Here is a 117,862-nt window from a genome sequence, read left to right as displayed (position 1 = left end):
ATACCAAGTTTGGTTCCAATTGGTCTAGTAGTGTCAGAGCAGAAGAGTTTTGAAAAATGGTTAACGGCAACGATGGACGCCAAGTGATGGCATTAGCTCACATGGCTTTTGGCCAGGTGATCTAAAAATGAATAACTACTTATTATTATCACTTATTGCCTCAGGGAAAATTTTTGGTCAACTTCTAAAGTTAATTAAGTAATTCAGTCTCATTATAACTTAAGTAGTAAGTAACTTTTAGTTACTAAAATCATACATACAAAGTAACAAGAGCTAATGAGCAACTCGGACTCCACTAAAAACTAGGAGCATGGACCAGGTGCACCGGTAGGGTAAGCGTCCTATAAATGCAATAGTTTTCACAAATTAACATTCAATGACAAATCATAATTTAATATGAACCTTTAAATAGTGATTTTTTTGCATATTTGTCTAAAAAGATATAATTTTTGGCTAGATCCTTCAATCTCGGTTTCCGCTATATAGATGACGTATTATCTTTAAACAATCCTAATTTCGGGGATTTGATACATCCCATCTACCCAAAAGAACTTGAGATAAAGGATACTACAGACACTGTGAAGTCAGCCTCTAATCTTGACCTACACTTAGAAATCGATGGTAAAGGAAAATTATTGACCAAACTTTACGACAAACGTGATGACTTTTCATTCAAAATTGTCAACTTTCCTTTCATCTGTGGCAACATCCCTTCAGCACCTGCGTATGGTGTGTTCATATCACAACTCATACGTTATGCCAGAGCTTGCCAAAACTACGCAGACTTTTTGTATCACGCTAGAACTCTAGGCTTCTGGAACAGGGTTATGTTGCTACAAGATTGAAGTCATCACTACAGAAGTTTTATGGTCGTCATCATGAAATCGTGGGTCGTTATGATGTATCCATCTGCACCATGAAAACTGATTTATTCAACAGGTCATAGTTTTCCTTTCCTCGTTTGTCTACCCCGGACTTGACTTTATATGAGCAACTCGGCGGGTGTTTCTAGAAAAGCAGGGGACGCTTACCCCTACCGGTGCACCTGGTCCATGCTCCCAGTTTTTAGTGGAATCATAGTTGCTCATTTGCTTTTGTTACTTTGTATGTATGATTTTAGTTACTTTATGTTCTTTGTTGTGTATGTCTGTTTTCTATGTCTGGTCTTTGTCCCTGGATTACATTCTTTAAATTACCGCTATAACCTTGGTTCCCTTGATTACTCTCTGAAATGGAAAATATTTATATTCCTCTTATTTTAGATAAATAAAATATATATGTTGTCATTCTCCAATCTTTATCTTTAATTTGGGACATCACTCAATCACTCATCGAAATTCATCCAGTGGTTTATACAAACACCCTTAGCAAACACCCTATTTTCAACAGAGATTTTTTAAAAAGAAAATTGGCTAATAAACAGTCAAATAGCAACGGCAGTGTTCTCTATAGATAATTACATGTGACTTTTCCCTCACTCATTGATCTAATTAAGAACAACCGCACTGACCTTACTATCTCTAATTATTTAAGAGGGCTACTCTATTAAAATGCAATCTATAATAAATATTTCTACTTTTCCTCTTCTAATTGGCTGAGTAGAAAATTATCCTTTGTTAGGATACTTAAGAGAGCTAACTGTTGACAATCAGAGATAATTTGAGCAGTCGCCCGGGATTCGGCGCTGGAGATATTTCTTTGTTTTTACCAATTCGGTGGTGGTCAAAAATAAAAAATACCTCCAGCGCCAAATCCAAAAAGGGATTATCGCTCGGGCACTGTGCGGACAAATGTTGTCAGTAAGAATTTAATTCCTTTTGGGATTCGGCGCTGGAGATATTTCCTGTTTTTACCACCACCGAATTGTTCGGCGGTAAAAACAAAAAATTACTCTAACGCCGAATCCCAAAAGTTTCGTGTACTCATATACGGACATATATTCCACCAAAAAGTAAGTGACACATTAAGATGAATACAAATAAACCCGAAATTTGTAGTTTAAGATTATTCCAAACCTTCTACAAAAGACACCAAACTATTTGAAATTTTCTCCATTGTGTTTTTTTTATCAGCAGCTTGCTTATGAACTACGGCATATTTATCGCTAAATTAATGTTTTATTTGAGTATATTTTTTCATTTCGAACATGACAGTTTGTTTTTATTTCAATTGTTTGTTATATTTTTTTGTTTTTATATTTTTAGATATCAAAAAATTGATTAGCAAAACGAACGACCATTAATGATATGCATTCATTATTGTTTACAGTGCCGCCATGATGAAAATACAAATATTTTATTTAGCTCGAACACAGTTACAATAATGAAGAATTATGATAAATAACTTAAGTGTTTTTCATATACCATGTATTTGTTAATTATAATTTGTCTAAATCATGTGCTGTAGTCTAAGTAAATGAGTGCAGTTCAAATTAAAGGAGATATGGTACACAAAAAACTTTCTTAAACCTTATACGTGTACTGTATACATGTTCCATAGTCCATACAAACATTTTTATAAAGACATGAAGAGTTGTCGTTGAGTCAATGACTGTTGATTTTCATTTAAATGAAACAGTCTATGATACAAACTAGTTGAACATGATGAGTTGTACTGTTACTTGATTATAGGGTAACACAAACAAAACCTTACAAGAATCTGTTATTTGTGTATACAGTACCCCATAGTTCATTTTTGAGAACAAAAATAAATTCATGTACAAGGTCAAGGAAACTCCAGTGAAACAAGTATTGCTGAATAGTTGACCAAGAGCAATCAAAAACAATAATGTTCCATGGTATTGTACATGTAAGTCATATGAGAACATTTCATACATTCATAGAAACCACCTCCTTTGTTGGGAAATGTTGGAAGTAATGTGGAAAATTTTTGCAAAAATGATTATTGATTATTCACTATAAACTCTCATTAGTCAATTTATTTTAGAAATGTATTTGTATTATTTCTACATGTATAATGTAGATAGATCCCATATGTGTTTATCACTGAAAATGTAGCACTACAGTTCCCATGACACTTAAATGAAGGTTGTAACATAGACATAATATTTTAACATAATGGGATGTTTTGTTTGAAGAAAAAAAACATCCAATGAGCCATATAATGTAGGGTTTACTTAAATAGAGGTCTACTTCAATACAGGAATCATGAATCACAGTAACTTTGAATATGAGTATTATGTATATTTATTACTGATTTTTATACTTCCAGGTCATCCATGGCATATATAAGACTGAAAAGAATTCATACATGTAGAATTTAGATGATCTTCAATGCTGTTCAAATCTCTGCTTGCACTGTAATGAAAGCTAATATGAAGCTGAAGTGTGAAAATAAAGATTTTCAAAATCATATTTCTTATACAAATGTACAAGGTTTAAATATGTTGTGCTACAAAAGTAAAAGTCACTTTCATACATGTATACGATAACAGCCATCAACCTAGAATCCCTTGCACTGCAAGCTGTCACTCTATCAACTGACCTGATTGTTTTCTGTAGATTAGGTTGATTATGGTCTTTTGTAAATAGTTTTACTTTATTTGTTTTTGGGCCTTTTTATAGATTGCTTAATGGTATGTGGTTTGCCCATTATTGATAACCATGTGGTGATTTCACTTGTAGAAGCTTAATCGTTACTTGCTTGGATTTTTGAAGGACTATCTCATTGGCAAACATAAATGGTACATGTATTTAAGTTTTCTACTTATGACTAGTGAGTGCTAAATCTTTCACTGCTTCTCAAACAAGTAATTTTGTGTAACAACTATTTGGCTAAGCAACTGTTGATTCTGTGAGGTAGCACTATGAAACCGCCTCAAAATGTCATAATAGTAGAGTAGTATAAAGTAGGATCACTTCATACAGCAGAACATTCTTGTCCTGAAATGCAAGAAATAATTGCAATATGCATTGAAACCACAACCAATCAATGAAAAAAAACAAGTTCCTTGGGTAAATAGTATAAAATATAAACATTCACAGACATTAAAAATTTTGAAAAAAGAAGGATTTATTGTTGAATTTTGAGCTAATCATTATCATGCCATGTACTTGTACCTATAATTTACATTGAATTAATCTGAATTCATGGTTTCCTTGTATAAACTCTACAGACTGGTAAATTGTGATTTGTTTTGTTCACTAGTTAAGAGAGATGTTGAGGTGAGGATAATCATACCATAAGCTCATGATGTACCTGTTTAATAGGACATCTTATCCAATGATAATTATTAGTCAACTTTGCTGGTAATACCTGTTCATTGATCAGAGGGGGTTGGCACCCCTCCTTTTTACCAGAAAATTAGTCATTTTCATGTGTAAAATTCACAAAACATGGAAAATAATGTCTTAGCATCACCATCACATTGGCTTACACCCCTCCTTTTCAAAGTGTCTGGAGCCGTCCCTGTTCACTAACATGTAAATAGCTTTCATCATATTTTGCTTTAACCGTTTAGCATGAAACAAGTTGCCTGTTTAGAAACTATTTTAATATTCTCCATAAAAGCAATAAAGAAATATATATATAAAAAAAGCAATACAACGCTTATGTAGCAAACCCTGTTGTACTCCAGCAATGGTAGAGGTTGTCTGGCAAGGTATTTTCTGACTTGATGCCATCCTGGGGTATAGAGGAACGGAATTCCAACGGCTTACGTTGTAGGATTAACAGAAACGGATCTAGGATTTTAGATAGGGGCGCACAGTAAAAATTCTGCCGAGCCGAGCGAGGTGACACAAATTTTGAGGTTAAATTTTCGAAATATTATAGAGTGGGTGCAATGAAGATATCTTTTGTGGTAAAATTAGCGAGAAATTTAAAGTTTAAAGCCTAAATCTACCGCTGACAACCCATGGTTTGCAAATTGCCTTGCACGCTCACCACTCCCCCACCTGAATACGCCTCCATAACCATGTTGATTTTTATGAGTGGGGGTCGGGGCTAGAATTACCTTTCAAATAGAAAGGCAGGACAATGATATATGATTTTATATAAATACAAAGATGCAATTGGCGAAAAAAAGGTTCTGGTTTGAATATTACATAGAAAGATCCAGGACACAAAATTTGACTATATAGCCCCCCTTTTTTTCCCTTACGATTCAAATGGATATAGAAATTTATCATTATTTACCTGGGAAGGGGGACTGGTAATTTTGAAATCATATAAGATTTTCTTGACCCCCCCATGATATTTTCTTATCCCCCTTAAAAACATTTTTTAAATGTGATACCCCCTCTATTAAACATGCGTATGGAGTTCATATAACAACTCCTACATTATGCCAGAGCATGCCGAAACTACGCAGTTTTTTATCGCGCTAGAATTCTAACAAACAAACTTCTGGAACAGGGTTGTGTTGCTACAAGATTGAAGTCATCCTTATAGAAGTTTTATGTTGTGGTCGTCATCATGAAATCGTGGATCGCTACGGTGTATCCATCTGCGCCATGAAAACTGATTTGTTCAACATGTCATGGTTTTCCTTTCCACTTTTATCTACCTCGGACTTGACTTTTAATGAGCAACTCGGCGGGTGTTTTTAGAAAAGCAGAGGACGCTTACCATACTGGCACACCTGGTCCATGCTCCAAGTTTTTAGTGGAGTCATAGTTGCTCATTTGCTTTTGTTAATTTGTATATTTGATTTTAACAAAATTTCATGTTCTTTGTACGTCTGTTTTCCATGTCTGGTCTTTGTCCCTGGATAACGTTCTTATTACCGTTTTAATCGTAGTTCCCTTGATTACTCTTTGAAGCAAAAGCAGTTGAGATGTTAAAGAATTCTTACAATAAAAAATTCAAATCTTCAATTCCAAAACTTGATACTTTGGAAAAGTCTGATCAAAATCAAGCAGAATCAGACACAGCTCTTGAGATTCAAGATATTGGTAAGGAAATTGAATCGTCAGCAGATAAGTCGGACCAATTTGATTTAATAACTGTAAATGTTTTAGGTCCTGATGGTTATGTTGATGTGTGAACTTGATTTTATCAGAGATCATGCATGTGACAATGAAATAAAATGTTTAATGGTGGTAAAATATGTTTTAATTTAACTGGTGTAATGCTCTGCTTAACTAAAAATTTGAATCCCCTTTGAAATCCATGTGCACAAAAATAACCCCCCTCTGAAGTTATAAAAAAACTGAACCCCCCTTTTCCACTTACAGAAAAAAATGACCCCCTGCATATATGTACTTGCTTTGTTTAAATTTTCAAATAAACGTCTACGGTTTGAATATTATTTGTAAATTATTGTATAAAGGATGCCGAATCTAGAGGTTTAACCTAAAAAAAAAAAAGCTGTTATGCACGTGGCTAATTACAATATTCGTTATGTTTCGGCTAAGTTTACAGCCAATGAAATGAACATCTCGTTAGCGAGAACACAGCGTTACTTTATATATTTATCGGGCATTTTTAAAGAACCCAAAGCTTTTCCGAGAGGAAATAATCGCCATTTTCTTGCGGCATATTTCTCTGTTTCCTTCCCCTTTCCCTATGATATCCCCTGATCAGACATACAGGAAATCAAGAACAGAACAAATTTTATCGCCTCAATACGATATGAAGTCTAAGGACAATCAGAAAATTATATGTTCGAAGAAAGAAACGATTATTTCTGCTGTTAATTGTGCGATTATTGTTTCAGGTATAAATAGATTTCCTCAGCTAGGCCCTGGATCCGACACTGGCGACAGGGACATGATTCATGATAGCTGCGAAATCGTAGCTCTTGATCTTTTTTTTTGATTTTGCGATAGTTGGAGCTACGTTTCGCATCTAGACTCATGGGTGAGGGGCAGTGGCTGCTCGTCCAAGCATTCGGGTACATACCGAAATGTGTAACCCGTACCCGTACCAACTTTTCTCCGTACCCAAATACTTTTTTTGACCATTTCTTCATCATTACATGATATTTCCAGTTGAAAATTTGTACATTTACAAAATAATATGATAATAAACTACAATCAATAAATTTTAAAATGTTTTTGAAAATGTTATATTTATTTGATTTTCAGTTTTCAAAAGTACTGAAATGTGTAACCAAAAGTTCCCATACCCAAAGTCAAAGTCTGGTATTTTTGTTATTTGCAAAATATTATTATATATTTCACATGAGAACACTATACATGCAATATCAATGTATTAATATTGCAACAGATTCTATTTATAAGACTTTCTTTTTCATTCTTGATAAGATCTTATCTATTCTTTGCTAGTATGGGGATATGTGCTATAGTACGGTATGGAATTCAGAGTCCAACAGTTCTTTTTTCAAACAATATCAAATACTTATCCAAAGTCTTAACAGGGGCTGCTCTGGCTTCCAAAATTCCGCCGCAAAATGGGTGTCAAAAGAAATTATTTTAATTTCTTAAGATATTACAGTATTAAATCCGCGGATGAGTTATCTTTAAAGACTTAAAGTGAAATTTTAACCTCAGATTGTTTTCATAAAAACGTAAAATTCAGATTGGAGAGTGAGAAATAGTCAATTATTAGTTTGGTAAGGTAACTTCGGGACTTTTTAGAACATAAAATTGACTGAATTTGAAAATATCATAAATGATTTCAACTAGTTTTAACTTCAATTGATACAAATTATCATTGAGAACTTTAGGACCAAGTTTCAGTATACATTTTGTAAAATTCATAGTAATGATAGAAATATTGGCAATATAGCTATTTGGATACGGGCACAGGTTACACATTTCAGGGTGTACCACACATTCGTGGACAGGAAACCTCCAAAGGCTTATTGTCCATACATCAGGTTAAAGTCAATAAAACTGGGAATCATGACAAAAAAGCTTCATTTACGTTATTAATGCGGAAATTGTGAGACTTGGATTTTATACAAATATGTACCAAATGATACAAATACAATAAAAGTTATTAAATCGTATCTGATGTAACAAAGACTTTTTTAAACAATGTAGATTGTTTTGGCACATGATTCAATCCAGCACATTTTAAATCATGCTGCCATTCCAGTCAGCAATCATGCTTGTAAGTCTTGGTCAGACACTTTCTCCTTACATGTGAAACATGTCCATTCACACAGGTCTTTCTTTGTAGAAACTAAAACTTTAAGAACATCCTATGTGTTAGCACTGAAGTACTTTTTAACACGTGGGGTATTTACATTTTCGCCTAAATTTTATTACAAATTTTTGAAACATCTGGTCACATGTTTTGTGATTGCTTACAGTAAACATGCATTTGCATTTTATCGAATTTCCTCATCAGGTATGAGCATCTGAAAGAGTAATCAAGGGAACCAAGGTTATAGCGGTAATCAAAGGAATGTAATCCAGGGACAAAGACCAGACATGGAAAACAGACATACACAACAAAGAACATAAAGTAACTACAATCATACATACAAAGTGACAAAAGCAAATGAGCAACTATGACTCAACTAAAAACTGGGAGCATGGACCAGGTGCACCAGTAGGGTAAGTGTCCTCTGCTTTTCTAGAAACACCCGCCGAGTTGCTCATTAAAAGTCCAGTCCGAGGTAGACAAAAGTGGAAAGGAAAACTATGACCTGTTGAACAAATCATTTTTCATGGCGCAGATGGATACACCGTAACGATCCACGATTTCATAATGACAACCATAAAACTTCCGTAGTGATGACTTCAATCTTGTAGCAACATAACCCTGTTCCAGAAGCCTATATGTTAGAGTTCTAGCGTGATACAAAAAGTCTGCGTAGTTTCGGCAAGCTCTGACATAACGTATGAGTTGTGATATGAACACTCCATACGCAGGTGCTGAAGGGATGTTGCCACAGATGAAAGGAAAGTTGACAATTTTGAATGAAAAATCATCACGTTTGTCGTAAAGTTTGGTCAATAGTTTTCCTTTACCATCGATTTCTAAGTGTAGGTCAAGATAAGAGGCTGACTTCACAGTGTCTGTAGTATCCTTTATCTCAAGTTCTTTTGGGTAAATGTGATGTATCAAATCCCCGAAATTAGGATTGTTTAAAGATAATACGTCATCTATATAGCGGAAACTGAGATTAAAGGATCTAGCTAAACGATATTCTTTCTTTCGGATCAGATCAGCTATAAAGTCAGCCTCATAAGAGTGAAGGAAAAGGTCAGCAAGTAAAGGAGCACAATTTGTTCCCATTGGAATGCCAACAGTTTGTTGAAAAACACGTCCACCACAGTGGACAAATATGTTGTCGATTAAAAATTCCAGCATTTTGTAAACCTCTTCCTTTGTGTATTTGGAAGATGATTTGGAATTATTTCTTACAAAGTATGAGGAATCTCTACCAAGAACTATATATTTGTATCTAGGTGTACCATCTTTTTTGGAAAAACTTTTTAAACCCATATTCACTTCTTTTCATTAGATAAAAAAGACTATAAAAAAGATTAACTTATTTTTACTGTGATGTAGTCTTTTATCAAACATTTTTATTTGTATTTGTTTGGCTAAAGAAAATGTAAAATTTTCTCTGTAAGGACAGTACTTCATTTTTTGTTACTTCTGGGAATTTACTTTTTAGCTCACATGACCTGGCCATCACTTTTCATCCGTCTTTGTCATTAACAATTATAAAAAATTCTTTTCCTTTGACACTACTTAATCAATCAGAACCTAACTTGGTATGAATGTTCCTTGGGGTATCCTGCATAGAACTGGGGAATTTTGATCCATCGAAAATAATGGCTGCTGTTACTAAAAATAAAACAAAGGAAAGGGGTCAGTCAGAATTTTTCCTCATATATCTTCAAATGTTATGTTAAGCCAAATTCTTTCAGTTGCTGCAATGATCCTTCAAATAAGGCCTCCAAAAAAACTACATTGGATCAAAGTTGTTTGACAACTCCCCGTTGAAAAATGATGTTTGTAACAGTTTTCAGCCAATATTTTGAGAACTATGATAGATAGAAAGTAACTTTCAAATGATCCTTATGATAAGGCATACAAAAGTCTGCTGGGATCAAAGATGTAGGATAACTCTTTGTTAGGGTTATTGCCCTTGAAAGGTGAAAAATGATGTTTTTAGCTGTTTACAGCCAATATCTTGAAAACTATGATATTTGGAAAGAAACTTTCACTTGAATGATCCTTATGATAAGTCCTATCAAAGTCTTCTTGAATCAAAATTGTCCGACAACTCCTTGTTAGAGTAATTGCCCTTGAAAGGCAAAAATTTAATCAGGTGAGCCATTTAAGCTCCTGGGAGCCTCTTGTTTGCACATATCTCTAAAACTGTTAGGTTAAGCCAAATTCTTACATAGTAAAAATGTTCAGCATGATAAGATCTGCATGTGGATAATTTTTCATATTCTTCTGTTAAGACGTGTTTAAGTTATTGCCTTTTTTGACATTTTTTTTTACAATTATTCAAAAGTCTTTTCCTGTAAATCTACCTGACAAAATTGAACCAAACTAGGTGTGACTGTTCCTTAGGGTGTTCTGCTATGAACTTATGTATGGATTTTAACTGTGAGATAACATTGTTGCCATTACTAAAATAGAACATAGGGGTCAGACAGAAGTTTTTTTGCATATATTTTCAAAGCTGTTAGGTTGAGCTGAATTCAGGCATAGTGAAAATGTTCAGCATAATGAGATCTATTTGTGGTCAAATTTTCTTGTAAATCTGTTAAGCCATGTTGGAGTAATTGCCCATCTCTTTCTGCCAATTTTAAGTTGCTGATATTGTTAGCAACTTCTTGCACTCGTAATGTCAATACTTTATATTTGCATATGATTTGCATATTATATATTTATACTCCACGTAATGCTGCAGATCCTTGTTGTGTTTACTGTCATAGCCTCATAGTTCTAGCTTCATACGAGATAAAAATGTACCTCTTAAATATCATACATTTGTGTTCTACATGTATTTCTTGCTTTACGAGAATGGGAAGTTTACATAAAATGATCGATTAGCAATGAACATTACCCAGTCTCTGATTCAGGCACAGGGGCTCATTACAAGACTATATAGGTCATATACATTAGCATGGCCCAGATATTCATGAATATTTATTGCCAGTTCTTTAATCTGGTTCCTTAGTCAATATCATCAGGGACTCAAAGATGGTTACAACATACCTCTTCTAAAAAATAGCATACATATGTCTATGTGTTTACATTAAAAGATGAAATGATTGGTTAGCATTCAATTTATATAATACTATCCTGTTTTCGATTCAAAAACAGCGGCTTGTTACAATTGACTATATATAGGTCATATACACTGTATATTATCAGTACTCTGATATCTATAAATAGCTGTTGCCAGTTGTTTAATCTGGTTCTGGGTAATTGAAACCATTCAGGTCATCACAGTTATGAAAGAGTACATACTCATATCAAGGAAACCAAAATTTTAGCAGAAATCACCTGATTTTAGAGCAAATCGCATTTGTACCATTTCGGATGTTGAAAGTAAGCCAAATCAAGTGACAGAGAATATTTGATGATTAGTGACTTTGAAGACTTCAGATTAATGTAATTTCTTTTATAAATCTTCTGTAATTCTACTAGACCAGTTAGAAGCAATCTTGGTATGAATGTTCCTTAGGGAAGTAAGAGTATCCTGCAAACATGGCCAGGGTTGCTAAAAATAGACCTTAGGGGTCAGTCTGAAGTTTTTTGTTTGCAATTGTCATATATATTGCCAAATTATGACTGGGTATGATGAGATCTATCTGTTGTTAAATTTTTATGTTAATTTGCTAAGCAATGTTGGAGTAATTGTCATTTTGCAGAATTTTTTCACTATTTTAAATGTTATTTATTTAAAACAAAATCCTTTCCTCTGACACTACCTGACCTATTAGAACCAAACTTGGTATGAATCTTTCTTAGGGTGTTCTGCATAGAAGTGATAAGGGAATTTTTGATTCGTTTAAAAACATGGCCAACATTACTTAAAATAGACCATAGGGATCAGACCAAATTTTTTTTTTGCATGCCACATAGTAAGAACTTTTAGTGGGGTGCTATTTTGACGAATTTTGGCAGTCCGTCAGAAAACCCCAAATGAATTCTACAATATATTTATGCTGAGCTTAGGTAAGAGCACAACTTAGCATCTGCCAAAATAAGAATCCCCTATACTTTTTGCAAACTTTTTTGCCTCAAAATAAAAAAAATTTACACCCGCCAAATGACCTTCTTTACGGTATATCTCTAAAATAGTAAGGTTAATTAATTTCTGACATGGGGCTTAAAGTGTTGAGGATGATGAGATCTATCAGCAGTCAAAATGTTGTAATATTGTGTTAAGCCATGATGGAGTAACATGTACATTTTATTGACATTTTTTCCGAGGCAGTCGGTATAGTTTGCTTTATACTCTTTGACCTACAGGACGCTCTTCCATGGAAACCCAAATGTCACCTGATTGCAATTCTGTTTCTCGATTCCCAAATACTAATAATTTAGTGGCATTTGAAAAAAAACTGTATTGAAAATTGAAATTGCTTGCCATGCATTTGTAGAAAATAATAAGTTAAGAGAACAAATTTTACTGCGCCGGCTATATTTTTAAAATTAAAAATAGTACTTGTTTTTGCTATTTTTGATGATACATTTGTATTACTTTGGAAAATCTTCTTTTCTGACACTAGCAGACCAATTAGAACCAAACTGTATCCTCAATAGAACTGATGTGGGGATACATTGTATTTGATTCATTAAAAAACATGGCCTCCATTACTAAAAATAAAATATTGGGATCAAAATGCAGAATTTAGCAAATAACTCAAGAACAGTTGAGTTTAACAAATCTAGAAAGTGGGGATAGCAAAATTGTCCAGCATGAAGGGAATGGACCTACATGTATGTGGAAATTTCAAGAAAGATGGATAAATGAGTTATACATGTACGGTAGGCCTGAAATGGATTTTTTTCCAAAATTGTACATTTCAAACTTTGAAAATCTTTTCCTTGAAAACTACTGGATGGATTGAAACAAAATTTTGTATGAACAAATTTGACAATCTGGGCATGGTTGTTTTTTTTTTTATCTTTTTGTGTGGCTTGGGTGGCCCAGCAGGTGGCTGCATCAATTCAAAGTTGCCATTGAAACCTGTATATCTTTGCTTTTATTAAGCCAATAATAACCAATCTTCAAGCAATTTTTTTTAAACTTTGTGGAATAGTTCATTTCTATTAGTGTAAGCTCGTGTACCAGTATATATTTTGGATTTCAGAATTTTTAGTTAACCGACTTAATTCATACATATATGGGACAATTTCAAGTTTTTGGACTAAAACTCAAAAATACTTTCACACAATGTTGTGACATTCTGCATTGTTTATTTCTTTTGGTCTAGGCTTTTGATTTTTTATTTTTCATACCCTACAGAAACAAATTCTAGGATTTATAGAAGGCACTTTGTTCGCCTGTCTGTTCATGTTCTTATTGCATGTAGAAAATAATTTATCCCACTAAAATACAAATGTTTGCGTAAGTTAAACACTTAAACATGAAATGATGATTTCTCTTAATTCTATTTTCCTGTTAATGGCATATGATTTTCTCTGACCATTGGGCTATGCAGTTAACAAGAATCCAGTCCGCTTCAGCATGTTACAAATATTGATAATTCAGAAGCTGAATATAAATTCAAGAACCTGTTCCGTATGGATTATTTTTTTTCAGTTGTGCTTGTTTGCTGAAATTTTACTTTCGATGTAACATTGTGGTTGTTTTTTTTTTTTCAATTGACCATTAATGTTATTATGACCTACTTCCCCTTACTCAGGAAGATGTAATATTATTTTCTTCCTGTTTGTAATTGTTTAATCCTACATTACGTTAAACTTTGGTATAGAATCATTAATTCTCCGGATTTCATTTAAATATTTTTATTAGGATAAGCAGGATGCATTTTAGCTCAGAATTAGTGCCTCTCATTCCAAGGACTATTAAAAAAGCTATGTGTTTAGAATTCATTGCAGGATTAACAAATAGTTTGATTGCATTTTTAAGTAAGTTTATATTCTTGAATAATGCAAAGTACTTTCATTATAGGAATTGTATGTACATGTATTTTAAAATGAGACTCATTTATATGTATATAGCCAGAGCTAGACTAAGTCTATTGTATTGACACAGGAACATAAGTTGGAGATTTAGGAATTTTTCATGATATATTGGGAGGCTTCTGCTGAAAGCTTAAGGCTAAATCTCCCTCATCCACACAGGCACATAAGTGGGAAATTTTGGAATTTTTCATGAAAAATTAGGTGGTAGATTTTCAAATAAAAATTTTATCTCCTCCTGCTGCTGATAAAAATATTGATATTTTTGTACTTGCATGAAAAAAATTTATAACTCAAAATAAAATCCAAGGCCTCCTTGAGAAGAAAATGGTCTTTGCCTAATGTCTCCCTTTTCAAGCATCTTGTAATAATGCAGGTATCTTGATTCCTGCACATCTACATATGATATCCAACTTGTGATGTTGGGATACAGGGGTATTACTATTGGATATTGTATCACTTAACTAGTAAAATGTATATGTATGATACAAATTATAATAGGATTCAATGTTAGTGATGAATAGTTGTGAATGCATGAGAGGTTGTTAGCAAATATTGTTGAGTATTAATAGTCCTTTGAAATTAAAAATGGAAGAAATCATTATTAGAATATATAAAAAATTATAATTTTTGAGTTACAAATGCATTTATTTATTTAAGTTACAACATGTATTAAAAATTTTAGCATTTTAACACATCATATTTTATTCTTCCAAACAAAGTTTGATAAAAAGAAAAAAAGAGTGATATTGATTGTGATGATTATACATTGTACTGGTAATTACCTTTAATCCTATTTTGCTAATTGTTAAAAGTAATCAGAAACTAATTGTTATTTTTTTTTCATTCTCTCTGGGACATATAATTTCCATATAATGAATTTTAGTTCTAATGTTGGAAATAATGAATTTTAGATTTCATGTTACTTGCCCATTCAAGTTGCCCAGGAGTTCTTTATTATGGCTTTTAACATGCATGTTTCAGATGTTATTGGTACTACCAGTGGTTAATTTTGTATATATTTTATAAACTTCTAAACTACATTTGATTTTGAAATTTTGCTTTCAGTTGGTATAGTGATTTTGCTTATCAACAGACTCTGGGAACCATTCAAGCGGGGATTCTTCTGTGATGATGAAACCATCCAGTACCCCCATAATGACAGTACCATACCTTCCCCAGTCATGTATGGGGTTGGGTTTTCACTCAACATCATTTCAGTAAGGTTATAGATACTAGTGCTGTATTTTCCTCATTCAGTTTTAGTTTCTATTCACTTGTCAAACACGTCTATTAGTATTGATCAACAAGAAGCAATATCTGTCATTTAATTCTGATGAAGATTGAGGCATGCATTAATGATGACCGCCAAAAAGTTTATACCAAAGTCCTGAACACTGTATTGATGTTCAGTATCATAGGTCAGATGGTTATGTATTATTACATGACAAGGAATTTGAGTGTACTTGAACACTATAGAGGAGCTCACTGGGATAGGGTTGACTATAGTGAAGTCATTAGATGGACACAAAGTAATTTATTTAAGTGTGGGTGTAGTTTACAACCAAAACAAACATGAATGTGTTAGTGACTCCATCAAGTATATTACAGTGTTATACTTTGATCTTAATGGGTTCATGGTTTTGGTTAGGGTTAACAAGGTTGGATACGTAAAAACTCATGTTTGTCATCAGCCTCCAGTTACAGATGATGTCAATGACTATCCACAAAACTGTTTTGGTGTATAAATAATCAGTACATGTAAAAGAAGTAAAATATTCATCAGAATTATCAGAATAAATTAAAATATTCTTATTTTCAGTTTCTTCTCATTGAACCATTGATTTTAAGAAGACACAAAACAAGATGGCTGCCATCAGATGCAGAGAAAAGTCCCCAGCAGCAGCGTAACTTGTTTCAAGTTTATTTCTGTGCTGTCTTCAAGATCTTATTACCATTTCTTTATGGGGCAGCAGTTGTTCAGCTTGTGACAGATATTGCCAAGTATTCTGTTGGAAGACTCCGCCCACATTTCATAGATGTTTGCAAACCAGACTACAGCAGGTTTAACTGTAGCGATGGATACATAACAGCTGATGTGTGTACTGGGGACCAGGCTCTGATTAAACATGCTAGGTAGGTTTATGTGTGTCATTAAGTTGTAATCTGTATACTAGTAATGCATAATCTTTTTCCAATTCTAAAAAATGTATATAAAAAAACATTATTTAAGTATTAACCTAAAACAAATTTTGGGGTGCTGTTGGATTCAGAGTGTATGAAAATTTTAGCTCTGGGACTTGGATCATCAGAGAGGAAAATATTAATACTGCCAGTATTTGAGTCTTCACTTACTTCTTAAGTGCTGGACTAGAAACTTGTCCTTGCTTCTCAGTGGGAGGTGTTTGTAGGATTATGAGCATAATATAACGAAATTGTTGACATTAATTGTCAATAACATATGGTCTAAATACATACATGCATGTATTTTGTTGTAAATCTTTTTTTGTCCATAGCCACATTTAAAACATATCGTATTGCCTACCTAGTTATGATGAAATTAGTCCATTTCGTTTTTTCTAGTAAAAGCATTTTTTGCCTGTGTTCATGTCTTTTCACTTTTCTTTCTTCTTTAAATCCATCATTCAAAATTAGAATATCATCTGCATTAAATATATGGGGAAAGGACTTTAATTCTTCTGTGTTCGTATATTACGTATATTGAAGAACACCAGTAGTTTTATTTGTTATTGAACTTTCATTGTGTGATTGACCACTATAATTTGAGAAATTGAAATGATTATTGAGTTCCATTAATTAGACTTCAGTTATTCTCTCTAATTCTTTCTTTACATCAACTGAACAGTATATTTATAGAATGTTCTGGATCTTAGTATCACAAACTCCACATCTCCCAATTCCTTCAAAAACAAAATCCTAGGTACCTTACAAAAACCACCTAAATTTTATGATTCTAGGGAATATACATACAAGACTAAGACATTGATTGAGCGATTTAAATGAAGATGCCAAGAACTGGGTAGGACTTTGGTATTTTAAAAACAATTAAAATACATGTGGTAATTTGTTGTCTATTTTTTAGGGTGTCATTTCCATCTGGACATTCTTCATTCTCTATGTACACAATGCTGTTCTTGGTGGTAAGTTTCTAAACTAAAGAATTAAAATATTCAATAAACAAAATGCAAGTTAAAAAACTATATCTCTTGACTGGAAGCTTATTTGATTGGTGCCTTTAAAGGTAACCAGTAGAAAGGTGAAATCCAATACTATTACAGTATTCAAGCATAATTATCTCTCTTGGAGATTGATATGAAGGACTATTCGTTTTTAGGAGTATTTTTTATGGCTTTCATCATACTTAAGAGAACTTATTTTCGTCTTGTTATACCACCACAAAAAATGTGGTTGTATAATGTTATGGCTACATTATCGTCTAAAAGCATGTGTTATTCCCTTCCTCCCAGTTTTATGGAAGTTGCTGAAACTTTTACACTTTCTCCATCAAATGATGCCATATCATGCATCTCCAATTTGCATTTCCATTTGGATAACTTATCAGGTTTCCTGGTGCAAGATGTTGGCGTTGTCATTTGTTGTCCATGGAGGGGGACACAGTAATCAAATATTCGCCAAAAAGTATGCAGATCTTGAAACAGTTTTGATAAATAGCTGTATAAAGTTTAAAGTTATTCAGATTAGGTGTTTTTGAGATACATTACGACATGCTAAACAAATCCCAAACGTTTTTTTAAATGATCAATGTTTCTTGACCACTCTCTTTCTGCTGTTTTTAACATTAAATCACAATTCTTTTGAGAGCTGTATCAGATTTGAATTTTGTGTCTATACCTGCCATAACTTTGTTAATGTATGACCTTTGAGATTGTTATTCTGAGGCATTTATTTTTTTTTTTTCAATATGGAAAGTTTGCTACACCATTCAAAGGTAACCAAAGTCAGTTGATGATGCAATAACAAAAAGTAGATGACAAAAGAATTAAAATTTGCCCTTGGTTACAGTCTAAGTACTAGCTAGCATAAAATGATACTTGAAACTCTCACTAATATAATATGTTTTAAAGTAGATATTTAGAGATGATATCCTCTGAGTTTCCAAATTTATACAATTTATTAGCATACTTAATGTGCCACATGATGACATATTACATATACATGTAGGTTAATTTCTCTTCTTTAAGGAGGTTTTTTTGGGGGTTATACATGTACATGCATATTGGCATATATATACTTAAAGCTGAAACACTTAATCATTGTAATATTTAAGTACAGTTAATATGCATTGTTGCTTTATAAAAGTTATTTTTAGTTCAAGCTGTAGACATATAAGAAATAAGGTAAATATTTCCAAGTAGCTTCAACATTAGAGCTATTTTATATTACTTTTGTACCAACTCCTCAATATGACTTTGGTAGATAGTTCTACTCTTGTCTATCTTGCTGTCATTCTGTAACAAATAGTCTATGTCTTTATGCAGGTCCATTGATTGAGTTGATATTTGGTTTGTGGTTGTATTCATTATAATGAGTTACAAGATTCCTTTTTTATTCAGTGATGTTTGCTATTATAATGGACTTTAGATGTAAAAAAATATATTACCTGAATTTTTTTGTAGTTATTTAGTTTGGAATGCCAAGAAAGGTATCTTTTTTATCTATTGCAAATGAGTTTTGTATTTGAAATGAAGGAATTTTCTACAATTGCAAGACATTACAATAATATCTTACAAACCTATTTGTGAAAGGTGGTTACATGGAAATCAAGAAAGCTTTTGCAAACACTATAAAAATATATCTTGTTTTTCTATACGCAAAGACACTACATGTATTGACTTATCACATTAAATGTTCTTTTGACATCATACCTAAACAGTATGTTGAGAAACTGTTCAGTTGTTAAACATGTGCAGGGAATATTTAGCTGAAGCGATAGAATATAAATTTTTTTGTAAAATATTTGTCTTTTTTTTTTCAGTTTTACTACCAAGCACGTTTGACATTTAAAGATTTCTTATTACTTCGGCCATTACTACAACTTATAGTATTCTGTCTGGCGTTCTACACAGGACTATCTCGTATCTATGATTACAAACATCATTGGAGTGATGTGCTTGGAGGATTTGTTATTGGAGTAATAGTAGCATTGATCACAGTAAGTTTATTCAGTGATATTCTCAGTATTACTTTTGATTTTAGTATTGATCACAGTAAGTTTATCCAGTGCTATTCTCAGTATTACTGCTGACTTTAGCATTGATCACAGTAAGTTTATCCAGTGCTATTCTCATTATTACATCTGATTTTAACATTGATCACATTAAGTTTATTCAGTGCTATTCTCAGTATTATTACTAATTTTAGCTTAGGGTTATCTGAAATTTATAAAAGGTCGAATGTATTAAGAGCACCATGCTTATGTAGCGGGAGAGCATGATTTGCCTCCCAAAATTATATCTCTGCCACTGAGGATCAAACCATAGACCCCACAATGACAAGCCAGTGACAATCCATTTAGCTAAAGAATTAATCCTTTAGCCAAGTCAGTTAACTGGCTATTTTAATTTCACAACCTACTACAATGCAGGTTGGTTGATTGATTGATTGATTGATTGATTGCTGGGGTTTAATGTCCGAGCTGCAATATTTCAGCTCTATTCAGACGATGAACATGAAATGGATGATAAAATGAACATTAAATGAAGATGAAATGAAAAATGGGATGGGACACAAGGATAATAGGGTCAACAAATTTTGATTGCCACTAGAAAAAGGGGAGGGATGGGTAAGGTCGGGCAATTTGGCCTCCTGTGTTGGAGCGCAAAGGTTTCTACTCCTATTTGATATCACAGCAGGGTTCTTTAACATGCAAGGAATGTGGCATCTTTCCCAACATGTTGCACCACTATTGTTTGTGGTCAGGTGTTCCGTATTATAGCCTGACAACCCCAGCATGTAACATGCCAGGGGTACCCCATTCCACCACCTGGGGCACACAACCCAGTTGCTCTCTGGGAGCGCCCATCCCCTGGCTAGGTTTCTGAGCACTATTTAGTCGCCTTTTATGACAAGCTTAGCACTGCTGCAGGTCTATTCTTTTGGCAACCGGACCTGCACTGGGCCAATGCAGGTTGGCCATTCTGCCACACTTCCCCCATCTCAAGAGTCTTCATTTCATGAAAGCCTCTTAACACTAGCTCATGAGCTTCACAAATCCTATGGGTTTTTTTGTTTGGCGCCAAATCTAAAGGGAAAGCATGATTTGCCTCACAAAATTATACCTCTGCCACTTAGGATCGAACCCTAGATTGCTTAATGACAAGCCAGCAACAAACCAATTCGGGTAAAGAATTAATCCTTTAGCCCAGACAATTAACTGGCTATTTAAATCTCACTGCCTACTACAATGCAGGTAGACTGTTCTGCCTCACTTAAGTTAATGGGATTATGTCTTATAATTTGTTTTATGGCAATAAATGTGGCATTATTTCAAATTGATTGGAAGTACACTATTTAATCTTATATGTATCAGGGATAAGTAATGATGAAGCTGGTAAGACAGACTTTTCAGAAACCCATTAGATCAGCAAGTAAATAAATGAAATATTTCTCCTTGTGAATTTCTTGTATTCTAATGCCAAAGGCATTACCATTATAGCATTGAATTTTCACTTACATATGACTACTGACCAAGTTATCATAAAAAATAGTCAAGTCCTGGAATTTGACTAAATCTTAGATTCAATTCCATCTGTGTGTTCTATGATAAAGAAATCATTAGGGCACTGTATAAAATGTAATTACTACAATTTTCTGCATGTACATGTATTTACTTAATGACAAACTTTTCCAGGTTTTCACATGGACAGATCTATTCAAACTTCAATCTACACAACAGACAGAGGACTCTAATGAAAAATCTAGTCATGACTCAGACCAGCTGGATACAGTCAAGGTACCAGTTACACAGCTCTGATATTAAGAATTTACTCTTACAATATCTGGTTATCTGAAATTTAACACAACAACTTGCCTTTGTTATCTAGCTTGTAACAAGAATTTGCTTTTGTTATCTTGTTAGTAGAAAGGACTTGCCTTTGTTGTCTAGTAACATTGATTTGTCTTTATTTACTCTTTTGAGAGAAGGACTTTGTAAACTCATTAGAAAAGAAGACTTGTATCATCCTTCTCTAGTAAGTAACAAGGACTTAGCTGTGTTATCTAGATGATAACTAGGACTTGTGTTTGGTTGTTTTTATTTGACTGTTATGCTTTTTGTGTACCAGTGACAATATTTATCTGTTGTTTGTTTGTCAGGGAGCATGTTTTAATTAATGTCATGCATTGTTATGGAAACCATTATGTTTGTTTTGCAATCATTCCATTTTTTTGTCTATACTTTGTTATAGATTTTGACACTATGTTAGTTTCTAACACTGTAGATGTATGTATAGACCAAACAGATCAGTATGCTTGATATATATTTCTGTCAATATTATGTGCATAATAATTTCTTCATTGAAAATAGAAATCACTGTTAAAGCAATTGTGATTTTTAGTCTCATGTATCAAGCAATCTTTCCTTTCAATTATTGTCAAAACATGTTCAATTTATTAAGTTTCAGTTTGCGAAAATCTTTTTTTTTAATTTACTTCACGAACTTTTTTTATATTATCTTAATATTGAATGTTTACCCTACAAATAGTTTTGTAATTATTTTAACACTGAATGCAGTAAATAAAGTTGTATATTTCAGGATTATCAATTCCATGATTAATGTCCTCAATTTTTAAAAAAAATGAGCAGGTGTTATTTTTAGATGTTTAGATGTTTACCCTACAAATAGTTTTTTAATTATTTTAACATTGAATGCAGTAAATAAAGTTGTGTATTTCAGGATTATCAGTTCCATGATTAATGTCCTCAATTTTTTTTTTAAATGAGCAGGTGTTATTTTTAGATTGAGGCCTCTAATTCTTCAAATGCATTTACAGTTGCCTCTTAAATTAACAACTTTCATAGTACTTTTTTAAATTCACATACATTTATAATACTCTTTTTGAAATACTGTAGATTGAAATGTTTATGCCTATTTTTCCCTGTTTTCTGTTATCAATCCACTTTCACCCAGTTTTAAATTGGCGATCTGTCCCTAAATTAAAATAAAATGTTCTTTGAAAAAAAATGTTTTATTTTCACTTTATAGTGAAAATAGCTAAAATAAAACTGCAGCAAAAATTTCATGGTTTATGGTATTTTCAGAATCAAAACATAGCAATTTCTAATTTACAGTGGTCAATGCATAATATGATTGAAGATATAAAGACTATTATTGTAACTTTACTCATGCTAATGATATTTTGATATCTAAGTTTTTGACAATTAAAAAATGACATTGAACATTTAATCACAGTTAGTGTTTTTAATAGGTACAGTAGTTTCAACATACAACTATTAAGGACAATTGCTTTTACTAGACCATCAGTTTTGAATGATCTTCTTCAATTTGAGAATTAAGTGCAAGTTTTGTAGGAATCTGGCAAAATTGAAAAAAATCAGAAACAGTCATGTCAAAAATCCACCGATCTGACAATATAATTTCACTCAAGGATGCTTTCTCTATTTGGAAATACCATTATTTGATTTCTGCATCACTGGATTTGCTCAGAATTTTTGTCAATAGGATGTTAGAAAAATGAGGTTTTTGACAGTTATCTGCCTCTGAAATATTCATTTTCAGTGCATTTTAATTTAATTATAACTCAATTTACCAAAATCAGATGTAAAATTTTGTCTTTTTTACTTGATTTTGATGGTGCAAATAGTCAAATCAAACTTTCAAAATGGTGTGTTTTTCATGCCGTGTTTCACCCACTGCCTGATTCTTACAGACTGACACTTAATAAAGTTGTTTTAGTTAAACAACTCTATAGTCGTGCAGATTTACACATTAGTTTTTTACCCATTTGTAGGGAATAAGAATTGATACATGTATTTTATATATTTCATTGATGTTTTATGTAGAAATTTAAATGTAAGCTAGTCTTGCAAAACATCCCTATTATATTACAAGACCAAACTCCAAGTAATGTCATGCTGAAATCCCTATTATATTACAAGACCAAACTCCAAGTAATGTCATGCTGAAATCCCTATTATATTACAAGACCAAACTCCAAGTAATGTCATGCTGAAATCCCTATTTATAATGCCAGCTTTAGTGTATAGTGTACAGTAATCTGTTGTTTAGTCTTAATAATCTCTGTAACTTTAACTACCTCTTGTAAATACAAATGGCAAATGGGGAATTTTCTGTGATGGTACTGTATTCTTGGGTACCAATTTTCTGTGATGGTACTCTATTCTTGGGTACCAATTTTCTGTGATGGTACTGTATTCTTGGGTACCAATTTTTGGGGTTTGTCAAAATTTTGTTGATTCTTCTGTTTTACAATTTGTTGAATTCTATAGGAGTAATTTTTAAGTTTCATTGGGAATTTCATTTTGTATGTAGACCAAACCATGAAAACTGTAAAAGTTGGTATTCCATACATAATTGTTCTTCTGTAATATGGCCAAAAAAAAAATATGCGTGATTACTGTCGCATGCTGAAAAAAATAGGGTGCGTAGGTTGTATTTTTTTTTTTGTGTTAAAAAAATTGACATTGATGTCATTGATACATAATCTCTAAATGCTTTTTGCGAAAAAGTCAGATTTATCAAACAGCTGATAGTATAAGTAGTTTAAAAAAGTTTGGTGCTCACCTTTGAAGCTTGAAAAGATTTGCTTAACTAGTTCAAATTTTATTAATGTCTTCTTTCTACAATGCATGTTAGGCAACTAAAAATGATACTACTTCAACCCTTTTATTTGGAATGATGGTTGCAAGCTTAGAATATTTAATATTATTGTTGAAGCAGTTTATGTTGAGTTCTAAAACAACTTTGATGATGCTTAGAGCTATTCCAGAATGAATTGTGAGGGAGGTCAGGAGGCACCTCTATTAAAATTGATGGGTGGTTGTTATTTTAGATAGTAAGCCTTAACAATGAAAGAAAATTTTCAATTAAAATTGTATGCATGGCAGGGTCTAATAAAAAATGCCTTCCAACCTCCCCCCCCCACTCCCCATACATATATACCTGGTTAGCCTTCCATAATTCTGTGAAAGTTTCATCCATTTTATTGCATTACATATATTTCAAATCAAATATTTTCACCATTACAAATATAACTTGTTTTATGGTCTAGTTATTTATGATTTTCATTTGTTGACCTCGGGTTTTATTGCTGAATGCAATATTAAGATCATTACTCATATTTTTAGGATATAGATTTTTGTTCATTTTTCTCAAAGTAACCTAGAATGAACATACTGTAAAATTTTAATATTAAAAAACTTAATTTCGAGATATATGAGCCTTCAAATAGGCAATTTTTTTAACAAGATGTCTGAAAAAGAATGCTCTGTCTATATGGGCATTTTCAACATTAAAAATATTTTTAAATTGTCATCATAGTCATATGGAAATGTTTAGAATTGCCACACTGATTTAACATTAAGCCAGTTTCATTGTTTTATATATATTAATACTACCATTTCTTTATATGGATTTTTATACTTTTAAGATTACACTCTACCAGTGGTCATTTATAACTCATCATGTTTTTATGATTGTTTTAGTAATATTTATCTGGTCATTTAAAAAAAAAAATATGTATATAGAACTTTATTTTAACAGTGTATTTAACTTAGTCTGATAATAACAGTACTAACCAAACATAGTGACGAATTTTTTTTTCTTCAATGAAACCTATTTTAACCAAACCCCTGATACTGTTGGTTTGTTTTAGACATGTATAACAGAACCCCCTGTAGTATTGGTTTGTTTTAGACATGTAAAACAGAACCCCCTGTAGTATTGATTTGTTTTGGACGTGTATAGGAGTTTGCCAATCACATTAGTGATGTCATATTTACTTGTGTGTCAAATTTGTTGGCAACTAAACAATTAAATAAATAATTAATAATTTCATGATTTTGAAAAACTTTTTAACTTTGCTCTTTTATATCCAATTTAGGTTCTATAAAGTGCTTTATTTAAATAAAATAATTCAAATTTTGTGTGAGAATGTATAATTCTGTTACTTAAATAATTAATTTATAGTGATATTTATATGTAAACCTCTACTTTTCGTATGAAACTGTTACAAAATTTTAGGGTTCATATAATCTTATTACTGAATATTTAACTAAAACTTCCATGGATAAAAATATTTTTGTTGATAGTTTAGGGCACCAGAAGAATTTTTCAATTATCTTAAAAATGAAAAAAAGTTATAATTTAAAGTAGATGCCCAATGCCACTTAATAGGATTTTTGCCATAGACAACCAAATCACAGGTAAGTGATGACATTTGGTTTACCCAGTTTAAAATACATTTAAATTGATATGAAGGGACCTTAAACAGTTTCTGGTTGACACAGGTTTTTTGTTTATTTAGGGATCGGTTTTGGTAGGTATAACCATCTTACAATATTTAATTAATTTTTTATGACACAGAGAGAGCCTCTTGTTAGCCAGAATCCATCAGCATTCTATGTTCTTTATCAAAACACTTGTACTTATACTGTCTCACAATATTGGTCACTAATAATTGTTGTACCTACTGGTTACTTAATCATTGTTTCGATGTACCCATATTTCTATTTTTAATTTTGTTATTGTGATATTGTTGCAATAAATTGTTGTCATAAAGTTGAATTTAGTTTCTTTTGTCACCTGAACCTATGTATCTCCTGATTGGGATCACATGTGTAGCAGAGTATTGGTTTGAAATATTGAGTAATTTTGCATCGTATAGTTGACCATTTAATATTAATATTAGTAATAGAGTAACACAGTTAGTTAATAAAAACTAGTCTACCCTGAGGCCTTCATGCAAAACAAATGGAATATTGACAAGAAAATTTTGATCAACTGAGTCGACCATTATCAATTTAACCAAATACAAAGATTGTTCTGACTAGTAAGAGAATCAAGCTATCAATTTCCACTGTCTCTACTGCTTTACAAATATGATGGTCTAGTTAGAGAGTAGAATTAAGTTGTAGACATCATTTGTAAAATAATCTGAAACTGAGACCTCAGATAAAATAAGATACAAATTGAGCATGTGGCACATAAGATATTCCTTGACGGTATACAACTTAATTTGGAAAGGAACACTCTGAAGCAAGAAGTTTTCCAGAAAAAAAACATTAATGAAAGGTGTGTACAACAATATACACCCATCTGTACATATATCTCCAGACACTGTGATCACTACCTTACAGACAACAGCTTATAGAAGCTTGAAAGGTGTGTGCAATGTGCAACCATATACGCCCATCTGTACATATATCTCCCAAAACTGGGATCACTACCTCACATACAACAGCTTTCAGAAGCCTGAGGTGTCATCCAAAATGAAATAGGCATCAACTAACATGTTTTGTTTTTATATTTTTATTTCTAGTCTCTTTTTACAGAGCTAAGCTCTTATACAATCTCGGAAAAATGCTCAACAGTTGTAAAATAGTTTAAAAATTCTAACAAGCTTAAATTTGCAAAATGCACTGACTCTGGTCATTACAAATATTAAATTAATTATTAAAAATATACAATATACAATATCTATATCCAATAAATGACAAAATATTCCCTGTACCAATTATAATAATGATACCAATAAGTGCCCTTTGAATCTAAAAATATTTTTTTTACACGAGACAAGATGTAAATATTAATAACAGTGTTTACAAGTGTTGATATTAGACAGTAGAAAGATGATACTGGATTCCACAATGTGCACCAATCTGTACCACTTATATCATTCCTACTAAACTTATTAAGATAAATGACCTCTATATATAGATTCTGATAAGATTTCAAAATAGGTTTAAAAATTTGATTTAAAAAGGTAGCATACAGCTATCTTGAATTTTCTAGAAGAAATGCATCAATATACAATTTCAAAATAATAATCTTACCAAGTTATAAACTTCACAGAAAACAATTAGATTCTATAGACTTATATTTACATTAACATTCCTAACACATAAAAAAAAACTATTTTGAAATTCTTTTTTGATTTTAAATATTACAGCTATTTGATAATCTGTAATTAAATATATTCTATACAAATCTTAATCTATTAGAATCTTTTACCAATACTAAGTTTAATGAGTCATTCTGAGTAAATCACAACATAATTTAAGCGAAGCAGCACAACTGGCCAAAAAATCATTTGCAAACCTATACTTCAAATATATAAACCTAAGTTCATAAGTTTTTATCTCAATCAGAATTGTTTTCACAACCATACATGAAAGTTATAAAATCATATTAAAACAATGAAAAAAAAAATCAATAAAGGACGGAATGTTAAACACATCACAAAATAAGTAGACTGTAAAATGTTACAAAACAGTGTATATAACAAGAAGTGTATAAAATTTGAGCAATTACTATCACAGACAATATCAAAATTACTATGTCACATTGAATAACTAGTCACATGGGATATAACCAGTCACATGGGTCAGAACTAGTTACATGGGATATAACCAGTCACATGGGTCATAACTAGTCACATAGAATATAACTAGTTACACGGGAAACAACTAGTCACATGGGAAACAACTATTCACATGGAATATAACCTGCAATGTGAAGTTTTACTAGTGACAACAAACATGTCAATAAAAAATACAGTACAATAACGTAGTTCTTTGTTTTTCCACCCCTGTCAATTCCTGATTACATAACTGATCTATTTCTACCTTAATATAAAAAAGTAAAAATGGTCCCTTTTTGTGCTGCTATATTACAGAGAACAAACTAAAGCTGCTAGTAAACTATAAACCTTGCATGCAGAAATCAGCTGTATATTCATTCATAAAACTAAGTCATAAACTAAAGTATGCATTCATAGTTAAAAAAAAACTTAGACCTTTGACTTTAACATTATCCAGTAAAATGCAAGTATCTCTGAGATTCAGAAAGCACTGGAATAGCATCTAAAGACTGAACACTACATCTTTACCGAAACATGACAAAATGGTACTTGTCCACAAGAATAGTATCAATAATTATTTTTGTATTTTTGATACAGTGCCTGAAGTTCTGGCAGTTGAAAGCGCTATGTTCGGCAGTTCTAAACAGAATACTAAGGACAGTATTGCATAAGTCAATCTACTTTGCTGTTTCTTCAGGAGGCAAGGTCAGTGCTGGAGGTCCAAATGGATCAACCTGTGGAGACAATAAATTACACATGATTAGTCTTTTATTTTGTCAAAATGTGTGAAATATTACAATTTTCAATTTGATACAATCAACAAAATAAAAAATGTTGTTTCATCAATATATGTGGTACAAATATGTACTGAAGTTGGAATTACTTTTCATAAAGTCATAATGAATAACATATCGAAAATTAGATGTTACATCTCTCCCTCACTTTAATGGAACATGACGCCATGTAAATATGACAATTGAAGTTATTTCTTTTTAAAATGCATGTTTTGATTTAGATCAATAGAACCTATTCTAGTTTTCATTTTTGTGAATGTTTAATTTCAAATAACTCATGTTTCACATCGTGCATACATCTGTTTCACTCTCATCATATTATAATTATACTGAGTTGACATAACAAGTAGTTGTATCTACAAGTATGTAATATATATTCATTGACCAATTATTGGAAAGATTTTTTCAGGCACTGTAACCAAAGTAGTATAAGGATATTTTTATCAATATATATCAAACAAGTCTCCATGGCCATGACTTAAGATTTATAGTATTCTTTGGACTGGGGACTGGAAAAGGGTGGGTGGGTTTAACTCTATGTTAACTAAACTAATCAAACAATATTTTGTTCAATATTTGTCTACTAAATGTCTCCTCATGTCCTTCCAATTCAATAACAATACCTACATTAACTTTAGGATTAGCTGGAGCCTCCACGGTGAAATCAGTAGCTGTGGGTCCATACTCCTTTCTTGCTCTGGTCCAATTAGCCTTGATCTCAATCACATCCTTGTAACCCTGTGGTTTAGTGAATGGTTTTCCTCCAGATACACATAGCAATTCATCACGATTGATCTCATTAAATTTTGTTACCTACAAAAAGATATTGGACATTATAACATAGTTTCCATCCAAAAGCCTATATTAATTAATAGTGCTTTGCAAATTTGTTTATTAATATTTTATGAAATATGATCAACAAAGATTTAGTGAAATAATCAGCATTGACCTAATGATCTAATAACCTGAAATAAGATGAAGAACTGAACAGACACTGATGCTCTTTCATTCAGGTATTTAAGCATTAATATTATCTTAATGCACACATGTATGCTGATCTGACCCAAAATTCTCAGAAAAAAAAAATCAACAAATACATGAATTGAAACCATAACATCTAGAGAAATGAACTAACAAACTGAAACATGGATTAAAAATCAATAACTCAGAATTCAGTTGGAAGGACAACTCTAATTTTCCCACTTTAGGACTATTCAAATTTCTTACATCTTTTTTGAAATAAACCTACCAATTTTCCTTCCATGGTAAACAGGAACCTAGCTTTCTGCCACATTCCCAGTTTAGCGGTAGCATTATCTAGTAAATCGTCCAAAGATCCACCCCAGATATATATAGCTCTTTCTAGACTCTCTCCATTCGGGTATACCATTACTCTTTTCTAAAAACAAAGCAACAAATCAATAAAGCATTTCAAACTAAAAGTTTGATGAAGATTTATGGTTTAAACATTTAATCATAACAAACAAATTAATTAAATACAAAGAGTAAGTATAGCCTCTTACATTGTAGCAAATTAATTATCAGATTTTCGCCGGCTAAGACAGCTTAATGATTGTATTTTCAAACAAATTCTCAGTCGAGAACAAAAATGTTTCTCCAGAGAACATTTTTTCTCACACTGGTCAAGAGATGTGAAAATTGAGCAGAAATCAGGAGAAATTTCTTATTAAACCATAAATAACTTTAAAACATTATAAAAACTTAAAGTAATAGAATAAATGTGAAACAACATTGTTTTTAAGAAAAGACTAAAAAAATTAAGACAAGACTTTAACAACATACTGTATCTGGTTGTTTGTATAGTCGACCAGATGTGTTGATACCAAGGCTTCTCTTCGCTTCTTTCTGGTTTTTCTTTACCTCAGCTAAATGAGTCTGCAATAAAAAGATTTTTCAGTTTTAGATCATAAGAACCTTGATTAAGCTTTGAAATTCAGCAAAAGTAAAAAAAAACAAAATAACTTTCACATAAAAAAAATGACATACAAACATTGACAAAACTGAACTAATCCCTATCTGTATGCTGTTTTAAACATTTCTTAGAAACTACTACTGTTCAGAACAGTAATAAAGTGTTAAAACAATAATACTTATGAAAGAGTAATCAAGGGAACCAAGGTTATAGCGGTAATCAAAAGAATATAATCCAGGGACAAAGACCAGACATGGAAAACAGACACACACAACAAAGAACATAAAGTAACTAAAATCATACATACAAAGTTACAAAAGTAAATGAGCAACTCGGACTCCACTGAAAACTGGGAGCATGGACCAGGTGCACCGGTAGGGTAAGCGTCCTCTGCCTTTCTAGAAACACCCGCAGAGTTGCTCATAAAAAGTCAAGTCCGGGGTAGACAAACGAGGAAAGGTAAACTATGACCCGTTGAATAAATCAGTTTTCATGATGCTGATGGATACATCATAATGATCCACGATTTCATGATGACGACCATAAAACTTCTGTAGTGATGACTTCAATCTTGTAGCAACATAACCGTGTTGCAGAAGCCTATTTGTTAGAGTTCTAGCGCGATACAAAAAGTCTGCATAGTTTCGGCAAGCTCTGGCATAACGTATGAGTTGTGATAGAAACACTCCATAAGCAGGAGCCGAAGAGGTGTTGCCACAGATGAAAGGAAAGTTGACAATTTTGAATGAAAGTCATCACGTTTGTCGTAAAGTTTGGTCAATAGTTTTCCTTTACCATCGATTTCTAAGTGTAAGTCAAGATAAGAGGCTGACTTCACAGTGTCTGTAGTATCCTTTATCTCAAGTTCTTTTGGGTAGATGCGATGTATCAAATCCCCGAAATTAGGATTGTTTAAAGATAATACGTCATCTATATAGCGGAAACTGAGATTGAAGGATCCAGCCAAACGATATTCTTTCTTTCTGATCAAATCAGCCATTAAGTCAGCCTCATAAGAGTGAAGAAATACGTCAGCAAGTAAAGGAGCACAATTTGTTCCCATTGGAATGCCCGACCGTTTGTTGAAAAACACGTCCACCACACTGGACAAATATGTTGTCGATTAAAAATTCCAGCATTTTGTAAACATCTTCCTCTGTATATTTGGAAGATGATTTGGAATTATTTCTTACAAAGTATGAGGAATCTCTACCAAGAACTATATATTTGTATCTAGGTGTACCATCTTTTTTGGAAAAACAACGATGTATAATGTTTTTTAAGTCGGGATTTTAACTGAGTACGGGGAATAGAAGTATACAGTGTTGAAAAATCATAGGTTTTAATGCTATTATATTCAGATAATAGTCTTGAACTGATTGTCTCCAAAAGATCTTTCGAATTTTTCAGGATCCACATTGAATTAATACCACTACAGGAGTAACAAGTGTTGTGGTAGGACTGCAGACCCTCTTTGACAGTTGTGAGTATGGAAGTTAAAAGTTTTGAAAGAGGTTTGGTGGTACATTTTGCAGATCCAGCTATGAAACGTTGTTTGTATGGATTCTTGTGAAGTTTAGGAATCCAGTACATAGACGGTAAATCACAATCATCGTCCTTGGTAGAGAGACCAAAAGAGGATAGCACAGATTTATGGTTTTCCACAATCTCTTCTTTGGAGAGAGCGGTAGCAGTATAGGTCATATCACTGCTATTATTTTCTACGTCTACTTCTGATAATAAACATTGGATATAAAACGTTTTGCAGACAAAAACAATGTTGTTTTGAGCTTTGTCTGCTGGTACGACAACATATTTGTCATGTATAGTAGACAATGTTTTTGCTACATCGGGGTCTTTGAAAACTGATGTAGCCGTGGCACTCATTGACCTACTTAAAACTTTCATTCGTTTCAAAATTAAAGATCTCACGGCCTTTAACCAATCTGACAGAGAATCAATGTCTTCTTGTTCTCGTTTTATCCATGTTCTTGCTTAGTCCTCGACGGCATCCACAAGAACTTAAAGTTATAATTCCAATTTGTGGAGCGTGGTTCACGGTACTTTGGACCTTTAGAAAGGATATTACCTAGAGATTAATTTTCGATAATGGTTAAATCTCCCGTAACAACGTGACCAGAAGGACCATATTTGAATGAAGAGCTTTTGCAAGAACAGTCAGGTGGTTTAGCCTTGAAGTCCTCAATCTCGAGGTTCTGCAATAGCCTTTTATAATTGATGGTGAAGTATAGGAATATGAAATAATTGGTATGGATTTGTCTTTGAAATATGGGGGAATTTTGTTGGTAACGTTTGTGTGATGGAGGATGTTAGCCAAATTAATTGCATCTATACCTTTGTTGACAAACGGTAGTGGAAGAAATGATCGTTTTTCTTCATCTTGACTTTTCACACAAACTGGTTTAAAGAGTCTGTGGAAACCAATATCCAAAATGATGGCAACAAGTCTGTATAATGATGAGGTGGGGTCAGAAACAGGAGTGTCAAGACTTGTTTTGTAAAGGGAGTGTAGTAGAGTGAGAGGTATAGAATAAAGTTTGGTTCTAATGTGATGAAGTCCAAGAGGTTTTTGTATGAAAGGAAGGAGACCTTAGGTGTAACTTAGGTGATGTATAGCGGCGATGGCCATGACTCCTTTCCCGTCTTGGATTTTTGTCAAATAAATTTATCACATTCATGCTATTGTTATATTGGCTTGAAAGGTTTCCTATACTTTTGATGTTGTCATTGCATCCCTAAGGTATTGCAGTACCTAGTCTGCATATCCAGTACTCATCTCTTTCCCTACGATAGTTTTTACTTAGAACGGGACTGTTTGTAGGATGGTAAATTTTTTCTAAAATACAAACTTTCATGGAGAGGATTGAATGATCTTGTTGATTAAAGTGTTGATAAACTGTCTGGCATTTGGTGGTGTTAATTCCCGAATGATGACCGCACATTCTTTTATTTAATCGTTCTTGCGTTTCTCTGACATAAGTTGCATTCTAATCCATATATTAAGTTTGTTGATTTGCAACTTAAGTCATCGTGACTTCTTGTATGGAAGGTTTTGTTTGTAAGGGAACTGGAGAAGTAAGGGTCGGTTATAAGAATGTTGCATGTTTTGCAATTTTTAATACCACATTTTGATATGGTACAATGTGGTTCGTCATCGTTGTAGTCAAATATATCGTTTAAAGTGATGGAACATGGTTTGATTATTTTAAAATAGTCAGAATTTTTGTACTGGAATAGATGGTCTGCAGACTGAACGTGTGATTGGGTACTTTTAGTTGAATTGGTCGGGGCACTTTCCATACCAGATGTGACTGTGCTAAGAATCCCATCATGAAAAACATGTCAAATAAAGTCGACTATTTTTTACACAGTATAATGAGGGCTTCAAACTTCAAATTGTGCTCACTTACCTCAAGTTTATGTACAGTATCATGTTTGAGTTGTTCCTCTACTGTTGGTTCTTGCCAGTTACCTTCTATAATGACAGGTTGTCTTGAACTTCTAGTTGGCTTCAATTCTCCTGGGTCCATATCATCTAATCTCCTGGCTGTAAAGTAGATACATGTATATTAATCTTGAAATTTTCAGTTTTGCATATTATGATTTTGGTTTGTCACTGAATAAATTACTATCAGGTTTTGGTGCACTAAGTTAATATATTATGTAACAACTTTTATTTTTAACTTTTTCAAATAAAAAGGAAACTATATACTACAATAGACCCTAAACTAATCCTACTTTGTGTATCAAAATAAACAATCCAAAAATATAATACCATACCTTTCATCTGTCTAAGAATATGTTTCTCTATATCCAGTTCCAGTGAGACAGCAGACCTGAAAGCTCGTTTCTTTCTCCTGTTTTCAATCTTTGATTCAACAATCTCTGGAGCTACAAATTCTTTACCACTAGATACCCAGACTTCTATAGGATACCTCAGTATAGTATCTATACCAGGCACCTGTATCTGACTCAGAACCAGGTCTCGTTCCTTGGCTTGTTTCTTTGCTTCTTGCTGATCAACTTCTACAAAATTAAATTAAACATTAACTGTTAACAAAATGTCATTTTTGTCATAAAGTTCTATTTATGTGGATTCTAAAAACATATACAGCACAACTATGATAATTTTTCACTGCTTATATAACCAATCATAAAGGAGTAGCACCTTTTGTAACTGTAATGTTCATTCGCATATTTAAGTCAAATGTTTAGCTTCGAGAACAATATTGATTCTTGACTACCATACCTGCATGGTCCTTATCTTGCTCTTGTTGTACATCTTCCTGGCTGTCTTGACCTTCACCTTCACCTCTTTCCCTAAGTTTACCCTGTTCTTCAGCCTTCTGGTTCTCCTCTACAGTCTCCAGTTCTTCAACTGTTTAAAATATTGTATAAAGAATGTAGAAATTAGACTTAATGTAACTTAGAAAAGTTAAATTGTACTTAAAATAATGTTATCCCAGGTACTACACAAACACATTTTTTGGGCAAGTCATTAAAGTCTTGGCCATATGTAAACAATTTCAACAAGTCAACAGCAGAAAACTCAAAATTTTAATTAGAATGAAAACAACACCCCTAAGTTTTACAGGAAATTAAGTTTGATGAATACTCATATAAGAAAAATTTCTGAAAATTCATAAGAGCCGTATAGTCTAGATATTCCTAGAGCTCATGAAACCAAAATAATAATCAGTAATGATAACTTACCTTTATCATCTTTTCCCTGAAGATATTCTGCCATTAAAGTTTTATAATTGTCAACAGCCCAATCAATGAGATCTTCTATCTCCATAATCATAGTACCATCTTCTGTAAATATTCTTCTAGCTGCACTATTTAATCCTAGTCTGTATGTGCACTGGTCAAGTATCTATAAAATTAGCTCGAACTGTTAATATTTGCAAAGGAGGAACTTTATAAGGCTGTTGATTGATAACAAATTCCTTACTTTGAAAGACAGCCAGCTTGTACTAAACCAGTGTCTTTTAATACACAAAGTTTTGTTATTTCAAAAGATGAACAAAAACAATGTATTTTTTTTTAAATCGTTCATATCTATTTTTGCTGATTAAGTGAAAATGAAATTCATTAAAATCGGTACCCACAAATACGTTTATTTTTTTAAGTATCATTATAAATTATGCAGGTATTGTGTGTTTGTCAAACATTGACAATTCAATCCAATAAATACCAAATAGTCAAAACTATAATTAGGTCTTAGAGTACTTGCTTAAGGTGATGATGTGTTTTAGATGTCATTTACTAAGTATTTCTTAAATGAATACTAAAAATGTGATTCTTTCATGCTAAATTAGACCTTTGTACAACACGATAACTAGAACAATTATACAAAAAGGAATACAATGCAACTAAGTTAGAGAATGACAATGGTTAATATTCCTACCCCTTCTATAGTAGAGCCACATATCAACTCTCCAGAATGGAGTCTACCTTCACCATTTTTATAGGCAAGAATTTTGACAGTCTTAATAGCTTGAGCAGCTGAGATCTCCTTGGCAATGGTGCGAACATTGGTCTCTTCTCGTAGATTGCGAAGTTTATGTTCCCAATCTTGCTGTGTCAATACTGCTTCGTGGGTTGAAAGGTCAACCTTACCATTCAGGACTTTAAAGCTTCCAATTTGCTGTAGTTTAAGTTTCTTTGCTGCAAATACATAAAAAATTAGTTAATATTTCAATTACATTTTTCAATGACTCGTTCAAATAGCTACATATAAAATAAGTACTTTCAACTTCTCCATTTTGCCTTTTTAATTTTAAACGATGTATTGAAAAAAGTGCATTTCTTCTAATTAATTGCATTACATTTCAAAACAGTAATTTATATCAATATCATTATTATCTTATATTGATGGAATTACCTTCTCCCATTGCACAAGAGAATTCTACATTTGACTGTAGTTTCTGTATTTTGTATCTTCCTCTCATGGCACGAGCACAGGATGTACAAACATAGTACTCTTTACATCTCTTATCACTTGCTGATATTGGAATCTCAGCCACATAACCCTGCAAAAGTAGAAATAAAATTGTGTGATTAAAAAGTTTACAATAATAGGTAATATACATTTTGTTCTATTTCTTTTATTCTATTGACATGTATGTAAAAGATAAAAATTGAAGCTCAACTCATCTTAAGGTATATTGTAGCTTAACTTTCTTGCTCTGTGAGATTTTCAATCCAAACCAAGACTTGTCAGTATAAACTTACAGGTTGATCGATAGAATCTGGTCCAGATATAGAGTTGGTACATACATCTGCCTTATTGGCTGCTGTTATCTCTGAAATTAAAGAAATTTAGACATTAATTTTTTTTTAATAACAGTGAGTTGACCGTGACCTCTGACTTTGTTAAACTGAAAAGGCCCAAGGTAAATACCTGTCTTGCTAAATGAGTTCATCTATTGAATTAGTAACAATGGAGCCTAAACTCTGTGGTTATTCAAACAGATACCTTCACTCATGCAGTTAAACTACTGTAGGGAAATTTTCCTTCACATGGAAAAATTTATCTGCCATTACAGGTGACCACTGGAGTGTTATAGAATAAAAAAATGTACTGGTGAAATCAGTGTTCAAATAACAAAATTCTATTCTTCCATTTGTTATACATTCTCTAGAAGTTTATGTTACATGTAATCACATACTCAGAGGACAATAAGTCAAGACACACTCTGGATAATGTAACCATCTTATTACGAATTTTGCAATTTTTATTATTATATCACAATAGAAGTGCTTAGTGTTTTTTTTTCTACATCAGCTTATGCAGATTTCCATAATCATTTTAAATTAATTTAACAGTTTTAGAGTATAAAATTTATCCACTAGAAAGACTGGTTTTTATAAACTTTTTAATGTACTTGTTCTTTAACATTTAAAAGTCTTTTAATATAAATGGATTTAATAGTACAAAAATGATTATTTGTAGCAACTTTTTGAAAGCCCTAAATTCTTTTGATTTTTATAGTCTAGATTCTGTTAATGAAAAACAATGACAAACCTTTATCATAAGGATCAGCATAAAATGCATGTATAAATCCTGTCTCTGCATCATAATGCCACCTCTGGTGAGCCTTGCCATATCTGTTAGTTTTACGCGTCTGTAAGGTCACAGGGCATCCAGCATAGGTTAGAGGTCGACCCTCCTCATCCTCAGAGAATGGTTCATTGTTTGGCATGGATACAGTCAAACAGGTCTGATTGGAGTGTTTTGATCTTATCTCACTGAAATAGAAGATACAAATCTTTAAAACTTTCAAGCAACTTTTGATATGATAATTATCATTTTTTTCCATCTTAAAAAATATGCATACAAATAAACTATGAAAAAAGAATTTCTAGTCAGTATTTTATACATAACTTGTGTAGTTGGTAATATTCATAGAATAACTCTCATACATCATTTCATACTCTGGAACTCTCCTTCCTATCAAATTTTATTTTTATATGAAGAATATAAAACAAAGATTTTACCCATTTTCCTTCATGACCCATCTCTGATTGATATCATCTGGTTTCCTCTTCACCAACAGAACCTGGCTTACTCTTCCTTCCTGCTCTAATAGACCAAGCACCAGGCCACGGTTGGCTGAGCAAGCAATGTAACCATCTTCAAAAACAAAACACTGCAGTGTATCACGAGATATCTTCGGAACTGGAGTAGGCCTGAAATAATAAATTTTTAAATACATGAAATGACATTTGTAAGAGAGGATAAGACAAGATTGTTTAAGAGTAATAAATGCAAGGATTTTCTACTAAGTAGTGAGATGTCAGATAAAAAAGAATCTGGGCAAAGTATCTGGTGACAGTTTATATTTATTTTATTTATAAATACATAGCATATTGTTTTGAGCAAGAATATATATATAAAAGTTATATTTCTGATTATTTGAAATTTCCTCTGTTTTTCTTAGATAATATTGCAAAAATTACATTGTAAATTCAGTTAAAACATTTTTGGTGTAGTTGGAAAGGTTGTTTTTTTTTGTTGCTGTAATTGGACCTTTAGAGACAAAAAAAATGAGTAAGCATAATAAATGAAGAAAGAGTAACAGCACTTTATCTGTCATTATAGCCCAGACCTTAGAAAATTCCCTTGTATATCATATTTACATATGAACTCATTTAATGCACCAAAAATTGTTTTTTGGTCTCTGTAAAAATTACTTCATATTGTTCTTGACCAGCAACATTGTCTTATAAATAAGATTGAGGTGAAAGTTGTACATGTAGTTCTCTGATCCATCTTGTTAAAACCAACATTCAACAATTTAAAATCTTCAGTGTTAAAACATGCACAGCATAAACAAATTTTACAACAATATAATTAATTCATTTAAAATAAAATCTTTATAGCCAGCTAATTTACTCATGTTAATGCCATAGTGAAAAATTGTGAAAAAAGAAATGGTTAAATACATTGCACATGCAGATTAAGATGACTTTCACAATGCTTAATATAGCAAAGCCAAAAGTAAACTGGTAACAAAAAGGTTATATTTATCTTCAATCTTGAAATTTTGAATATTGATGATTCAACAAATAAAATTATTGGTAGATTTAGCCAGCAAGGTCTCATTACAGTCATCAAGATGTAACATAAATTATGTGTATTTACCAAAGAATGCCCAGAAACATGATGTTAATCACATTAATATACATTTCAGTATATGCTTGAATACTTCTATAATGATGAAGCAAAGACAATTTGAAGTGCAAACTTTATTGAAAGTGTGAAAAAAACTATTTCATGACAAAATTATTTAAAAAAAGACGGAAGATCTACAGCTCTCTGCACACTTCTGTCAGCTCTGCATGATAACATTATATTTAAACAATAGTTAGGAACAACAGTTTTATTGATGAAACAATTCAACAAGTACTAAATTGATAAGTAACTAGGTCTAAGGACAGTCAATCATGGGACTATGAAAAAGTTCAAAGTATATCTTTCAAATGTTTGCCAATGTTGAATTCTAAGTGAATAACTAAAAAACATGTTTACCTTCAATAATTTGTCTTTGCTTCTATGAATTATTATGAATATTTAAGTACACTTATAATCAGTATATAACAGCATTAACTGATATCAAGCAACACATAGCATGTCTTACTTATGATTACAGAAAGAGTATACTCTTTCAGTCTGATTTCCAAACCTGTAAGGTTAAAGGTCAACTACATGTACAAGTGAATAGTTAACTTAATAAATGTACTACAATGTAATATCATAATACATAAGACAAACATTGAAACATTTCTGAACATACTTTCTTTGTCTTTTAATGAAAGAATAGCAAATCTCTACAGACATCATAAAGTAAATTATTTTCTATAAGTACATATAAACCCAACACCATTCTAAGTATTGTCTTGTATATACCGATGAACAGTATTAGTTTAAGGTAATAAAAAATTGAATTGTATAAAGCAGTGCACTATCTACAAAGATATGAACTAAATCTATTCCTACACCCAAGCCTTATAGTTCATGACAAAGCCTTCCTAGATTTTACTGCTATATTAGCATCCAAGCCAGTCTATGTTTCTAGACTACTTACTTGTATCTTTCATACATCTCTTTGTCTGTGTATTTCTGTGCCTCTGGATCATCATCCTCATCATCATTACCAGTATTGACCAATCTCTCCCATGGCCACTTCAAATTGTTCAATCTCTGTTCTGCTAATCGATGGGCCCGGTCATGGGCAGTTCTAAAAAACAATATAAACACTGATTTCAAATCATTCCTAATTATCAAACTTCATAAATACTGAGGCAAAAAATTGATACATCATCAATCTTATAATCTGAGACACAACTTTTACGATTGGTGTTTATATGTGAGTAGGAAAATGGAATAAAATCAAAAAGTGCATGAAAATTGATTTCCATAAAGTTAGAACAGATGTATTTATTATGTAGTTAAAAACTGCAGAGCACCAAAATACTGATATATAATTGGTAAGCCAATTTAGAGATGAGAATCAATGACTACATACAAGTTATCCTCTTCCTCTTCAAATCCTTTACTAGACATCTGTCTGGATGATCTAACACTCTGTGTATCATTTGTTATAGGTATCTCTCTCTCTTCCTCATTCCTACTCCACTGTCTATTCACTATCATCCTTGTATTAGCCACCAGATTACCCTCTATTTCCAGTACATATTCTACAGAGAACATAAGATGGTAGATAATGTTATTTATCAAAAATGTTTATGGATTAACCTGATGTTTGTCAATATCTTGTTTCATTTTAAAAAATTGCCTGAATATAGCTGAAATATTGCTGCTCGGGCGTTAAACCCCAACAATCAATCAACGTTTTACTAATATCAATTACAGTTCAATTTTAACAGTTGGATGTATTATGTTTGTTTCTGTACCATAAATTTACAATAATAGGCACCAATGAAGGTCTACTATAGCCAGCATGAGTATTAATTATATCTAACATATATTAGATATTTCTATCTTATAACTTGTGACCTACTTTCCGGATTCCTCAGAGCACAGTATTGTCTGATTTTGGCAACATCTTGAGACAGTTGAGAGAGTAAGAATCTTTTTTGTTGTTCCTCCTTGGAAAGTTTAGGATCAATCCATGTCTCTCCACATGAAATATACACTAGATCATCCCTTTTAAGGTTCACTAAACTGAAGTGTTCATTTCCTTTATTATCAAACAAACGTCTAGCAGCAAATGGAAGGCTGAGCATGGAAGTACAATGATCCAGGAACTGGAAGAAAAACAATGATGCATTTGATAAATGAAATTCAAAACTCTCCAACCACTTTTTTACTTGATCACACAATATTAAGTATGAAGAACCAATTTGAAGGTCTTAGGCAAGCAAAATAGACTTGTACATGTAATATTAAAATGAGAATTCTATTTTATGTCACATTTACCAAAAGTTGCACATGTATTTGCAATCAAAAGATGTAGTGAAAACTGAATAGTCAACCAAATGAAAATGCTCATAATTGGTAAAGAAGTTAAAGAATAAAGCACACTGTATTATGAGATAAGGTCTTAATATCCAAGGATGTTAAAAGACTACAAACTCCCACAAAATATAATGTAACTTTTCTAGGTGGCATTTAATACTGCCTGTTTATATTATAATATACAAGAAACAACTAACCCAAAAGTAGAGGTAGGTTTACCATGCTATAAATCTAGCGTTTAACCACCATTTCCATCAGAAATGTGAGTACCTGGTCTTACAGAACCATTGTGGTTAATTTCAGCTCTTTGGTTATTGCCTATTGCTATATGGATTTTTTAAGTGTTCCTTTTGACCTCTGCCTAGAGTTTATCAGTTCAATAATTTTGTTATTACCCTTTATACAGAAATAATCAGAGACTTACCATAATAAACTCTAGTTGTCTAACTGTCATGTCTTCACAGTGTATATGTATATAGCTATCATTTTCTATGATATCAGAATTGGATATGGGCATATCTTTCTCCTGGGATATCTTTGATTTAGTATTACCCTTGTCTTTCTCTTTGTGTAAATCCTTCATCATCTGAAGAAAAAAATTAACACTTGTAAAATGTTTCTATAGAGCAAAATTATTGTTATAATCTTTCGTTAAAATACTGTTTTACAAAGCACTACTATAGCTATATTGAGGAGCTTTAACACTTTGACTATAAAAAGTTTTCATAAAAAAAAAGAAAAGTTAACACTCACTTCAGTAAGCCAGCCTGTAGTATTAGTTAGTATTATCTATCAAAAATACATTTTACATAGCTAGCCTACATTGGTAAGACTGGGTCAAACACCAAAACTCATTAAACATAGACTATTATTGTATGATCGGGTCCAATACAAAAATACATTATAATACATATTATTGAATTTCTTCAAATCCTTCCTGAACTCAAATTTCAATCAATCAGCTTGTTTTTTTAAATTTGAGGAAAAACTCAAGAACACCAAAATATATACATTATACATAGCCTACATTTGTAAGATCGGGTCCAACAACAGCTGTAATAAATCTGTGATCTCTCTCTCCATTCTTAATGGCCTGTAATCTCAGTGGCATGCCTGCAAATACACAAATATCTAATTAATTAAAACATTACAACAAAATATTCATTGTTTTTTTTAATGTTTGTTTCCACTGATCAGAATAATTCTAGTATAATTAATGAAAATCTCTGACAAATAAGCATTTTAAACCTACATTGAAAATATATTGTTTCCATTTTCATGGTATATTTTTTCTACTTTGAAAAACAGTACTAGTATTTCTATCAATTGATTGAGGTCTTGTGCATTTCATTTACCAAAAAGATCTTGTAGTCCTGTGTTTTTTTTTATAACTTGGTCAGAATTTACTTTCATAATGAGTCTTTGTTTCACTGGAATTTTCTCAGTCATTCTCAATGCAAAGTCCATTGAAAGTAAAGTGTAACCCTTAACATACCAGACTGTTTTTCCTTTCTTTCCTTGTGAATTGGTGGGGCATTGGTTACAATAAATGCTTCCATTGGCCAATCATAATCCTGCAAGGAGAAATTAGCGATCTCATAAAAGCATGCTAATGTCATTTCATAAAGTTAAGTATTGTCTATACCTGACCTGATGCTCATAAGAAAGGAAGACATTAACTGTGAAACAACAATTAATGTTAAATGAAGGTGTATTTGGGGTAAAATATGATTGAAACATTGTCATTCATTTGAAATATGATGAAATTCATAGTTTTGACTGAAACACTTTTAGTAAAATTAAAATCCTTCCCAAAAACAGTGTATAGACGTTTCTAAATGTTAATTACCTCATTTAGAGTACCATCTTTTCTACAAGGCCAAGAATAGGCCAGTTTATTAAACTCTGGGTTTGTGGCATCTGAATTCTTCCACTGTCCAAGGTTGTCAAATCTTTCCTGCTTCAAAGCAAATCTGTGAGTGAAAAAAAGAATTATACTATGTAATTTATTGAGATATGAAATTGTTCTGATAAATGTACTGGTACTTGAAAATTAAATGTAGTCAATTTTTAAAATATACATTCAACCACTAAAGAGATGATGAGCAGCTATCTCAATCTTAATACCATGGGGAGGGGTAATACTGGACAAAATTTGATTAAATCTTCATATATCATTTAGGTAGACTGATGAACACAATGACATAAAATAAACCAACTAACTGGTTCCCAGTCTACTAACTTGCTTAGTATTCAACAAACAAAAATATTCTTAGAGAAAACATCAACTTTGATTCAGTTAGTTAAGTGAAAATAATGTATATGTATTCAAACAATACCTCTGGTAAACTTTCTCTTTTTTCTGTAGTGGATCAGCTAGCACTAAGTATATTCTATGTCCTGGCTTCACTCCATCAGGAGCCATATATCCCTCTTCATCACCAAACTTATGTTGCAGATAGGTCAAAAGTAAACCTTCATAGGCCTAAAATAAAAATTGTAGAATTTACACAGTCCTTTCTATAAATTTAATAATCATGTGAATATTTCAAAACTTCTATATTGGTCTAACAATATATATATTTTAAAAGTTGTATGGTACATGGCTATGGTAATTTAGAATTACCTTGAAGTAAAAATTAACTATTTAATGTGGGAAGTATAGTTGATCTTTGTTTTCTTATTTAACAGGATAAAATGGTTCATTACAAATAGTACTGACCACACAGCATATAGTGCCATTCGAATTAAACTTCCACTGTTGGTAAGCATTAGATGTCATTTTCTTCTGTATAGAGACAACAAAGCCATTAAGTGGCGAATTCTTGCCAGACCAAGGGACATCCACTCTAGTATCTGACACAGTCAAACACAGCTGTGGACAACTCTTACTGTAGATATAACCTTTCTGTAACACAGAGAAACAAAAATAGATGCCATCTTTCTGTTATATTTAGGAAACTACAATTGGTAAACTTAAAACCAAACATTTAATTATCAAATTTGGATCATTTTAATCTCTACAGACCCTAAAACACAAGAAATAGTGTCACTGCATTCTCCTTAGTAAGCATTGATAATAAATTTCAATAAGTTTCTAATTTTAATTTTGACCTAAACAATTGATAAATCTTATCATGCTTATTTCAGCATTAAACTAAACTCAAAATTATTATTGACAGCGAAACTTGAAACCACAAATTACTATGAATAAAATGAAGATTCTCTGAGTTATTGTGCCTACTCTCACCTTAGATATAACCCAAGTTTGGGATTCCAGGGGCCAGAACTCCTTTTGTCCTTTCTTCATCTTATAGTTTACAACCAACTCTGGATATAGAGCTAAATTCTCTTTTTTCTACAATATAAAAAATGACAATACAGTAACAGCTTTAAAAGAGAAAGTTATATTGTATTTAACAGCATTATGATACTAACAATATGACATATAAAATATCTTCAGCTTTTTTCAATGATGATTGGATCACCCCATCATGAAACATGGATTGCAAGTACTTTAAGATATTTGCTTTTTTTAAAGGGCACCAATGAGGCCCCAACACATTGCAGATTTTACAGAAATGCAATACTGACAGCACCATACAATAAGAACAAAAAGTAATTAAACAACAATAATACATTCCTAAATGGATAAATAATTTTCTGTTATAAAATTTTATGAGAATGAAACCTATGACATTACCTTTGATTGTAAGAAGTGCCACCTGGCGTCAACCTCTGATGACGCTGCTAAGTCAGCAGCTCTAGCTTTCTCAAACTCATTAGTCTTGGCTGGATAGGGAGGTGGAAATCCTATGTGAGCATCCCATTCATTGCTTAAACTATGAAAAAGGCAAATTTTTCATCATGAACACAAGTTGTACATTTCAATATAATGTTACCTAATATGTGACTGGCTGACAGATAAACAGACAGATGTACTTAATAATATATAGTGAGTAAACCTTCGGTTCTTCGGCAATGATTGTTAAGGTCTAAAAAATCATGTCTATTGAATCATGTAAGTAGAAGAAATAAACATAAATAAGGCATTTTGAGACCCTTTAAAATGTTTTATTCAGTAGATGTGAAAATACATGTAACAAATGTGTCATAAATAATTTATAAAAAAGTCAAATGCTATGATCAGATGATATCATAAAAAGAAACTTACTTATAGTTATCATAATCTGCAACAGTATCTGACATCAACTGTTTCCTAATACAGAGTTGTCTGTCTCCCATGTCATATATTTCAGCCTCATCAAAAGTAACTTGTAACATCCAGACTACAATTAAAAATTATCTACAATACCAAACTAAAATATTTTAGTCTTTAAGATTTTTGTACCAAGTTGTCCTATGAATACTTCATACTAAGTTTATACTTTTATCTCAATTTATTTTTTTCCTGAAATTTGTCATTATACACATACTGCCTTTAGTAGAGAGTGTTACACTAGAGTATCACACAAGGTAAATATATCACCCGAAATGAAGTCGAGGGTGATATATTTACAGAGTGATATGACACATAACACCCTCTACTGCAGGCAGTATGTGTTATATTATACTGAATAGGAGAGTGTGATATATCGAGGAGAGAGGGTGATATATCGTTAACATATCATTGACTGAAATAAAATGTAAATTATGTTTCAACATTTTAATGAAGTAACAAGAAAAAAAGTTAACAAATTTGAAAATTTGAAAGTTAATCTCAAATGAAAGTGAAAATTCACATTACAATTATTGTTCAAGACATATGGCATCACAATCCTGTTTGCGGATTCCAAACTGCATCGGGTTGAATTGATTAGGGAGAACATTTGATTTGAAGGTGTCACCATAACCTGATTTAGTGCTTGGTTTTGAATGCTCTGATCCATAGAATTGTCGAAGAGACTGTTTTGTAAATTTTCATTTGCATACAGAAAATGTAGTTCTGATAAGTCATTTGGTAAAACATTTTCAGCATTGGGCTGGACCAAGTGTCCGGAAATTTTGACAGCCCATGCCGGACATTTTATTAAACTTCAGCTGATGTTTTCATCAATCTTTTACATGCTCAGATCAAAAATAAACTTAAAAAATGTTTGTAAGTAAGATAAATACTGGAAAGTGTGTTATTTCATCACATACTCTGTCTTTTACAAAATATCAGAGCGAGTGAACGAGTTCGGTTTGGACCACACATGGATGTTCTAAAATGTAAACAAAACATCGTATCTCTCAGACTTTTTCATCACATGGGCAAACTTCTGAGTGATGAAAAAAATATTGATTATTTATAAAAGGAAATCGCAAACACATTCTGTATATTGATTTAAATGGTCTGTTGACTTATGTGTTAAAACGATTCAATCAACGAATTAATAATTGCAAAATACATGTACGACTGATTCATAGTTTCAGTTCCATGAGCTTTCGTTATTACCTCTGAAAAATTGCCGGAAAAACAGTGGACTTGTTAATCTTTTTTCTTAATTAATAATTGTGTGAAGATTCTCCGAGTTACTTCAATTATTTCGTATAGGCAGTGGGGCTGCACATGTACTGTTAATTCAATTATGCAATCAACTATTCAGTTATAGGTAAATCACCGTCATAGGTGGCTGCAAATCAGCTAAAATTAACACACACCTGTCAATTAATTTCCAATAAACAATTAGGAGACTGGTAGACAGGATGTTTATACACTAATAAAACCATGCAGACTGTAATTTATACGGGTTGACAATTTTTTTATGTCCAATATTTTTTACCATTTCCGGATCCATGGGCTGGACTACAGGCACAATTTCAGTAGATGTTGTAGTAGAAATTGACAATTTACTGACTTTTGAACTGGTATTCTCTTTGTTTATTAAGGTTTCACTTAATCTAATATTTCCCTTCTTTTTCTTTTCGCTATGTATATCATCCTCATCGACTTCGGTGACCATCACCATAATTAGGAAAATACGACAGACTGAATTTGACTGACTGTTGTCTTTTGTTTACAGAAGTGCAAAAATAATTTTAAAATACGGAATGCTTTTGGGTCCGAAACACTATTTCCGGTAGAGAGGGTAATATATTGAGAGGAGAGAGGGTGATACATCTGAAGGGAGGGTGATATATTGAGAGAAGAGAAGGTGATATATCCAAGAGGAGGTGATATATCATTGACGTCGCAGTGATATATCAAGCAGCCAATCACTGTTCAGTGGGGAGCAGGGCAACTAAGGATGCACAGGGATTAGACTAAAACATCACATCACCCATTACCCAATCAGAATTCAAGATTTTTGTACGCAGTATAATATAAAAACTGTTAAGTAGTGTAACCATTTATAACTAGTGTCATTTTAAAACATTAAACTTACCAAATGGATTAATAAACTGTTCACCAAATGATACCCAGATCTCCTGGTCATATTCCAATGTGAATACATCTTTAATGTCATTACCATATTGGTCATAGATGTTTGTAGCTACTGGCAGTATCTTAGGTCTAATTGGATTTGACAGGAGTCGGTTTGATGACAAGTCATCCAAAAGCTGTATGGTGTAAAACAAAAAATCATTGATTTTGTGTTTGATCTTACATATTCCCTATTAAGAGATATGGATTAAAATGGAAATTTAATGACAACTTGGAATTGATAAGTAATATTGTAATAACCAAAAGCTCTAACTTCTAGTTTTCAAGTAAGGGCAGATAATTCATCACAAGTACCTACTCTTTGTAATATTTTCTCTTTAGCATCATGTCCACCTTCAATGCCTTTCATCGCACCTGACAAGTTAAAGTAGAAATCTATTCCTCCTTCCACTACACCATTCTCATAAACCTGAAAATCAATTAACATATCACACACCTACTACACATTAAGTTCATATTCAAAAGACAAAAATAGGTTCAAAATCTCTAAAGTAAAATAAATTTGAACAGCATAATAAAAATAAAACACACAAACCCTCTATTCTTTATTCCTGTTTTCTTGAATGCTCATTGTTTTGTTCCTTAGACTTACCAGCATAAAATATTAATCTTTTGTGTGGCCCAAATCAACAATGTTATAATATGTGTTATGTATCTTTTCCCAATAAACTATCAGACTATGCATCCACATACCTTTAGTCTAAGTCCCTTCCTTCCAACAAGTCTATGGTCAATCTTAAATTCTCTGATATGACCCATGGTGAAATTTGAGCCTTCAGCCTGAAACAACATATAAACATAGCAGGTAGGTAAACAAATTATTAAGTTTAGGATCAACACTTTTATTGTGTCCAGATTTCAGAAGGAAACTTTCAAACATGTCTTACTTTGTTAAATACTTGAAATTTATTTATTAAAATAGCAGTTTTAGAACTTTCTTGTCATTGAGCAACTGCTTTTGATGCTCAGAGTTTTCTTTCACAGAATAAATTCATACTTAGCAATATTTCCTCTATCTAAAATCAAAAGGTTTTTACATAACACTCATGCTACCCTACCTTTTCTCTCTGCTGAAGCTGGCGTATATTATCTAGTTTCTGCTGTAAATCTGCCTTTGTTTCATTTAAATGAGCAATCTCATTCTCAGCCTGTAATATATAGACAACAATCAGACAGGCATTCAAATTAAAGAAAATATGATTGTTATGCCTTGAACGTTGATTTTTCTATGATTAAACCAAAATACTTAGTTCCACTCATCACATCTATCCTGACACCCTTGATACCTTCTGATTATCTTTCACAACAATTTGACATTTGGCAAACAGCTGATATTTATATCAGTGTTCTCCCCAGGCCCTTAAAGCACTGCACTTTACAGCGCTATCGAGATTGAGCACTGTGCTATCGACATCGGTACTGTGCTATCTTGCTACCAGTGCTGTGCTATAAATTTAAATTTGAGGATTAAAAATAAATTACGATAGGAAATGTGCGTGCCTCGAGGTTATTTATGGCATCCTACAAGGTAATTAGCAGTAAACACGCTATTGTCAGTTGATCACCGTGTGTCTGAAGCCTATGACATTGCCGACAAGATTCTTAATCAGTCACCCCACCTGGCCCCAAATTAATTTTAATGAAGATGTCAATCAGATATTAATATCTGATACTGAACCAATCGAAACTGACTATGGTAAAAATTCACTCAACCATGGCCAAAAGCATGTGGCTATTAATAAATGCAAAGTTGAATAATTGCACAATGACATGATGTTTTCATTATTAAGAAGCTGATTGGCCTTATAAAAGAACATATTAAATTCCATAACAATATTTATTCCATCAGATCCTTCCAAAACACTTTGAAAAGAAAAAGAAATGGTGGTCTATTGTTTACATTGCCATGTTGTTGTGTATTAAGAGCACGTTTTTTTGGCGGAAAAATTAGTTAAGAAATAGATCGTAAAATCCCCCAAGTCTAAAAATAGTGCAACAGGTGTGGGAAATTTTTTTTTTGTAAATCATGATATGGGGTTTTTGTCATGAATAAACTACATATGAACATAATATTTAAAAGCAAAACAAAACAACTTGTGTGCCAACTTTAAATAACAAGAATAAGATTTAAGTTTTTTCCTGGTATAACTAGGTAAACTCAAAACTACTTCCTGAAAATTTTTGGAAACATGAATATTAAGACCAGAGTAGTCTTTTACATTTACCTGATTAGATAATATTCTAAATATATAGATGTATTGAAAGTTACTAAGACTAGAAAAAGTTTAATAGAGATTGTTCTTAATCAAATGAATATCACATTCAAATGAGCCATTGAGGCCCCAAAACAAATGAAAAATAGTAATTTCCAAGGTCCTGCTGTCAGCAAAAATTTGAAGAACACTGGGTGTGTATGAATTAGAGGAAATATTTATGAAGAATTACTTATCATAATTTGATATAATATCTTAATTTTTTTGTTAATTTAATAAGTTATAATTAATGCAAAGAAGAAAAAAGGTAAAATATTTAACTACAAATAATTCATGTAAACATAAACAGCAATGTACAAATGTACATTTTTAATACACTGATCAATCTGAAAATCAAGGGGAAACCCTGATTTATATCACGCAAGTTAAATTGTTTCCCTTTTATAATGTACCTTTTCTAAATGAGCCTCTATTTCTTCCTTCTTCATGGAAAGTATTACTGTAGTTGTCACCTTGTCTTTCTCTCCATCCAATGCATATTGTAACTGGAATACAAATTGTTCCAATATTCATAAGTTACATCTGATACATTCTTAGAAATATATGTTGGAGGCATGTGCACAGCCCATAGAAGTAAGTACTGTGAGGTTCAATGTTTCCATTTTTCTAGCAGCACTAGCTATATCCTTTTATGTTTAAGGTGTTCTGACTCATAATATGTACAAATTCTGGAAATGTAATAGTTATCCACAGAAGGCAAGTATTTTTTACATATAACTAGTGACATAAAAAACTGATAGCTTTGCATACATTCCAAATTATTGCCTTCATTATCTTAGAAAAGCTATGTTTCGATTTGAATAATAAAATCACAGTAAAAGTTTCTTTTAAAGACAGGTTAGGTTTATGAACAGCCAGTGGAACAATGGAGAAAACTGTATAAAAACAATGTAACTTTCCCAAACTTTTAGATAAACATAGTGTGAGGCAGAAAAAAAATGAAAGAACAACATTGAAGACAAGTATATATTGTCAATTGTAAAAAATAATGCCAATTGTTCCTGATGAGTGTCAATTTCTTTTTTCTTGCTGCTGAATTTCCCCTTTAAATCTGTTTCTGATGACTACTGAACCCTATCTGGTTTGGCTGATAACTATCACCGGGGACCATCTCAAGAACGTTATATTCACGTACATACAAGCTACTGTTAACCTCACTTTGTGCTTGCTATCATGAAACTTTGTGTGTACTGAATAGTGATGATGACAAAATACCATAGCCTTTGGTTGATTTGAGTTAAAAGAAAATCTTTCATCTGAGCTTGTTTCTTTTTAGAAAAACTGACAGAAAAATTGCTAAATGCTCATATTTATTTTGAAACTTAAGTCTGCAAAAGACAAAAAATGACTAGCATGAGAAAATTACCTCTGTTTTATATTTGACTGCATCATCTATTCTACTAATGACGACAGATTTCATGGTTCTGATGTAACTATAGGCAGCAATAGCATTAAAAGTTTCACCAATAGACACCCATAGTGGTCCTCGGATAGGAGTGTTACCTGGCTGGAAACAGTCATCTAGGATAGGAGCTGAAAAGAAAACATTCCTTAATCAAAATATATTTACTCTTTTTTAGAAGAATCAGTTAGGTTAGTTTGTTGGAAAGTGTATTTACAGACTTCATATGAGTTTTCACTTTGTGCAACATGTGAAAAAACATACCATACCTTGAAATGAGCAAAAACAATATTCAAGAATTAGTGACTCTTATTTAGTAGATTCTTCTAATAAATAGTATTGCGGATTAGGAATGTCTTCTAAGAGTATGGCCTATCTCTTTCCACCTTCTTATTATTATTACTAGTCAAACTAATTGAGATATGGATAGGGCATGTCATAAAAAGAGAAATGGATAGGGCATGTCATAGGAAGAGAAATGGATAGGGCATGTCATAGAAAGAGAAATGGATAGGGTATGTCATAGGAAGAGAAATGGATAGGGTATGTCATAGGAAGAGAAATGGATAGGGTATGTCATAGGAAGAGAAAATGGTTCCATTTTAGAAGGTTGCATTGTACTAGACAACCAAGGAAGAGAAAACAAGTAAGACTAAAGACAGCTAGGAGGAGGACTATGGAAGAAGAACTACAAGGCATGAAAAAGACCTGGGGTAAAAAAGAAAAAATGGCAAAAGATAGAACCAAGTGGAAAACTTTTGTTGCTGTCATACCTGACAATGGCATTATAAGCAGTAATAAAGTATACAAGTAAGGCAATTCTACATTTTTCCTGAGTGAAGCACAAGAGAACAAGAATTCAGCACACAAGTGAAAGATGCCAGATTGTAAAATTAATGACAAAGGTTTGCTTAAAATGAAACAAGTAATTTTAGTTCATTACAGAAGTTTAAACTCACCATCATTTAAATCTGCGATAACATTCCCCTCCCAATCATAAAAAGTTCTGGCATATGTTGTTAGTCCTAATTTAGCTGTACATGCAGCAAGGAACTGTAAAAAATTATTAAGATAAAATGATGAAAAAGATATCATATATGTATGGAACAGAGATTCATACTTAGAGTAAAGTCAAGCATATTTTGCTACTTCGTGGACAGGTAATTTGTGAATATTGCAGAAAAAAAAAACATTTTATTGAACAAAATGTCTGTTTTCTATTTATTTTGGCTTCTTCATATTTGGATTACACCAGTGCATCATAATACTTAAAAGTGTTTTAAGATCATTCATAACTTAACTTTTTAGACATGTGACTCTAAATATGAGTACATTTCTCATGGAACAGACACAATAATTTTGTGCCTGAAAGATTTATAATGTCAAATGTCTTTTAACCTCCAAAATTTGCATAGTACCTTTTTTCCCTCTAAAATTGTATAATGAAAATAGAGTTCATTTTTACATTATCAATGGGTCTGAATTTTTAGACTAAAACTACACTTACTTCCTCAATATTGTTTAGGTCAGCAACAACTTCCACAGGTTCTGTGGCAATACCATTCTTATATACAACAATCCTAACTCTGTTGTTCTCGATAAGTTTCCTACATAAACAATGTCAAAATGTTAATATGTGATCAATTCCTTTTTAGGACCTAAAATATTACCAAGTAACATCATTGCTTAGAACCATACGCTTAATATTAATTTATGCACAAAATTTACCTAAAAATACATTATCCTTACAACAGTATATACCATGAATAAGTTTTTTTTTTAAGTTATGAACTTAATTAATATCTTACTTCATTCTCTTTGACATTTTGGCTTTCCTGGTTCTAACTCTACCTTCATCTGGTAGCAATAAGCCTGACATGGTCCATTTAGCTCCCTCAGTAATCAAAATGTTGCCTACAGAATAGGACATATATAAATATATTCTCAATTTTCATGAGCCAGTACTAAATAATGTCACGCTTATATGGTTTGGTTGTATGCTTCAATTTAAACAAAGAAAATCATGTTGACTAAAGCTTTGAATAACATACCATATGGAAGGTTATTTTGGCAGGCATAAAATTTGACAATCTAAGGGAAATTTGAGGTAAATAAAAAAATTGGCATTTCTAATTTTACTGGATGCTAGAGCTCAGAGTTAATATTTGAGGAAATGTATTTTTGGTGTTTTCATGCCAAAATTAGTTAGAATTTATCATGATAGATCTAAGTATCAAATAACTCATCAAGGGAAAAATATTAATAACTATATATACATATTATGATATATAAAAATGAAAAAAAAAAAACAATTTCAAAAGGTCAGACACTGTAAATTCTTATACTAATATATATATTTATACTATAGACTGCATAACAATATTAAGAAATAAATTCACAGTTTTATAAGGTAATTAAACTTTCACTGGAATACTTCCAAAGACAAAATTAGTATTGTAATCTTACGTTTAACATTAGCTAAGGGATCTTTGTAGTTTTCTCCACAAGATACATAAACCTCTCCATCTAAAGGTATGTCTTCAGCATCGAATATCTCTTCTCCTCCCTCCAGAAATACTCTCCTGGCTGCAAAAGGTAATCCTAGCTTATCTGTACAACACTCCAGGAACTGGAAAGAGAAGTGTACATGTACATTATTTAACAAGTTTAGATATTTTGATAAGTTAGCCATCAATGAAAGATACTTATCCCACACTGCAAAAGTATACTTGGGTTTTGGACCTTTTTTTAAAAATTTTGTAAGCATAACTGTAATTCATATGACTGATAACTCAACATACGAAAAAAAAAGTAATCATGAAATAAAGAAGGTATAACATGTAAGAGGATGAATTTACAATGTACAGAGACCTTATGAATGGATATGTCACTTATCTTAAGTTATGTGGTGTCTTCATGGTCTTAGGTCCCAGTAGACTCTGGCTGACTTGTCTGCAGGCCCAGTTTTCTCTATATTTGTACAATTGAAACTGCTTGGCCATTTCTCCTACATTTTTGTGTAAAGAGAAAGCCTAAATAGTTCTGACTGATAGTTGAACAATCAATCACTAACCATCACTTCCTGTCAGACTAAAATCAGACTCGGAGTGGTTCTTAAGTCAAACTTAATTTGTAATTTGTATAGATCACCATTATGTAGACTTTGCCCTCTTTTACATTGTATATACTTACAATTTTCATGGTTGGAGCAGCAAGTCTGGCAAATCGTTCTTTACTTCCATTTTTAAATGCTGTCACTCTAATGGTCAAAGGCTGCTTCTTGTATTGAGACTTAATTTTACGACCAGAGAAAGCTGAAAGAGGAAAATTACATTTAGCTGACAGTAGTACATGACAAATGGTTTCTATATGTTTACCATAACATGTATTTAGATGGAAAAGAATCAGTTAAAAAATCAAAAATAAACATTTTGTACAATATAATGTTGCAATTACACAACAAACTGACAAAAAAGGGAAGTCCACAACTGGAAGTGTTGAATACACTTAAAAAAATAGAGTCATAATGGTAAAATCCTGAATAAAGAAAAAAAAACAAATTCTGTTTTTAAATGCAAAAATCGTGTCTGTGTTATGAAAGTACAGGGATTTCAATAACTTTTATTTCAACAGGAGAAATTAAGTTTTGAACAAGTAAAATTACATTTTTTTCTGCTTAAGTTCTATTACAAAATCATATTTTAACAGGTGATTTCATTGAAATGAAGCAGTGAAAATTCACCAGATGCCTCCTCTTATTAAAAACCCTGATATAATGTATTGTTTAATGTTTATTGTAAATAATAAGAACTTTGATTAGAAAAAAAAGCATAATGTATGACTTTTTAAATTAGATAATGCTTAGTGGCTTACTGAGTATTTGAAATAAAAAGAGAATGTGGACTGAGTATTTCTGTGCTCTTGTTCTTCCATAATTTTGTTAATATCTCTGACATGGCCTATCTTTAGTTTTTGTTAAAATGTATTGAACTAAACCATGAAATTTGGTATCTAAAAATGACACAAAACAGACACGCACAGTCCTTTTTGAAAAATATATTTTGAAAAAATAGATGGAAGAACCTTAAATCAAATACTTCTATGAAATTCAGTCTTTGATTCTGATTAATTTCATGTGATGTCTTCAACAAATTTATTCAATGTATAATGCATTGATTGATAAAAGTCTCTTGACATTAACCAGAAATTCAAATCAACTTATTTTCTAGTGTAATACCTTACAAATGCTTAATATTCAAACAATGTAAGTAAACTTAGTTACCTCATTACTTGTCAGACCAATTCTAATTAAAATTAGACCTACTTATTGTTACAGGTAGCAACTATACTATATTAATAAGAGGGTACATTCTAATTAGGGTGTACATACCTGATCCAAATGATCTTCCTGACCATGGCCTGTTGGCTCGACCATAAAACCAAGACAGATTAGATGTAGCTGACATTGGCCTGCTGCTTGTTCTGTAATGAATTATATAGAAAATGTAAATCAACTATATCTGTCACAGAAACTAGACAATAAGTAAGTAAGTAAGTAAGTAAACTTTATTTAGAGTCGGCACATATATACATTTTAACAAATCAACACGAGCTCTTATGAGCTCTTTAACCGACAATATTTACTTATAGTACTCCCATGGAGTATAAATATTATCAATAATGAATCACTGGTCATAGACTAGCTATTCTACTTTTACAATAATTATCACATATTTCTAGAATTCAATGTCTCATTAAACTAAACAAATCATATTTCCATACCAGCATTGAAGGCCTCATGGGTTTTTAATAAGTTTTAAGTCAATCAGTTTCCTCAAGGGAGATAAGTAATCAATTATTTGACAATTGCCTTTGTACAAACTATATTAAATTCAATATTACAAATGCACAAAACAAATGTCTACAAAACACCACTTAGCTTTCATACATTTACATTTGAGGGAATACAAATGTAATATGGAACATTAAATTGAAGTCACTAAAATTTGAGTCCAGGATGCTGGTTCACTTTAGTTTGTTTATATTACCACTTAACTTTTTGAGTTAAGAAAATCGGTTTGGTTGCAGTTTAAATTGATCATTGAAAAAGTTGAATGTTGTTGATATTACTAAATACAAAATGTACATCAGACATACATTTAAGAAAAAAATCAACAAACCCATAGCGTTTAACAGGAGCACTAAGTGGGCGTCCTTTCAACTTAGCTTGTGATGAGGTTGTCATTGTAGTGGCTGTGACAGTTGTCTTCTCCCTGGGTGTAGCAGGATCCCATAAATTAGGGTCAGCAATAAATTTAGCATCAATTTTCGGTTTGTTTCCTGATGGAGGTCGTGCTGGGAGTGTAGCTGACATAGGTCGTCTCTTACTGTATCTATAATCTGAAGCGGATGACACTCTCTGGGCATACGGAGACCTTGGAACACTTAATATTTAATTATATCAAATCAGTATTTCAGAAAGAACATTACTCTCTAAAGTACTAGAAGTTTTTAAGTACATCAGAGTAAAAGGTCCTAGACTTTTTCAAGTTTCAAATCAATGGTTCACTTTAGGAAGGTCAAAGTCCACATGACATAATCCATAATAAGGTTTGAAAGTCTCCAGTATATGAAAAATAAAAAAATCTTAAGTCAGAAATTGAGGGTTCTAGACCCTGGACCAGCACTAATTTGAACCTTTGATGTTTTTCAAGACATATTACAAATACACAACCTGTTGTATCTGAGAAGATTTGAATTGATAAATTACAGATATACTTATTTAAAGAACATGAAAATGCAAACATTCATTTTTAATCAACACATACAAATGAAACACAAAAATCTTACTCTTTCTTCTTTCTCATTTCTCCCTTCGTTTTTCTCAGTTCCTCAAGATACTGTGCTATCAATAGGTCTTCATAACTAACCATATCAGAACTACTTCTTGCAAATTGTACAGTTAGTCCCTGCTCCTTTGGCAGATGAATCTTAGGGGGATCATCTTTTCTTTTTGACATTCTATTAAAAATAAGAGTATGAATAATAGTTCCAGTAGTTGATATTTCATAAAAGGAATAAAATATTATGATCTTCATGTGCTATAAATGATAAGTGTGCATGTACCTTAGGCTGTTAGCTTAAAGTCTGTGTCTTATGAAGTTTAATCAGGGCTAGTGAAATTACCATTTTATTTATAAGTAAAAGTTTGTTTGCAACAAAAAAATGTGAAATATGTGGTTAAGCCTGGTAGCTAGAAAAGAGTTTGCACAATCCAATAATGAGCTGATAAAAGAATTTAACAATCAAGCTAGAAACTTAATGCCAATTTATACAAACAATTTTTTTGGGTTTTTTTTTTGGCACAGTTTTAATGAAAACTCACACAGCTGCATGTTTACACAATCAAAGTTTAATGATAAAAAAGTATCAAATGAGTGGAAAATATATCATGCACTTGTTATGCAGTTTTTTATATTACATTCAAGATTTGTCAAAGTTTTGACACAGGTGTATACATAGATGGTCATGCATGCAAAAACTTAGTGAGAGAAAATTTTAAAAGGTTTTGTTGGTATTCTTTAATTGTCTAAATATACCTTTAGGCAAATACTGTATCTTACATCTCATATAAAATAATGAGAGTGCTACTGTATTTTAACTACATTTGGTTTTAAGAAGCTTTTGATGTAGAATTACATATAGTTATGTTGCATTTGACTGAATAAGAAAAAAATGGCTGTTAATTTTTTTTAAATTTTTGTAAAACAAAGGGGCGCTGTACTCATCAACTTGGTGAGCTTTTAATATTCGTTGTATGCTTAATACTGGTTATAAGAAAAATAACTGGGTAGAAATGATTTAATCTGTTGGACAGCATTGTATATTTTTACACTGTAAATAAAGCATTTTTGTTTTCTGAATTAAAATGTACCTTTTTTATTACTCTTATTTTATTTTATATGCTTCCATTGTTAAGCAAAAGTTCTTTCATAACAGATGTTTCAAATTCATAAAAGAAATACAAATAGAATTAATTAACAGAATAAATGTTTATATAGAGTAGAAATTACCAGTAAAAGCAAGCACTACTGAGAGCTTCACAGTACTTGAAATTTCATTTTACCCTTATAAGCAGCTCTTTAAGTCTTTTTAAGTTTAAGCGGGTCTGATTATTACTTTGTACAGATTACGGAAACATAAGAGTTCTCAACAGATAGTTAAAATAGTTTACACACCAAAGCTGGATTATCAGATTTAATTGAAACTTAAAATATGGTGATTTTTATTCCCAGAATTTTTTTTATTTGTCTATTTCTACAACACTGTCACATCATGGTTTTAAGTATAGTTAGTTACTGTAATTCTTTAGTATTGTACTGATGTATTCATGCCATAACCACGTATTGTAAATGCGTTAGTGCAAATTATTTAATAAATATTGTCTATTATCATAACATGTGACATAAATAAACTTTGATGAAACTGACAGTATAAAATCCGAAAAATACAGATAATGTTTACCCTTCTTACATGTATCTTAGAAAAGCTATATATAACACAATCAGAGCTATATAGTGGATTTATCTACATCAAAGTTACTATGAATATTTGGTTTACAAAACAAGTTCATGCCAAAATTTCAATAGGAGTTAAGTACATGCATCTAGTGTTTAATGTCTCAGTTCATTAGGAATGAACTATTACACAAAAATTGTTCACTAAGAAATAAATGTTTGACTTTAATGAGTAGTGATATTGCTTCAGATTTTAGACTTTGGTTTACAAAAACATTGTGGTTATTTCCTCATGAAGGTACATGTATTTGATGTAAAATAATGTCATAAGCTTGGAAGCACTGAAAGCCTGATTTCAGTCTGACAGGAAGTCATGTCTTTCTGAGTTACCCATAGGATGTTAAGAATTTTCTTATCTTCTCCACTAAAAAGCATTTAGTAAAATTTATCTTAAATGTACAGAAATTCATCTAAAAATTCTTTATACAGACACTTGAAAAACCTTTGTCCAAGCAAAACATTACATCAGGTTACACTGAAGCTTCAAAACTGGTAAAAATGTGGGCTAGAAAAAGATTAAAAAGATGTTTATCTTATTTTTCAAAAAAGCTACTTTCAGTTGGAAGGATCTACAAAACCCTGTAATCTACAACATATACACCAAACCTGGAACAGTTCTTTACGATAATTTGATTAATATTTGGAATGCCCTGTGCCTTCTCCCATTAATGAAAAATTCCTAAACAAACTTTATAAAATGATAAGTGGCATGAAGTTTAATTTATCAAAAAGGGTACATGATACTTTTGCTTAAGACTTAACTCACACTTAGTTAAGGCTATTGCCACAATTACTCATATTAATTGTCAATAATTATTTAAATGCAAATAATTTTTCTTATCCAACATGCCATTAGAGTAAGCCTTTCTGGCATAAGCCATAAAGTCTGAAGTAAAAAAAAATAATACCAGTCTCACAACAAGTGTCAATTGAATAAGTGACAAGGGCATCAAGGCTATCTAGAAAAAGCAAGATTTTAAAATATATAACTTTATTTCAATGACGACCTCTAAATGGTAATTTCTGCCTTATATTAGTACTTATTGTAGAAAATTGAAAAAAAAAATTTACATGTATAAGTTAAAATTGCCTTAGGCCAGAATTGGTCAGTTTTGACGGGCACCTGCAATGACTGCATGTTAAATAACAATCTTTAACCAGACATTGAAATCATTTTCTATGGTGTGGCAACACAGCTTTGTCATTCAGCTGCTTTACAACTTACTTTAATCAATTCAATGTTGTTAGCGGTGCATTTAATTCCCACTTAGTCGACAATTGCTGATATTCGGCCTTTCCAGTTTATTTACACTCGTCGGCCATTTTAGAAATATTTAGACATCTCCAAGGTGATGACGTAAAATGGACAACACAGAAATTAAACACGGATCGGTCCTCGGATGACCAACTCGTCACATAAATCTGTCGATACCTTGGACAATTTTACAAAGAATCTTTTTTTTTCAAATACCCGCCGAAACAAGTTTTTTTGGCAATTTGGGATGGTTTATCTTGTCAATTATTGGCCAATGCTTTAAGACATAGCTTTGCCGAGCACAGCATGATACGACCACCTTGAACATTTCACGATATTGGTTTGGGCACACTTTTGCATACAAAGATTTGTCTGCTTTAAAATTGCTCATGTAATACATCAATATTTGATCCATATACCTCAAAGAATCATCAAAATCAAATAAACAATTCAAAAGTCCAAGAGAGATCATAATCATTTTGCGGTAGTCGTCTATACAATTATCGCATTTTGCTCGAGTACATAAAAACGTCAAGACCAATTTTGACGATTTTGTAGACTTGCTACAAGTCTCTCTGTAATAAATATGTTATTTGATTAAATATCAGCTGGATAGTGAATAAATATTTGACAGTAATGATATTTAATCAAATAATATTTATTACACAGAAAGACTTGTGGCAAGTGTAACGATTTTGCAGAAATCTTCGAGTGTATGGAAGAGCCTCAATAAACGATCCACAAATGGGTTCCGTCTGATAAAAAAAAGATGACCGTTAGTGCTATCTAAGCTTTTGCAAGATTGTCCGATTTTCAAATATAACTCATTTAAAATCACAGGGGCTGATGGCATTTCTGTACTCTTACAAATCCTAAAAAAGAGGTGCAGGAAAGAGCACTCGGTTTTGTGTATGATGATATGTCAAGAACATACGAACTTTTGCCGGAATGCCTCTCTGCATATTAGACACCAAAACGGAATGGCTGCATGTTGAAACTTTAAAAATCCTGAATAATTTATTACCTGAATATTTTCACTTGAAAAAATACTAGATATCTCACAAGTAAAAACCAGTACATATGGTAAGAAAAGTGTTCGATTTGCTGCTGCCACGTACTATATGAAACCATTTCAGGACGGGAAATAGTTTCTCATTTTTTTGAGTCCTAGTTGCTCATTTACTTGCTCAGTCGTTACTTTATATGTATTATTTTGGTTATTTTATGTTCTTTGTTGTGTTTTTCTGTTTTCCATGTCTGGTCTTTGTCCCTGGATTATATTCTTTTGATTTGCGTTAGAATCTTGGTTCTCTTGATTATTCTTTAACTAGTAATTCTCCGTCTAATTTTGAGATTTTATCGTATTGATCATGATCAAGTATTTATATCTGATAATCTCTAGAAATAACCATCAAAGTGTTTATAAAATTTGTCTTCTTAATATATTGAAAGGTCAATTCACCATGGAAAAATGGCAGGAAAGTTTTCCAGCACCCTTTCCTTATATAAACAGTCAAAAAGATATATAGCTACGTCACATATGCTTCAAGATCAATAGCCTTTCAATTTTTTTCTAGATGTATTGAATATATTTGAGGCAAAATAGTCCAAGTTAAGAATTATAATGTGCCATTCATTGCCTGATTGTTATACAGAATGGTACTTAAAAGCTTAGTCCGATCCTGGAATGGCTCAGAATGACGTTGTTCTGCTTGCAAATAGCTTTTGTTGGCATATCTTGTTAGCTCACCTGGCCAAAGTTTTTTTAAAACTCTTCTCGTCTGACACTGATTGACCAATTGGAACCAAACTTGGTATGAATGTTCATTGGGGTATCCTGCATAGAAATAATGTGGTGATTTTTGATCCGTCAAAAAACTTGGCCGTTGTTACTTAAAATATAACAAAGGGGTCAGACAGTAGTTTTTCGCTTATACCTCCAAAACCGTTAGGTTTAGCTAAATTTTGACGTAGTAAAAGTGTTCAGCATGTTGAGATCTATCTGTGGTCAAATTTTCATTTTTATCTGTGAAGCCATGTTGGAGTTATTGCCCATTTTCGACGTTTTTTTTTTAATTTTTTTTAATGTTATTTCTTTCATGCAAAAATCTTCGCATATAACTCCAAAACCGTTAGTCAAATTCCGACTAGGATAAACGTGTTCAGCATGATGAGATCTTACAGTGGTCAAATTTTCGTTTTAGTCCATTGTGCCATAGGGATCAGACAGTAGTTTTTCGCATATATCTTCAAAACCGTTAGGTTTAAGTTCAATTCTTTTAATGGCTGAAATGATCCTTATTATAAGGGACAAAAGTTGCCAGATGACTCCTTGTAAGAGTTATTGCTCTTGAAAGGGGAAACATGGCGTTTTTTGTTTTTTTTTTTTACAGTTTTCAGCCACTATCTTGGAAACTATGATAGATAGAAAGAAACTTTCAATTTCTGAATTGATCCTGATGATAAGTCCTATCAAAGTCATCTTGGGTCAAAATTGTTGGACAACTTCTTGTGAAATTTATTGCCTTTGAAAGGCAAAATTCAACAAGGTGAGCGATTCAGGCTCCGTGAGCCTCTTGATTTATATTATCTAAGTAGGTACTGTAAAGGGCTCTAATTATTGCGCTTTCTGTTTTAGTTTAGTTTAAACATATTTTATTCAGCAATAATACAATTTCAATAATTATACAATCAATACAATAATTATATGACAAGGAATCGAAAACAACAGAGCTTATGCAAAGTCCGTCGCCTTAAAACAAAGACGTATTGAATTAACGCAGTATGTTGGCCCGCTCACAATCTTTTTTTTGAAAAAATATGTTTTAATATAGAATATTATATATTAAAAAAAAGAAACAGAAGATTGAAATGCATTATAGGTACAATGGTTGTATTTAGGTGTTCACAAACCTTTAACTGTCTATTATATACTTTTGCCCATTTGTAAAAAGCTGTCTATTTTGGTCTAAAGTTAGAGCATCTGACCCATGAAGCAAGATTCTGGATGGTAATGGAACAGGAAGATCAGGGGGAAATAAAATCGATTCTCAAATGGCTGCATGTTTATTACAGGGAAGTAGTAATGTGTTGTCTTTTCCGATTGACCGCATATACAGTTTGGGTTATCTATAAAGTTTCGCGTAAATAAATGCGCATTCAAAGAACTGCTGTCCACAAGCTTCCTGTTTTATTGCCAATCTATGTACATTTGTATTTATGTATCGTGTTGTACATGTGTGTTCATTCGATTAAAAGCTCACTAGAGCTTATGTTGTCTGTTATTAATAATGTACACAATTCTAATCCCATCACACCAAAGAACCAGAAAATATCACTCCTTCACCTTCAGACATATCTACACTACTAAAGATTCTTACAGGTTATATATTTTATATTACTCATTGGAACGTACTACCTATTGCAGTTGCCCATTCTACTTCCGTAGACATCTTCAAAGATACAAAACAGGTAGCCAATATTTTTAACAACTAATCCGTATATCAGTGCGTTTCGCAAGGGACATGGGTACCAGACCATTCTATTAAGACTGCTGGAGGTTTGGAGAGAGGTACTAGATAACAAGTACTATTTGGCAGCTGTTCTCATGGACCTCTCTAAGGCTTTGAGTTCGTACCATACGAAATTATAGTGGATAAATTCCTTTCATATTGTATAACGCCACATGCTGTCTCTTTACTGAAATCTTATCCGACTGGTAGAAAACAGCATATTAAACTCGGAAACATTTTTAGCAGTTGAGCTGGCATTGAGGGTACTACAAGACTCTATATTGGGTCCCCTCCTTTTTACTGATTTTTAAACGCTATTTTTACTTCATAAAATATGGATCACTCTTTAACTATGCGGAAGATAATACTCTGTCATTTTCAAGTCCGAACTATGGAAATATTATATCAACCCTTGAAATTGAGTCAATGACATATCAATTGATAGAATAGTTTAAAATGAACAAAACCCAGACAAATCCTGTCAAGTTTCAATTAATATGAGTTGGAAAAAAAAATTTTGGCATGAATCCAACAATTGAGGTCCAAATTCAAAATTAAGTTGTAAAAAATGGTCAAATTTTTAGGTATAAATATTACTATCAGCTGAAATTTGACTTCCATATTATTAATGTATATAGAAGTGCAGCTCAGCAACTTTTAAAACGATTGGACCCATTTCGTTCCAGGATAAATAAAATTACAATTTTTCATGCATATAATCATTCTTAGCTATTTAAATCTTTGCCCATTTGCTTGGAATTTTTGCTCGGAAACTAACACCAAAAATTTTGAGAAAGTGCAGGAACGAGCACTCCGCTTCGTTTATGATGATTACATCTCGTAATATTTGGATTTATTACATAGAGTTCAGCTGCCTTCTCTACAGATCCGTCGCATCAGAAAATGACACTATTAAAATATTCAAAATCTCAATTAACTTATCTCAAATTTGTCTCAATAACCTAGCCAATAAAAATAAATCAAATCGATCTTTTAGGTACCGCAATATTTTGGATATCTCATGGGTAATATAAGAACTTCTTCTTTTGTAAATAAAATCATTTCGGTATGCAGCTCTTGTATTATGGAACAGCTTGCTGAAGATATCAGGACTGAAAATAGCTTCTCATAATAAATTTAAAAGTCTGATTCAGTCCTGGATTGGCTCAAGAAGTAGATGTAGTGCATGCAAGTTGTCATATTTTTATCTCTGCTTTTTTATTTCTTTATTTTGGCTTGTATTTATTTTAATTGTACTGCTTTAATAGCTTGGATGCTATGCTAAATTATGTGCTTTTAAATTATTCATATGTGCATGAACATTTTTTATGATATGTGTATGTTATTTATATCCAAAGAAAAGCTTGTGAGATCTTATGTTTGTATGTTATAATAATGCCGAATCAAAATAAAGTTCACAATGTCTATGTCGATGTCTACAGCTTTCATATGCTGTTCTCTCCTCTCATTTACTCGTTATTTCCTGTACCTAGTTTTAACCACAAATATCTACTGCTACTTTTTCTTTGTAAATAAGTTTAATTGTTAACACTCACTAGGTAAGTAAGTATTTTTTACTTAAAGTCGGGTTAATGAGTACACGTACATGTATGTAGTAAGTAATCACCTGAACTTTATTGAAAAACTAGAAGAAAAAGAAGAAGGAGAAGGAGAAATGCATCGGTCCTAAATACCAATGAAAATACAACACGTACGACTGTATAGTGGGCCGAAATAACACTAAGTAGCACAGGTCTGTCGATCCCAATTTCGATTCGATCACATAATTGATTTCGTTTATTTTTTTATATTGTTTATTGATCGTAGGTTAAGGAAAATATTTTCTTAAAAAAATAATGACAGATACTTTGATATGCTTAACTTATGTATCTGTCTTATTATGAAAATACGAAACGAACGCACAAATTGAAAGTGGAAGTGGGTGTCTTCATTGCCTCGATTTGGCAACAGACAAGCAAATGGCGGACATGTATAGCTGATGATACCCCTCCAAAAGTTTTGTTTATATTTTCCAACTAACGTAGCTAGAATATCACACTATTCCAGGTTGCAAACAAAAGGTAGAACAAAGTGTTTTTGCATGTCTATATCATGATATTGTTTTCAAATCACGTGGCAGTTTCTTATGAGAAAACCGGTATGGCTTTAGTAAAGTATAGTCATGAATGTGTGTACAGGTATATAAACTTTCAGGCTTATCGGTGAGACACTAAGAATTACATGGCTGAATTCTCACTGCCTGTAAGTCTTGTAATTGCTGCTATAAATGTTACCAAACATATTGTACCGAAGCCTAGATGTCAACTTTATAAACATAAATTAATAAAAAGAAATAATAAATGCTGGGCTGTATATAGGAAGTACATGTTTTAGTTTCAGAATACACCTTATTTTCCTCTGCACTGTATATTTTAGAAATAAGAGATGTGAGAGTAAAAATAACAACACATTTCTGAACCTTTTTCTGTTTTTTTTTATCATCCTTCAGGATCAAAATACCTGAAGTCACTGGTCCATGTCTGGAACTTCTCTACAACATATGCATTGGAGTTTGAGATTGTACAGAGTCCACATGATGAAAGCATCAAAGAAAATACAATGAAAACCAATAATTGACCAACAAACTCAAACTTAAAAAACTTTGAAAAGCAATGACGGTATTTTTAATGTTTAAAAATCAACAAAACCTTCTGAAAGCAAACAAAAAAATGTTCAAGAAAAAACAAAACTTCAATGTAAATATGCTTTTTATTTCCCAAGAACCTTTAAATTCCCAATTGAGTTTGTTAAAAAAAAAAAGAAAATAATTTTAAAGTTTGACAATGATGTTGATTAGACAAGTCACCACATAATGAGGTAAACAGAAAAGTGTGACACAGATTTTGATTCTGATATTCAGAAAAGCGAACATCAGAATGAATCCATGGAACTCTTATTAGAGGAGATTTAAGAAGTCTGCGAAAATCGATAAAAAAGTAAAATTGTGATTGTGTATTGAGCGTTATGTTGACCATTGTGATTGGATAAAACCATTTGTCCAAATCACTGAACAGCAATATGCAAATGATAACCATATTGTATGATACATTGAAAATCCATTAGCCATTGATGAAAATATTTGTAGTAACAATATGTAAAATGAAGACATAAAGGAATACCATCCACCAATGCTCTAATGATAACAAAATATGTAGTTCTAATCTGTCAATTACTAAATAATTTCACCTTGACTGTGAGCAAAATGAAGCAACATGCAAAGTGTGCACTTTCAAACAATTTTACCTGGATGTTGTGACATAAATAGTTCAATCACACCACCAGTCATCCTAATGTCTTTCAAAAAAGACCTGAAGAAAGATACAAATTTTATTTTTTTCCCCATAATGCAAAATTGTATAAAAAATGTTTTAAGCTCCCGTAACCATTTATGATTATTTATTTGATTAAAATAAAGTGATGTATTGGATCCATTCATCAAGTCCACTAAAATGTTTACATTTCTTGTTTGTATGCAAATCAGGTATTTCACTGAAACCATGGCATCAATTCCGACCATTTATAAAAAAAGATGTCTTAATTTGCCAAGCTTGTGTATTGATCTTTGACATCTTGAAACAGTTTATCGAGCAGATTAAAACCAAAGGATAAGTGATAATTTTTTTCACCTTTTAAATTGACTTTAAATTTTTTAAATTTAAAAATCTAGAAACTCATTGTGTTGATGTATACTGCACACCCCCCTCCTGGAATAAAGAAAAAGTTGAAAAAAGTGCCAATACTTTCACTTAAAATAATGCAATATGTATTTTATCAGGCCTTTATTAGATTTTGTATTTCAGGATTTTAGGAAAAGCATACCACCATGCCAGCAGTCAAAGGAGATGGCATGCGAGGCTTGGCCGTATTCATTTCTGATATCAGAAATTGTAAGTATTGCTGTATATTAGTTTTATTTTATATTCTCATTTATAGTACATGTAGGTACATTGTATATGTTTTGTAATATGTCTCTAGAAAGAAACCAATGTCTGGAAGGGGAACATGTACAGTATGCATATATGTAAGGATCCTCATTTTAGTTTCCCCATTCATTTATTCATTATTTCTTCCCTTTCTGAGTGGGTTTTGTAAACCAGGAAGTTTGGTTCCCAACAAAGAGGAAATTTCCATTTGTTCTTATGATAGAGTTGTCTAGTCAATGAGTTCAAGAATCTACGAACTGAAAGTTGTGACATAAACCACGAAAATTGGTACCCACGGATAAAAGTACTTTAACAGTATTCAACATTAGATAACATTAGATATAATGTGGCCCTGACTGATTTAAGTGTATGTAACTTTGGCTTTGAATATCTTTCATTCTGTAAAAATATTGGCTAGAGTTCCCAGTACATTTTTGTACATTAGAACTATACAGTGTACATAAACTTAAAATTTGAAAGACTGACCTATAGAGTTAAATCTAAAGCAAAGTAGCATGTTGCGGAGCCATGCCCTTTATTCAGAACGCCATTCCCTTTTTTCAGGATGCCATGCCCTTTTCCAACACTCCAAATGCCCTTTTTGGTCGGGAAAATGTGCCCCTGTTAGAATTTTAGACCTCTCGAAACCACGAAACTTCGTCGCCATTTTTGTTGTTTACCTAACATGGTTTTTAGGTCAAATTTGACACAAAACCCTTTTTTGTCAAAATTACCTAAAACTCTGATATCAAACCCCTAATTTGTGTTTCAGTCACATTTCTTTAATTAAAAAAGTCATAAATCTGACAATAGGTGTTAATTGCTGTTTAAACTGGTAAGGGTACGTTTAATGATAGGTAAATAATCTCGGAGAAGCAATCAGCTGATCAGGGTTTGACAATTAGAAAATGAATCCCGATTGGATCTACCACAATTTTATGAACATCCAATCATTTTCTAAATTAAATTCTACTCCACAATTAATTTGACAATACTTTCATTTTAACAGGTCTTAAATTTGTAGAACCACGTGTGTAAACAAATTATAAAATTATCATTTTTAATACAAAATAGGTTACCTCCTCTGCAGTCTTCACATTTCCTGAAATTTCAACAATGCATTATTTCTCCTGAAAGTTTTGTTTGCAATAGTTAAAAGAAATACTGTTCCTATTAAATTATGATGATTTTGGAAATTCAGTATCAACATTCTTGAATATTTGTTACATTTCCTCATATACTGCACCTAATGAAAAGTAGGAGTTGCCCAAGTTTCCCTCTATCTGTACTCAAGAAATTGTGCAGCATAATGTTGTCACATATTCCACTTTAGACTAATTTAGTCCCAAAATACTTGCTGAACTTTAGAAATCCAGTTCACAACATGCAAACTAACTCCCCTTCTACTGACATTAATGGAAAGAAGGAAACATGTGTTTAATGTATAAATTTTCAAATAGTAGAAATCCCATGGGGATTTTCAAAAGTTGGTAGGTATGTGACTTTCTCAAAAAATAAGTTTTAGTTAAAATAAAAAAGTGTTTTAATTCAGATGTGTCTTGGATTTTTTAAATTGTATCACATATCACTTGAGTATTCATACATGTATCAGAGCTCATACGTTATGCCAGAGCTTGCCGAAACTACGCAGACTTTGTATTGCACTAGAATTCTAACAAATAGGCTTCTGGAGCAGGGTTATGTTGCTACAAGATTGAAGTTGTCACTACAGAAGTTTTATGGTCGTCACCATGAACTCCTGGATCGCTACGGTGTATCCATCTGAGCCAATAAAACTGACTTGTTCCAGGGTTCTTGTTAAGGCACGTACACGCGTCCTGGATGCATGAAAACTTGCTGGACGCGCCTAGTTTAAACATCGTGTGTCCACGGGACACGTTCTCACAATATCAACTGCATCCTGACATGAGTAATTTATTTAAAAATCATTAAAACTATCCTTAAAATCGTGACAAAATCACTTTTTTTTGACAACCCGGACAACCAGAAGTTTACAAAGTTAATTACTGGAGATGTTCATCATACGATTTTTTTACCAAACAAAGTTAAGTTACGAAGTTACCAAATAATTTCAATCTCATTTCTTTAATTAGAAGAGTCATAAATCTGATAAAAGGTGTTAATTGCTGTCTAAACAGGTAAGGGTACGTTTTATGACATAAATAATCTCCAGGGAGCAATCAGCTGACTATGGTTTGACAATTGGAAAATGAATCCTGTTTGGATATACCACTATTTTGTGAACATCCAAACATTTTTCTAAAGATTAATTTGTAGTTCACAATTAATTTGAAATACTGTCATTTCAGCAGGTCTCAAATTTGTAGAACCACCTGTGTAAACAAAATTTAAAGTTATCACTTTTTATACAAAATGAGTTACCTCCCCTGGAGTCTTCACATTTCCTGTAATTTCAACAGTGCATTGTTTTCCCCATAAGTTTTGTTTGCAATAATTATAAGAAATACTATTCCTATTAAATCGTGATGATTTTGGAAATTCAGTATCAACATTCTTGAATGTTTGTTACATTTCCTCATAGGCTGCACCTCATTGTATGCATTTAATGAAAAGTAATAGTTGCCCAACTTCCCTTAGACTTATAATCAGGAAACTACAACGAATACAGCAAAACACCATTTCATAATCCTTATTAGGCTTTATTTTGAAATATATAAATAAAAAATAAAAACACTCTCAATTAGGCCTTCATTGATATATAATTCAACAGGAAAAAAGAAATTTTGCTCAATGAAATGAATTTGAATGTAAATGATTTTTCTCATTTATTTTTTTTTTTTTGAATTTGATAAAACGTATGAATTTTAATCAGACCTAGAATCAAACACAAAAAAGGGGGCCTACAAACTTCAGTGCATGCATATGTTATTAAGCTGAAAAAGGCACTATAATGCTATTGTGATTGTCTCATTCAAACATTACTACAGTAAAACCCATGCAATTTGCAAGATATATCCTGAAAATATTGGTTCATAGATTGTTCTGCATAAAAACCTCCATGGGAATTTTTCAAAGTTGGCAGGTATGTTAGTATTATAAATGTACTTACATGTAGATACATGGAACTAATTACATGTTATGTATTGAGTTGTGTCATGAAACCAGTAAACAGAATAAGTTTGTTTTCAAATTAAAAAAAAAGATGCTGAGTTTACTCTTCAAAATTTAATATGGATGACATGCATAATTGCGGTGAGATATGGTTTTGTCCGATTGTGCATATATGTGTTTAGTACTATGTACACACTAAAGTAATGAATGTTGTGGTCGAACTGGTTTTAAAGCAGGAAAAGGGTGGGACCCACCAAGTTCATCTGGGACTCACCTTTCCAAAAAGTGATGAGTCCTAGGACTCACCATGTAAAAATCCCAGTGAGAAATCTGTGTTCAACGTGTCATAGTTTTCCTTTCCTCTTTCGTCTACCCTGGACTTGACTTTTCATGAGCAACTCTGCGGGTGTTTCTAGAAAAGCCAGTGCAAATGATCCATACTCCTAGTTTTTATTGGAGTACGAATTGCTCATTTGCTTTTGTTACTTTGTATGTATGATTTTAGTTACTTTATGTTCTTTGTTGTGTATGTCTGTTTTCCATGTCTGGTCTTTGTCCCTGGATTACATTCTTTTGATTACTGCTATAACCTTGGTTCCCTTGATTACTCTCTCTTAAATAAATCAATGTGCCCTAAAAATTAAACATCGTGACAAAAAGTGCCCTTTTCTAATCCTAGATTTAACACTAACCTACCTACATGGTCCTTGTTTCACCCGGATGCACATAGCGCAAGGACTAGCCTTTTCCACTCTTCTCTATCCTTGCTTTCTTTTCCAACTTATTCCATGTCATTCTCACATCTTTTATTTCTGCCTCAACGGTTTGCCTCCAGGTGGCCATTGGCCAACCATGTTTCCACATTATTTTAAAAAGCCTCTTCCAAGGGGAGACAATTGTTGAGAAAAATTTTTCAAAGGAGAGATACAAATGTAATTGACAGGAAAATATTCTATTGAAAGTGTAGGGAATTTTAGATTTTATAATATTGTAAGAAAAAGAAGTCAGTGACCCCTAATTTTCGATTTGAAATATGAAAGCATGTCAGTTAAGTGTTATTTATATACAGTTATAAGAAATTTTATTTACTAGCTTTTTTAGAAGTTTGTGAATAATTGAAAATTCTGTACAGAGTCCATATAAAATGTAATAATATATTGGCTTTTATATTATCTCAAAACCAAGTTCTTTGACCTATGTTTTTTATATTGAAATTCTGAGGAATGTTCATTTAAGGTCATCTTTGAGAAAAACCAGGAGAAAATACTAGAAATATTAGTTATGATCTACCTTAAGTATGGTACACATGCCTGAGGAGTTTGTTCTTTGGTGCAAATTCATGTTTGTAATTTTCACATACCAGTATATCCTCAAGATTCTTTCTTAGGCATCTGTTATGGAAACTAGAGAGATTGCTGATGTCTCTCTCTATCATCTTCCAACATTCGGCTCCATACAACAATAACAGTTATACAGCCTGATCTTTGTGTTCCTGCTGAGATACATTGATGTTATACACATTAGCATCTATGTGTTCTGATAAAGGGAGACAACTGCATCAGTGAGCCAAACAGGCTCCTTATTAACAATGAAAATTACATGTAAATGTAATACTCGTAACAGATGTAGGTTTTAATTCGGTCGGCAAAAAAACCCCAACATTTTGTTTATACCATCACTAGTATTAACCTGATAAAAGTAAACTACATGCAATACATGTATTTGTATTACATGTAGCCTTGCATAATGCTATTTTCTCCTGTTAAGCAACCATATATGTTTAGCTATTCTCCAATACCAAAAAACAGGTACAAAGACATATAATACAGTGCATGTAATAATATAATTTAAAATACAGAAAAGAATATCGGTTGATGCAATTATCTCCCTTTGAAGTTGTATTCTCTTGTATCTGGTCTTTTGAGAAATATTGATTTGTTGGGTAAGTAGTTAAAATGGTGTCTATCCAAAAATATAATAGCCTGTCCATAAATATTCTTTTTATATTTTTTTTGTTAAGAAAGATGAAAAAAATTGAAAAAAAAAAAAATTGAAAATTGAAACTTGATCCATAGATTTCAACCAACTTTACTACATGTATAGTAGGCATGATAAATTTCACCAAATTTGCACTTGCCCATGTATATGTCATATTTAGGTTATTGCCTATAAGCAGATCAATACACTGTCTGAAAGTCTTTTCATACAATGTTTTAGGCCCAAAAATGTCTGTTTCCTGCTTCCCTACCTACTCTTAACATTTAATAACATTTAATGGCCATTTTGGCTCAAGCACTGTTAAAAGTCTAGCTTGTTTCCCCATTTAAGTGTTTTTGGAAAATAGAATAATTTCCCTACCTACCTACCTTTTTTTTCTTGCTGGTAGCAGGAAACAAGACTTTTTTTTTGGCCTTAGGTTTCTTAGCAATATTAACCTCTTCCTCAACACTAAAAAACATAGCAAAACAGGATTTACTGGTTTTGAAATGCCCTTTCTTTACCTATATATTGGTGTTCCTACTTCCAGCCTATTAGATGTATCATATTAACTGATAATTTCTTAATCTGATAAATTCATTTAGAAGTTATGGACTATCTATGGTTAAATAGACTATGAATAAACCTTAACAAACCTATTTGTAATTTGCATAAAAAAAGACAACTACATGTAACTCTTCCATGAAGTTGGCTTATATCTAAGTATGAGGTTAGAAACACTTCAATATTTTATTCAGGATGATTATGAAGTATTTGGTTCAAAAGTCAATTTGAATACTTTAACTGTAGCACCATGTTTTCAGTTGCTAGCTTGAGTCCTAAATTCAACAATTGTAAAAACTAAGCATCATTCATGGTAATGTTTATCTGCACTGATATGTTTCAAAGAAGTATCAGATTTATAAGCAGAAACAAGGATTATATTTGTCATTACACTATGGAATTATTTGGTTTGATGCAATGTATTACAATCAAACCACAATCACTATTTAGTTCCCCATTACAATAGTTTCACAATGAGATCAATGGGGGGAGAAATGATATGTATACACTCTATCTTTTATTGATTTAACATTGTTATCTTATTTGACTGATAAAATTTAATTGATATCTTGATTATTTTAATTTTACAGTTAATAAAGATGTAATCTTGTCATAGTGTCATTGTGCTGTTGTTAGGCCACTTTTCTTCCTTCAAGTTTCATTACTAATTAGCATTTAAGTCTGCTTCTATTTTTTTAAAGTAAAAATTGGATTCATTTAGTAAATATGCCCTTAGTTTCAACTTAGCCATGTTTTTATTGGGGAGATCTCAGACTTCCATTCATTCTATAATATCAGTCCTTTATCTTCCTACCAATAAATCATGGGAAAGAGTTTTTGGGGATCAAAACATAGTGCAATGAGTATCATTGTGTACCATGTATACTTAGATAACAAATTTGATATATTTTTTCAAGGTTTTGAGCTGGAAAAGCAAAAAACCATGGACTAGGAGACACCTGTCTTGACCTTGAAAGTTGTTCCAAGTACATTAAGCTATTATATAACAGAGACATTATTTCTATATGTTCTTCACCATATGTGATCAATGACAATTATAGCTCTTGTGGAATACTGGGAGCATTGATTTTATTGGAGGATCTGCTCCAAATATAATATATTTCTCTGTCTTTAATGTTGGGGTTGTGCCAGTAGTCTTCAACAAGGTGTCTCTAATTGTATGTTACAAGTGCTTTTAAATGCTCTAATTAAAGGATGCTCCTTGTTTATAGAACACCCAAGTAAAGTAGATCTTAGTAGACAGGAACTACTCTCTTACAAACATCTTTATTAACTCATCACAGCAGCTTGAAATTTTATCCTTCCATAGGTATACTTTATGGTGGAATTCATTTTCTGAAAAATTCAACAGCATTTTCCTGTTTACCAAGAACTTTTTTTATTTTCCTAATATCGTGATTAAAAGGGAGGTATTACTTATAAGCCATCGTTTATAGCTTTCTTTTTTGAAAATAAACTTGTTATGCCACAGCCAATGTCTGTATTATCTGAAATTTATTTTAGTTCGTTTGCCCTATAAGTGTTGTGCTATGATTTTTTTTTGGAAACTCTTAACGATATGTGTTCTGCCTTTGTGCTATTTTAAATTTATTTGGAGAAGTCTTGATACATGTGCATGTATAAATTATTATTAAGATTTATCAAACTGTTTAAGTCTAAATCAATAACGCAAGTTTGTGAGCAATGAACTAGTGACTAACACTACAGAATTCAATGTGATTACTGCACATGTATCTGAATACATTCAGTAGCATGCTATTTCAAATCCTATTATTTCCTGCTTTTCAACCTTAAGGATTACTGACATTGATTATATGATTCCTTCATTTCTTTCATTGATCAACAATACTGTTCTGTCAGTAAACCAGTCCAAAAGGTTTCAGTAGTTCTGTACTGGATTAAAAAGTTATTTTACTATCCCCACAACTTTGATTACAGGAATTAAAAATGTAAACTATCTAGACCTGTTGATACATGTACCTTACTGTAAATTTTAATAAAAAATGATACATTCTTAGTCTTGAGACAACTTCAGATTCATTGTCATGATTTTGATATTTAAGGTCAGAGGTCAAGGTATTTAGGATTTGTTTTCCTTCAGAAGCTTTTGCTGATTTAAGAGTAATTAGGGTAGTAGTATGTACTGATATGGAGACTTAAGTTCTTAATTTATGTATATGCTGGGTACATTGTATAAAAAAAAAAATTAAAAATAAGTAATCATTTATGATATAATCATCATATATAAATGTCTGCATATACTATTCTTAATTATTGATCCTGTTTTTCTTAATTATTTCATTTCCTTTCTCAGTTTCTGGAAGAACTTATAAATTGAGAATTATTTGCTACAAACCTAAAAAAAATCAATGTTCCTAAAACAAATGATTACCACTACTTTAGTGCTAATAAACCGACAATTGACTTGTGATAGTCAATAATAGATTTAAATCTTCATGTAATTACAGAGTTTTATCCTTTCTAGAAAGGAAGATATCATTTGTATGATCAGATTTGAATACGGCTTGTCCAAATATTTGCAATGTTCATACCACATCATTACACTTATCTTGTTTTGCATGGTAATATTAGAAAAGTTTGCTAAAATTTCTTCCAAGTACATAAGTACCTTAAGTGAATCTGAACTACATCTGAATAATAACAGAATGTATCTTAGTACCCTGAAATTGTGATTTTACAACAGTTCAAATCTGAATGAAATATGAGTTTACAGACAGAAAGACACTGTACTGTAGGGGTGAAACGATACTCTGAGGTACCGAAAAACGGTGATATTTTTTCCATTTTTTGGTACATGGTGCAACGTTTCCAATTAAGTACATGTTCGGGACCATAAGTTATTAATTTTATGAGTTCCCTATGAGAAATCTTCAACTCAGAAGTTAGAATTACTTCATTAACAAAATGGCAAAGTACATTGATATACCGATAGTTTGATCATTAATGATCAAGTGAAGTCATAGTCTGTACTATAACATACATGTAGCACATGCTGGGTATCCTTATACAAGGAACAGGAGCAACACAACAAATACAGAAGTAATTTGGAAGCCACAGTGAACATGGCGCTATAGAGTCAATGTTAATCAACTGACCCTGGGTATAACAAACTCAGCAGTCTGTTGTATCCAAACAAGCATTACTCGGATGTAGCTCTGCTTTTAATTTGTCTTCCCAATCAGCTAGGCATTCATTATGTCCCACCAGTTAACAGAGAAATGATACCAGTAACCTGGTGTGTTGCTTGCCATTAGATGTTTTGAATTGTCCTGATGTGTATGAAGAAAAATCCTAATTGTCAAAAACAGATTTGTGTCAGAATGAATGCCAGCACACTTGACATCCCCAACAACAAGTGATCTTTATATTTGTATTCTCTTTGTCAGAGTCTGGTACAATTGAATTAGCCACTTTGGGAAATGAAATTTCGTAAGATGGTTGCTTTACATGAATGTTAATGCGCTATGTGTGTGGACATTGATTGTTGTTGATGTCTGACTATATGTCTTTAAAAAATGATGAATGGTCACTCTAAATGAAGTGTTAGAAGATTTTTTTTATATGAGTGTGTGGCATATTGGAATCACCCTGTCTGTCAGTCCATCCATATTATTTGGATTATCTCCTTTCTTTATCATTAGATAGGATTTGGATTATCTCCTGCCTTTATCATTAGATAGGATTTGGATTATCTCCTTCCTTTACCATTAGATAAGATTTGGATTATCTCCTACCTTTATTATTAGATAGGATTTGGATTTTCTCTTTCCTTTATCATTAGATAGGATTTGGATTATCTCCTGCCTTTACCATTAGATAAGATTTGGATTATCTCCTACCTTTATTATTAGATAGGATTTGGATTTTCTCCTGCCTTTATCATTAGATAGGATTTGGATTATCTCCTGCCTTTACCATTAGATAAGATTTGGATTATCTCCTACCTTTATTATTAGATAGGATTTGGATTTTCTCCTGCCTTTATCATTAGATAGGATTTGGATTATCTCCTGCCTTTACCATTAGATAAGATTTGGATTATCTCCTACCTTTATTATTAGATAGGATTTGGATTTTCTCCTGCCTTTATCATTAGATAGGATTTGGATTATATCCTGCCTTTACCATTAGATAAGATTTGGATTATCTCCTACCTTTATTATTAGATAGGATTTGTATCATCTCCTGCCTTTATCATTGTGTCATTGTATTGCTACTGTCAGTTTGTCATCCATAAGATCTTTTTGAACACTACTAATAAAGTTCATTTCATTCAATTTAACTTGTTTTTCATCGTACATGTGTTAAAAAAACCCTTTATATGTAATTTAGTCTATGTTTTATAGTGTAATGTTTTAGACAAACTAATGTAGAACTGTTTTTCCAAATCAATAGCTAGAAATCTATACAAAGATTTGTGCAAGGTTTTCTACATGCCTGAAATTGAATGGACAATTAAATTGTTAAAGCTTCACTCACAATGTTTCAAAAGAAGAAAAGTAGGGATTTGATATAGATTTACACATGTAGGGTGAATTTATATTGAAGTTCTATATTGTAATTTTGAGAAAAAAAAATTGTCACATTTGGAGGAAAAAGTAATGATGTGATAATGGATTTTAAGAAGAATGTTTTTTTTACTTTTCTTGTGTGAGCAACTGGGATCTTCTTTATGCAAATAACAGTACAAATCAACTACATGTTCATGTATGTTTATAGTAGACTTAAAATGTCAATATATTTACTTATGGAGCTGAATACACATAGACTGCTGATGAGACATAGATATTGACTCCCTTTGAAGTTGTAAATCACTGTCATAATTATGTTAACTTTGTCATCATTAGCCAGAATTGATGTAATTGATTTTTAAAGTAAATTATGAATCAATGACAGGACTGCTACACTTCCATTAAAATAATTGTTTAAAAATTGTACATGGAGGAGCTATATATTGTAGTTCAGAGTCATCATGTGAAAATATGCCTATAATTTCTTCTTTTGCCTACTTACAATGTACCATAACGTGATGATTCTGGCAGTTGAATATGATTTCCTCTATGTACAGTAAATATGACTGAAGAATATCAAATTGAAATAGTTATTTAACACTTTTGTTTCAATTTTACCTGAGGAAAAGTTGGTCTACATGTAATAGCTGATTGACTGCGTCCCGTTCAGCCATTCATCCATCAGGGGTACCTAATTTGTGTAATTTGTAACCAATATTATTCCAACTTTGCCCAGTTTTGATCAGTTTACACATATTGAAGATGTGCATCCCCTATTATGGACAAATTTGATTGCTTGTTTCATACATTTGAAGCATGTTGAACTAAGCTGTATTTTAGCAGTATGTTCTATCACTAGTACATTATTTTTTGAAAATTGTTGTTCTAAAAACTGTTTCAGCCTTTGGTCAGTAGTTGACAGTCATACTAATGGGTTAAAGGTTATAGAGATATAAATTTGTACTAAATTTAATCCTTGTAGAACTTCATCACCGTGTAAGGTTTTCAATTAAAATTAAACCTAGTTTTGACTTTGATTAGTATCAGCCATCTGATGTCTTCAGTGTCTTCTCATTTGATCCACCATTATTTTGATAAGATCGTCAATACACCATCTGAAGTTCGTTTTGATTTATTTCAGGTAAAAGTAAAGAAGCAGAAATTAAGAGGATAAACAAAGAGTTGGCCAACATTAGATCTAAATTCAAAGGTAAATGAAATAGTACTTCATAAATTTTAAGGTATGGAATTGAATATACTTGGCCCATCATTACATTTTATTAGTCAACAGAAGAGAGAGCAATTTCAAACAAAAGAATGAACAAAGTAGCACAATTTATTATATCCCTGCTTTAAAAGAGGTCAGGGAAAAGTGGTTGTTATGTCAGTTTGTTCATCCCTCTAATTCTTTTTTGTTAGTCTCCTCTGCAACATCTTATCAGAGCCACTTGATATTTTGACAGAATTTTTCATGGTCTCAGGTTGGTGTGCTACCCTGGAATACAAGAGGTCTTGGGTTGCATCCCCAGCTACATGTAAGTCACACCAGACCAGAATGGGTAGTCTGCTTCACATGGTATTTTTTGGAATAGAGTGACAACTTGCCAGCTCTGAATTAGTATACTGTACATACTAATTTTTGCGGTGGACAGAAAACCGCAGAAAATAGTATACACAAAATTTTTGACACTGTATAATGCTAATCATTATTTTTTAAACTGCGAAAATTGGTACCTGCGAATATGTTCACTTGACGGAATCCGCGAAAATTAATACGTTTACAGTAATGTGTTTGATTTGTCAATTTTTCTCATCCTGAAATGCATGAACATCTTCAACCATAATCAGTCAATCAATATACACAACAATGCTTTTTCCTTCAAAATTCTCAACAACTAGCCTGGATAATAGAGGACTGTATAGGAATCAACTAGCCAAAAACAAGAAATGTACAAATCATTTCACTAGCCCCAATAAATTTTTACCAGCCCTTGGCTTCTGGCTAGTGGCTAAAGGCAAGCACTGATGGATTTTCACATACAAATCTGTATTTTACCATTACAATTTTTATTTTATTATTTATTTACATCCTATTTTGCTTCTGCTCTTATATCTTTTTTCCCAATGTAGGTGGGATTTGAAGTTTGGCTGCAAATAGTGATCATTATGTCTGTCTGTTGGTCCGTCCACACCTTTTTCATGATAGTGATTCTTGTCATTAGGCACTTTGCTTACAAACCTTAAAGTTTGTTTGTCAAAGAAGCACTTAACCTTTGGACCATGTATAAGGAATCTGAGAACCAATCTTCATGTAAGGAGCATGAACTCCAGACAAGGTCAATACAATCACGATATTGAATTTCACCCCACTTTGAAAGTAGTAGGCAATTAGACCCAAAGCTCTTTCCAAATCAATATTTCTGATATTTCTTCAATTCACCAAATTGCAACTTAATGAATAAAATAGATAATAATTATGGCAAGTGTAGATAAGGGACCATTGTATGATTTTATCTGTCAATCATACAAAACTATGAGGTAGATTGAGAATAGATTCAAGGCTCTATACCTTGATCAATAGAGACACAAGGAAATGAATCAAAATTGGAAATTTCCGTATTTGGCTATGTCAAGGATTTTTGGCATATGATAACGATTTTTTTGCCGATTTAATTAAAATGATTGTAATGTAAGGGTTGAAAGGATGAACAAAAAGACCAAGAAGTAAAACCAAATCCATCTCACAAGTTTAATGCAAAAAAGCTAATTTTTATATCCCTCCTTTAATGTGACTTTAAATCATCAGTCATGAATATTTTATGAAGAAGCAGTATGTACTGCTGCCCACACATCGATAAAAAAAAAACAATTCTAAGTTTTATGGTTTAGAAATTGAACAAACATCAACAGAATATCCCATAAATTTGATGAGAACCATCTGTTCCCTGCCTTTTAAAGACATATTCTGTAAGTAATACTGACAGGAAGAAATGGTATTTACAATATACAGGCTGCTGCCGACTTCGGCAGAAGTTAAAAATGTCAAACCTAGTCTGGGATTAAAGGAAGCTTTTACTTAAATAGCAAAGTCCTAAAATACATACTAGTTTTTCATTATATGGAGTGAAAAGTTATAATATGTTGTTTACTTATAAAGATACAAAAGTTGTCAGAATATAATTGGTAGATAAAGATGAATTGAAGAATAAATTCAAAACATACAACTAAACCTTTAATATTAAGATGTCACTTTAACATCACATTTTAAGCTGTTTAAAATAAATTTCAAAACTACTAACTTTCTTCATTTACTGTTGCACATCTTTTTTTTTGCAACATTTAAGAAACAAAAAAAAAATCAGTGAATTGCCATTGCATTTGTTTAGTTATTCAAGTTACATGTAAAGTAAAAAGTTATTTCTTGGGAGTGCCCAGATAAAATGTGAAATTTATCTTTCACTTTCATTTTGATATGTTAAGTGATAAAGATTATTTCTGATATGGGTAAATGTAAATTTGTACTATTGTCACACTTAAATAAGTAACAAAATTTTAGTCTGAAATAAAGGTTTTATTGTCCCATCACCATCACCTATCTCTATCTTCATTTAATTGTATGTAATGTATGCTAATTTAAATGGTACATAGTTTTTAGCTCACCTGGTCAAATAGCCATGTGAGGTATTGCCATCACTATGTGTCTGTCATCCTTTGTTGTTGTCTGTTAACTTTTTCATACATCCTCTGATGTAGAACTACTTGACACATTGTAACCAAACTTTGCAAGAATGTTCTTTAGGATATTTTTAACAATCCTTGTGTGGGGATTTTTTTTATCTGGCAAAAATCATGATCTCCATTACTAAAAATAGAACATAGGGGTCATATTGCAGAATTTTGCAAATATCACAAAAACAATTTAGTTTTGCCTAAATCTGGCAGAGAATCAAGTTGTTCAGCATGTTGGGATGGACCTATGCTGAAATTTTCAGAAAGATATGTTGATGAATGAATGAGTTATGAGTCCTGAAATGGATTGTTTTCCCAAATTTTGCATTTCCAATTTAGAAAATCTTCTCCTATGAAACTACTGGATGGATTGAAACAAAACTTAGCATGAATGTTACATGTATGTAGAACATGTTTAACAATCTGTGCACCGGGATTTTTTATCTTGCCAAAAACATGACTGTTGTCAATATAAATAGACCATAGGGGTCAAATTGCAGAATCTTGCACATAGCTCAAAAACAGTTCGGTTTAGCTAAAAGCTGGTGAGGAGTAAAACTGTTCAGCATGGTGAGTTGTACCTATGCCAAGAAAAATTTTCAGAAAGATTTTTTGACAGGTGAATAAGTTGTAGGCCCTGAAATTAATTTTTTCCAACACTGAAAATCTCCTCGTAGAGTACAAGTAGGATGGGGTAAAATTGATCAGCCTATGCTGAAATTTTCATAAAGATCTGTTGATCAGTTGTGGAGTTGTTTGCCTTGAAGAGATAAAAATTATAAATAACTTTTTCATGGTATAAAATTGATCAGCATGGTGAGACGGACTGATGCTAAATTTTTTATAAAGATATGTTGATCAATGTTTGAGTTGAAGAGTGAAAAAATGACTGAGGGACTTATTTTATAGTACAAAAATCAGTTGTATAACTAAGTTGATCTATGTTGATTAAATAATTTTTGTGACAATAGTATAGTAGGGTCAAGAGTCTGTCATCAGAAAGCTAAGATTTCAGATTCTATTATATATGCTCAGCAGGGCTCACACTACTGGGCGATTTGGGAAAAATTGTCACCCTGGAGTTGCTCACTTTGCCCTCAGATGACACCAAAAGCGAAGTGAAGTCGCCCTCTCATTTTCAGACCGCCCATGAGTGGGACTGTACTCTGTCTTTTAGCTGTATTTGGACCAGAGTTATCTCTCTTCAGATAACAATTCAAACAAAAATGGCGCCTGTTTGAAAAAAATAAATTGTAAAAATTTTGTAAAAAATCTTATTCTGGTTATTTATTTCCGATTTTACCAATTTTAGCTTTGGCGACCTCATAAAATCATCCCTGTGTTATACCACCTTCCATTTTCAATTGGTAATTGGAGATTACTTAGAAGTGCGTAATTTTGTGATTCAAATCCTGTAATACTTTGGTAATTTGACTATATAGTTTGAAGGATGTCTTGAAAAGCGAGTAGATTCGCCTCTGGATGAACCAGAAATAAGGCTATATCAAGATAGAATAAACTGACCTTGCAAAACTTAAGAAATGGAAATTGATTTGCAAAATTATCACTCGTACCTATATTATCATGAGTATTTTTTTGATTATTCAATCCAAAGCCCCAGATGACAATATAGGCTCAATCATAGTTTGATATAAATCAGCAACTATTGTTTGTTGTACAGAAAATTCCTTCATCTTCTTCAATGTAATGTTAGGACCTGAATATTTTGTGTATAGATATAATTTCCATTACAGTATTTTTGTCTCGTTACCACAATGGAATTACCAAAGAATTACACCACATAACTATTATCTTGATTAGCTCATAGGCATTTTGTTAATTCACGTGTATCTGCCAATACTGTGGATTGAGCTAAGGAAGTTCTTGTGGATCATTATTTCATAAATGGCTGTGCTATCAAGTATTCAGGATATCAGACTATGTATTAAGTAAGTCTATGACCAGGCTCTAGAGATAGAAATCTTATTTATTTTTTCAGAGTTAATATTCTTAATTATGTCTTCTTTTTCCCTGAAGTAACAAAACTCATACTTGAGCTGACATTTTATTGGGAAATATTTTCGTCAGTATGAAGCTTATAAATAATGCCTTTTTTGAACATCAGTGTAAATCCATTTCCTTGACTTGAAACTCTTTTTAAGTTGATAATATTGTTAGTGACTTCTTGCACTCGTAATTTCACTACTGTACATTTGTATATGGTTGACACCACCTTATGCTGCAGGTCAGTGTCGTAGAACAGTCAATTCTAGCTTCGTATGCGATCAAAATATATCTCCTAAATACTGCATGAATACATTTGTTCTTTGAACTTCTTGGAAGATCATTGATTTTGTTTGCCTCAAATTACCTTTTTAATAAGACTGTTTCCCCTGATTAAAGTTTCCAAATTTGTCTGAAAAATTGCTAAAAATTAATTCCAAATAAGATAAGCTATTTCCCAATTAGTAGTTGAATGGTAGGATATAGAGATTTGTTCAAAATTACAATTACAAATGGAGTTGTCCGATGTTTTTATCACGAGCAACTATTTTTTTGTGATTTTAACGTTAGATCACAAAAACAGAAAAAAATCAAGAGCTATGATTTAGCAGCAAATGGGGAAATGGACAGTGGTGATGAGTTTGACTTTGAGCTGACTGAAGCAGAAAACTGGGTTATAAAATATGCTGTTGAAGAATGATTATGATGAAATGAAATTATTGATGTAAACAAATGTGTCTAAACTAATCACATGCAAAGTGGGAAAAAAATAAACCTGTATTAATAGCCATTTCTGAAAACTGATTGAGAAAAAACTCTACAACCATGTCAATACAACAAAATGAAATACTTGGCATATCATGAAGTTATTAAAGAATTTTAATTGGCTAACAGTAAATTTACGAAAATGAGTGGGACTGGCTAAATATCTGTGGGACTGACTGGACAATCTAACCAGCCAGTCCCATGACTGACAGGGCAAAACAAGTTTTCGCGGACTTTGGTTAATTGTTTATGACTTATCTTTTTCTTGACATTTTCTTTGAAATTAATCATTTTAACTAAAAGCTTCATTACAAATTTCCTAATTTGAAGAAACTTAATACAATTTTCTTAATTTGAACAAAAATGACATATTTACCCAATAAAAAGGGGTATAATAGTTATGAAAAAGGCCAACAATACGACTACAGATATATGATGGAAAATCGACCAACAAGTACAAAATGAACAGAATTCTTGAATTTTGTTCAATTTCAAGCAAATCTTTCATTCTTTCATGCAAGAATTTTCAGATATCTTTATGCTTTCTCAATTGTTTGGTTTCAAATCTCCATATTCCCAATTAACACTTGAACAGTTGAAGGATGATTAATTGTCAGTTGCATTTTACATGCGATAAGAGACCTTGATGTCCCTTGTCCTTTCAAATTATCCTCTGACCCTGCAATCTTAGATTTTTAATTAGACATATATGTACATGAATGTTGAGTATGGGTCATTTCAATGTTCCATTAATAAAACTGCATTTTTAGTAGTTCTCTTAGATACTATGATAAAATCACTTTAATGCTTCATTATCTGTTATTTTCATGAAAACATGAAATATTTTGATTTTTGGCATACTGTACCCGGTAGCTTGTAGAGAATAATATATTGTTATGTGCAAAACTTTCAGGGTTTTTAATTATATATCATGAAGTGTTTTCTTTCTATTACAGGTGATAAAACACTAGATGGGTACCAGAAGAAAAAATATGTTTGTAAATTATTGTTTATATTTTTACTGGGTCACGACATTGACTTTGGTCAGATGGAGGCTGTTAATCTTCTCAGCTCAAATAAATACACAGAAAAACAGATTGTAAGTTTTAATATGATACTCCAAGCCCAAGGTTCCTTTCTTTAATTGGTGTCAAGTAAGCATGGTTTTAAGATTTTATGCCATGAAGACATAAAAACTCTGTATCATCACGTTACCACACTAGCCCGCAAGTATTTGATATGAAGTGGCAATATTGTGTTCATTTTATGTTCTATAAGATGAACAGCGGTCTTAAAAAAGGCATGGAAGAATGTTTGCCTGTTTTCAACAGCTCTTTTTTGTTGATGCAAAAGAAAATAGATTACCCATGATCATTTTCATGTTGTAAGACAGACTTACTGTCAAGTCGAAATTTTGTAAATTAGTACCAGTACATCTGTTTAATTGCAGGACTTTATATTCCAATCAAGTCCACTCCAAGAACATGCTTTACTGTTTATGACATGACTTAATTGTGAAGCCTATCTTGAGAATTTTAACATTCTGCAGATAATAATCATTTCATCAATTTGCAATAGGATCATGATTGCAACAAATTGATTCTATGCTTATGCAATTAAAGTTCCATTTGAATCCAATTGAATTTTGTCACAGATGATGAATCTCAGATTTATTGCATTTTAAATTGATTGTTTGTTGCATCTCCATTAAAGGTTAATGGTACTCCTTGATTTTTTTCTTTGATATCTGTAGTGAAGTTACACATTGGTGGAGGATATACATGTGTAGGCTTTGAAAATGAATAATAACCATTTTCAAGAACACAAGATTTCCTACTATTGCATTGATAACAATAATAACAAAGCTTATCATAACCTTGCCAGAACACAAGAACCTATCTTAAGTTATTCGTTCAACCAATAATTACTGTACAGTGGGAAATTTTCTTGGGATGCTTATTCTTGTTTATTTTAGCAGTCTGTCTAGAAACACCAAAATTAGTTCTGCAAAATATATACTTCGGGCTTAATTACTCAGTGCACCACTTTTTATCTGCTAAAATTAGAAATGCAAAAAACGTTTGTTTACTTTTTTGCTTCATAGTTGCCAAATTTAACACCCATCATACAGTATTACATTTCTAAAGTCATACACCGTTAAACATGTTATTATTATGTAAATTTCCTACTCAGCATAGTCCTGTAGGATTTCTCTCTGACCATTATAAAGTAGGTTAAACTTACCATACTCCTTTATTCTCATTACTTAAGTAGCAGTCATTGTAAGAGTCATACAAATTCTGTAATATGTGATACCCCCTTAAGTAGGACACACATTTTTGTTGATTTTTGTTATTAAGTAGTTTTATATGTCTATAACTCATATGATGAAATGAACAATCATTCATTCCAATCTGTGTGTTCTTAAGAAATTATTTACATTGAAAATTCAATAGTTTGTATTGTATTTCAGTGTCATTTGCAGAGTTATCTCCCTTTCAATTCTGTAGTATAGTCCTTATAATTTATATCTTCTATGAACAGGGGTAATATGAAAAGCCACATGTTAATTTCTTTTAACTATAAAATTTTAAATAAAATATCAAAAATAAAAATATGTAGGCTTTCAAACCATGAATCATATTTTGCATTATTTTTAGCTGGAGTACTACTTAAATACCCTCTTGTTCAGGCCTGCAGTCCTTTTAAAAAAAAAATGTAAGTGTAAAATTTGTCAGAACTAATGACATCATAATTGATCAAAGTATTGTGATGTCATAACTTGCGACTAATTTTACTCTTGACCATTTTTTGTGAAAAGGGCTGCAAGTGCCATAAATCTTTTAAAAAAAAAATATTTAAGTCTTAAAATGCCCTTAATTTCTATGGCAGCTCCTATCAGTCTTCAGCTTTATGTTAAGTCACAAATTGTTAATAATATTCTCAGAATTAATATTTCTTGCACCAGGGCCTGAATACATATTCATTGAGAAAGAGCTTTCAAATGTGTCTCTAGCTATATTTCATTTATAAACCTTTTTCAGGGTTATTTATTCATATCGGTGATGATTAGTGCCCACAATGATTTGATGAAGCTGGTAATTCAGGCTATAAAGAATGATTTATCTAGTCGTAACCCTATCCATGTTACCCTCGCCCTGCAGTGTGTTGCCAACATTGGTAGCAGAGAAATGGCTGAGGGATTAGGCACAGAAATACCAAAGTTATTAGTCTCAGGGTAGGTAAAATTTCCACTTCAAAAAGTGTGGTTTGTTATTAGTTGTCATTGCGAATTGTCTTTTCTTCTTTATGGACGTGCATTTTTTAAATGTCTTGAATACCTGTACTCTTGAATTGGTATGGTAAGGTACTAAACTGAACTTAATGATGAAGTTAAAGGTTTCATGATGAGTGAATATTGAAAAATGTCAACTGAAGTTATTTAATTTCAACATCATAAAAAGATGAGCAGTACCTCAGTGAGTTAGGTATGATCTTGAAATGAAATAAAGCAAGTTGATATTTTGCATTATTCAGGTTTCACAAGCTGTGATATCTGTGGAATATTTGACTGCTTGACATGATTTGGTATCTGCCAAGGCAGAAATTATAGCAATCATACCATCTATAACAACACCAGTTATTTTTCTATCAACAGTTCATGTCACATTGTGCATCGTGTGATATCACAATTATCTAGACATCTGAGAAATAGTTAAAACAACCAAATCATAGAGTATTGTTGACAATGCCTTCAAACCAGTTTGTATATAAAAATATGTGACTTATTGTACAAGATTCAGAATGTCAGAAAAAACAATTTATGATTTTATTTTTAATATACTTATTTTTCTGCTGACAGAGACACAATAGATGCTGTAAAACAGAGTGCTGCATTAACACTGTTACGATTGTTACGAACATCACCTGATCTTATCAATATATCTGAGTGGTCATCACGGGTCATACATCTCCTGAATGATCAACATATGGTAAGCACTTTCTACATTTATGAAAAAAAAAACAAAAAAAAACACCCAACTGGCATTGATAAGATTTCAGTGTTACCTCTGATTGAAATTATGTTTTAATAATTTAGGAAGATTCAAATAAGAAAAATAAATGAAATTCCTTACAACTTTAAACAAAATGTCCTGTCTATTGTAGTCTTTTGTGATATAATAAGGACTATATGTCATCAAAAAGTACAGTGAAACTTATTATAAACAAACTCTTGTGAAATCAGAAACCTGTGTAAACCAGACATCTTATGAATTCCAGTAACATGAGTTTCAATACATGTTAAACCTATTTAAACTGAACGAAACTTGTGGTCCAAAAAGTGTTTGGTTTAGACAGGTTTCACTGAAAAATGTGAATAATGTCATTTTATAAGTAATCCAAAGGTTATTGATTTTACAGGGTGTTGTTACTTCAGCAGCTAGCTTTATAGAAGCTTTAGTGAAGAGAAACCCAGAGGAATACAAAGGCTGTGTTTCATTGGCTGTCTCCAGACTAAGTAGGGTATGTATGAAACAAAGGCTGTGTTTCATTGGCTGTCTCCAGACTAAGTAGGGTATGTATGAAACAAAGGCTTTGTTTCATTGGCTGTATCCAGACTAAGTAGGGTATGTATGAAACAAAGGCTGTTTTTCATTGGCTGTCTCCAGACTAAGTAGGGTATGTATGAAACAAAGGCTGTGTTTCATTGGCTGTCTCCAGACTAAGTAGGGTATGTATGAAACAAAGGCTTTGTTTCATTGGCTGTATCCAGACTAAGTTAAAGTAGGATATGTATGAAGCAAAGGCTGTGTTTCATTGGCTGTATCCAGACTAAGTAGGGTATGTATGAAACAAAGGCTGTGTTTCATTGGCTGTCTCCAGACTAAGTTAAAGTAGGGTGTGTATGAGACAAAGGTTGTATTTCATTGGCTGTCTCCAGACTAAATAGGGTATGTATAATACAAATGTTGTGTTTCATTGGCTGTCTCCAGACTTAAGTTAAAGTAGGGTATGTATAAAACAAAGGCTGTGTTTCATTGGCTGTCTCCAGACTAAGTAGGGTATGTATAAAACAAAGGTTGGGTTTCAATGGCTGTCTCCAGACCAAGTAGGATATGTATAATACAAAGGCTGTGTTTCAGTAGCTGTTTCCGATTGAAGAAGGGTATGTATGAAACAAAGGCTGTGTTTCATTGGCAGTCTCCAGACTAAGTAGAGTCTGGATAAAACAAATGCTTTGTTTAATTGTCAGTCTCCAGGCTTAGTACGGTATTATAAAACAGTGTTATAGTTTTATGTGCTTGTAAATGTTCTTAAATACATGTAGCTGTTATTTTATTTTAAGAAATTATTCTTCAATTATAGGAGTATATTTAGTATTCATGTGGAATGAAATACTGAAAAAAAAATATTGATTAAGTAAACACTAGAAAGCATGAAATGATTTTTTAAATAAAATACTTGTAGTAGGCTGAAAATAAAACTGAGTAAGGATTTAAATAAAGTTTTCAGAATGAATCTTGTGTAATATTTTCTACGTTTGATTGCAGATAGTAACTTCATCCTACACAGACCTACAGGACTACACCTATTACTTTGTACCAGCTCCTTGGTTGTCTGTTAAACTTCTCAGACTCCTACAGAACTATCCACCCCCAGGTAAACTTTTATAATACTAGTTTCGTCCCAATGTCTCAGTAGTCTAGTGGTAGCATGTTAGTCTTCAGGCAGGAGGTCATGAGTTCCATCTGTGGCTGAGCCCCCAAAGACTTCTCAGCCAAGTACATGGCATTTAGGAGATAGAGTGGTGACTGGTCTGCTTGATTTCAGAATAGTGTGTCTAAAGGGGCATGTGGCTTCCTGTGGGCTGTTGCTTTTGTGAGCTAACATTATTAAGTTTAAGCTCAGCATGTCTTACATCATAAAGCGGGGTCTGTATTCCTGTTTTGAATCTGCCGTAGGCCATTTACCCACTGTCTTTCAGTCAATTAATCAATCAATCAATGTTTCTTTCTATCATATACAAAACACTAACAAAATATCCTATTTGTCATTTTGAACCAATTTAGAAGTTTTCAAAACTTTTCTTTTCTGCTATTGACACATTGTGTATATATATACATGATAATTGTTAATAGGTTTTCTTACAAATTTGCCGTTAATCTTAAAAAGATTACTTTTTGTAGAATTTTTTGGAAAAATACACCTGTATTTCAGACATTATTTTTTTTTGCTGTTTAACAATTATTTTTTGTTTTGTTTTGCTTTTTAGCAGAATTCCGTTATTTCAAATCCGGATTTTACCGTTATGATTATTTATTTTACTGAATATTTACTTCTGATATTGCCAGTTTCTGCTTTGTTGACATCCTAAAATCATCCCTGGTATTTTGTGATAGTAATGCAGTATGTTTTACTTGTACTTAAATTTCCAGCCCAGGAGCAGTGTACTTATTTTTATTATTTTAGCATTAGAAAGGTTCTGTGCTTAAACAAGTAATTTCAAATCGTTTCTGTAATTGCAGAGGACCCAGCAGTAAGAACTCGTTTAACAGAATGTTTAGAAACAATACTCAACAAAGCTCAAGAGCCACCAAAGTCTAAGAAAGTTCAGCATTCTAATTCAAAGAATGCTGTCTTATTTGAGGCTATTAATTTGATCATACACATGGACAGTGACCCAAATCTTCTAGTCAGAGCTTGTAATCAACTTGGTCAATTCTTACAACATAGGGAAACTAATTTAAGGTAAGTCTGTAAATCAGAGTTACAATATTATTTATGAGTGTGTCTACCAATGTGTGCAAGATTTTTTTTTAGATAAATGAAACTTTTTTTTAAATTCTGCTTATGTAAAACAAATAATTCATTAACAAATATTAAAAGAAGAAAATATATACTGAAAACTCCCATTTTTCTGCTTTTTATATGTCGTCTTTTATACTGTGGTGTACATACGTCCATCAACAACATCTCAAGGCTCATAATTTTTATAAAAAGAATATCAGTTTGTTCAAATAAGTACTTGCTGTTCTGTTTGCTTACAGGTTGGTATGGGCATATCATGTGTTAATGTCAATTATGCTTCCTTGTCTTCAGATATCTTGCATTGGAAAGTATGTGTTTGTTAGCCACCTCAGAATTTTCTCATGAAGCTGTGAAAAAGCATCAAGAGACTGTAATTACATCCCTAAAAACGGAACGTGATGTCAGTGTACGACAGAGGGCTGTAGATCTATTGTATGCTATGTGTGATAGAACAAATGCTGAAGAAATTGTAGGAGAAATGTTAGAATATCTGGAATCAGCTGATTACTCAATACGGGAAGAAATGGTAAATTCTCAGATATATTTCCTTACATTATTGTAGATAAAAAAACTCAAGTATTCATGTAGTTCTGTATCAGCACAAGTTTGCTTCAGTAAAAGACATTATCCTGCTTATTTTTCTACTGTGTTCTGTTTTACTATTTATTGGTAGTTATTATTTGAAACAATTGTTTCCATATTCCTTGTGGTGGATTACTTTTGGAAAATCCCTTTTAAAAATATAAGTAGTGGAAGTTGACTTATAGTGGCTGAGTTCATTAATACTTGCATTTCTTTGCCAGTACAGATGCAAAATATCTATTTTATTTATTAAATCTTTAAAAGCATATATCACTGCATCTGAATACCTGTATGTATTGTGATGACAGATATATTTATATTAACTAGGTATTAAAGGTGGCCATATTAGCAGAGAAGTATGCTGTAGACTATACTTGGTATGTGGATGTGATTCTGAACCTCATCAGAATATCTGGAGATTATGTCAGTGAGGAGGTTTGTTTTATACACTTATACTATATATCTCATAAGTCTTAGATTTCATCTATTCTATACCCCACTCAATGAATTGGTTGAAATTGGTTCAATGAAACTTGGTTAACAAATGAAATTGCCTTCCAGTCGTCTAAATGCTATCATATTTTCTCAGAGATTATATTATTTATGTGAGTTTTGAAATTTTAATTACGTTCTAGCTTAGGTTACCTTTGAAAAGGACTTCTTAAGTGGTCTTTCCTTTCAATTTTTCTGTCTATCCAAGGATTTCAAATGAATACATAAAATAAGGATGTTAGTAAGTTAAGTGGATCCATACATTTTTTTTTGTGTCAGTTAAATTGTGTGTTACTTGATTCTAGGTTTGGTATAGAGTGATACAGATTGTGATCAACAGAGATGATGTCCAAGGATATGCTGCTAAAACTGTCTTCGAGGTAAATTCACTGACAGTATGACCAAGCTATATCTTCATTGATCAATAGCTGACTAACATGTCTGTTTAGAAGTAAAAAACTTTGAAAAATAATCACACTAATCTGTCATGTATTCTATGGAAAGGATTCCTGAAGTCGGTTGACTATACTTGGTATGTACATTTTAGATGTGAATACCCTTAACCTCATCAGAATATCTGTAGATTATGTCAAAAAGCAGAATTTTTTTTTCCCTTAAGAATAAGATCTGAAGTTTTGAGAGGATATTAAAACATTAAACAAAGACTGAAACATTTTCACACGTATGAAACCACAAAATCTGCACAGTTACTGATTTTCCTAAGTATTAATATGAATAATGATAAGTTGAATACCTTATCCAGGCATTACAAGCTCCTGCTTGTCATGAGAACATGGTGAAAGTTGGTGGATATATCCTGGGAGAGTTTGGAAACCTTATAGCTGGAGATCCTAGATCTAGGTACGCTTCTGGTATTTTCTGTAGGGAATTTTTTATTTTCATTTTAGTCTTTCAAGAACAGTTTGCACTAAACTTGTTGAAATGTTTTTGCGCTAGTAAACATGCTTTTATTAAGTATTTCTTGGAAAGTTTACAAAAGTTGTCCTTTCCAGACAAGTGAAATATCTTGCTGTATATATAAAATTGTATGGTTGATTATTGAAAAGAACTGACCTTAGTATTAATGTTTTGTTACTAGCAGTTAAATTTCATCTTCAACCTTGTGGTCATTGATGTTTGAAGGAGTGAGAATAAACATTAGTAATTAGTAGCTAAAAATATATTTTTAACCATTTTTTATATTTTCAGTGCAATAATACAGTTCCAATTACTACATAGTAAATACCATTTATGTGGTCCTGCCACACGAGGACTCCTGCTGTCAACATACATCAAGTTTATAAATCTATTCCCAGAAATTAAAGGAGATATACAAAATGTAAGTACTATCTTGTCATAGATGCTTAAACACCCCTATACATGAATTGAGATTAACTGAATAATGGCACAGAAGGGTGTCATGTTTTTGCTACAAAATTTATGTATTTTAAATGTTACTTATTATACCCCATGCAACAAAGTTGCGAAGGGTATAATGTTTTTGACCCAACCGTCCATCCGTCAGTCCATCATCAGTTTTCCAGACTTTTTTTTCTAAACAATTGCAGATATTGACATGATTTTTGGTATACAAGTTCACCATGATAAGTTACAGGTCAAGTTTAACTTTCGTTCTGCTCTGATGATTTTTACTGAAAGTATGGGCCTTGAACTTCGCAAAATTCACAGAAAAAAAAGTTTTTTTCTAGACGCTTGCAGATATTGACATGATTTTTAGTATATAAATTCACCATCATAAGTTACAGGTCAAGTGTACATTTTGCTCAGCTCTGATGATTTTTACCGAAATTACAGGCCTTGAACTCAGCAAAATTCACAGAAATAATTGTTTTCCAGATTTTTTTTCTAAATGCTTGCAGATATTGACATGATTTTTTGGTATATAAGTTCATCATGATACGTTACAGTTCAAGGTAAACTTTCATTCAGCTCAGATGATTTTTAAGCAAATTACGGGCCTTGAACTCGGCTAAATTCACAGAAATTATCATTTTTTATGTAAACACTTGCAGATTATGACATGATGTTTGGTATTTGTTTTCACCATGATAAGTTACAGGTCAAGTGTACGTTTTGTTCTGCTACCATGATATTTCCTTTGGATTAACTAAAACTCAAAGATATCACAGTCTGGAGTTTGAAACTACCATTCTGAGTAACAGAATTTAGTTAGAAGATAAAAGTTTAAAGCATAAAAAAACCACTGTTATTCCTTTTTTATTGGGGTCCTTCTACATGTATTTCTCCTACAAACAAATTTACTTGAGTATCCAGCGTGGGGACTCGTGGGGTATGTGAGCACGCTCACTAAGGTTCCTTAATTAGGTATGTAAAACAAATGAAATGTTTCCACTGTTTTAGGGAAAGGACATAAGGGGCACATGCAATTTGGAAAAAGTGTATGTAATTGATACTTGATAAACATAAGGACGAGGATTTTTCATAAGTATTTTAATAATAATTTCTAGTAAGAATCCTTGATGAGGACCATGTATTAAAGTCCTGAAGGTGAACTATGAATGACAAAGTAGATACAGTAGAGTGAAGAGAAGATTTTGTACATCTTTACAAATGTCCATTGTAATAATGTACAAATCTTGATAGGATGTTTCATTTCACAATTGGGAATATCACTGCAGAAATTTGGAAAATTTGGAGCCTATTTATCTTTGGGAATAGGGCTAAAATTTTGACCCAGAATAAGGGTTAGAACTACTGGATGCAAGTATGTTCAAATAATTGAGTAGAAAATCAGAAAGTAAAAAGGCCAAAAACTTAAAAAATAACGTATATATGTATACTAAATTGTCAAGCATTAATTGAAGGCATGCTTGTCTAAAGATTAGTATACATATGTGCCTAAAATACTAGTTAGGCACAAAGATCCTGATACTTACATCCATCCCTTGTGACCAATGCATCTGTTAGTATCATAGAACAATTGACTGAATGATTAGTTTTTGACAATGTTATTGACAAACAGATTGCAGTATATGGCTGTCTGACCATCCACGTGTATGAAAATCCAAAAATACTTTGACGATTTTTAATGATGTTGATATAGTGTTTGCATCTATTAAAGGAAGCTTCCTTCATTTTCCCATTTGTTGTAGAGTGTTGAGACTTTGAACACACAGAAAAGAAGGGCGTGTGTTTTATGTGCCTTAGCACAGCTGTCATTTACCAAAACAGATTCACTGCATACAGAAAAAGAAAATTTCAAATATTTAACATCCTTTTCATCTGATTTCAGGTATTGAAAAGTGATAATAACCTGAAGAATTCTGATGTAGAATTACAACAAAGAAGTGTGGAATATCTACAGCTGAGTACAGTTGCATCGTTAGATGTTCTGGTTAGTGTTTTGCTAAGAAATATTTCTGTATCAATTTTTCAATGCAAAATAAATGGAATGTAAAGCACAATTACACAAGTACATGTAGTGAAAATTAACAACAAAAATAAAAATTTCTAATATCTGAGCAATTAAGTGTGTCATTACTACTTAATGTGTAATTTGAAGAATTAATTTTCTAATGATGACAGTTTTAATTTAGCATTGCCTTGAAATATTCATAGAAACACTTATCAAGTGGTATAATGATAGACAGATTGGTTTTATTGTGAATTGTTTGAAATTTGTTCATGACTAAGTATTATAAGATCTGTCTATACAGCCTTTTGCTATTGTAGGCGACAGTATTAGAGGAAATGCCCCCATTCCCAGAAAGAGAATCTTCTATACTGGCTAAACTCAAAAAGAAGAAACCATCATCTGTACCTGATGCTCCAGAGGAGAAGAAAGAGCATAAGTTACCACAAGCTCAGATGAGTAATAATATAGAGGTTCATGCTCCTCCTGTACAACTAAACTCTGCTGCAGTATGTATCCCTAGTCATCTAGGAAATTTACTCGTTCTATTTTAGCAACCGACATTTATTTACAGTTATATTTATTGACAATATAAGGTCACTGACAGTATGTATCACTTGGGCTCCAACTACTTTCTTACCCTTGCATGAACAACCAGTTTTTTTGTAGCATCACCAATAGGGGCCACTAGTGGGAAAATAATATAGTAAACACGTCATATGAAAATTAAAATTTTATTGCAGTAAAAAAACAACAGTATATTGACTAGAAATGAATTTGCACAATTTGAGAAAGAAAGAAAAACACTCAGCAAAGCCTTGTGTTTTACTCCAAATCAAAGCCTGATCTGTATGTTGTTTTTATTTCAAGTGAAAACACTGTTATTGTCTTTATAATAACCTCAAATATTTCAGAACTCTTTTGTTTGATTAGTTCAATAAGAGCTGCCACTTTTTGCAAAATTGTGACGTAAGGCATGATTTTTTCATTTGTGATAAAACCTTTAAAAAGATATCAATATAATATTTTGTTCTGCATATTCACGGAATGACTTATACAAAAATTGATATTAAAGAAAATATTTTGCAGCCAGCAGCTCCAAGTTCAGCATCAGCAGATTTGCTTGGTCTTGACTCGTCAACATCAGCACCCTCTGGTGGAGGAAGTATGGGTGGGGGAGGTCTTGGAGGACTATTGGTTGATGTTTTTGACACTGCAGCACCACCAGCAGAGAATGGAGTTGATGCCAGTGGTCTGACAGTTGGTGCTGATGATAGCTATAAAAAGTAATTTTTTTAAACTACCTTTTGAAAAAAGCATACAATCCTATTTGCTATAATATATAGACTACAACTAACCTTACAAGACAAAACATTACCTGTTCAACTAATTATCAAAAAGAGGAATGCATAATCCCTGGCTGTTTCTTTCATTTTCAAACAATATTATGCCACACTTGATGGTGTTTGATATAGTATGAATACTAACTATAGGATCTGATGACATCCCCTCATGTGTGAGGCTACATCACTGTGTATGGTACCAAGATATGGGTTGATTGGATTAATAGTACAAGAAAATATCAAACTGTGAGATAAAACATTCAGATTTTTAATTGACCAAAAGTTTGATATCATATTTGGCTGATTGATATTTTCAGATGAAATACTTAAAAATATAGCCATTCTCAGATTCTTAAGAGGACATGGGTTATATTTCATGATGTATTCAAAATTGCTCTGCATTTACTACTTGTGAATTAAGCTATGGACCCACTTACATTCTAAGCCATTGATTAAAAATTCATGTGACTTTTTAATCTTTTTCTGCAAGAAATTTTTCTATCATTTTACATTTTCCCATGAGATTTTATGGGTTAGATTGATTCTCCTTTCGGATAATTTTTGATTAAAACAATTTCTCCACTGTCTATGATTAAATTGTTCTCTAAAGCTTGCATGTTGGAGAAATAATTTAAACACGTTGGATTGGAGAAATAATTTAACCACATTGGATTGGAGAAATAATTTAATTACCTGGAGTGGAAAAATAATTCAACCACATTGGAATGGAGAAATAATTTAACTGCATTGGAGTGGGAAAAAAAATGAATTTAACAACTCATTACTGAAGGGGAATCCATATACAACATAGCAGTTCTCTTTTCTCACTGTTTGTATTGACTAGTCCCAGTTTCATTTAAAAAATGTCAAGTTGTCAAAAGTGGAACTTTCCTTTTCAAGTGGCATTTGTAAGCAATCAATATTGTTACTTTTTTCTTTATGTAAAAGAATTGAAAACTTTCTGTCATAATCCCTGCCAACTGAACATAAGAATTGGTCAAATTATGCCTGTTATGAGCATGTTACCAGATTGATAGGATGATGTTTGTTTGCTGTTTAAAATGATAAATGAATAATATACTTAATCATATCTAATTATTTCAGGTTTATATGTAAAAATAATGGAGTGCTATATGAGAACGACTCCCTACAAATTGGAGTGAAGTCAGAATTCCGACAGAACCTGGGAAGATTAGGAATATTTTATGGAAACAAGACGTCATTTCAATTTACCGGGTTTACTGCTGATGTTAGCTGTCCAGGCAATCTTAGTAGTCATATCCTTTTATATTATAATTTACAATCTAAACAAGGGACTAATCACTACATGTAAAGTAACATGTGTGAATCCTTGTCAGTCACTTTTTTATACTTTAAAATGGGAATAAAGATGTATAAAAATTTAGATTCGGTATTATTTCCAATGAGAGTCTTCCGGCAAATACCAAGCAAAGAACAATTAAACTTCTACAGGTCACCCTACAGTCTTCAATGATGGGCAAAACCCATAGTATAAAGCAAGCTGTAAAAGCTCCCAAAACAAATGAAATGAAACCGTTCATAAATGACAAAAATCCTTTCAGAAATCCCCTTCCTTTGTATTGTCAATAGGTCCACATAGACCTGACCAGCTGAGGCATATTGATTACCAACATCACATGTAAGTAGATTGACTAGGAATCAGTTGATTTCTTATGAAAGAAAGTTGATTTGATTTGTACAGTTTTGTGTATCTTCCTTAACATTATCGACAGTTAAGTTGTCAGCCTAAACCAGCTGGTAATGTGATTGAGAGTGGTGCACAGAGTCAACAAACTATTAACGCTGAATGTATATCAGAATTCTCAGAAGCTCCAATCCTTAATATATCTTTCATGTAAGTTTGTAACAGCATTTATCAAGCCCCATGTAGTTAATCTGTCTATTTGTGTCATAAAATGGGGCATTTAGTGCATGGAAATCTGTTGAGGTGTTTTGCCAATTTTATGTACAAAATGCTCTATTGTATACTGGGGTATATAAAGCCCACCGTAGTCATCTTTACTGGTTTTGTTAGTATGGGGTATTTAATGTCTTGAAACCTTTTGTGTTAAGTCAATTTTATAAACAAAAATAAGCCTACATCCCTTTTAACCCAAATAATTTTTGTTGATTATTCTATGTGACAAGTGTTTTTTGTGTGTTTGAGCTATATGAAGTTTTTTGATGCTTTATATAACATTACTTCAGTTGTTAGGTCCAATTTACTCAATTTTTATGTTTATATAAAATCCAAAAATGTTATTGGAGCTTTCATTAAATGTTATGTATTTATAGTATTGAAGAAGTTTTTCCATAGTGTAGTGACACAAAGACAAGGTGAATAAGGAAAATTACTTTTTTTTCAAATTTGATTCCTAGCAGAAAAGGAAGTTGGAGTATTATTTTGCCATTAAGTTCCGCCTTTGATCTGACAGGAGTTATTCCCCTTTCCCAACATTAAACTTGCAATTGTCATTTACAAAACATTTTGTGATTGTAGGCTGAGTGGTGCAGTACAGAGAATTAACTTAAAGCTACCCATCATCATTAACAAGTTTATAGAACCAGCGGAAATGGACTCATCAACTTTCTTCACAAGATGGAAGGCATTGCATCAGTGAGTATTAAAAATAAAAGGATGTGAAGTACAAATTTCTGTGATTTTGGCATATTTGGTTAAACCATGATGCTAAGTGATTTAAGTATTTTTTTCTTATTTGTAAAGACCAGTAGAACATAGAGATGAAATCCTAGAGTTAAACTGCCATGTATTTGAGTAATCAAGGGAACCAAGATTCTAGCAGCAATCAAAAGGGACAAAGACCAGACATGGAAAACAGACAAACACAGCAAAGAACACAAAGTAACTTAAATAATACATACAGAGTAACAAGAGTAAATGAGCAACTCAGACTCCGCTTAAAACTGGGGGCATGGACCAGGTGCACTGGTAGGGTAAGCGCCTTCTGCTCTTCTAGAAACACCCTCCAACAAAAGTCAAGTCAAAGGTAGATGAAAGAGGAAAGGAAAAGTATGACACTTCGAACAAATCAATTTTCATAGTGCAGATGGATACACCGTAACGATCCACAAGTTCATGATGATGACCATAAAACTTTTGTAGTGATGACTTCAATCTTGTAGCAACTTTACTTTCACTGATTGTCTGAAGTTTTAGTATTTGTAGGCTACATTTACATACCAAAATAAGAAATCTGATGGATCTGTATATGCCCATCATGCAAACAATCCTGAGACTGCTCAGCTTGTTTTGATCTTTCTTCTTGTACTTTGCTTTCAGACCTAGTCAGGAATGTCAGAGGATATTTAAGGCACAGTTCCCTATGGATAATGAACAAGTTAAAACAAAGGTAAATTGTCTTAAGTAATAAGTTGATCTGAGGAAGGATCATTTTCACAGTAGATTTTGCAGATTTTTTACATAATGATAACTTTTTAGAGGATGTTACTATTATTTATAAGGTCATTTTGTCATCACTTCATAACACTGTAGATCTAATTATCAAAACTTAATTTTCTTCTTCTGTATTAATTTTTTCTTTATATACTTACATTGAAAGACAAATCAAAATTGAAGCATTATTTTGTGTTATTCAGGGTCACTACAACATCAAATTGTCAATGCTTTGCAAAATAATTGCCAGTGTAGAAATGACAAATGGCATTTGTTATCAGTAATTTTCCTTAATACATAAAAAGACCTTGAATGATGTTTGATATTTATACTTTTCAGTTACTAGGATTTAGTTTAAGTGTATTACTGGATATAGATCCTAACCCAGATAACTTTGTATCTGCTGGTATAATGTACACAAGGGGTGCACAGATAGGAATACTAGCTCGGCTAGAACCTAACAAACAGGCACAAGTAAGTCATAATGTAAAATTGAAAAAGAATATTTTGATGATTTTATAATTCATGCAATTGGTCTCAATAGTGACTAGGTTGTCATATCACCAGGGTTTTACTTGCGGTATTGAATTTGTATTGTAACTGAAGCATGATTTTTCTCAATATTTGCATTTTGCCTAAAAGATCAAAACTTTATTGACATAATAATTCACATTTAATTTCTTGATTTACAGTTATTTTATTCAAAAAATTAATCTGTGTTCAAATGTTTATGAGGGTTAAATACTGTGTTCTTTTTGGTTATCCTTGATAATAAGGATCCGACAATCATGATTCCTGTTTTTATGGTCTCAGTGTACTGACCTTGAGTGTAGGTGGTTGTGGATTCATTGATCAAACCATCAAGCATTTGGTATTTAAGGGAATATAGTGATGACTGGATGGCTTAATCCGAATAATGTGTCATAGTAGGGTGACATGCTTACCTGTAGGATGTTGGTGCTGTGATAAAGCACAATAAAACTCGAGCTCAGTTTGTAAAGACTTGTACAAAGCAGGGTCTGTTTGATTGGTCAATCAACCTCGTCTGTTACTGCATGTATTTATCTGCCATAGGATGTTAAAACTTAATCTATCAGTCAATCATTTATATTTTAAAAATGGATGATATTAAAGTTGAATCTTGGATTTACCCTTGTTTATTCATGTGCAAATTGTACATGGAATGGTAATTAACGCCAAGTTGATTTCTGGTGTTCTGTTTTTTTATTTTCAGATGTACAGACTGACGATTCGATCAAGTAAAGACCATGTACCAACCATGCTGTGTGATTTGTTAGAAAGTCAATTATAAATAACCATTCCATGGAAATAATAAAAACAGTCAACATTGGTTTTTAAATTGGACCATTGGTGCAAGGTGTATGGGTCAATTTAGACCCCATGCTAAGTTAACTATGGAACTTTCATACCAGTGCTCAGATCCATCTTACCAAGTAAAGTTTAACCTAAAAATCATCTGTGTAGGTGAAAAAAAAGTGTATCTATTTGGAACTAAGGCTGTGTAATTTTTTCAAATGTAGAATTGTGATAATTGTAATGTGTTTATGAAGACTTTGAAGTATATAATTTGGAATAAAAAAAGTAGCATCTGTGTTTTTATATTCAATATGATGTTGTTGAAGAAAAAACTGTTAGCTTTGATAAATGTGGTAAAAGTAGTTTTCATGCTTTCAGGTTCCCTGGATTTGTTCATGTTTGATGCTTATCAGTTCATTCTTTAAAAAGTTTTCTTTTCATACTGAGGTCATTCCTAATGACAATTGTATAAAATGTATATTTTTACCATTTTTGGTAATAAAAATTCATCTTTTTTTATTTTTGACTGTAAGGGCTTCAAATTGCAGATCCACTGACATTTCAAAGATTAAGAGTGGTGTTATTTTATTGATGTATAGGTAAAGTGTAGTGCCATTTTCTTTTATTGTTCTTTTCTCTAGTTTATCTACGTTTTAATTCAACATGTTCTCAATTTTTTCATACGGTCTGTTTTGCGAGGTTGTTGATTTGCTCAAAATAAATTTTAACATTTGATTTTTTAATCACTAGTTATAAAGGTTGTGATTTAACAAATTAAAAAGTAAGTTGTACCTCGGAGGAGTAAGTACAGGAAATTTTACCCAAGAACTAACTTTCATTTTCTAAATTTAGATTTAATGTTTAATGTTTTGTTTACTGATGTATTTACATTTGTTTATGATAGACTTGTATGCATTTTGGTCAAGAAAATAATGTCTGTAATTAAGTTATCCAACTGAACAAAATTTTGGTCTTATCAATTTTGATATTTCCACATTTTTTAACAAAACATTGTGCGAGGCCAAACATCTACCATGCAAAGACGCTAGCATAAATTTATGTAAATATATGAAAAAAAAATTAATTTACATATATATATATACTGAACATATTAAGGGAACACAGACATTTTTATGCTTGTCCTCCTGTAAAAAATATAAAAATGTTTGGAGGGCTGAAGAAAGGTAGTAATGTACTCATTGTAGAGTGTAGCAGTATGTAATGTATTATCTAGGTTTTATGTGCAATAAATACTATAGGATTTATTTCTGTGGGTTCTATTGGTCAATTATTAAAAGTTTATGCAGACAGGATTTTGAACATTTTCACATCACGGTTTGGCCATACCTGTTCTTTTTTTTTTTTATATAAATTAAGAGAATATCTGTAATGTCTTGATCAGTTATTAATGCTTTATCTTTGATATCATTGATGGTATATTTCTATGACAGGAGAAATCATGAATATCACGTTTTTTTATTTATACTTTGGTCTTAATATTAAGATTCACCTTAAATTTGGGTAAAATGTATTTCCTAGAATATTCAAGAATGTATTGTATATTGTTAGTACATATTACAAAAGGAATTTTTATGGGCATCTTAAAGAGTTTACATTTTCTAAATCCAGAAGATGCCATGAAAGTTTTGATGTCGAGACTCAATACATGTACCTTTACTCTGGTGATGATTTTTATATTTATGAGCATATAATGGGGCATTTTTCAGTGGTCAACATATGCTATGGTAAATAATGTATGTTAATGCAATCATGTACCAATGCTATCAAATACAAGAAACTCCTTAATAAAAAATCCCAATCCAATATTGTGTAAATTCTGTAAGTTAGAGTAAGAATAGGATTGATTTGTATGTAATCTACTACCTAATAAAACTAAGACCATTTATTGGATTATCTATAAAATATTGATGTCTTCCACATACAATGTCTAGGTATTTAATCCTTAGGAACAATACAAGAAAAAAAACCAATATCAATGCATGAAAAAAGACCAAGGATAAGATATCTAAACATGGTTATTCAGATACAAACATTAGATATTAGATAAAGAGGACTAAATAAAATTACATATATGTTTCCTTTCATGAATATTTCTTGTGTTCATCAGTCTATAGAAAATAATATCTCAAGCTTAATAGGGTCAGGTATCAGAGACTAACAATGGAAACTCATAAAAAATGCATAATTATGGTCTTGTCAGGATTCATTGCTGGTTTCATATAAATGGGGCAAGGTGGATTAGAATAACATTCCCTTCATTGTGTTGGTATGTGAGAGAACAGAGAAAGTGCTTTTGTAGACATTATTTTGTTTGTTTATTTTTGTTGCCAAATTTTTGACATTTACATATATATGAGATTTTTAATTGTACACAGTGTAAAATATTTATACAATTGTATATTTCCATCATATGCTTGTTGATAGGATAATTTGTTTTGCCTAGCTATATACAGATGAAATGATAGTAAAATAAAATGGATAGGCAATAATCCTACTGGTTTGAAGATTGTTCAAGTGTTATTTCAAGATTTTCTGGAAAACAGAAGTATTAAGGAATGAACAGCATAATAAATCATATGGGTTTGCTGGTAGCATTTGTAGATGAAACATTTTTAGATGAAAAAATATAGATAATAGAAGTCATTATTAAAATTAATGTGATGAAATCATTGTTATGGGATAGGATGCACAGGTTACCAATGCATTAGTTTCATGTGGTGTTCATTTTTAATCAGACCGCATTTCCTGTCTTCTCTTGGTCTGACTCTTGATACAAGACTATACACATGGGGCTTAACATTGAATTAAATGCTTTAGGAAGCATTGGATGAGAACATCATTTTTTTTCAATTGAAGTAGTATTTGAACAACCTATGTGTCACCAGCTTGTTAAACCACAAATTTAAACAGTAGGTATGTTAACCAGTTTATTTTTTTGCCACTATGAGTTAATAGAACCAATGTGTAAATGTATAATCGTAATAGTCAGTATGGACAAGTAAATAAATCCATGTACATACTACCTTGTGTTTTTACTTTTGCATACAGTTGTAGAGTTTCATGTTACTTCTGAATTTCTCAGGAGTATGTGTAATATATTTGTCAGTTTTTGGGTGATATACTGTAAAAATGGTAACCAAATATATTTAAGGTAATGTAATTGGTACTGTTTTTTATGTTCTCAGAACCACATCCAGACATTTTAATATTTTGTATGTCATGGCTGTTAGTTTTCCTACCTTTCTTTCAATCTACATTTCAATTTAGGCAAGTAGAACTTTCATCAACTTGCCTGATAGAACATGGTTTGTACAATGTTATATGATACACTGGATTGATTATAGGGGTTGGGAATGGAAACGTTTCTGAATCAGGGACCAGAAACATTTTTCTGATTTTGTTTCCAGACAATAACTTAAGTGAAAATATGGATATCCACGAATTTCTACCACAATATGCTATTCGACAAAAGAAAGACTGAGAATGAATTGGGCTTTGAGACTTGAAGCTGTTGAGGATTGGGTTAAAGTGGATCAAAAGCGGGCATTTCCTTGATGTCCTGACAATAGCTTGAGTAAAAGTGGAAGAATCTCTGAAGATATAACACTATGTGCCTTACCAATAAAGGGTTGATTCTCGAGGTTATTATTTGAACCGTTCAGCATGTTTAAGAAAGTTTGTTTGTTTGTTGGGGTTTAACGTCCGAGCAGCAATATTTCAGCTATATTCAGACGATGAACATAAGTGGATGATAAAATGAACATGAAGTGATGATGAAATGAAAAATGGGATTGGACACAAGGATAATGGGGTCGACAAATTTTGATTGCCACTGGAAATAGGGAGAGTTGGGTAGGGTCGGGCGATTTAGCCTCCTGTGGCGGAGCCCTCTGGTTCCTACTCCAGGAGAATACCACAGTAGGGTTCTTTAACGTGCGAGAAACGTGGCATCATTCCCAACATGGTGCACCACTATGGTTTGAGGTCAGGTTTTCCGTATTGTAGCCTGACAACCCCAGCATTTAACACACCAGGGGTACCCCATTCCACCACCTGGGGCACACAACCCAGTTGCTCTGTGGACAGAGCGCCCTAGCCCCCAGCTAAGGTTCTGAGCACTATTTAGTCGCCTTTTACGACAAGCTTTGCGCTGCTGCAGACCTATGCTTTTGACACCCGGACCTGCACGGGTCTGCATGTTTAAGAATATGTAATTAGTATAGTACTTCAAGTGAAATTGTAACGATGTAATGAAACAATCATCAGTTCACCTGCCAGTTATAATCTTTTTTTATTTATTTATTGATGGAAATGGAAAGTACATATTGGTATGTGCCTCCCTTTTCTCATGGTTTCAGTGTCAGGGACGGCGTTGCATAATATAAGTTTCGGCCCATTAGCAGTTCCGATAGAAACCTGTATTTTAGGTTACAGACCACCAATTCAACCAATGAGCATTTGGAACGTACGCAAAAATAGTCCTACGCAGAAATTACCCCTGTTCCTCATAGTGCTGTGAAAAAAGTTCTCATCTCATTTAAAAAATTTAAACAGTTTCTGCAAGGAAAAACATTTCTGTATATTTTATAGGTGCATTTGGCTTCTTGTGATGTGAAGCCTAATCTCCATAATGATTTTTAAATATACCCCTATCTTGTGAAAACACTGGGATTTCCCATGCTATTTATAGACACTTCACTTCCGGTGACCAGTACTGCACTGCAAGTCTGCTAACCCCACATGCCATTCTGAGGATTGTGAGCTGACATATGTAGAATCGTGCTGATATATAGTCCTCTGCAGGTTAAAGTTAAGGTAAAGTCAAGAGAAGCCATTGAATATTGTGAAATTAGCATAGAAGCCTATGGGAAGTGGAATTAGTGGTTTTTAGCCTTAAGCTTAGGCCATGGCAAAATGAAAAGTTTCTTGGAATAGCTTTAAACTACTTGAAGATCTTGTAAACTTTGCTATGAGAGGAATACACTACAAAAATCCTTCAAAATATGCATTTTTTTAAATTATAGGTCCAAATTATGGGAAATTGGTCATTTTGGCTGAATTTTATGTCCTATCTTGTGAAAAGTTTAGAAAATTTAGTAAAAATATCAAATATTTAACTTTGAGGGCTATATTTACCTTAATATGGTGGTAATCAGCACTTGAAATCAAGTTTTGTGTAAATTTGAGCAAAAATTTGATTAGAAATGAGGAAAAACTCACTTTCATTACTGTGGTTAAGGACATATAAGCATTTCCCTATGGCAACATGGAAAATCCATTTTTGAGTACTTTTTTTGCTTTAGGTGCCCTTTACTTGTCATGTTTTATTGTGAAAACACTGTATTTACAAATTTAAAGCCAAAGATATCACCTTTTGCGAAAATTTAAAGATTTAGGGTTTTTGACATGTGATCAAGAAAAAGGGGGAGGCATGTCAGACATAAATTTTTAAAAATAGACCAATTTTTCAGAAAATGACTACTTTTAAAGGCTATCTCTTTATTAATATGGTTAAAAAACAAGTTGTGATTGATTTTTTTTATTTGAAAAGTCAGAAAAAGTTCTTTGCAAATATTTAATGCATTTAAGTATGGTAGAATATTGTCACTTTTTTGCTCGCGCAACTTGGTTACCCTATATTTAAAAATCAAATATTTAAAAAAGTGCTTGTCATATTTCACTGAAACTTTGCAAATGCATTCAGTATGTGTATAGGAAGATACTTGTATAGTTGTTAATTTTTTCTAAGACAGAAAGTGACTCTTTAGGTTACAGACCACCAATTCAACCAATGAGCATTTGGAACCTACGCAAAAATAGTCCTACGCAGAAATTACCCCTGTTCCTCATAGTGCTGTGAAAAAAGTTCTCATCTCATTTAAAAAATTTAAACAGTTTCTGAAAGGAAAAACATTTCTGTACATTTTATAGGTGCATTTGGCTTCTTGTGATGTGAAGCTTAATCTCCATAATGTTTCTAAATATACCCCTATCTTGTGAAAACACTGGGATTTCCCATGCTATTTATAGACACTTCACTTCCGGTGACCAGTACTGCACTGCAAGTCTGCTAACCCCACATGCCATTCTGAGGATTGTGAGCTTACATATGTAGAATCATGCTGATATATAGTCCTCTGCAGGTTAAAGTTAAGGTAAAGTCCAGAGAAGCCATTGAATATTGTGAAATTAGCATAGAAGCCTATGGGAAGTGGAATTAGTGGTTTTTAGCCTATATACACTTCACTTCCGGTGACCAGTACTGCACTGCAAGTCTGCTAACCCCACATGCCATTCTGAGGATTGTGAGCTGACATATGTAGAATCATGCTGATATATAGTCCTCTGCAGGTTAAAGTTAAGGTAAAGTCCAGAGAAGCCATTGAATATTGTGAAATTAGCATAGAAGCCTATGGGAAGTGGAATTAGTGGTTTTTAGCCTTAATAATAGTGGTTCCGCTTCACTATAATTCTGGTCCCCCCCGTATAAGTTAGGTTCCACCCAAGAGAGGTTCCGCCTCAAATATGTGTTTGTTAAAATGAATGGAGTAGTGTTGGAGTCAATGAAATAGGGAAGGCAGATTATCTTTCAGTGAGGTGACATTTTTTCTGTAGTTTATCTGTGTTTATATCTATATAACATAATTAAAAAAATAAATAAAATGAATATTATACGGGGTTGTTTTCCTGTCCTTTGAATAGACAAAGAAAAGTTGAAAATGTTATTTAGTAAATATAAAGTAATTATATGCTCGTGTAGACTATTTTTATTTTTTTCCGTGACTTTTTTTCCTGTGACTTTTTTCCTACATTCTCTCAGGTAAGGGTGTCATACATGTGTGTAGGATATAGTTTGAAAACTATTCTTAAAAAAAAAAGGCAAGAAAAGCCGAAAAGGAATACAAAAAGACGATTAACAAAGCACAGAGAAATTTTTTTCAGAGAAACCATATGGAGAATTGAATAAGTTAAGAAATAATGTCCAGAAAGATTATTGTAAATTATTAAATACTGGTAACTTTAAAAAAAAAAAAAACAAAAAAAAAACGGAAATGATATCTAATAATTCAGTAGACTTAAAAAAAAACAAAAACAAATATTTGAATAGACTTATATCGAAATAAAGCGAGTAATTTAAAAAATGCACAGGGCTGGTCAAATGATGAAAAAAAAAATCAGCTATTGAACTATTCTCGGGCTTGTACGAAACAACTATTTAAAATGTATTTCCTGACAAGAAAGACACAAAAAATCTATCGCCCTATTACAATAGTAAGTTGTCATGATAAAATTATATTACCGCAATATCAAAAGACGTACCTAATTTTCAGAAGAAACCAAACCAGTTCGGCTTCCGAAAACGTTACTCGACTTCGTCATTTTTGCTCGAGATTTGACATTATATCAAGGAATGCTTTATTTACTGTCTTAATCCAATATAAATGGTAATATTAACACTATTGGTTGTAATTTGTATCTTAATATTAAGTAGTATATCGTACGAGGGAGATTTAATCGCGTCGTGTCAATCTGGCGTTTAGACAAAGTGAAAATCATGTCCCGTCCTTTTTTCGTTATTTCTGAATGATTTAGGAGATTAATCTAAAAGGATTGAGATCTAGAAATATAAGTGCAGAATTCAAAGATAGACGCGAATTATTAGTTCTTCGTTATCTTCTATGCAGATGATACCGTGATGTTGGCAGAAAACTCGACAGACCTATAATGACTGCACTTAATTAAAACGAACAAACAAATAAAAACAAAAACAATCAAACAAATAGACACAAAAAAGAATAATAACAAAATTTTCGACACAAAACAAAAGCAAAAAAGAAAAAAAAAGGCCGACAACCGTTAAATCAGAGATTCTGTTATATTAATACCAAAGGCAAAGATTATACAATGTAACTATTGTATAGACAGTCTACAGCTATACAACTGGAAGCTTCAAGCTGGACAAAAACACATTATAAAAAAGTAAAATAGGAGAGTCAAAATATTAATCTCTGAGTGTGAAGTCTTGGACTTTTGATGATATTTTTTTTTGCTTGTGGGAACCTATAGACTTTATATATATCAAATATCCCGAAACCTGAATTATATAATACAGTTTCCGCACTGCAGATTTAATATGAAATTCTCTACCTCAAGGATACAGGTTTTGCTTGTGGGAACTTATACTTTATATTTATTTATTAACTGATGACTTAAAATACAATGTAAATTGCCGCTTTAATACAACAGGAGGTTTTAGCAACCATAATTTATACAGGGCAATTGCCCTGTATTAATTTAATACAGGGCACATGCCCTGTATTAATTCTGGCCCTGTATAAAAGTTAAACTTGTCCGCCAGCATCAAGAGATCTGGAGTGTTACAGTCTTCACTAGGAAATATGTCATACTGAGCTGTTTTTAAAGGTTTGTACAGATAACTCCTGTTATTTTAAGTCATCAGTTAATAAAGGGATCATAAAATGGTTATTTTCATATTAATCCTGTATTATGTCCTCGTACAGTCGTATTGGGTTTCGACCACTTGTATTGGCCCGAGGCGAAGCCTCGGGCCAATACAAGTGATCTCAACCCTATAATATCGAATAGCTAACAGGTCTGAACTTATATTATGCGACACCGGACCCAGACACTTCGAAAAGGGGGATGCCTGCCGAGGTTCCTCAGAAAAAGGAGGATCCTAGGACATTATTTGCCTTTTTTTGTCAATGTAGGCCTGAAAATGACCAAATTTTCGATAAAAAGGATGTGCCACCCCCCCCCAGCACATCCCCTCTGGATCCGCCACTGCTGTCTAAAGTCAATTGTGCGAAGACATTATTCCTCAAACATCGCGTGAAGATTTCTTGTTGTGAACTGGTCTGAAGTCAGAAGTCGTGGTATAATCCATCTTCATCAATGTTTGATTTTAAGACGGAATCTACGTACATTTTCGTCAGCACTAAGTGTGTTTCTTTTTCGTATATTGGTATGGCGTCCGTAGACACTTGATTTTCATGCAATAAGTTGAGCATTGATTGATTGATTTTTATAAAATATTTTTATATACAAAATGAAGGTCGGTATTAATTTTGGGGATTATTTTGCCCAGTCCATTTTGAAATTCGGGTCATAACACGTACATGTATTTCATAGAATTTAATTCTATGAATTCTTTTGTCAAAGATGCATATTATACAACAATGGCGATGATGGTGACGAATTCCACTATCTCTTTTTATGCCCATATTTTGAAAATGAGAGAAAACATTTATAAAGAAGAAATTTAGAGACATATCAAACATTATTAGGTTCAATGAATAATGAATAATAGAAAACATTTTCGATTTAAACAATCTCTTAACTCAAAAATGTAATCTCCTGTGCTAGTTGTTTGTTAACTTAAATGTTTTATACTTATATGTTAAATACAGGTACCGTCGTAATTGTTTATATTGTATTTTCATAAATTGCTGTACCATTGTATTTTGGTTTTGGAGAACTAAAGATATATATATATATATATATATATACAATATTTTATTCATCAATGGTCAGACTGCAATTGATTTTGGGGACTTTAAAGACGAACTGGTCCAAAAAAGTGGCCAGAAACAATTATTAAGCATTTACCCGCGGATATTTCTGGAAAAGCAGAGGACGTTTACCATACCGGTGCATCTCGTCCATGCTCCCAATTTTTAGTTGAGTCGGAGTTTCTTATTTACTTTTGTTACTTTGTACTTATTAGTATGGTTATTTCATGTTCTTTGTTGTGCGTGTTTGTTTTACATGGCTGGTCTTTGTCCCTGGATTACAATGCATTCTTTTGAATTCCAACAGAATCTTGGTTCCCTTGATTACTCTTTAACTATTGTGATTGTATCTTTTGAAATTGTACTACTGAGTGCTGTATCACTAAAAATGTTTATAGCGGTTACGACCTGAAAAAGTTATGAATTTGGGATAAAAAATGCCAGAAACAACGGTTTCCTGATGCCCAGAAATAACTGGATCTCGTATGAATTATACAATGTGCCACTGATATATTTATAAAAGGTGATTGGGTTGATTTAAGCTAAATAAGTTTTTTTTTCTTATTCCTTGACGATAACTTGAGTAAAATGGAATTGCAAATCGACCACGAAGTACCACACTCCCAAAGTAAGGTTGGCATTTTATTGGATGTTGTGGTGTTTAGGAATTAAGGACAAAAATTAAGGGTAAAATTCTTATCCTGTGTCAAATGTCTAATCACAGATAAAAAAAAAATTAAAGCTATGTCAAGGTTGTATAACCAGTGTGTTCGTACTAGCCCCAGTTGTTCAGAATTCGACCTCTGCACGCAGTCGTATCAGCTGCGCCCCGCGAATCATTTCATGTATATGGAGAGGACGCTGTAAGTAAATTTACCTTTGCTTTTATTGCAAACTTAACTACGAATCGATTGTTCAAGTCAAGAAGGTTTTTATGTAACGGGTTTATTTTCATTGTTTTGTTGTCATCGATGTCTGTGTATTTCAACCAACTTTCGCCTCTGATGGACGATTGACATTTTTAAAAGACAATGACTTCGCAACCTGCAACTTCGGAACTACTCTGCTGAGTTTTAATGGAGGTTAGCGCGGTTCTACAAAAGCTGTCTTTGAATTAATCTAATGAACATGAAGTCGCTGATAAATCTGATAGGACCTTGTATGCATATATGATATGGTATCTTCATAGCTCCCCCTTCATCTTTTTTAACTATTTATCGTTTATTTGCATCTGATTTATATGTGTACCGATATAGAATAATGTCAACGAATATATGCGGGGTTTCTATCGATGTCCAGTTCGACTGATAAAAGCCAGTATAAATATGATGCAAATAAACGATAAATTCAATTATGACCATACAGGGTCCTGTTCTCCCGTACCCGTGATAAACCTTAATGTATAATTAATGTATTTTACAGTTCCAAAAGGTATTACAAAACCATTCCCACTCTGAGTCTCTCACTTAACAATATGTACCGACACTCCTTCTCTCTGCATTGTGACCTTATCTTTGAACCCAACCTTTGCTACTTGCATAGGGTCTCTGCTTGTTGTTAATAATCACAATGAAAGCAAATGAAGATAGCATATTAATAAGAATAATCAAGAGTAATCAAAGGAACCAAAGTTATAGCGGTAATCAAAAGAATGCAATCCAGGGACAAAGACCAGACATGGAAGGCAGACATACACAACAAAGAACACAAAGTAATTAAAATCATACACACAAAGCAACAAAAGCAAATGAGCAACTGGGACTCCAATAAAAACTGGGAGCATGGACTTGGTGCACCGGTAGGGTAAGTGTCCTCTGCTTTTCTAGAAACATTCGACCATACAACTTCTGCAGTGGTGACTTCAATCTTATAGCAAGATAACCCTGTTCCAGAAGCCTATTTGTTAGAATTCTAGCGCGATATAAAAACTCTGCGTAGTTTCAGCCAGCTCTGGCATAACATATGAGTTCTGATATGAACACTCCATACGCAGGTGCTGAAGGGATGTTGCCACAGATGAAAGGAAAGTTGATAATTCTGAATGAAAAGTCAACAGGTTTGTCGTAAAGTTTGGTCAATAGTTTTCCTTTACCACCGATTTCTAAGTGTAGGTCAAGATATGAGGCGGTTAATCAATTGGCAAATATCTCAAATGAAATTTGGAGGGCACTTGACTGCGGAAAGGAGTTCAGGGTTGTTTTCTGTGATATCAGTAAAGCTTTTGATCGTGTTTGGCACAAAGGACTTCTTTTCCAAATTCAAAAATATGGCTTCTCGGGGGACCTTTTAAAATGGATAGAGAATTACTTGTCTGGCAGATGCCAACGTGTTGTATTAAACGGGTCTAATTCAGACTGGGTGGATATAAACGTGGGTGTTCCACAAGGTTCTATTTTAGGACCTTTGCTCTTCATTTTATTTATAAATGACATCGCCGAGGAAATTCAAGCCGAAGTAAGGCTTTTTGCGGATGACACTAGTATTTTCTCATTGTTGATAATCCAGTATTGTCGATCGAAAGGCTAAACTCTGATCTAGATGCTGTCCATAATGGGGCTAATAACTAGTTAGTTACGTTCACTCCCCCCCCCAAAAAAAAACAACAAAAAAACGAGGCTATGACGATTTCGCGTAAAGTAAACAAACCTATCCATCCAGTACTCCAGATGAACTCTGTACCTATACAAGAAGTTGTCAATCATAAACATCTCGGCATCACTATATCAAATAACGGGTCGTGGCATGATCACATACTTTCGATCGTCGACAAGGCATGTCGCCGTTTAAACATCCTTAGCAAATACAGATTTTTGCTTGACAGGTTCTCACTAGAAACCATCTATATGTCCTACATTCACCATATTACTGCACCTTGTATTTGAACTTTTTCACCTGTTGGTTTTGTTACGGTTTGTACGCAGTGTATTGTATATATAACCAGGGAGGGTATTTATACATGTACATGTACACTCATATGTAGCCGTCCGTGGGAGACCCGACAGGGTAGTCAAGGATGTTAAAACCCCCTTATTAGTACACATATGCACATATCTATTCAAAGACTCTGCTAAATCCCCTTAAGTAAACTAATATGTAGTGCTACATTTCAAGTCATTTGTATGTAACCAGGTAGGGGATATACTACTGCAGCAGTGATAGAGGTTGTCTGGCAAGCTATTTTTATGACTTGGTGCAATAGATAAGACTTAAGAGTCATTTACTCCAATTTAAAGGCCCTTTGATAGAGCATAGAATTACGTACAAATGATTGACACATTGTCAATTGTGCTAGAAAATTTCAATTAAGAGCTGGGGCAGAAAGTGTTTTTCAGAATTATAATCACATATAATTTCTTATGAGTCTAATGTTCTTGGGAGAAAAATACAATTAGATTCAGAATTAGTATCCAAATTTCTGAAATTGTGCATTTAAACATTTTACATAAAGGTCAGTCTCAATTTGCTCATTACATATATAATGATGGGCATTCAATTATGTTTATCATAATAAGTAATTTTCATCCTAAACTTCCTATAATTCTTTTAAATTCAAGTTATTTTTCTATACCAAATGAAGTTTTAAATGAAAAAAGAAAATTGTTATCTTTGTGCAGATTTTAAAACTTATCTCAGTGAGCATCCAAAATAGCATTATAACCGTGAAATAACTTGTCAATGATCATGTTTGTAAATAGCTTTAGTCAATATTTTTTGTTTCAAGCTTTATAAGAATAAATTCAATTCAAGGTAGCCATAAATCAGAATTGTATTGAGGAAGATTTATCATACACATATACATGTATGGATCAAACAATAAGAATTGACACTTAGGTAAATATTTTTAAGCAAATCTTTTGAGTTCTTTATAACAAAATTACCAAATAAGATACATGTACCTCCTCCTCTGAAGAGATTCTCTAGAATATTACCTTTTCAAACTTTGTAAGATTATTATGAGTAAAAAATCATATGAGTACCACTAATGGGGTTTACTTCCAATGTCAGGACTTTTCCCAACCTGTTAGAAAAGGAACTTAACTGATACTAGGAAATATATTAAAAAAAAATAAATATAAAATTGTGTCACTCTCACATATTTCAAACATAAGACCTTTTATGACCTTTCATTCCACAGTTTTGTAAACAAACCACCACATGTAAAGTATATAAGATCAAAGAAATTGTAAATCTTGATATTGTGGTCACTTACCTTCTAATTCTACTTACCAATCATTAAGACACACTAAAATGGTACCTTGATTGGCATCATGAACATAACAGGAGGTGATGGAAATGAAAATGCCGCAAATGATCAACATATAGTTTGCTTGAATCCAACCCAAGTCAAACATGAACATTTTTCAGTTGCAACAAATCAAAGTAACAGAACACCCATTGTGCTAAAAAAAAAAAAAAAAAAAAAAACTTATGATACATATATATATACATATCATGCCTTTGTGAGACTGGTTTTATTCAGTCAAGGTTTTCATACACAATTACATTACCTTGACTGGATACCATTGTACCACCTTACATGTTAACTACATGTATGACAAAAAAGAAAGGTTGCATAAGACATAGTTATTTCCACAAAATTAAATACTTTGTGTAGGTTCAATAAATATTTCAGATCCTAAAGTACAATATACATCTATAGATCTACATTAACCAAAAACCTGGTGTAACAATAGATTTTCATTGAATGAAATGTAACTTTGAGGCATAACGGTGAACAACTGAAGTTAGCTGTTTTTTCTCAATCTTACATTGAACAGTGCCCTCTTACACATTCTAGTTTCTCTTGCCAAATCAGACGCTGTGGCCTGTTTCTCCTTGTAGACAAAGACGGTAGGCATGTAGTTAGGATTTCCAGGTTTACCTCCATGCCAGTTGTCAATGAAATGGGCTGAGCAGATGTAACTGGCCTCTGTTGGCGTCCAGTCTGCTCTGTTCATCGCCTTAATCCACGCTCTTCTTTTCCTCTTGTCTTTAGGGAAACGGAAGAACGAAATTTCTTTCTCTTTATATTCAGAAGTCTGCGTATTAGGGCATTTATACACGCTGCAGGTTCTCACCATGGTTGTCGATGTAACTTGCTTGTCCTCGCGGAAGTGGTCATGCGCATGCGCTTAAAAATGTTCAACGTTAGCACAAAGCGGTCTATACTCGCCAAGCTCACCTCATATCTGAACCTCGAGTAAGAACTCAGTTCTTCGCCGATTATTTTTTACCTTCTACTACCAAATCGTGAAAAAATCTTCCTTCTGATATCCGAAACATCGAGTCTCCTTATGTTTTAAAAAAACACGTAATTAAGAACATGAAGAAACGTCCGACATATTTTTACGCCGATGGCCGCAAAGGACAAGTTCTACATGCTCGTCTACGTATGAATTGCTCCTCGCTCCGTGAACACCTATTCGTTCGCAACCTGGTCGATTCACCAAATTGCGCATGTGGAAATACTGAATCCAGTTCCCATTATTTACTCACCGGTAGGACGCTTACCCTGCCGGTGCACCTGGTCCATGCTCCCAGTTTTTAGTGGAGTCCGAGTTGCTCATTTGCTTTTGTTACTTTGTATGTATGATTTTAGTTGCTTTATATTCTTTGTTGTGTATGTCTGCTTTCCATGTCTGGTCTTTGTCCCTGGATTACATTCTTTTTATTACCGCTATAACTTTGGTTCCCTTGATTACTCTTTATTCAGATGCAATCGTTATATTCAACTTAGACTCGACACGTTTTTGTCTCTTCCCTTCCAGATTACTTTCGACGAACACACTCTACTATTCGGCTCTGCTGATCTTTCATATGACCAAAACAAACTTTTATTCTTACAAGTCCACAAGTATATCATTGACAGCAAACGTTTCACTTGATATGCACTTCAACTTCACGCATTATTTAAAAAAAATATTTAATATCATTTATATGATTAATATTGAATTCAATTTCCTTATTAACTTTTTGTTTTTTTCTTTTTCTACATTTTTTGTTCATTTCATATTGTTAAATTTTATCCTCTGTATTCCATACTACCTCAACACTATCCATTAGGTTCTAGCAATTCATCGTTTTAGTAAATTCGTACACAGAGCATCAAACTATGTTATAAAATATTATAATTGTCATACTTTATAAGGAGATGGATTAATATAAGCTTTGCTTGTTTCCTGATCCAGTATGTATTATTGTACTGTGTAAAAATTCAAACAGAAATGTATTTGACTGAATAAATATGTTTAAACTTAGATATGAGGACGACTTCACAGTGTCTGTAGTATCCTGTATCTCAAGTTCTTTCGGGTAGATGCGATGTATCAAATTCCCAAAATTAGGATTGTTTAAAGATAATACGTCACCTATATAGCGGAAAACTTTGGCCTCTGTAGGTGGCTTGCCGATACGCATCG

At 32.4% G+C, this 117,862-nt stretch overlaps 3 protein-coding genes across 6 annotated transcripts; 2 read left to right on the top strand and 1 right to left on the bottom strand.

The window, feature by feature from the left end:
* Positions 1 to 6,336: 6,336 nt before the first annotated feature.
* LOC148609238 (phospholipid phosphatase 1-like) lies at positions 6,337 to 25,871 on the top strand. Of its 2 annotated transcripts, none has more exons than XM_088542942.1 (6): positions 6,337 to 6,679; positions 15,133 to 15,284; positions 15,887 to 16,200; positions 17,168 to 17,225; positions 19,082 to 19,258; positions 20,957 to 25,871. In XM_088542942.1, exons 1-6 carry the CDS (start codon positions 6,529 to 6,531, stop codon positions 21,077 to 21,079), a joined length of 975 nt encoding a protein of 324 aa, XP_088399068.1. In that variant the 5' UTR covers positions 6,337 to 6,528; the 3' UTR covers positions 21,080 to 25,871. The 2 variants fall into 2 exon arrangements, with proteins under 2 accessions (XP_088399068.1, XP_088399069.1); XM_088542943.1 differs by lacking the exon at positions 6,337 to 6,679 and adding an exon at positions 13,835 to 14,010.
* A 728-nt stretch (positions 25,872 to 26,599) lies between these two features.
* Positions 26,600 to 60,429, bottom strand: LOC148609237 (doublecortin domain-containing protein 1-like). Of its 2 annotated transcripts, XM_088542940.1 has the most exons (41): positions 60,306 to 60,429; positions 57,354 to 57,524; positions 56,684 to 56,947; positions 55,894 to 55,985; positions 54,696 to 54,817; positions 53,970 to 54,132; positions 53,312 to 53,417; positions 53,011 to 53,110; positions 52,463 to 52,556; positions 51,468 to 51,634; positions 50,494 to 50,586; positions 48,887 to 48,976; positions 48,522 to 48,608; positions 48,127 to 48,237; positions 47,770 to 47,944; positions 45,576 to 45,690; positions 45,105 to 45,243; positions 44,652 to 44,759; positions 44,124 to 44,309; positions 43,741 to 43,886; positions 43,251 to 43,374; positions 42,897 to 42,975; positions 42,429 to 42,514; positions 41,826 to 41,987; positions 40,944 to 41,190; positions 40,449 to 40,620; positions 40,008 to 40,160; positions 39,561 to 39,605; positions 37,918 to 38,109; positions 37,445 to 37,668; positions 36,652 to 36,722; positions 36,302 to 36,449; positions 35,825 to 36,084; positions 35,128 to 35,290; positions 34,664 to 34,792; positions 34,195 to 34,440; positions 33,825 to 33,961; positions 30,264 to 30,356; positions 29,710 to 29,859; positions 29,088 to 29,273; positions 26,600 to 28,400 (listed from the first exon to the last, which is right to left on the bottom strand). In XM_088542940.1, exons 2-41 carry the CDS (start codon positions 57,521 to 57,523, stop codon positions 28,344 to 28,346), a joined length of 5,652 nt encoding a protein of 1,883 aa, XP_088399066.1. In that variant the 5' UTR covers position 57,524; positions 60,306 to 60,429; the 3' UTR covers positions 26,600 to 28,343. The 2 variants fall into 2 exon arrangements, with proteins under 2 accessions (XP_088399066.1, XP_088399067.1); XM_088542941.1 differs by lacking the exon at positions 39,561 to 39,605.
* A 5,359-nt stretch (positions 60,430 to 65,788) lies between these two features.
* On the top strand, positions 65,789 to 104,932 carry LOC148609236 (AP-2 complex subunit alpha-2-like). Of its 2 annotated transcripts, none has more exons than XM_088596154.1 (23): positions 65,789 to 65,928; positions 67,708 to 67,794; positions 79,159 to 79,227; positions 85,472 to 85,614; positions 87,560 to 87,753; positions 88,378 to 88,507; positions 88,938 to 89,039; positions 90,068 to 90,176; positions 91,043 to 91,265; positions 91,617 to 91,851; positions 92,235 to 92,342; positions 92,705 to 92,779; positions 93,163 to 93,260; positions 93,609 to 93,738; positions 95,674 to 95,775; positions 96,114 to 96,302; positions 96,883 to 97,079; positions 98,241 to 98,414; positions 98,890 to 99,012; positions 99,658 to 99,774; positions 100,459 to 100,528; positions 100,912 to 101,046; positions 101,807 to 104,932. In XM_088596154.1, exons 2-23 carry the CDS (start codon positions 67,731 to 67,733, stop codon positions 101,882 to 101,884), a joined length of 2,865 nt encoding a protein of 954 aa, XP_088452280.1. In that variant the 5' UTR covers positions 65,789 to 65,928; positions 67,708 to 67,730; the 3' UTR covers positions 101,885 to 104,932. The 2 variants fall into 2 exon arrangements, with proteins under 2 accessions (XP_088452280.1, XP_088452281.1); XM_088596155.1 differs by lacking the exon at positions 65,789 to 65,928 and adding an exon at positions 66,412 to 66,525.
* Positions 104,933 to 117,862: the final 12,930 nt, after the last annotated feature.

This window comes from Perna viridis, chromosome 8 (genome assembly GCF_037379345.1).
Source record: "Perna viridis isolate PV_CMFRI_1.1 ecotype Kerala chromosome 8, ASM3737934v1, whole genome shotgun sequence".
NCBI classification, from domain to species: Eukaryota; Metazoa; Mollusca; class Bivalvia; order Mytilida; family Mytilidae; genus Perna; species Perna viridis.
This window is presented reverse-complemented; position numbering and strand designations above follow the sequence as displayed.

What these genes read in the sequence shown, in the direction of transcription:
- LOC148609238 (XM_088542942.1), top strand. Translation starts at nt 6,529, where the DNA reads ATGATATCCCCTGATCAGACATACAGGAAATCAAGAACAGAACAAATT. An exon ending in GCTCTGATTAAACATGCTAG is followed by an intron (nt 16,201 to 17,167) that starts GTAGGTTTATGT and finishes TCTATTTTTTAG; the next exon opens with GGTGTCATTTCCATCTGGAC. An exon ending in TAATAGTAGCATTGATCACA is followed by an intron (nt 19,259 to 20,956) that starts GTAAGTTTATTC and finishes AAACTTTTCCAG; the next exon opens with GTTTTCACATGGACAGATCT.
- LOC148609237 (XM_088542940.1), bottom strand. Translation starts at nt 57,523, where the DNA reads ATGTCAAAAAGAAAAGATGATCCCCCTAAGATTCATCTGCCAAAGGAG. An exon ending in AAAATGTCAAAGAGAATGAA is followed by an intron (nt 53,111 to 53,311) that starts GTAAGATATTAA and finishes TTGTTTATGTAG; the next exon opens with GAAACTTATCGAGAACAACA. An exon ending in AAGAGAAAATATTACAAAGA is followed by an intron (nt 47,945 to 48,126) that starts GTAGGTACTTGT and finishes TACACCATACAG; the next exon opens with CTTTTGGATGACTTGTCATC.
- LOC148609236 (XM_088596154.1), top strand. Translation starts at nt 67,731, where the DNA reads ATGCCAGCAGTCAAAGGAGATGGCATGCGAGGCTTGGCCGTATTCATT. An exon ending in TCCTGAATGATCAACATATG is followed by an intron (nt 88,508 to 88,937) that starts GTAAGCACTTTC and finishes TTGATTTTACAG; the next exon opens with GGTGTTGTTACTTCAGCAGC. An exon ending in TTGCATCGTTAGATGTTCTG is followed by an intron (nt 95,776 to 96,113) that starts GTTAGTGTTTTG and finishes TTGCTATTGTAG; the next exon opens with GCGACAGTATTAGAGGAAAT.